General features: G+C 41.8%; 7 protein-coding genes across 11 annotated transcripts in view; 3 read left to right on the top strand and 4 right to left on the bottom strand.

Annotated features, from left to right (window-relative positions):
- LOC143879991 (uncharacterized) overlaps positions 1-12,116 on the bottom strand; it is a 12,724-nt gene extending 608 nt beyond the window's left edge. Inside the window, exons 1-4 of one of the 3 annotated variants that reach the window (XM_077382735.1) lie at positions 11,992-12,116; positions 11,331-11,452; positions 7,041-7,219; positions 1-39 (exon numbers count right to left, since the gene is read on the bottom strand). The exon at positions 1-39 is cut by the window's left edge and continues 608 nt beyond it. In XM_077382735.1, coding sequence (XP_077238850.1) covers positions 1-39; positions 7,041-7,219; positions 11,331-11,438 — 326 coding nt within the window. In that variant the 5' untranslated portion in view covers positions 11,439-11,452; positions 11,992-12,116. Of the gene's footprint in view, positions 40-7,040; positions 7,220-11,330; positions 11,453-11,666; positions 11,825-11,864 lie in introns of those variants that run through there. The other 2 variants (XM_077382733.1, XM_077382734.1) reach the window with 2 other exon arrangements.
- Positions 12,117-42,416: 30,300 nt separating this feature from the next.
- On the top strand, positions 42,417-52,986 carry LOC143879990 (phosphatidylinositol:ceramide inositolphosphotransferase-like). Of its 2 annotated transcripts, none has more exons than XM_077382732.1 (12): positions 42,417-43,018; positions 43,114-43,203; positions 45,379-45,465; positions 45,660-45,728; positions 50,427-50,507; positions 50,931-51,002; positions 51,175-51,235; positions 51,328-51,430; positions 51,682-51,777; positions 51,876-51,922; positions 52,038-52,165; positions 52,749-52,986. In XM_077382732.1, exons 1-12 carry the CDS (start codon positions 42,986-42,988, stop codon positions 52,827-52,829), a joined length of 948 nt encoding a protein of 315 aa, XP_077238847.1. In that variant the 5' UTR covers positions 42,417-42,985; the 3' UTR covers positions 52,830-52,986. The 2 variants fall into 2 exon arrangements, with proteins under 2 accessions (XP_077238847.1, XP_077238846.1); XM_077382731.1 differs by having other exon boundaries at positions 42,421-43,018; positions 52,743-52,986.
- A 5,794-nt stretch (positions 52,987-58,780) lies between these two features.
- Positions 58,781-64,739, top strand: LOC143879989 (serine/threonine-protein kinase BSK5-like). The gene is made up of 10 exons (XM_077382730.1): positions 58,781-59,220; positions 59,295-59,515; positions 59,625-59,760; positions 60,204-60,337; positions 60,430-60,535; positions 61,343-61,428; positions 62,276-62,464; positions 62,674-62,838; positions 64,020-64,133; positions 64,283-64,739. The coding sequence occupies exons 1-10, from the start codon at positions 59,139-59,141 to the stop codon at positions 64,526-64,528; spliced, it is 1,479 nt and encodes a 492-aa protein (XP_077238845.1). The 5' UTR covers positions 58,781-59,138; the 3' UTR covers positions 64,529-64,739.
- Positions 64,740-66,774: 2,035 nt separating this feature from the next.
- On the bottom strand, positions 66,775-76,735 carry LOC143879988 (mitochondrial import inner membrane translocase subunit TIM10-like). Its single transcript, XM_077382729.1, has 6 exons — positions 76,623-76,735; positions 76,191-76,236; positions 74,424-74,476; positions 73,691-73,729; positions 72,023-72,092; positions 66,775-67,148 (listed from the first exon to the last, which is right to left on the bottom strand). The coding sequence occupies exons 2-6, from the start codon at positions 76,221-76,223 to the stop codon at positions 67,098-67,100; spliced, it is 246 nt and encodes an 81-aa protein (XP_077238844.1). The 5' UTR covers positions 76,224-76,236; positions 76,623-76,735; the 3' UTR covers positions 66,775-67,097.
- Positions 76,736-79,166: 2,431 nt separating this feature from the next.
- Positions 79,167-88,767, bottom strand: LOC143879987 (uncharacterized). Its single transcript, XM_077382728.1, has 2 exons — positions 87,993-88,767; positions 79,167-79,658 (listed from the first exon to the last, which is right to left on the bottom strand). Exons 1-2 carry the CDS (start codon positions 88,379-88,381, stop codon positions 79,442-79,444), a joined length of 606 nt encoding a protein of 201 aa, XP_077238843.1. The 5' UTR covers positions 88,382-88,767; the 3' UTR covers positions 79,167-79,441.
- Positions 88,768-115,158: 26,391 nt separating this feature from the next.
- Positions 115,159-131,928, bottom strand: LOC143879986 (transcription factor MYB1-like). The gene is made up of 2 exons (XM_077382727.1): positions 131,575-131,928; positions 115,159-116,472 (listed from the first exon to the last, which is right to left on the bottom strand). Exons 1-2 carry the CDS (start codon positions 131,834-131,836, stop codon positions 115,688-115,690), a joined length of 1,047 nt encoding a protein of 348 aa, XP_077238842.1. The 5' UTR covers positions 131,837-131,928; the 3' UTR covers positions 115,159-115,687.
- Positions 131,929-137,520: 5,592 nt separating this feature from the next.
- LOC143879985 (threonine synthase, chloroplastic-like) lies at positions 137,521-143,089 on the top strand. Of its 2 annotated transcripts, XM_077382726.1 has the most exons (3): positions 137,521-138,319; positions 139,271-140,237; positions 142,683-143,089. In XM_077382726.1, exons 1-2 carry the CDS (start codon positions 137,729-137,731, stop codon positions 140,198-140,200), a joined length of 1,521 nt encoding a protein of 506 aa, XP_077238841.1. In that variant the 5' UTR covers positions 137,521-137,728; the 3' UTR covers positions 140,201-140,237; positions 142,683-143,089. The 2 variants fall into 2 exon arrangements, with proteins under 2 accessions (XP_077238841.1, XP_077238840.1); XM_077382725.1 differs by lacking the exon at positions 142,683-143,089 and having other exon boundaries at positions 137,522-138,319; positions 139,271-140,461.
- Positions 143,090-143,739: the final 650 nt, after the last annotated feature.

Here is a 143,739-nt window from a genome sequence, read left to right as displayed (position 1 = left end):
CATGCACGCAGGTGGGAAGTTCTATGAATGGGTACTGCACTGAATAAATACAGAATTAGACTCAGTTACATATGAGAAATGTAATTTTCATATAGTTAACAGTTTAAACCCATGAATGAGATTACTTTGAGATTTTTCTTTTTCCCAAGACATGTAACCACAGATCAGTGTGTGACTAGTCTGTGTCTCTTATCCACACAGCAATTGCAAATGTAAATTGAAGGTGATGGACTATAGGTCCATACTTACCTATGAACTAATGATCCATCAGAATAAAAAGGATGGTACCATAGATGACTACTCATGGACAACTTGTGTCAAAAAATATGTATAGTAGCCTCTGAAAGTGAAGGCAGCAATATTAGTTGGTGTATTCCAGTGAAAATGTACCAGCAAAGCAGTGGCAGTCAATAGAATAGCAAATGAAGGAATGAGGCAGCAAAGAGGTCTTTTGTACAAGTGTATTTTTTTTTTTTTTGAATGATAACTTTTGTACAAATATTATTGCAATAAAAAGCTTAATATCTCTTACCCTTGCTACTTATTAAAAATAAAATATCAAAAGGCCATCTTATTCAAAACCCCAGAATGAAATCCCTTCTCACATCACACTTGAGATGATAAATGGGCAAAATAAGCCTTTGGTAGAGGTATTATCATGAATGCTTCTCAAAAAAATAAGCCATTTACTTACTAATAAAAGAAAAGTTTTCCGGTTAAAATGTACCAGCAAAGCAGTGACAGTCAATAGAATAGCAAATGAAGAAATGAGCCAAAGAAGTACTGAGTACAAGCAGTATTGTTGAACCAAAGAAGTCTTTTTTACAATTATTATTGCAATCAAAAGCCTAACCTCTCTTGCCCTTACTACTAATTAAAATATCAAAAGGCCATCTTATTCAAAACCCCTAGGGGTCTCAACTCTCAAAGGCCATCCTAAGGTCCAAATTTTAACTTTTGGGTGTCGTTTAAGTCCCTTAAGTTACAGTAGGGGTACCATAGTCTTTTTCTTCATCTAAATCACTATGTTTTTTGAGTTATTGAGTGTTTAAAATAGGCTGCACACATGTATTACGAAAACTCATGCGTTGATCGTATTCATCAAGATTTTCATGCACGTCCTCTAGCCTTGGAGACTACAAGTTCTACAGAGTCAGGAGTTCATGTCGGAACAATTATTGACGATACCTCGTATAGAGTACGATAGAGATTAGGGAAAGCTATTGTAAGAGACGAACATGTTTTTTATCTATTGTTATAGCCAAAGCACAAAGAGTACGTTGAAGGTGTACCTTATGATTATATTACTTCGGACCAATAAAATGATTGCCCAAAGCTTAATGTGCGTTGGAAGTACCTAATTTGTTGGAAAGGACGGTAGTTTGCGACATGCTCTTGGATGACATTTGAAAAACTCCCACTACTAATGCTGACCATTGTACTTAACAAGGTCAAGTTTTTAAGCGAGGGAGTATGATGAGGACCATCCTAAGGTCCAAATTTTAATTTTTTTGATGTCTTTTAAGTCCCTTAAGTTATAATAGGGTTACCATTGTCTTTTCCCATCAAATTCACTTAAGCTTTCCGAGTTATGAGTGCTTTCAATAGACCCACACATGTATTACGAAAATTCTAAGTGGGAAGAGAGTCTAAGTCATTAGAGAGTATTTTAGTCCAAAAGTGCTAGGTTTTTTCAGGGTTCTAGAATTCTCTAGAAGTGCTAGGTTTTTTCAGGGTTCTAGAATTCTCTAGTTCCCTTCTTTTTCTAATATATATTGTAAGCCTCATGCACTTTTCAATACTGATGGATTTTTATTTTTTTGAATGATTTTTCAATAATGATGGATGATACAGATGAATGAATGAAAAAGATTGTTGCTTGCTACTTTGCAAAATTATGAGTGGGAAGCCTTCATCCTCAAGGCGCGATGCCGGGGATATTGCTAATGTGATTCTAACATAATCTTCATCTTTGGTGAGATGCCAAAGAAAACTCTTGGTGAAATGCCTTGAGACAAGTATCTTATGTTTTTTCTTCCTTGAAATCTAGATTTCTCCTATTTTATCTCTGCTTTTCTTGTTTTCCTTTATAGAAAGGACATGCCTGGGAAGCGGAAATATTCTTTCTCTTTGCCTAAAACCTCAAAGCCCTATTTTCTTTTTCTTTTTGTTTTACCCATCCCATCCTGCGCCCCTTAATCTTGCCTACCTGCACCTTCCCAGCATACGTCTGCACCTTCCAAGCATATGTCTGCACCCTTCCAAACCTACCCTACACCTAGTAGAAATATTTTTCAATTTAATCACAAATTTTAGGACACATGACTCTAATTTTCAAGCATGTCTGCACCCTTCCAAACCTACCCTACACCTAGTAGAAATATTTTTCAATTTAATCACAAATTTTAGGACACAGAACTCTAATTTTCACCCCGCCCCTATTCTCAAGTATATTTCCTCATATTCTTAAATCATGCAGATTTTTCAATTTCTTTAAAACTCAAATGCCTTCAAGAAACTGTCCTAAACTCCTCAATCCGTGATTAAAATCAGGAGACATAATACTTTCAATAGATTTGTCTTACATCAGTTTGGCATCAAAGAGAAGTATTAGTCCTTCCTCCAATCATCCTGCATCACCTAGAATGACATCCCTTCTCACATCACACTTGGGAATTGGGATGAAGAAATACCATGATTGAGCTATTGAATTGACTACAATCATGATTAGTAGTATGCCTTGTATTAAAAATATGCAGTGGGAAACACCATCCTTGGAGTTAGTATCAAAAGACATGGTGGACTGCTTTTTCTCTCCACTTAGTGAATTTGATCCTGAACTAAAGCTGCCCACAACATTACGAGAACCTTTTATCTGACCGCAGATCCTGCAGGTTCTGGTCTCATCATACATATATTCAATTGAATCTATATTTAGATGCACATTGTAAAACAGTTTAGATAAATAGCGGATTTGTAGTTTGTGTGGCGCTCCTAGTTGGTATTCATATCTTAATGAAGCTTTTTCAGACATATTTTTCCATTTATGGTGAAAGAAGCCTTTGGTGGAGGTATTATCATGAACATTTCTCAGAAAAAAATTGTTATACCTACAAAAAAAAAAGAAAAAAAAAACTAATACATAAATGTTTCATTTTCAATCAATCAAATCCCAAATAATCCTCACTTTGGATCAGAGGTTAAATATTTGAAGGTTTTATGGATAAAAAGACCAAAACAAACTAGATAATATAAATTATATCTGAGACTAAAAAGGCATATTGTTATCTGTGCTTTTTGTATAGGGATCGTAAAAGGAGAAGCTTAGCTTGGGGCCCTTCTCATTTGAGGTAAAGCTTACAAAACTCAAGAAGCTTCTGAGCTTGAAGAAAAAGTCATGCCAGCTCACCAAGGTTAAAGGTGAAGACTTACATTGAATTATTTGATCAGTGACAGGAAGCAGAGAAAGACTAGTTCAGCTAGGTGGCTTGGTTTATGAAATGGAATATTGTGTTATACCAATTGGTTGTTCAGAGCAAGATTTAATGAAGAAACACTTGGACAGAAGATATATATATATATATATATATATATATATATATATATATATATATATATAGAGAGAGAGAGAGAGAGAGAGAGAGAGAAGTGTAGCAACACATACGTGTAGCTAACTTAGCTACACCGACGGCTTAAGATACAGTGGGCCCCACATTGTTTGGGTGAAGCAAACCATTCATTTGATGGGCCCTCACATAGATAGGGTGTGCCCAAAAAATCAGCTCCATAGGATCATCCCAACCCTACAATTTGTGGAGGCAAAAAAGGACGTGTAAAACCTTCACATATCTGTCCATTTTTGCCTCCACAATTTGAAGGGTTGGGATCATCCAATGGAGCTGATTTTTGGGCACACCCTACCAATGTGAGGGCCTATCAAATGAATGGTTTGGATCACCCAAACAATGCGGGCCCACTGTATTTTAAGCCGTCGGTGTAGCTAAGTTAGCTACACGTATGTGTTGCTTCACTTAACTCATATATATATATATATATATATATAGAAAAGGGACCGTACTCGGTCTAGTAGATAAGCTTATCTACTCAGTCGACCTAAAAACTGTGGGGGCCCACATTTTTTGGGTGATCCAAACCATTCATTTGAAAGGCCCTTACCTACAGAGGGTGTCCACAAAATATCAGATCCATAGGATCATCCTAACCCATCCAAATGTTGAGGGGAAAATGGACAGACACAGTTTGTCCACCAATCTGCCCATTTTTCCCTCCACTGTTGGATGGGTTAAGATGATCCTATGGGGCTGATTTTTTGTGGACACCATATCTAGGTAAGGACCTTTCAAATTAATGGTTTGGATCACCCAAAAAATGTGGGCCCCCACTGTTTTTAGCCGACCGAGTAGATAAGCTTATCTACTCGACCGAGTATGCTCACTTTTCTAATATATATATATATATATATATATATATATATATAGAGAGAGAGAGAGAGAGAGGAAAAGGATTGTACGCTCGAGTGCCCAATCACATATGGGCCCACTTTGTCAGGATGATCCAAAACATTCATTTGAAAGGCCCTATCATAGATAAGGTGTGTACCAAAAATCAGCTCCATAGGATCATCCTAACCCATCCATTTGTGGAGGGCAAAATGGACAGACCACAAATCTGCCCATTTTTGCCCTCCACTTTTGGAGGGGTTAGGATGATTCAATGGAGCTGATTTTTGGTACACATCCTATCTATGATAGGGCCTTGCAAATGAATGCTTTGGATCACCACAAAAATTGTGGGCCCATATGTGATTGGGCACTCGAGCGTACCATAAGCTTGGTACGCTCGAGCGTACAATCCTTTTCCTCATATATATATATATATATATATATATATATATATATATATATATATATATATATATATATATATATATATATATACACATATGAGAATAGAGTTCCTAAGGTGTCACCTCATATAGCTTATATGAGGTGGCGCTTAAAAACATAAGGGGCCCACTTTATTTGGATGATCCAAAGCATTCATTTGATACACCCTCACATAGATAGGGTGTGCCCAAAAAATCAACTTCATAGGATCATCCTAACCCTTCCATTTGTGGAGGTTGAAATGGATGGGTATAAACCTCCATAAATCTACCCATTTTTAACCTCCATAAATGAAAGGGGTTAGGATGATCCTATGGACCTGATTTTTTGTAGGCATCATATCCATCTAAGGGCCTTTCAAATGAGTGGTTTGGATCACCCAAAAAATGTGGGCCCTTTATGTTTTGTGAGCGCCACCTCATATAAGCTATATGAGGTGACACCTTAGGAACTCTATTCTCTATATATATATATATATATATATATATATATATATATATATATATATAGAGAGAGAGAGAGAGAGAGAGAGAGAGAGACAGATATGCGGCCAGTTAGTGTTCTCCATCTGAGTTTCCCGCGCCTTAGCCAGAGTTTTAACGATGTAAGGTAACTTACTTTTCACCTATTTTGCATACTGAGATAAAAATTATAGCTTTTAAGTGATTGATATCCACTGTTTACAGGTATTTTTTGGGTTAAGAAAAAAAAAGATCATGTGATATATGTATGGCTCCTTTTCCAATCATCCCTGAATTCAACACCCTTACCAGATCAATCAGAATTGAGGCTATCAAATATGTCAAACAAAAGAAACAAAGACCATGTGATGTCTTCTTTATTTGCAGCAAAGCCTGAATTGAACATCAATTACAGAAGAATCAAGAGTCGAATCTATAAAAGGAGTCAAATACAACCATTCAAAAAAAAAGGAGTCAAATACAAGACATAGAGGATCGGACAACTTAGTTCATATTAACAGTGAATAATTTTTCTCTTATACGTGAATAAATTTTAGAAAATCAATCATATGGAGGCCCATTTAAGAAGTCATAGGATCAGTGTCCTCTGGGTCAGTTAGAGGCATTTAAGACTAAATATTATTATAGATTTTAAGCCTCTTACTACCATCTGGATTTCTCTCAGTTATTGGGGATGGTGTCTTTTAACAAAGAACAAATAGTATTAAAATCTTCTTCAGCCATCTTTTCTTTGGTCAAATCTCTCAGGCAAAAAGAATGGAAACAGAACAACAAATGAAACAGCCTCGGTAAACTCCGTTAATAATGAAATTTGTCATTGTCGATTTTTAACCCCAAACCCATGTGAGACTCAGATAGCTAGTTGACCCAGGCAAGTAAATGATTGACAGAGTCGATTTTTATGAACTCAGTCGAGTCAAAGGAAATCTTGATTGACTCGATAGGCCAAACTCAGACACGGGCGAGAACCTCATCAAGGTAAAGCCAAGTCAACTCGGACAAGTTGATGGTCGACTTGGGGAATTTTTAAACAGTAACTAAAACACATACCCTTATTGAACTCAACAGCGCCATAAATGAAGCAGTACACACACATAACATGTGCATCTGTGCGTGTATAGTATAAACTGTAAGGTACTGCTGTAGAATATTGCTCAGGGGTCCGTAGGACAGTATCCCAACTATTCAATTTTCAAATCTGAATCAGAGAAACGGATGATTGTCTAACTTCTAAGCAACACATTCATTTCCTTAATGATCAGGTGTTTAGCGAATGATGACCCATACACACTACACAGTATAAAAGGATGATAAACAGGGAAGAAACACAAGCAAATATACACAAAAAAAAACACACACAGAGAGAGAGAGAGAGAGGAATGCTGCATATGAGCACATGCACACAATGTCCAAAAAATGTACTAATAGGTGAATGGTGTAAACTCAATTGAGAACAAAAAATTGAGTCCGAAACATAGATAACTTGAAGGTAGAGGATCACACAAACTTGCAAAGCAATACATATGAAATACAGCTTCCATATAAGACCATGAAGATTGTGTTATCTTGTTATTGCTGCTTTAAAACATATGATAAAAAAACAGATGTAAAAGAATAGATAAAAATTGTGATAGATAAAAGGAAAGCATACTTTGGAGGTACCCCGGGCTTTGACCACAAACTGAATGATGATACCACATTTGCTATTGGATCCCTTCTTGTCTCCCTAGGTGAATCACCAAAATTGATGTGCACAGTATGGAGGCTGGATGAGACTGACAAAAGTGGCCCAGCATTATTTACGCACAACGATGACAGATTGTTGAGCTCCTGACAGTCGAAAATATTCAGAACTAAATGGTCCAAATTTAGTTAAGTGTCCAAATTTAGTCCTCATTACATTTGAAACTTTGATAACATTCAGAACTAAATGGTCCAAATTTAGTTAAGTGTCCAAATTTAGTCCAGAAATTTGGTCCAAATTTAGTCCAGAAATGGTCCAAATTTTTTCACTTTTCGAAAAAAAAATCAGAACTAAATGGTAATGAGGTCTATAAATTATCCATGCAATATTCATTTCCACGTCAAATCTAGTTAAGTGTTCTAATCTCTTGTTTATGTCTTGAGTCTTATGATATTTAAACCCGTATCCATATCCGTATAACGGATTTTGGGAAATGACAAGTTATAGTGCCACTTCTTATCTCTGTGACCGTATCTGTATCCATATATGTACGAAAAATACCTTGAATCAGACGTGATAATATAGAAGAAGATACAAAGAGATGGAGAAACCATATAGGAGAGAACTCTTTTGTTTTCATTGAGACGTCATGTAAGACAAACAATGACTTGTATGCATGCATTAAACAAACGACCAAAATACTCATAATGAAGGGTACACAACCAAACATCCATAGTCTATTACACTCATAGTTCATCACTCCACCTCAAGCTCATGAGTTCCATGGTCAGCTTCCTTATCAAGCACGAATGATGATCCGTGGTAAGGTCCTTTGGGAAGATTTCTGCTGCCTAATCTCAACTGGATAAAAAAGGAAAATGAACTTCACCACTCTCTACCTTCTCCCAATCAAAGTGATAATAGATTTCTATATGAAAATTTGGATTCTAAGAAAGTTAATTGCACTTTGAATGTTGCAGTGGAGGATGTGAGGATCAGACCTTAGATACAGCTCTTGTTGTAAATTTCTAAACCAAGTAAATTCTATAGTGGTGGCACAGATCAGTACGCTGCTTTTGCACATGGTCTAGTAGTCGGATATTGTTTCTTACTACTCCATGTGATTAAACAATCACTGAATAAAGAGTGCAAAATCTAGAAACTGATATCCTCATATCAAGGTGTCCTGCCCAATATGTATCTAAGTAGGCTTCAACATTAACCTCTTTGTTCTAACAAGCTCCACAGAATAGCCCATGTCCTAGGGTGCCTCAATGTACCTCATAATTCACCTCTTTGGGTGCCTACAAGTGTTTCTACATTGAATCATGGAGGTATTGAGGGACCTTATTCTTTGCATATGTAATACCAGGCCTTCAGGTATTACACCACTTCTTCCTTCCCTCTTGCTGTTGACCTGCATCACTGCCCTAGGCAATAGCTGATAGCCACCTCCCTCCTCTTGCACTGCCAGTCAGCAACCTTGCTCCTTGCTTCCTTATTTCACTTTTCCCCCCAGTTTTTCCCTGCTCCTAATCTTTACCCTCTATCTTTGATCTGCTGCACATAGCTGTTGTCCTAAGTTTTTCTTGCTACCCTTTCACCCCTCTTGCTGCTCACTTCACATCTTTGCTGTCCTTTGCTGCCCTGATGCTCTCACATGCATTTTCACCATTTTCCCACATCATTTTTCACGTTGCCGGTGGTTGGTACAGCTCTTGGACAAATCACGGCGGTCGATATCGCTCATTCTCCTCTTGGGCTCTCTTACACATCAGGATTCGTTTGAGGCATGTCGATCGGGCGAGATCAGTCCCCTTGTTTTTCAGTTACATGTATTGACTACATGTTACTGCCCTCACCCCATTGATCAGCCACCCTTTCACCCATTATTTACCTTAAGACTATTTTACGCTAGTTTGGTGTACTGGGCCCTAGCTTTGATTTCATTATATTATTTCCAATCATAGACAGATTTTCTATGGATGCCTATTTATATACATATCTAATTTCTTGCTGTGATCTTATTATTCCATGTTTACTTGGATCGAATTAAGCTTATTGATGATTTCTCTTTAATGTGAATATTCGTGTGAAAACCCTAGCTAAGATCTTACCTCTTTTCTGAATTTCTTATCTGATTTTGGATTGGTAACACTAATTCTATTTGAAACTTAGACCCTTCATGCTCCTAAAAGTTCTCCCAGGAACCCAGGAACCTTAAGTTTGCAAGTTTGCACCTAATGACTAAGATTGCTGAATCACATCACGAACCCTGGGCTTGCACCATATATCTAAAGTTTTTGAATTAGTACCAGGGCAGATCTAAGGTTGGGAAGGCTGTAGGCTGTAGATGTAGGAATTAATAGAGGAACAGTATTGGATGTAGATATTTGAAGGGGGGAAGAGGGGGGAGAGCGGAGAGGAGTTGCCACGCGATACTCTTGTCCGTGTCCCCAGATCATTGGATTTATGGGGGATTATCAACAGTTTTTGTTGAAGTATAAATGATTATATAACACCAACACTAACAGCTTGAGCTTTTGGAGTAACTGGTTGTTTCACATGGTATCAGAGCTATTGCCTCACGGAAGGTCCTGGATTCAAAACCTAACAACTCCTTGATATTAAAAATCCACGTGTACGGCCAACTCAAAAGAGAGGCCACATGTGCCACGTGTACGGCCAGCCCAAAAAGCGGGGTCACAAGTGAAGGGGAAATCTTGAAGTATAAATGATTAAATAACACCAACTCTAACAGCTTAAGCTTTTGGGGTAACTGGTTGTTTCGCAGTTTTGTCTGAATTTTTAGAGTTTGCCTTACAGATTCTTGAAGAGTCCAAGTTTCAGACAGTTTCTTGCCATTGTCAGAATATCTTTTTTTTTTTTAGTTTTCTTTGTCAAACTTTGTCAGAATATCATTTTATTTAAATTAGAGTATATTCAGGAAGGTTGTTATTTGATGTAAAGGGTTCTATAGTAAGGAGTTATGATTATAAGTTCTAGACCTAGGGTTATATACATACACGTTCATTGTGTGGAGCAGGAACTCTAGGGCAGGTTACTAATGTTAGTGTTCATGGCACTATGAACAGGCCTGGTTTTTCTTTCAGTGTTGTATGAACGGTTCAAGGAGGGAGTTGATGTGACTTTCTATGTATTTCTGCTGATATTTTAGTTGTATTCTGCAATTCTTTTTCATTAAAGATCAGAACCCATATGTATGTCAACTCGGGGGTGGGATGAATACGGGCAACAAAAGGTACAGGCAGTATATTCACAAATCCAGCCATTCCACAAAAAAAGTATATTCACAAATCCAATATGGTAACCTCTATGACTATGAGATGTTTCCCAAGGAGACATATACCATTAACATTATGGAGATAATTATTTCTGCAATCGAGTCAGTGTTACACATTCTTAATTATCATCCTGTGAGTTATGAATCATGTTCTAACGTGTGATTCTTTCCAGACTAAAGGTAATGAGACAACAATAAAAGATTACTTAGCTTGTAAATTTTAGATTGTTTTATGTTCTAGAATCAGGCTATTACAACATGTTATTTCATTAACTGAATGCACAGTGAATAGTGAGGCTTCACTTTTATTGATATACACTAGCATTTTAGAATCTTTTCTGTTTCTATAATTGTTTAATTTTTTTGATATTACAATAGTATTTTAATATCTTTTCAGTTTCTAGATTTGTTTAATTATGTTAAACAAATTATATGAAAAACTCGATAGATAAGCCAAGTAATTGACCGAGTCTCAATTAAATTTCCAGTTTTAGGACATTGCTCCTAACATGTACAGACCTACAAGAACATTCAGCTGATTTCTTTAGGAAATCAAATCACAAGAAGCAATATTTCCACTTCAGTACACTGTTATTACTTATTAGTACCAAATCTAACAATAACATAAATTCTCATCTGACTATTGACTAATCATTTCAATCACATTCATCACAACCAAACTTAATTGTTGAAAGGAAGTTGGAACATAAAATTGAGATTGCCCTCCCATCCTATCATCTCTTGCAAATTGAATTAAAAGGAACATTTTTTCTTCATTAGAAAATAAACAAAGAAATCAAAGCTTTCAAAGAAAGGCAAGCCTTCTCCATAAACCTCGAATAGTCAATAAACTAATTCATACAAAAATAAAGAAAAAAAACAAAAGCAAATAAAAAACAACAATAAACAAGGCAATAACAAAATCAACAACAAATTCAAAAGAGAAAAATTACCTTGTTGCGGAAACCATCCCTATAGATTGCAGACGGGAAATTAGACAAAAGGTTAGGGTTTGATGCGAGTACTGAGATGCATGGAACCGGCATCGTTAATAGTGACATTTAAAGACCATGAACTGCAAAAACCCAAATCATGAAAAGTTCAGAACATGAAAACCCAAATCATGAAACCCAACAACAACAAAAAAAAACTGCAAAAACCCAAATCATGAAAAGTTCAGAACATTGAAAGGAAAACAGAAACTGTGTGAAATCGATACGGATTGCAATATCCAGAGAGCAAAAGTGTCATCATAAAATGAGAAAATGGAGAAAGACAAGATATAAAACCTTGGAAAGAGAAAGAGAGAGGCAGATTTCAAAACCCTAGAATCAAGTAATGAGCGAGAAAAATTCAATAAGACTTCATAATATTCAAATGGGTATGGAATCGAGGCCAATAAAATTCTAGAGGATTCAGAGAATATAGACAGATGGGTAACTCGATATGCTTTAAAGAGATTAACAATAGGTTTTAAAGTGGTTAACCTCATAAATTCATTATCAGGATTTTTGGAAGCTCTAAGATTAGAGGAATAAATTCTGATTTTAGGGTTCATATAAAATAGATGCTCATGTTTTTCAGGCTGACAAAATTTTAAGCGATTCTGTACACCTCTATCATCTGTAGTAGTTTCATACTCTCATGATGTATCCCCAAACAGACCCGATGGATTTTTTTTTCCCGGAAAGCTGTGGAAAAGGCATTATTCCATACCAACCAAACAGACCCGATGTATTTTTTCATGATGCTTTATCAACGGGCAATTGGTTGGCCAGATGTGATGGCTTACAAGTATTCATAAATTCGATCGTTACACGTGAATATATGCTACACTTCTTAGTTTTTACACTATCAGAGGTGGCCCCAGAAGGAAAGAGGGTGAATACATCATTTTCCTGGTTTTCTAAAACATTAAGTAAAAACCCTCATATACAAACGCAAGGTTTAAAATTTCGGTTTCGGTACCAGTTTCGGTCCTCGAAATTTCGAAATTTCGGTCGAAAACTGGTACACAACCCGAAAACAATATTTTATTCCGTATTAAATTTCGGCCGAAATTTCTGTGAAATATTAAATTAATATTTTAAAAAACTGATTTTTTGGGTCGAAAAAACGAAATTTCGACCGAAATAAATGACAGTTTGAGTTTTGTTTGATTCGGTGTCGGTCTCCAAAAACGATGTACAAAGTACAAACGGTCTGCAATTAATGACCATATTTATGTTTGGATTTGACGGCTGTGAATGTACTATGTGCATGCCTTTGTGGGGCCGTTGTATATTCAAAGGTGGTGCATAAATTATGGTATGGTTGGAAAATGTCAAAACCAAAGTCACTTGCGTGTTTAATCATTGATGATGCTTAAATCTGTCCGAGCCCTTAAATCTGTCCGAGCCCTCGGATGGCTACAATGACGTTGGTCCCATCTGTCGTCCGTCCTATTCACGACTTGCACCCACAGACAACAGGTTAAGGACCATCCGGAGCTGGAACTCTGAGAGAACCCTCTATCGATCAAGTCAGTACTAAGATCAATTAGAATGAGAGCTAGGTATAAGGAAGCTAAAGTGTAATTACCTCATGCGTGACTCGTCTGTCCACAAAGGAGCTGATCATTTTGAATGGAGAGGAGGGTTTCTTTTTGTAGGAGGTTCTGTTGTGATGTGACCGTAGTATGACACGGCGGAGTCTCTTTGGTGGATCCGTTTGGTTGCCAGAATTTTTTTTGTTCTTGGGATTTTTGTGGAACAAAAAACTTTGGTGGGAAAAAAAACTCCCTGGAAGTATCCCAGTAAAATAAAAAATCCCATGTTTGGTTGACCGGACTATGGTGAGAAAAAAATTTGTTTTGTTAGATTGCTTGAACTATTGGGAAGAAAAAAAAATCTTCTGCAAGCTTATTCTTAGTACTTGGGAATATTTTGGGCCCACCAACCAAACGTGGGTTTCCTGCTGAAATTCCACAAAAGTCCCAAGAACCAAAAATATTCCTGCAACCAAACGTAGCAACAGGTCGGGTACAGGGTTTCCTGCTGCCCTCCTTATTGCAGCGCGCTGGGGAGGTTATCTCAGATGTTTCTCGGTCTTGTGCCACACATGTCTCGATCCGTCGGGGATTGAATTTTACCTCCATCAATCATAAAAGATACTTATTGGACCCCACTTCATCATTTTATGTGATCATATCCATCCATCCAAATGCAACTACAACTCCAGTCCAAATACTGTTGAGAACACCTCGATATGAACCATTAATTTTTGTAGTCTTCCATCCTATCATAGGATGTTCGCCATGGATGGGATCAAAACCATGTGGGTGCCCTCCTGATGCTCCTCAAGAACAACGGTCTTGATTTTGCATACGTGCCTTGTCCTCTTATGCTCTCTAAAACCCAAAGAATGCTCTCTATCATTGATTGTAATGTTAGGTCTAAAATTGGTAGCAGGTTATGGTAGGGCCGGAAGGGCTGATCTGACAAGCCACAGCTGAAGGGCTAGTGGAGTCCTGCGCTGCACAAGGGCACAGACAAGAAGACAAAGGGTCAGAAGACCAACCCGGAGTGTTGCTCCGGACGGGCGCTTCGACACTCAAGTCAGTATGAGCAGGAGTGCAGAGCAGAAAGCTTAGGGTTTTTTATTTCAGATCTCTCACCTTAGCACAAATGAGGGCTATTTATAGTGTGATCCTGAGCCACCTGTCCAGGACAGGTGGTGGCCCCTGTATGGACCAGGTCTCATACCTAGGAGGGGCAGGTGGAAGTCTCTGATTGGTGCAGGTGTCACACCTAGCAGGGACAGGTGTTGGCTTTTCAGTGGTCCCTGTGAGGGCCACGTGTCAACAGCCAATTGGTTGCTGAGTTCGGACCCCATCGGTGCTGAGTTCGGACCCCATCAGTTGCCCCCTGGTTCTCCGAGTCGTGATAGCGGCTAGGAGAAGCAAAAAGAGGGTTAAAACAGCATCTGGCCGGCCTTAAGGCCTCTGGGCAGCTGAGGCCGGCCTCAAACTGGGCCAGAAGAAGCCGTGGCCGGACAGGGGCCTCCGAGTGGCCTGGTCGGGCCTTGGAGCATGGCCTGAGGAGCATGGCCGGACAGGAGCCTGTGGGCGACCCAGTCCGGCCAAAATTTGGACCAGAAGTCTGGCCGGCCAAACTTCCTGGGCGTCCTTGCCGGGCAGATTTCCTGGGCGTCGTAGCAGGCCGAGCTCGTTGTAGACACCCCATTTTGACCGTGCCCTAAACCCTTCCAGTTTTGCAAAAAACCCCACCAAATCAATGAGCTAGGGTCCCAAACTTAACCCTAGGCTAGCTTTGGGTCCCACCAAGGCCCCTGCAAAATTCCGTCGAAATCCGAGCGCGTTTGCCTAGCGAACGAGCCAAGATAATGTGCGTAGTGTAAACCAGAAAGGGGGGTGAATGTATCCTGAGAGAAGAGCGATTTATCTAGTTAGGAGGTGTTCTAATTAGGCTATTTTCGCAGAAAAGGGTTACCTGCGGGAAACTAAAGGGTCTAATAAATATTCGAAATTTTCATTGAACATTTTTTTTTTATGGACCATCCTTCCCAATCGAAAATAAGGTAAATTCACTAATGAGGTGGCTGTCCATAGCAAAAGCAAGGTCAAGTTTATCATTGCCCTTTTGATTTCCCATCTTTTTTTAACCTAGACACCCCCCCTATAGGGTACAAAAGTAGTCACAAGTGCACAAGAGAGGGCTGCCCATGGAGCAAAAGGGGGGGGCGAAAATATCATTCCCATTTACATAACCATCGAATGATGGCAAAATGGAGGGGGGGCTAGCATCTGCTGTGAAAAAAAAAAAAAAAAACCTAGAGAGAGAGAGAGAGGGAGAGAGAGAGAGAGAGAGAGAGAGGGAGAGAGACCACTCCGGTCATCTTCTCCGGCGGTCTCGCCGGAGATCCAACCTCCATATTCGCCCAAACCCTCCTCCATTGCAACCCCAAGATCAAACCCATCTCTTCCCCAACTCTAATCCCATCCCACCTTCTTTTCCACCGACCACTTTTCTTCCCTTTGCCATTGATTCCGGCAAGCACCACCGGAATCCGGCGAGCTCCATTAAATCCGGCACCACCACAGCCACCCCCTACCTCCGGCTCCACCACCGCCCAACCCCTCGAAAATCCCCCACCGTCCTCCACCTACACCTTCCTCCACCACCGAAACCCAAACCCATTTTCCCCAACCCCAAAAACCGAAACCCATTTCGGCATTTTGAAAATCCGGCACCACCACAGCCACCCCCTACCTCCGGCTCCACCACCGCCCAACCCCTCGAAAATCCCCCACCGTCCTCCACCTACACCTTCCTCCACCACCGAAACCCAAACCCATTTTCCCCCAAAACCCACCTCGAAAATCTTCCTCCATAGCCACTCCCCACCGCCACCAGCCACCACCTAGCCTTCTTCCCCAAAACCGATTCCAACCAAACTCACAAAACCCATTCCAAAAAAAAGAAAAAAAAAGAGGGGCAGCCAACACCATCTTCTCCTGCAAGCTTGCCGGAATCCGGCAAGCCGCCTCCCACCCCCACTTTCTCCACTCTTCCTTTTCTCCACCTCTTCTTCCCCCATTTTCTCCACCACCGAACCCCACCCAAAACACCCACCCGGTCGGAATCCGACCGAGCCACCCTCTCCACCACCACGGCCAGCCGGAATCCGGCGAGGCCAAACCCATCTCCGGCCGGCAACTCACCGGAATCCGAGCCGCCACCTCCCCCATTCTACTCCCCCCTATTTTCACCTCCAAACCCCCCTCCATCCCCATCTCTACCCAAAACCCATGTTTGAGCAAAACCCACTTCAAAAAAAAAAAAAAAAAAAAAAAAAATCATTCGGTTTTTCACCGAATCCCATCCACAGCACCCCCCCCCCATTTCTTTTCCTCCACCTTCATCTCCATCCCATTCCACCGCCACCGACCACCCTCCTCCATCTTACCCATCTCCTTGGTCCCTAGGTCTAAAACCCATCTCATTTTGATTTTCCCCATTTTCTACCAACAAACCCATTTCATTTTCACTTCAACCACCATCACCTTCCTTCCACCTTCACTTCTAACCCAAAATCAGCATTTTCCATTATCTCCATCTCCGGCAAATTGACCGGAGGTCCGATCGTCATCATCGTTCTTCCTCTCATTTTCAACCCATTTTGAGAATTTTGCAAAGATCAGCTGCTTGAAGCTAAAAGAAAAATCAAAGGGGATCAAAGGCATCAATCGATCAGGATTCAATCTAAGGTAAAGCTGCACCTAGTCTCAGATCTCGCTTTGGCATGCTGCTCTTAAATCTGTCTGTAAATTTCCATCTCTGTTTACCATTTGTCGCACTTGTCTATAGGTCAATGGTTGTGGGTTCTTTAGGCAGATGTGGGACCCGCTTGTGTGGGGCCCGCTGGTGTGGGGCCCGCTTGTGTGGGGCCCGCTGGTGGTGGGACCCGCTGGTGTGAGGCCCGCTGATGTGGGGCCCGCTGATGTGGGGCCTGCTGACGTGGGGCCCGCTGATGTGGGACCCGCTGGTGTGGAGCCCGCTGAGGTATGAATAGTACTTGGTGGGTCCTACTGTGAATAGTAGTTTTAAATAGTAATCATGAATAGTATTGTGAATAGTAATTATGAATAGTAATTATAACAGTCGTTAGCACAGGAGTCAGTCCTTCAGTCTTTCCGAAGCTTGTCCTATCATCATAGGGGTTAGGATTCCAGCCAACCCTTTATCAGATCATATTCTTCTATCTGCTCTTGCAAGGTATAGGATGTTGTCCAACCCTTGCAGAGTCGTGTTTCTGTTCTTTCCCCCCCCCGCAAAGCATAGGATGCTGTCCAACCTTTGCGGGATATTCAGGAGTATGTCCTCCCCTCATGATGATAGGATTTGTCTTCTTGTGTCAAAAAAAAAAACCTTTCAAAAACACTTGAAAAACATCTAAAAACCAAAAACATTTTAAAAATGCTTGAAAATTCAAAAACATTTAAAAAATCGAAAAACTAAAAAAATCTTGAGTCATGTGCAGAGTAGTTAGGAATTCGGTCCGAACTACGGATGGCTTGATCCCTAGCTGAGGGGTACGTAGGCAGCTCAGGCGTGCTGCTGGCATCCTGAGTGCAGTCACCATTTCTTTTCTTTTTTTTTTCTTTTTTTTTTCTCACCATTTTTACCCACATTTCTCACCTTTCCGTCCGAACTACGGATGGCTTGATCCCTAGCTGAGGGGTACGTAGGCAGCTCAGGCGTGCTGCTGGCACCCTGAGTTCAGTCACCATTTTTACACCCTTTCACCATTTTCAGTCACCATTTTTGTAAATATTTCTCACAACTTTCACCATTTTTCATAACTTCAAAACCTCCCAAAAATACAAAAAACTTCAAAACCTTTTCAAAAAGATCTTCCCCTAGAGTTAGGAGTCTGTCCTAGATATTTAGGGTGTTTTAGAGTTAGGAGTCGGTCTTGATTTGTATTGATGTGGTGTGTCATGTCGTGTGAGTGTCCCTAGAGTTAGGAGGCCTCGAGTCGATCGGTCAGACACTTAGTCGAACCGATGGCTAGACTAGGAAGCATATAGTCAGCCCATGGTTTTCTTTATGTTGCACAGCCTAGATACACATAGGATGTAGGGCCCACCTGCATTAGCTTAAGGCTAAACAACCTGCATTAGTTAGGACATATAGAGAGTCGTAAAAATCACAATCCACTTGAATTTAAGCAATCGCACAAAAAGCTTTAAAAACTAGTCGAGTCTAGTTGATCGAGTCTAGGATAGCGGTCCTAGAGGTTTAGGCATTGTAGTTTAGCATAGGACACCGAACTACGTTGGCTCTGATTCTTCCCGAGGCCGGGATACGTAGTGCAGCTAGGATGGATGGCCATCCTGGTCCGAGTCAAGTCCTGCATTAGAATTTTAGGATTTGTCTTGTCGAGTCGTGTTGTGTTGTGTGTTTTGCTGTGTTTTCTTATTTTTATGTACAGATCTTATACCTTTAGCTGTAACATGCATGTGCTTGTCCACCAGAACTTAGACACCAATTAGGCATGGCACTCATAACCTAGCTATTCTTAGGCGACATATCTTTCATTTCTTTTGTGTGTGCTTCTTATTCATCTCCGAGACATGCATGATTAGCTAGACGTTATCTCGGAGATATTCGTTCCCATTTCGCATGATTTTCGCCCAAAACTCTTCAAAATTAATAATAAATGGCATAAGAGACCAGGTGCTAGCACTTGGGCGAATTGGGGGCGCCTAATCCCTTCCCCATTCGTCATCAGGCACGAACCCTATTTTATATCTCTGGTTATCTGTTGCAACAGAGCACAGCATGGGATCCAGGGCCCACTTCCTTGGATGGCGACTCTTCTTTGTTTAAGGTACGCCTCGAATCTGGGCTAGTCCCCGAATCGAGAGGTATCTCACTTTACATCGCCGCTCATGCTGTGAGGGGCACTCTTTCGAGAGTTCCTTGGTGGGGCTCTCCTTCACGTGGACGATCTCCAGAGACTCGCGCGGGGGCCCGTCCCCTCACGCTCGTCCCGGATCGGGGTCCACAGACTGGCGACTCTGCTGGGGAAACTTGAAACATTGCCTAACTCTGTAAAAATGCCATTGTTACTAATTTTGAGGAAATTTGGGCCAAAATCGAGTTAAATGGGAACTTTATCGTTAGAAATCCAGGGGCACCAAGTAGGCGCGTAAATAAAACAAGGGATTCACACATCGCACATCATACATTGTCATATTCTTTATTTCTTTCATCATTTTCATTATTGGCCTCAGGGAATAGATATGACGCGTACCAGATGGGAACCGTTGTATCTATTTCCGAGCTATGCGCCGGAGCTGCAGCCGTAGACACTGGGTGTGCTGGTGTTCTACAGCAGCCGATGAGCAATGAACATACTTTGTATAATGCTGGGTGTGCTGGCGTTATACATCAAGGGTATGGTCATAAGCATAGTACCCTGCAGAAATGCCCGGGCCATACTTTTATTTCATTATATTATGTATATATATTAGTTTCTCCCTTTATAACCAAAATTAGGGAACCCTTGCTAGGACACTATATATATGTACTCATATAGGACGAACATGTGCGACCAGCATATGTAAGCCTAGGATAGAAGTCAGCCTACCCATGTAGTGTAGAAGGGTAAGTCACACCGTGGTTACCCGCCGCGTTATCTAGTACACTCACAGACACTTCTGGGTCAAGATTTTCTTGGCTGCGCTAGATTAGACTAGGGTTGGTGCCCCTGGTTAGGATGTATATATATGTATATATTTATTATTAGATTAGGGCTTGCTTCTTAGTTAGGTTTCCTTCTAATCTAATCAATTTTTCCCCATCTATCCATTATGTGGATTATCATCAGATTCTTGGCTCTTTTAGTCATGATCTGTTTTCCGTAAGCCTGATCATTTGATCGATCCTGATCAGATCACTCCGCATGTCGATTATGAGTCTATCTTGCCATCATCATTACCGGAGTGTGTGTTCTTGCTGAGAGCCCTGCTTTATCTTGACCATGACGGCATACTCTTCATATTTAGTTGCTGAGACCCTCCTAGTATGGCCGTTATGCTGCCGAATTTTTTTCAAATACCTTGAGTGTGGTCATCATCCTTTTAGGCTTGTTGACGAACCATGTACTTGCCGTACTACATCTTCATGTACAGTTGTTATGCTGTAGGATTTTTATCCAAGGGGAAGGATGTGTTTGTGCTACCTTTTGCTTCAACTTGCACATTACATTGTCATGCGATTAATTCTCATTGAGCCTAGTGTTTATGGTGTCCATGACAGGAGTCTTAGTCACTCGTCTACCATCAACCCTAAAAAAGCTTTCATCTCTAAACTCGCTTGGTCTAGCCCACTATACCTTTTTCCTCTCACATTGCCCAGATGGCTGAGTATGCTGAAAGTCTCGTCCTGAGAGAAATGAGAGAGATGGTGATGACATCCATGACCTGATAGACAGGGATCCCCTCATTCTTCTTGAACTCAAATGCTTCTGAGAACCCTGCACATAACCGTGTTGCACCTCCTACACCCACCATGGGAACCACTCTACCCTTTCAACCCTTCATAGATCTCACCACCTTTACCTGTACCACTTCTGGCCTGAAAAATGATTGGGAAGGGAAAAGAAAAATGTCAGAGCTTGAACTTCTTGAAAATATCATACCAGAGAAAGCCTTGCCATTGTCAGGTGCTAAAGAACAATTTGAGCTGGGTCAACAGAAACCAAAGAGGCCCTCCCTTCTGAGATTCTAACTCCAGGATTGCTCTCTCCAATCATTATCATCATTAATGAAGGCACGTTGTCCTTGAACTTTCAGCGCCAATCCGTTGCCTCCGATGAAGTGTCACATCTTTGAAATTTGCTTTGAAGTGTGTATACCAACCCTCCCTGTCAAAGTTGGTAAGTCTAACCATGTCAATGTCAATTCTAAGTACGTTGTGTTTATTGGTCTCTCTCATTGTGAGCCAATATCCAGTCTTTTGTTAAATTTGATGGAGAGCCTATCGTGGCGCGTCAAAAATCAATGTATGTACTTCAAACATTCAATGCAACGAACATTTGATTCCAGTGTCGTCAGTATTCTTGTATATGTTCACTCTTGGATCTAATGTTAATAAACAAATTAAGACACCCTCCTCGGACGAGGATGCCGATGAAATTCTCCTCGAGATTTGAAAGCTGATCAAACGAGTGGAAGATGTCGAGCAAAGCCACTTGAAGATGAAATCGATACCGTGAATAGTGGTACCCAAATCTGAAACTCGGGAAATAAGGATTGGCAAAATCTCCCGAAGAGCGCAAAGAATCGATAAACCTATTTAGAGGGTTCAAAGAAGTGTTGCTTGGTCATATGAGGATAAACCAGAAGCATGCCTTGGCACTGTTCAACGTAAGTCACCCTCAGCTTCAGACATCGGGTCGAAAAAGTGAAAATTTCAAACGAAGAATACCAGACATCAAGTGAAGTTAATGAAAAATTGAGAGAAGACTTTCGGACAACAAAGTCATGAGCATAGAACATGAACCCCAAAAAGAATACTTGGGCTATACATTCCGATGGAATTTCAAGTTAGAACATTCAAGGAGTAGGGGCCTCCCCGACATCCAATAAAAAAAAAAAGATAGAATCCAGAGAAGAAAGGAGAGGGGAGCATGCCCCACGTCAACTCCTCAAGAACGTCAGAATCTCAAAAAGCAAAGCTGATAAATAGATTGAAAATTTCAAAATCATCTTCAGCATTTAGAGAAGACCCAGAGTCGTAGAATCCCGAATATCAGTGCGAGATCTCAAAGACAAAGTGGGAATTCAATCAGTCTAGCTCGCACAGTGCAGATGAAGTCTTGCCAGGAAATGCCGCCAGACTCCTCAAAAAAAAAGAGAAAGAGAAAAAGTTCAAAGCCATTGAACCTTAGCCATTCAAGAAGCTTGTATGCCAAAACACCAGAAGGCCATCATTGGACGCCTGAGCCTTAAATGCCAAAATCCCAAGTTTAAAAAAAAAAATCCTTTTACAAACACCTTTGAGCCTCAACAAAATCAAACATTCTTTTCAAACACCCACAAACCAGGGGTAGTTCGTTTCGAACTACGTCTGACCTGATCCCTTTCTATAGGGTACGTAGGCAACCTGATCAATTCAGGTTCGGTCAACCTTTGGAATAAAAGTCAAATTATTCCCTTTCAACCTTTGGAATAAAAATCAAATTATTCCCTTTCAACTTTTGAGCTTAAAGCCAAATCATTGTGTTCCAAACCCCAGCAAACTACGCGGACCTGATCCTCCATTTTTGGGGTACTTAGGCAACCTGACCAATCCAGGTTCGGTTGAAACTTTGAAATTCAAAGGAAATATCCAACCCTTTTGAACCCAATCCCGCCTAGAAAGTCCTTCTGGTGAACAAGCAGAGGTTCAAAGTAAAAAAAAAAAAAAAACGATGGAGTCTGAAGACCCGCTAGGCTGAAAACCCGAGAGGGCGGTCTAGGCAAAATTTAGGGTCATTCACCCGCTAAGTTAACAACTGAAAAGTCGGCTTAGGCAAAAGTTAGGGTATCAAGCCCGCTGGATTGAAAACCCGAAAGGGCGAACCAGGCAAAAGTTAGGGCAAGCGGTCCGTCAGATTGAAAACCTGAAAAGGCAATCTGGTCAATGGCAATGACTTCCAACGAAAAAGCGAATCATCGAGATGGAGAAACAGTCTTCAACCAGGGTGAAATCTCGGAGTCCAAGTAGTGCCAGCAAGCTTACTTTAACATTCCTCTAAACTGGGGGCATTGAAACCGAGCAATCTGAAAGGGATAATAACCAATGACATAAACACCGAAAGAGGAGAGTAGTGCCTCTTGACACGGTCTTCGAAATACTCTAAGAGTGGCTAAGCCAAACCCTTAAAAAATGACACATCAGATCCAAGAATGAGTCGAAAGCGAATCGAGTCCTTCGAACAACAAGAATCTTCTTTGACCGAGTCCTTGGAAATCTATTCCTCCTTCATATTTATGTTCCCTTTCCTTGCAAAGTCCAAACTGTCGGGTGCTGGAAGAATGGGAGTGTGTCCTCCAAAATGTGAAGAAAATTCAGAGTAAATCCTGGTTTAGGTATCAGAAAGGGGCGGGAGACATCTTGTTCAAACCTACCCGAGACCTTAAGCCTCCAAAAGTGAGCCATGCGAAAGAAGAGATTTTCAGACTCAGCCATCATGGTTATTGTCCTATTCTCTCCATACAAAAAAACTGTGCAACCTCAAGCCTTCATGAAATGAAACATCTTTTCTTCAACCATCATTGTCCTGCCTCCTTAAAACTCCTGTCATGGAAACACAATATACTAGGGGCATCTTTTATGACTCGCGTCATAAAAGATGTCAAGCACACAAAGGCAATCAGTAATAAGGCCTCCAGCAAGTTAAGATAAGAGGGGTACGAGCACATCTCAAGCCAAACCTCTAAACTCCTCAGTTGATTCCACTCTTCAGAAGAGTCAATTCTCCAAGAAAATCAGTTTCCCTAGCGAAGTCTAGAATTTGCTCACGCAGCCTTCAATCTCCAGCAAAATTCAGTTCTCTCAGAAGAAATGATCAATACTCAGAACCTCAGCAGATCATGTGAGTCTGGTCCTCAGCAAAGAACTCGCAATCCCATTTTCTCGGCAAGAGACAAAGCAATTTTCAAATGAATCAATCTGAATCAATAAATCAATCAATCAAAATCAAAAGAAATATCCATCCCTTCTGTGTAAGACCCCTGAGGCATCCCATCCGTGTAAGACCCCTGAGGCATCCCATCTGTGTAAGACCCCTGAGGCATCATCTGTGTAAGACCCCTGAGGCATCCCATCCGTGTAAGACCCCTGAGGCATCCCATCTGTGTAAGACCCCTGAGGCATCATCTGTGTAAGACCCCTGAGGCATCCTATCCGTGTAAGACCCCTGAGGCATCCCATCTGTGTAAGACCCCTGAGGCATCATCTATGTAAGACCCCTGAGGCATCCTATCTGTGTAAGACCCCTGAGGCATCCCATCTGTGTAAGACCCCTGAGGCATCATCCGTGTAAGTCTCCCTGAGAGCACCTCACTAAAGTCTCCCTGAGAGCACCCAACCAAAGTCTCCCTGAGAGCACCCGCACTAAAGTCTCCCTGAGAGCACCTCACCAAAGTCTCCCTGAGAGCTCCTCACTAAAGTCTCCCTGAGAGCACCCACCCAAAGTCTCCCTGAGAGCATTCAACCAAAGTCTCCCTGAGAGCACCTCACTAAAGTCTCCCTGAGAGCACCCGCACTAAAGTCTCCCTGAGAGCACCTCACCAAAGTCTCCCTGAGAGCACCTCACTAAAGTCTCCCTGAGAGCACCCACCCAAAGTCTCCCTGAGAGCACCCCACCAAAGTCTCCCTGAGAGCACCTCACTAAAGTCTCCCTGAGAGCACCCAACCAAAGTCTCCCTGAGAGCACCCAACTAAAGTCTCCCTGAGAGCACCGCACTAAAGTCTCCCTGAGAGCATCCAACCAAAGTCTCCCTGAGAGCACCTCACTAAAGTCTCCCTGAGAGCACCCAACCAAAGTCTCCCTGAGAGCACCTCACTAAAGTCTCCCTGAGAGCACCTCACTAAAGTCTCCCTGAGAGCACCTCACCAAAGTCTCCCTGAGAGCACCTCACTAAAGTCTCCCTGAGAGCACCCAACCAAAGTCTCCCTGAGAGCACCTCACTAAAGTCTCCCTGAGAGCACCTCACTAAAGTCTCCCTGAGAGCACCCAACCAAAGTCTCCCTGAGAGCAGCACCCGCACTAAAGTCTCCCTGAGAGCACCTCACCAAAGTCTCCCTGAGAGCACCTCACTAAAGTCTCCCTGAGAGCACCCACCCAAAGTCTCCCTGAGAGCACCCACCCAAAGTCTCCCTGAGAGCATTCAACCAAAGTCTCCCTGAGAGCACCTCACTAAAGTCTCCCTGAGAGCACCTCACCAAAGTCTCCCTGAGAGCACCCAACCAAAGTCTCCCTGAGAGCACCTCACTAAAGTCTCCCTTAGAGCACCCATTCCGCTGTTGTCAATCTGTCAAGATGCTGTCTTTTCAGATCCCGATTCAGGTTTGATCATGATGCTGTCTAATCATTCTGCTGTGTTCATCTGTCAAGATGCTGTCTTCTCAGATCCCAATTCAGGTTTGATCATGATAACTGTCTAATCATTCCGCAACGTTCGTCTGTCAAGATGCTGTCTTCTCAGATCTCAATCCCGGTTTGATCATGATAACTGTCTAATCATTCTGCTGTGTTCATCTGTCAAGATGCTGTCTTCTCAGATCCCAATCCCGGTTTGATCATGATAACTGTCTAATCATTCTGCTGTGTTCATCTGTCAAGATGCTGTCTTCTCAGATCCCAATTCAGGTTTGATCATGATAACTGTCTAATCATTCCGCAACGTTCGTCTGTCAAGATGCTGTCTTCTCAGATCTCAATCCCGGTTTGATCATGATAACTGTCTAATCATTCCGCTTCGTTCATCTGTCAAGATGCTGTCTTCTCAGATCCCAGGTTTGATCATGATAACTGTCTAATCATTCCGCTTCGTTCATCTGTCAAGATGCTGTCTTCTCAGATCCCAATTCAGGTTTGATCATGATAACTGTCTAATCATTCCGCAACGTTCGTCTGTCAAGATGTTGTCTTCTCAGATCTCAATCCCGGTTTGATCATGATAACTGTCTAATCATTCCGCTTCGTTCATCTGTCAAGATGCTGTCTTCTCAGATCCCAGGTTTGATCATGATAACTGTCTAATCATTCCGCTTCGTTCATCTGTCAAGATGCTGTCTTCTCAGATCCCAATTCAGGTTTGATCATGATAACTGTCTAATCATTCCGCAACGTTCGTCTGTCAAGATGCTGTCTTCTCAGATCTCAATCCCGGTTTGATCATGATAACTGTCTAATCATTCCGCTTCGTTCATCTGTCAAGATGCTGTCTTCTCAGATCCCAGGTTTGATCATGATAACTGTCTAATCATTCCGCTTCGTTCATCTGTCAAGATGCTGTCTTCTCAGATCCCAATTCAGGTTTGATCATGATAACTGTCTAATCATTCCGCAACGTTCGTCTGTCAAGATGCTGTCTTCTCAGATCTCAATCCAGGTTTGATCATGATAACTGTCTAATCATTCCGCTTCGTTCATCTGTCGAGATGCTGTCTTCTTAGATCCCAGGTTTGATCATGATAACTGTCTAATCATTCCGCAACGTTCGTCTGTCAAGATGCTGTCTTCTCAAAATCTCAATCCAGGTTTGATCATGATGCTGTCTAATCATTCCGCTGTGTTCATCTGTTAAGATGCTGTCTTCTCAGATCCCAATTCAGGAATGATCAAGATGCTGTCTAATCATTTCGCTTGTCCCAGATCCAAATTTAGGTTTGATCATGATATTGTCTAATCATTCCGCTTTACAATCTCCAAATCCCTGAATGGCTTAAATAGATGATGTCTAATCATTCCATTCTGCATTGTGTGAGAGTCTGTCTCATTACCACTTGAGAGTCCATCTCAGTTTTCTTTTCGAGATTCTGTCTCGTCAATTCATCTTATCATTCCTTCTCGATGAGAATGTGTCTCGTCGATCCATCTCGCCACCCTTTTGCATCCCTTCTGTTCGAAATCTTGGGCCAGTCAAAATGTGTTGTCTGTTCAGCTTTGACATTCGCGCGACAAGCGCGCTCTGCCAAAGAGGGGCATCTGTAGACACCCCATTTTGACCGTGCCCTAAACCCTTCCAGTTTTGCAAAAAACCCCACCAAATCAATGAGCTAGGGTCCCAAACTTAACCCTAGGCTAGCTTTGGGTCCCACCAAGGCCCCTGCAAAATTCCGTCGAAATCCGAGCGCGTTTGCCTAGCGAACGAGCCAAGATAATGTGCGTAGTGTAAACCAGAAAGGGGGGTGAATGTATCCTGAGAGAAGAGCGATTTATCTAGTTAGGAGGTGTTCTAATTAGGCTATTTTCGCAGAAAAGGGTTACCTGCGGGAAACTAAAGGGTCTAATAAATATTCGAAATTTTCATTGAACATTTTTTTTTTATGGACCATCCTTCCCAATCGAAAATAAGGTAAATTCACTAATGAGGTGGCTGTCCATAGCAAAAGCAAGGTCAAGTTTATCATTGCCCTTTTGATTTCCCATCTTTTTTTAACCTAGACACCCCCCCTATAGGGTACAAAAGTAGTCACAAGTGCACAAGAGAGGGCTGCCCATGGAGCAAAAGGGGGGGGCGAAAATATCATTCCCATTTACATAACCATCGAATGATGGCAAAATGGAGGGGGGGCTAGCATCTGCTGTGAAAAAAAAAAAAAAAACCTAGAGAGAGAGAGAGAGGGAGAGAGAGAGAGGGAGAGAGAGAGAGAGAGAGAGAGAGAGAGGGAGAGAGACCACTCCGGTCATCTTCTCCGGCGGTCTCGCCGGAGATCCAACCTCCATATTCGCCCAAACCCTCCTCCATTGCAACCCCAAGATCAAACCCATCTCTTCCCCAACTCTAATCCCATCCCACCTTCTTTTCCACCGACCACTTTTCTTCCCTTTGCCATTGATTCCGGCAAGCACCACCGGAATCCGGCGAGCTCCATTAAATCCGGCACCACCACAGCCACCCCCTACCTCCGGCTCCACCACCGCCCAACCCCTCGAAAATCCCCCACCGTCCTCCACCTACACCTTCCTCCACCACCGAAACCCAAACCCATTTTCCCCAACCCCAAAAACCGAAACCCATTTCGGCATTTTGAAAATCCGGCACCACCACAGCCACCCCCTACCTCCGGCTCCACCACCGCCCAACCCCTCGAAAATCCCCCACCGTCCTCCACCTACACCTTCCTCCACCACCGAAACCCAAACCCATTTTCCCCCAAAACCCACCTCGAAAATCTTCCTCCATAGCCACTCCCCACCGCCACCAGCCACCACCTAGCCTTCTTCCCCAAAACCGATTCCAACCAAACTCACAAAACCCATTCCAAAAAAAAGAAAAAAAAAGAGGGGCAGCCAACACCATCTTCTCCTGCAAGCTTGCCGGAATCCGGCAAGCCGCCTCCCACCCCCACTTTCTCCACTCTTCCTTTTCTCCACCTCTTCTTCCCCCATTTTCTCCACCACCGAACCCCACCCAAAACACCCACCCGGTCGGAATCCGACCGAGCCACCCTCTCCACCACCACGGCCAGCCGGAATCCGGCGAGGCCAAACCCATCTCCGGCCGGCAACTCACCGGAATCCGAGCCGCCACCTCCCCCATTCTACTCCCCCCTATTTTCACCTCCAAACCCCCCTCCATCCCCATCTCTACCCAAAACCCATGTTTGAGCAAAACCCACTTCAAAAAAAAAAAAAAAAAAAAAAAAAAAAATCATTCGGTTTTTCACCGAATCCCATCCACAGCACCCCCCCCCCCATTTCTTTTCCTCCACCTTCATCTCCATCCCATTCCACCGCCACCGACCACCCTCCTCCATCTTACCCATCTCCTTGGTCCCTAGGTCTAAAACCCATCTCATTTTGATTTTCCCCGTTTTCTACCAACAAACCCATTTCATTTTCACTTCAACCACCATCACCTTCCTTCCACCTTCACTTCTAACCCAAAATCAGCATTTTCCATTATCTCCATCTCCGGCAAATTGACCGGAGGTCCGATCGTCATCATCGTTCTTCCTCTCATTTTCAACCCATTTTGAGAATTTTGCAAAGATCAGCTGCTTGAAGCTAAAAGAAAAATCAAAGGGGATCAAAGGCATCAATCGATCAGGATTCAATCTAAGGTAAAGCTGCACCTAGTCTCAGATCTCGCTTTGGCATGCTGCTCTTAAATCTGTCTGTAAATTTCCATCTCTGTTTACCATTTGTCGCACTTGTCTATAGGTCAATGGTTGTGGGTTCTTTAGGCAGATGTGGGACCCGCTTGTGTGGGGCCCGCTTGTGTGGGGCCCGCTGGTGGTGGGACCCGCTGGTGTGAGGCCCGCTGATGTGGGGCCCGCTGATGTGGGGCCTGCTGACGTGGGGCCCGCTGATGTGGGACCCGCTGGTGTGGAGCCCGCTGAGGTATGAATAGTACTTGGTGGGTCCTACTGTGAATAGTAGTTTTAAATAGTAATCATGAATAGTATTGTGAATAGTAATTATGAATAGTAATTATAACAGTCGTTAGCACAGGAGTCAGTCCTTCAGTCTTTCCGAAGCTTGTCCTATCATCATAGGGGTTAGGATTCCAGCCAACCCTTTATCAGATCATATTCTTCTATCTGCTCTTGCAAGGTATAGGATGTTGTCCAACCCTTGCAGAGTCGTGTTTCTGTTCTTTCCCCCCCCCGCAAAGCATAGGATGCTGTCCAACCTTTGCGGGATATTCAGGAGTATGTCCTCCCCTCATGATGATAGGATTTGTCTTCTTGTGTCAAAAAAAAAAACCTTTCAAAAACACTTGAAAAACATCTAAAAACCAAAAACATTTTAAAAATGCTTGAAAATTCAAAAACATTTAAAAAATCGAAAAACTAAAAAAATCTTGAGTCATGTGCAGAGTAGTTAGGAATTCGGTCCGAACTACGGATGGCTTGATCCCTAGCTGAGGGGTACGTAGGCAGCTCAGGCGTGCTGCTGGCATCCTGAGTGCAGTCACCATTTCTTTTCTTTTTTTTTTCTTTTTTTTTTCTCACCATTTTTACCCACATTTCTCACCTTTCCGTCCGAACTACGGATGGCTTGATCCCTAGCTGAGGGGTACGTAGGCAGCTCAGGCGTGCTGCTGGCACCCTGAGTTCAGTCACCATTTTTACACCCTTTCACCATTTTCAGTCACCATTTTTGTAAATATTTCTCACAACTTTCACCATTTTTCATAACTTCAAAACCTCCCAAAAATACAAAAAACTTCAAAACCTTTTCAAAAAGATCTTCCCCTAGAGTTAGGAGTCTGTCCTAGATATTTAGGGTGTTTTAGAGTTAGGAGTCGGTCTTGATTTGTATTGATGTGGTGTGTCATGTCGTGTGAGTGTCCCTAGAGTTAGGAGGCCTCGAGTCGATCGGTCAGACACTTAGTCGAACCGATGGCTAGACTAGGAAGCATATAGTCAGCCCATGGTTTTCTTTATGTTGCACAGCCTAGATACACATAGGATGTAGGGCCCACCTGCATTAGCTTAAGGCTAAACAACCTGCATTAGTTAGGACATATAGAGAGTCGTAAAAATCACAATCCACTTGAATTTAAGCAATCGCACAAAAAGCTTTAAAAACTAGTCGAGTCTAGTTGATCGAGTCTAGGATAGCGGTCCTAGAGGTTTAGGCATTGTAGTTTAGCATAGGACACCGAACTACGTTGGCTCTGATTCTTCCCGAGGCCGGGATACGTAGTGCAGCTAGGATGGATGGCCATCCTGGTCCGAGTCAAGTCCTGCATTAGAATTTTAGGATTTGTCTTGTCGAGTCGTGTTGTGTTGTGTGTTTTGCTGTGTTTTCTTATTTTTATGTACAGATCTTATACCTTTAGCTGTAACATGCATGTGCTTGTCCACCAGAACTTAGACACCAATTAGGCATGGCACTCATAACCTAGCTATTCTTAGGCGACATATCTTTCATTTCTTTTGTGTGTGCTTCTTATTCATCTCCGAGACATGCATGATTAGCTAGACGTTATCTCGGAGATATTCGTTCCCATTTCGCATGATTTTCGCCCAAAACTCTTCAAAATTAATAATAAATGGCATAAGAGACCAGGTGCTAGCACTTGGGCGAATTGGGGGCGCCTAATCCCTTCCCCATTCGTCATCAGGCACGAACCCTATTTTATATCTCTGGTTATCTGTTGCAACAGAGCACAGCATGGGATCCAGGGCCCACTTCCTTGGATGGCGACTCTTCTTTGTTTAAGGTACGCCTCGAATCTGGGCTAGTCCCCGAATCGAGAGGTATCTCACTTTACATCGCCGCTCATGCTGTGAGGGGCACTCTTTCGAGAGTTCCTTGGTGGGGCTCTCCTTCACGTGGACGATCTCCAGAGACTCGCGCGGGGGCCCGTCCCCTCACGCTCGTCCCGGATCGGGGTCCACACTCGTCTGTTTGTGGACGCCAAGCGATTGCGCCATATCCTGTCCGACTAAGCCTTCTGGGCGGCTATGCCGGGCAGAATTTTGTCTTCTAGCGAACGCGTCATATCCTGTCCGGCTAAGGCGCTGGACGGCCGGGCCGGGCAGGTCTTTTGTCGCGTAGCGATTGCGCCATATCCTATCCGGCTAAGCCTTCTGGGCGGCTATGCCGGGCAGAATTTTGTATTCTAGCGAACGCGTTATATCCTGTCCGGCTAAGCCTTCTGGGCGGCTAAGCCGGGCAGGTCTTTTGTCGCGTAGCGATTGCGCCATATCCTGTCCGGCTATGCCGGGCAGAATTTTGTCTTCTAGCGAACGCGTCATATCCTGTCCGGCTAAGCCTTCTGGGCGGCTAAGCCGGGCAGGTCTTTTGTCGCGTAGTGATTGCGCCATATCCTGTCCGGCTAAGCCTTCTGGGCGGCTATGCCGGGCAGAATTTTGTCTTCTAGCGAACGCGCCATATCCTGTCCGGCTAAGCTTTCTGGGCGGTTAAGCCGGGCAGAATTTTTGTCGCGTAGCGATTGCGCCATATCCTGTCCGGCTAAGCCTTCTGGGCGGCTATGACGGGCAGAATTTTGTCTTCTAGCGAACGCGTCATATCCTGTCCGGCTAAGGCGCTGGACGGCTATGCCGGGCAGAATTTTGTCTTCTGGCGTTATCACTTTGGAACTTGTACCTCGCATTTAATGCGGACGGTGCATTTAATGCGAGCGGCGCATTTAATGCGGTAGGTGACGTGGCGCACTACGGCTGGTGGGAAAAGGGCGGAATTTTTCCCGCTCTTCCAAGCCTATATATACCGGAGTTTTTACTCCTCATTTTTTCACTTTTCACATTCTTCTCTCCTTCTCTGCTGCTCGGCTAGTCAGATTTCTGCCCGCCTCGGATCAGTGAGCCCGGAGATCTTTGGTCAACACCTCAGTTCGGTAATTTCTTTTAGCTTTTCTTTTCTTCCCTTTTAATGTCTAGCACTAGTTCCGAGTCGGACTCTGGCTCAAAGGAGTCCGGTTCGACTAGTAGTACGGGGTCCGGGGCGTCAGAGAGGACGAGGCCGGCCTCGCCTACGGAGGCCGGTGTTGAGGACGAGGAGATAATAATCGTAGTAGACGAGGAGAGCGGAGAGGAAGTGATTGTGGACTTAAACACAATCCCGGTCCGTGGGGACGGACCGCACCGGGTAGAAACCAGCGACGACGAAGGAGACATTGAAGCGGTAGTTCCTCGCTTGCCGCGCACGCCCGTCGAGGTGATAGCGGAGGCACGGATGGAGGCCAACCCTCAGTACAACATCGGGGCCCTGTACGAGGTGAATCATCTGGGGCCGGGCAAACTTCAGGCCGTCAGGGACAAATACTGTATTCCTGATCGGTACATTTTGAGGGCGGCCGTTGAAGGGGACCGGGCCAGCAACGATAGTGCAGATCTCTGCCTATACGAAGAAGCCTTACGGGCCGGGCTCAGGCTTCCCATGCATCCATTTTTTGTCGATGTGCTGAATTATTACGGGTTGGCGGTTACACAGGTCGTGTCGAACTCGTGGAGGACGCTGGTCGGCTTCCTGCACCTTTTGGGAGTTCGGCTCCGTAGGAACCCCACCCTGCCCGTCTTCAGGATGTGTGCGCACCTGAAGAGGCACAAGGACGGCGGCTGGATCTACATCAGCCAACGGCCCGAAGTAAAAATGATCACTGGCATACCTACTTCCATTCACACATGGAAGAACAGGTTTTTCTACGCTAGGGACACCGAGCAGGGCTCCCACTGACCGTTCTCGTTGGAATGGAGAACGCCGGACACCTAGAACCTTAGTCGAAAGCCAGCCCTTAAGGGATACGACTACATGACCTTCGCTTTGATCAAAGAAGAGCTGAAGCGCGGTCAAATAAACTGCTCGGAGTTCTCCGAGAAGGCCGTCCTGGTAGAGCTCGGAATCACCCGTGCGACGCCGGCACGTACGTAGACTCTTTTAGGCCAGCTCTTATTTTTTGAATTGTTTCTTTCTCTTCTTTTTTTTATAGTTCTAACTCTGTTCTGTTTTCACGTTCATAAATGGTGAAGCAGATGTCCATGTTGGACAAAATCAGGCAGACCTCCCAAGCGTCCCCAACGCAGGAGCAGCCCCAACCCAAGGGCAAGAAAAGAAAGGTGCCGGAGTCAACTCCGGCAATGGCCGCACTGGCCGAGCCACTTAAAAGTAGCCGGGCGACGCATAAGCTGTCCGTCAAGTCGAGCCGGCCAAATCTCGTCGGGCAGAGCTCCGGGTCTGCACGGATGACAGAGCCCCAACACAGCGGGCCGGTCCTGGGCATCCCTGCCGCCACGGCGGCGGGAGGCAACAACGTCTTCCGCCCGAACTGGGCGGTGCAGAAAACGGACTCCGGCCTAGGGGATAGCCGGGTGGCCACAGAATTGATGTACCAGGGCGTCCTCCCACGCGACCGACGGGAAGTCGAGAAAGAGGCGCCGGAGACCTGTGCAGAGGCGATCGCCTCCGCCCTCTATCAGCTCCAGGTGTACTCTAGGGATATGGCGAAGAAGCGTTATCTCTTCTCTGAGACGCTCACACAGATAGAGTCCGAGAAGGGCCAGCTCCAAAAGGACAAGGACGGGCTTAGCGAAGCCGTCCAGATCAAAGAGGCCGAATGCAACAGCTTGAAGGACGAGCTGCAGAGGGTAAAAAACCAGGCCGTGCAGGATCTCCTAAATGCGCAAGAAAGAGCCGGTCAGAGGGAGAAGACGGCCATCAAGGCGGCCGTGAGCGGCGGTGGGAGAGGCCGTGAAGGAAGCTGAAAAGAGGAAGGACACACAGTTCTTCAACCTGGGCCTTCAGGCCTATAAGGCGGGGTTCCTTCTCTGCTCCGAGCAGGTGAAGAAGACTCACCCCGACATTTCCCTGGACGGACTGGCCGTCCCGTATGCACCTCCAGAGGACGAGGAGGACGAGGAGGAAGAAGGTGAACTGGACTCCTCCCAACCCATCGGGGTGGGACAAGAAGTCGTTCTGGCTTCCGAGGTCACCCCTCCAACCGCCGAGGCCGGCCAGGTTGCAGCCCTTACTACAGAGGCAGTCACCGACAAGGTGGCCGACGAGGAGGCCTGAGTGGCAGCCCTCTTGCTCCTATCTTTAATTTTAGTTTGTAAATTTTTGTAATGGCCCACGAGGCTCATTCTTTGTAAGCCAGCTCGGCGAAAAGAGCACTTTTGTAATATGAATACAAATCCAATTTTGTCTAACTGTTTGTACGGCTGCCTTGCTTTTTGTATTTATGACGTCTGTGCTTCTTCCTTGTCTTTCTGTCGAGCCGGAGTGGTTGTCCGGATGTAATTGGCCGAAGTGAACCACCTCTGTCTCCAAGTCTGCAAACACTTAGAATGTGAGCTAAGTCTGCAAACACTTAGAGTCTTTTTGGCGTCTAGCGATTGCGTCATATCCTGTCCGGCTAAGGCTCTGGGCGGCCAGGCCGGGCAGGTCTTTTGGCGTTTAGCGATTGCGCCATATCCTGTCCGGCTAAGGCTCTGGGCGGCCGGCCGGGCAGGTCTTTGAGGTGGTTTCCACTAGGGCGGGTCCATGTGGTTGGAACTGATCTTCACACCAAATTAGACGCGCCGGAGTGCACCACTGCCGTTCTCTAAGTCTGCAAACACTTAGAATGAGAGCTAAGTCTGCAAACACTTAGAGTCTTTTTGGCGTCTAGCGATTGCGCCATATTCTGTCCGGCTAAGGCTCTGGGCGGCCAGGCCGGGCAGGTCTTTTGGCGTTTAGCGATTGCGCCATATCCTGTCCGGCTAAGGCTCTGGGCGGCCAGGCCGGGCAGGTCTTTGAGGTGGTTTCCACTAGGGCGGGTCCATGTGGTTGGAACTGATCTTCACACCAAATTGGACGCGCCGGAGTGCACCACTGCCATTCTCTAAATCTGCAAACACTTAGAATGAGAGCTAAGTCTGCAAACACTTAGAGTCTTTTGATGGGGGAGCTGGCCTATGCTAGTGACTCAAAAGTGAGGGACATAGTTTAGAGACAACTCCACTTTATTTCTTTTTGAAATTTAAATACAGAGACTCTTTACAGGCCTTCAAAGGCAAAGGAAAAGACTATTGATAGTATATTCGAAGATTTCTGGAATTCCAGGCGTGCGGCAGCAGCTGCTCGTCAAGTGTCTCTAGGCGGTAGCTTCCTGGACGGATGACCTCTTTGACTCGGTACGGCCCTTCCCAAGTCGGGAAGAGATTGCCCACCCTTCTTGGCTGGGAGACGGCCGCTTTCCTCAAAACTAGGTCGCCTGTGCGGAACTCCCTTGGTCGGATCTTCGTGTCATGGTATCTAGACACCTTCTGCTTATACGCTGCGGCTCTGATCTGTGACTCCTCACGGACTTCCTCAAGCAAGTCGAGGTTGGCACGGAGCCCGTCCCCATTAAGCTGTTCATTGAAGTTAACAATTCTTGGGGAAGGAATGCCGATGTCAACCGGAATCACAGCCTCTGTTCCGAAGGAGAGATTGAAAGGCGACTCACCCGTTGCAGTGCGTGGGGTAGTCCGATACGCCCAGAGCACATGGTATAGCTCGTCAGCCCAGCGTCCGGCCTTATCATCCAGTCTCTTCTTTATCCCCTGCAGCAGAATCCTGTTCGTCACTTCGGTCTGTCCATTCGTCTGAGGGTGTGCCACGGAAGTGAACCTTTGCTCAATCTTCAGATCTGCACAAAACTTTCTGAAGTTCCTTGAGTCGAACTGTTTGCCATTGTCTGTTATGAGGACTCGGGGTATCCCGAATCTGCACACCACTGATTTCCAGAAAAATTTCTGGACGTTCTGCTCGGTGATCTTGGCCAGAGGTTCAGCTTCTACCCACTTAGTAAAGTAGTTGATGGTGACAACGACGAAATCGCGGCCTCCGGAGGCCGGCGGAAAAGGACCTAAGATGTCCATTCCCCAGATAGCAAAAGGGAGAGGGCTGATGATCGGAGCCATTGGCACGGCAGGTTGGTGAACGGCGGGAGAAAATTTCTGACACTTCTGACACTTCTTCACAAGGCTCAGTGCATCTTGTCTCAGTGTAGGCCAGTACAGGCCTCTTAGAAGGACTTTGATGGCGAGGGCCTTGCCCCCAAGATGTTCTCCACAAATCCCTTCATGGGTCTCTCGCAGGGCATACAGGGCATCGGTTGGCCGGAGACACTTCAAGTACGGGAGGGTGTAAGACCTCTTGTACAGAGTTTCACCGTCAAGTGAAAACCTTGCTGCCCGCTATACGACTTTACAGGCCTCTTTTTTCTCTCCGGGGAGCTCTCCGCTGCGCAGATATTTGATGATCTCATCCATCCAGCACGGCTCATCGTCGATCTGCATTACTACGACGGGCTGGCCATCAATACTGGAGGTCTTTAGGAACTCCATACGGATTTCTCTGAGAGCGGTGTAGCCTGATGCCACTAGCTTTGAGAGCACATCAGCCTTTGTATTTTCAGTCCGGAGGACTCTGATGACCTCAAAACTTCCGAACTTACTGGCCAGGCTACGGACCCTTTGCAGATATTTTATCATTCGCTCTTCTCGGGCCTCATATACTCATTGGATCTGACATACGACTAACTGCGAATCGCAGTACGCCTTCAGTCTCTGAGCGCGGGCCTGAATGGCGAGGTTCATTCCGGCGATGAGCGCTTCGTACTCTGCCTCATTGTTTGACGCACAGAATCCAAACCTCAGGGCATAATTCAGGACAAAGTCCTCTGGTCCTGTGAGAACTAGTCCGGCACCGCTGCCACTTTTATTTGAGGATCCGTCGACATATACCTCCCAGAGCGGCTCTTCAGAACGTGGATGCGGGCTGATCGGTGGGGCTACACTCTCAAGCCCGGGAAGCGGAACCGCTTCGGCTTCGGTCTGCTGGTTCTGCTTCTGAAGGAGGCGGTGCTTCCGACCTGGGGTCTGAATCTGGCATTGTACATTCAGCTATGAAGTCTGCAAGAACCTGAGCTTTGATTGTTGGCCTGGGCAGATATTTGATGTCAAACTCGCTGAGCTCCACGGCCCACTTCACAAGTCGGCCTGAAGTGTCTGGACGGTGGAGGATCTGCCTGAGGGGCTGTCCCGTCAAGACCTTGATCGTATGCGCCTGGAAATACGGCCTTAATTTTCTAACCGCCATAACGAGGGCGTATACGAGCTTCTCGACCCGCTGATATCTTGTCTCTGCATCATGGAGGACCTTACTGACATAGTAGATCGGCTTTTGCTGGTGGTACTCCTCTCTGATCAGTACTGCTGCAACTGCTAAAGGTCCCGCCGAGAGATACAGAATCAGTTCTTCTCCTGGTTCTGGCTTCGACAGCAACGGTGGAGAGGACAAGTACTGCTTCAGCTCTTCAAATGCCGCTTGGCACTCCGGAGTCCAGGGCGCGGTTTTTATACCCTTGACTGCGTTGAAGAAGGGAAGACATCTTTCTGCGGACTTAGAGATGAACCGCCCCAGGGCAGCTACTAATCCGGTCAGGCGTTGTACTTCTCTGATAGTTCTGGGCGGAGTCAGCTCCATCACCGCCTTGATTTTCTCAGGATTTGCCTCTATCCCTCTCTGGCTTACCATGAAGCCCAGAAACTTGCCTGCTCCGACGCCGAACGTACACTTGGTCGGATTGAGCTTCATGTTATGCTCCCTCAAGACTTGAAACGCTTCTTTGAGTTCGGCAACATGATTACTGGCAGCTCTGCTCTTGACCAGCATATCGTCCACATACACTTCCATATTGCGGCCGATCTGCTCTTTGAACAGCCTGTTGACGAGCCGCTGGTAGGTGGCCCTGCGTTCTTCAGTCCAAAAGGCACAACTCGATAGCAATAAGTCCCCTGATTGGTTACAAAGGATGTCTTCGGAATGTCGGACTCATGCATTCTGATCTGATTGTATCCTGAAAAGGCGTCCATGAAGCTTAACAGCTCGTGATCTGCAGTAGCGTCGATGAGCTGATCGATCTTTGGGAGCGGGTAGCTGTCATTCGGGCAGGCCTTATTCAGGTCTGTAAAATCTATGCAGGTCCTCCACTTCCCATTAGACTTCTTCACCATCACAACATTCGCGAGCCAGTCCGGGTACTGGATCTCGCTGATGAAGTCGGCCTTCAGAAGCCTTTCCACCTCTTCTCTAATGGCCCTTCGCCTCTCCGGTGCAAAGTGCCTCCTCTTCTGTTTCACGGGCTTGCATGTCTGATCAACCCCGAGCTCATGGGTGCTGATTGCAGGGTCGATGCCGGGCATGTCTGAAGGAGCCCAGGCGAAGACATCTGCATTGGCTCTAAGGAACTGAGCAAGATCCTGCTGCGCGGCCTCTAGCAGGGCAGAGCTGATCTGGACAACCCTCTGGTCGTCATCGCTGTACAGGGGGATAGATATAAGGTCCTCGGCCGGCTCGTTTACTATGATTTGGGCTTCATCCCTTAGATCAAACAGCTCGATTGGCAGAGACTCGGATGCATTCTTCCCTTTTAGTGCCGCTGCATAGCACTGCCTCGACTGGGGCTGATCCCCTCTGACTTCCCCTACGCCCCCTGGTGTACTGAACTTCATCTTCTGATGATAGGCGGAGGGAACGGCTCGGAGGAGATTCTGGCCGGGGCAACCCAGGATTGCATTGTAGGCCGACTTGGCCCTTACCACCAAGAAGTTCACCATGGCGACAGACTGGCAGGGCGACTCCCCGATAAGAACTGGAAGCTCGATCTGCCCTTCAACTTTGACAACTTCTCCGGAGAACCCGAACAGATCAGAGTTGGCCGGCTACAGACGGTCGGTTCCGATCAGCATCCGCTCGAAGGCGTGGTAATAGAGGATGTCTGCGGAGCTCCCGTTGTCGACCAAGATCTTCTTCATTTCCCAGTTCGTCACCAGCATGGTGATGACCAGGGCATCATCATGCGGGAGGATCAGGCCGTCGAGATCTGCATCTGAAAAGGATATCTCGTTCTCTAGCCTGGCCTTCTTGCTGCAGGTATGGACGGCGTTGACCTGCCGGGCATAAGTCCTGCGGGCTGATGAAGAGGTTCCTCCTGCGGTCGGCCCTCCTGAAATGGTACCAATAACACCATGAGGTTGAGGTTGAGGTACCTGAGGAGGGGGGCTGGCCGGGGCCGGAGCTTGAATGCGATCGCCTAGAGGTTGAGCGCCCCGGGGGCTTCTGCCTCTGGGCCTCGGCTTGTCCTTGCGCTCTCTTTTGTTGTCATCATTTTTCAAGTACCTTCCGAGGTACCCTCTGCTGATCAGCTGCTCGATCTCCTCCTTCAAATGAAGGCACGCGTTGGTGTCGTGGCCGTGGTCCTTGTGGAACCTGCAGTACTGGGACATGTTTCTTTTTGCCGACGAGGTCTGCCTCTCCGGCCACCGGATGAAGTCCTCTTCTCGAATGGCTGCCAGGATCTGTGCTCTAGACGCGGTCAGCCGCGTGTAATGCTCTCTCGGGTGGGGGCTTCTCCCCTTTCGAGAAGGGCTTCTCTCCCTGTGGGAAGGGCTTCTCTCCTTCTTCTGAGACTTATCATCCCTACGCTGCTTGGTAGGGTTCTTCTCCTCAGGCCTTCTCTTGCTAGCAGAGTCCAGGGCGGCGAGAGTTTCCTCCACCGAGATGTACTCCTCCGCCCCGGCCATCAGGTCTGCGAGGGACTGCGGATTGCGCCGGGCCACTGCTCGCCTGAAGTCAGTTGATCGGGCGCCGGCCAGAAGGGCATTCGTGGCCGCGGAGGGATCCAGGTTGGGAACCTGAAGGGCTTCCCTATTAAAGCGACCAACGAACACTTTCAAGGCCTCATCATCTCCCTGCCTGAGGGCCATCAGCGAAGCCGTCGTCTTCCTGGGTCTTCTGCTGCTCATGAAATGACGGGCCAGGTCGTCCCCAAAATCATCAAAATTGTCCACGGACCTGGGTTTGAGCCGCGAGTACCAGTCCCTCGCTGCTCCAGTCAACGTGGTGGGGAATGCCCGGCAAAGGAATCCATCCGACGCCCCGTGGAGGAGCATTGTGGTCCTGAAAGTCTCCAAGTGGTCCACGGGGTCGGTGGTCCCGTCATACTGCGGAATCTGCGGCATCTTCCAGCCCGCGGGGACCTCCGCGCTGAGCACTCTGTCCGAAAATGGTTGAGCGCTTGTGAAGATCCGGGAGGTAGGCCGGCCCTGCTCTCTAGCGAGCTCTTCAATCCGGTGGTCGATCTGCTGGATCCTTCGTAACATCGGGTCGTCTCTTTCCTCAGCCCGGTGGACGGGCCTCTCTCTTCTTACTGGCGGACTCATAGCCGATCCGGACTGACTGGCCGAACTCCTTCGCCGGTGCCGCGATCCCTCTCCGTGCGTGACGTCTCTCTTGCTGCCATGCCTTTGTACGGAGGGAGATCGTGACCGGTGACGTAGGCGAGGCTCGGGGCGCACATGCTTGTCCCGGGAGAGGTGATTTCGTCTTGTAGAGTGACGAGTCTGCTCTCGGGGCGGGGGCGTGTGCTCTCTGCGGGAGCTTCCCCTCCTCTGAGTGGGCTGAGAGGCCTCGGCTGGGTGCTGCTGGAGTGCGGGGGCCGGATTCCTGAACTGCGCAATCACAGCAGTCATTTCCTGAAAAAGGGCCCGCATCTCCCTCGGGGTCGGGGTAGGGTCTGAACGGTCCGAGCGAGTCGGACTTCGCTCCCCTACCGTCCCGACCTCTATCTGCGAGGCCAGTCGCTCGCTTCTTCCTTCGCGGGGGGGCTGTAGCCCGGGTCGTCCGGGAGGTTGGCACATGCTTTCCGTTTTTCCCTACCATTGCTTAAGTGAGGTTCCGAACAGCTTTTTGTTACGGGGTCCCATGGATGACGCCAAATCTGTTAGGTCTAAAATTGGTAACAGGTTATGGTAGGGCCGGAAGGGCTGATCTGACAAGCCACAGCTGAAGGGCTAGTGGAGTCCTGCGCTGCACAAGGGCACAGACAAGAAGACAAAGGGTCAGAAGACCAACCCGGAGTGTTGCTCCGGACGGGCGCTTCGACACTCAAGTCAGTATGAGCAGGAGTGCAGAGCAATGTCAGAGCAGAAAGCTTAGGGTTTTTTATTTCAGATCCCTCACCTTAGCACAAATGAGGGCTATTTATAGTGTGATCCTGAGCCACCTGTCCAGGACAGGTGGTGGCCCCTGTATGGACCAGGTCTCATACCTAGGAGGGGCAGGTGGAAGTCTCTGATTGGTCAAGGTGTCACACCTAGCAGGGACAGGTGTTGGCTTTGCAGTGGTCCCTGTGAGGGCCACGTGTCAACAGCCAATTGGTTGCTGAGTTCGGACCCCATCATGTAAAATACGTTCTGCATAATTTTTCCCTAGTTGAAAGTGAAAATTGTGCATTCAACTATGTAATTTTCACATATTGTTCCTAATTCGCTAGTGGAAGTGAAATATTTACCAATCTTGTTGAAGTTCCCTTCAAGGGAAGAGAAGTGAAAGATGTCTGGGTGGTCACGTTATGAAGAAAGCCTTTTTGTCTTTTCATGTTCCTTTTTCATGTCCCTCCCAACAGCAGCCGAGAGACTTTGAATTCAAATCTCCTTCTCCAACAGCAGCCGAGACCTCTGACCAAAAGGGTCAAAATTACCAAAACCAAACATTTTCTCGGTTCAAAATATGAATAAATGCTCCCTCATAATGACGGAAATACCCTCCAACTACCTCTCTGGACAGAATACCCCCTATACTTTCTTCTAATTTACACGATCAATTGACACTCCTAATCTTGAGCTTTTGTATGGATGCCATGAGAGATTATTTCAGAACCTAAGATTGGGATCCTTGGAATCCATCCGACGGTCCAGATCCATTGACATGACTATTCGGTTTGTGTGCAAAAGAAGAGTATGGGCAATTTTCCCATTAGGAAGATGATTTGCACGGTTGCACCCCCCCCTGTAGGATAATTCGCACCCCCCCCCTATAGTGTGATTTGTGGGTGCGAATTTATCATCAGCATTATTGTAACTTTAACCGTGCCGAACTGAAGAAGGTTGGTCAGACACAAACTCCAAGATCGGCTAAATAAGTAAGGGAAGATATATATCTTCACCTCCTTTTTTAATTGGGACAGCCCACCCTAGTTTATTCATGACTACTCTTTTAAACTAGAGAGGCTGTCCAAACTTTAAAACGGGAATATAAATAAATAAGTAAATTAAAAAGGGTGACGAATTCATTTGCAGGCCGTGAGGCGGAGGACCCTAATTCAATTACCGAAAATATCGAAAAAGCCGTGGGCATTTTCGTAATATCATCTCCATTCTTTATTATTTTATTTTTTCTTAAAACAAGTTTAAAACACGAGGAGAAAAAATTAAGAAGAATATTTGCCCTTACTAAATATAAAATTCGCCCCCCTTACAATTTCCGACTCCCCTCTCTCTTCCATTCTCTTCCCCCCTCCTTTCCTATTTCTGCGTAGAGATTTTTTCCATTGTTTTTGTCCCTTTTTTTCAACTCTCTCTGTTCCGTGTCTAACAAGCTTTCTAATCAATCTAGCCGCCAAAGGAGAGAGAGAGAGAGAGAGAGAGAGAGCAATGATATATGAATAGAATCTCTGATCGCACTGTTATTCCAGATTACCGAGATTCTCGCAATTCCGATTCTGTTTTTAGGCAATTTTTCGCTTTGAATCGTGAATAATACAAATATATTGTTTTCGATCATAAATTCGATTTGGATAATCGGTTTTGGTGTGAATTCTAGAGAATTCTTGCTATTCGAAGCAAATCTAGGGTTTTTTTTTTCTTGTGTTGTTGCATAGAGAGGCGGGAAACTGCCGCTATTTCATTGTAGTTTATCTTTTTTTCTAGAAGCGATTTTTGGACGATTCTGATGAATTTGTTATGAGAATCAGTTGGAATGATGTCGAATCTAATCTTAGGGTTTTGAAGTAATATGGAACTGATTGTCAGATATAGAGATGACGTTTTACCTCGCTCGCGAGGCATCCAAGGTTCGTCTCTGCTCTTTGATTTCTCTCTCTCTTTTTTTCTTCTTCTTCTTCGTTTTTATTGATCTGATGATGGTGTTATTGTTTTTGGTGAAAAGCTTTTGAGAAGAGTTTCGTTGGAGGTTTCATTAGAGTTGCAACTACTGGCAGAAAAGTGGAAGCTTCTTCTTGCCGGATTGGTTTTTCAGGTTTTCTATTCATCTTTTTTTTTTTCTTTTTTTGGTCATTTCTAAGAAAACGGTAATTAGAAAAGTTAACACCTTTGGGATCTGATTTGTGTAATTTTGTCAGACGATTTTATTCCTGTTTGATGTTTCTCCTCCATGTTTATATTTGAATTTAGGGGTAGCAGAGTATCCATTTGTATTGTTTTTACCTTTCACAATGTTGGAAAATTGTTAACTTCTCTTCATAGAGAGGTCCTTCCTGAGTATGCTTATGTTAAAAATTTCTCTGCCTGAGTGAGGTTTTTTGGGGGTACCTTAGTTTTGGTAAAATTCGTAAAAAAAAAAAAAATAAATAAAAAAAATCGTACACCGGCACAGATTTGTATGGATGTCAGGGATTCAAATATAAATTCCCATGGTTCGGTATATTGAATTCCGTAGGCATTGCAATGTGAATCTAATGTGAATATGTTTCTCTCTCTTTATGTAATACTTCCAATAAGTGCTATCCTTTCGCGAATGAACACAATATTAAGCTGTAACTTCTTAGGGCATGTTGATTTATGCCCTGTTCGGTTAAGATTATGACAACCGATTGTGAGTTCTGAACTGATTATTGGACTCAAATGTAAATGTAATTTTCAGTCCAATAATAGGTTTGGCACTTACAATCGGTTGTAATAATCTTAAACGAACAGGGCCTTAGCATTGTAACTATAAAACATAGAAGCAATTCTTTAAAATAAAGCTGCACACTTGAAAGTGATACATCAAGACCTCTCTTTGATCAGTGGTTGAAGATTAAATCCTTAAGAGTTATATCTGAAGTGCTGGAAAAAAACTTAGGGGCTGTTTGGATACGCAGATTTTAGAATCCGGGATTTCTTCAAAATTGTAGATGAGAGACAAGAGAAGAAGCAGACCAGCCGTCGTTTTCTGATTTCTCACCCTTCTTTCCGTCAGCAAGAGTGTAGCAGATCATCCCATGTTTCCAGGTTTTAGAAATCTCAGGATGCGGGAGAGATTTCTAAAATCTGGATTTCTTACTTAAAATCCAAGAAGCACTGTCAAGACAGCATACAGCAGCTTGACATGAACCCTCTTTTACCCTGTTTTCAAACTAAAACCTGGATTCTAAAATCCGCGTATCCAAACGGCCCCTTAAGGTACGAGAACTACATGGTTTTCTAGATAGACTAAGTGGCTGCCTTGAAGTAATTCTGTAATTATAAAATATTATATTTCTCTTCAAAGAGAGGTCTTGCATGAATATTGTTGTGATGAAATTTCTCTGCTGGGTTAGGTCCTTTTCAGGGTGGCTTGGTTGTTCTTCAGAAAATTGTACTTTATAACAGATTTGCATGGGTATCAATGATTGAAATTGGTAAAATTCCCCCAGTTTGATCTATTGAATCCACTAGGCATTATGATGCAAATGTGTTTCACTATTTTCTCGGAATACTTCCACGTAGTCTCGTTGATTCAAGAAAGAAGACAATTTGAAGCTCTACTTTCTTACCACTAGAACCTTGAAACACAAAATCTCCTAAAAATGCAGCCACATGCCAGAAACTACATGCTTAGTTTTTCTTGAAGACTAAATTGTCTAGAGGATTAATTGTTTTTCTCTAAAGTGGTGACGAAAACTACAACGTAAAATAACTGCATGATTATCTTCGATAGAGACTAAGTGGGTGCCTTAAAGGTATTTGTTTTTTTGAACTGATACCTTAAAGTAGTTGTTTCTTCCTCTTTTCTCCATAACTATGTATGTCACCTCTTCGTTTAGCAAAAAAACACCATGCTATTTGGGAGATATCAATCCTTACTCAAAAGATACTGAGATTTCATAAACTCTAGAAATAACATTGTGCATGGTTTTTGTCAAGTAGAACAGACATTTCATTCGCGGCTTCAGAGTGCTACAAAACAATGTCAAATCTTCTGACTCTGTCTGTCTGTGTGTGAGCATCATGTTTTACATGGTTCGTTTAATAAAATTGCCGATTTGCCATGTGGAACTGACTTTGCATGTCTCTTTTTAAGATTTGTAGATATGGGGATATTACTTGCTGCGTTACTTATTCATGGACTTATAATATGATGGACCCGTTTTTTGCTCTTATTACTATTTAGTTGGAGGTGGTCAAGCAAGAATTGTTTGAATACTTATACTATGGTTTGCATCTATCACAGTATATTCATGGATTGGCTGCTCGAGGAGTTCACTACTTACATCGACCAGGACCAATCCTGCATGATGTTGGCTTTCTCATCCTTCCGGTATATGTTAACCCTGTTGAGCGACATGCATTTGTGTGTGTCCACACGCATTTATTATCCATTAGAGGAATTTGCATTCTTACACTAATATCAGCATCCCTGCTTGTGTCTACATCTGCATATGTTTGTGTATAAAGATTTTATTATTAGCTGACTCATTATCGTATTGTTTTCTTATATCGATATTGTTATAGGAGCTCGGACAAGAAAGAGCTTTCATCAGTGAGTCCGTATTCACCTTTATGTTCATCTCCTTCGCCTTGGTAAGGATCTTTCTCAAAATTGTAATTATCTCAATAGGCATAAGTTGCTATTTTATTAGCTAGAACGAGAAGTGAACGTATCCTTTTCTAGCTATAAAGAGTTTATAATCCTTGCCTTGTTTAATTTTCACTCAACTGTTATGACTGCCAACAATTTGACAAACTGAGCCTATCCGTACCTTTTTTTAATGGCATTGATTCTATGGCACTTTTGCCAACAGAACTTTGATATTGTTTTGAGTTTGTAAATTCCTTTTTTTTTTAAAAGTCAAATGTGTTGTTATTCTGCATAGTTTTCGTTGACAAACTGCGAATTACTCGTTATTTCTATGTTCCTTCTGAAAACTGTATTAAATTTCTTATGTTCTTTCATTTGAGATAAGGTTATAAACCAATTACAACTACCTGTTCGAAATGTTTGTGTATGTGCGTGTGCGTGCATGCGTTTGAACCCTTCCCTTTTCCCATTTAAAGACAACCATTTATGACACTAGCCGGTAACACTTTTGAAAATAAAACAAAATAATCAATAAAACAAATGAGTCTGCATACGGCTGCCCCCACGCCATCTCTCTCTCTCTCTCTCTCTCTCTCTCTCTCTCTCTCATGTGCCATCTGCAGATCTCTATTTTTGAACAATTTGAAACTTTGATTTCCAGCTGTGGCCTCAACCCCACTCCCTTGCTCTAAAATTCTTAATGAAAGAGACCCAACTTACAGCAAAAATTGAAGACATCAGCATATGGGATCTAGGTATTCAGAAGCCCCTTTCCTTTGTTCCGTTTATAGACAGTCTGTTAATACACATCATCCGGTAAAACTTTTGAAAATAAAATATAAAGTAATCAATATAATGAATGAGAGGTTCTAAATACGCCTGAACCCACCTCCACCTCCACCTCCACCTCCACCTCCACCTCCACCCCCACCCCCACCCCCACCCCTCCCCACCCCACCCCACGCCACCCCACCTCACTCACCCTCCCTCATGCGCTATCTCTAGATCTCTATTTTCGTGTAATTTGATATCTCTGATTCCAGCTTTGGGATCAACCCCACCCCCCCTTTAAATCCCCGATGGAAGGCCCAACTTACAACAAAAAATGAAAACATCAGCATATGGGATATCGATATTAAGAAGCTAGGTTTTTTTCTTGATGGGGTGGAGTTGGACGTTGCATTCATTATAGTGTCAGTGTTCATGGTAGTGGAAGCAGCTGTGGAAAGGAGATGGACTGATGGAGTTAAAACAACCCCAATGAAGAAGAAGGCAAAACTGAAAAAAGCAAAAAATACAACAAAGTTGTCTGAGAAAATTTCTCAAAGAGATGGTTGATCCTGAAGTAATTTTTTTTTTTTGTAGCTGTTCCACATAGAGATTTGGTAGTGGAACACCTTAAGAACATCTCCTCTTTAGTCCACCTTGATTTGTATAAGCATTTTTTTTCCCATTTTGTTAGTATCCAATGACAGATTTACTCTCCGAAGTTATAGTGATTTGCTCTCTGAAATATCTGGCTTGGTTTGTATAAAACTCCATTGGAAGGCTCTTTATCTAGTCCAAAAGCAGAACTCTCATTCCTCCAATGGAGTTTACGGAAGTAGACAATTTCATTACAAACACAAGAAGTGTTCCAAAACTCGAGCTTGGACGAGAACTCGAACAAGGTAAAGAGAGTTGACTCGGGTGAGTCAATGACGTGGTTAAATTTTCCTTAACATGGGTGAGTCAATGGAGTTTTGACTGACTTGGTATGCCAAAACTCATACTTGGACAATAACTCGGCCAAGGTAAAAGGGATTCAACTTGGATGAGTTAATGATTTGCTTAGGGAGTTTTTAAGCATCAGACACAGGAACCAATGCCACACAACAAAGCCGTCAGGAATGTGAACGGTCACAAGATGGTTGAGTTCTTTGATGATCCTCTTTCCAATGAATACGGCTAGGAATTGCTCGTTGGAGGTTTCCATCTCTTACACCATTGGTTGGAGCTTTCTGAACCTTCTAGGAAAGGGCATCCGAGCAACATTCTCTGCCAAAGTTTTTCAAGGCTGCTGCAAGAGAGATCAAGGAAAACCCTATAACAATGGTCTTGAAAATGAGTTATTGCTCTTCTAAAGTGCTTTCTTAGAGGCCAATGACCATCACATACTGTTCAATCATATTATTAATTGGGAAAGGACGGCGACCACTGGAAGGGGAACTAATGAAAAAGTTGAGCTCCCGGCAGGAAAACAATGAAGAATGGAGCACATTAGCATGCTTCCCTAAATTTTATTTTATAATTATACGTTCTACTGAATGGGGCACATTAGCACATATACTACATAGGCCGGTCATAAATACAGTTGAGATAGAATGGAGGGGTGGAATGGCCACTTTTCTGGGTGAAAATATCATTTCCCAATAAACGCATGGAGGAGGGAGTCTTGCAAATACTCAAATAGCTCATTTGGTTTTGATCCTAGCTTGCTTATTGAAGAAGCTAATTTGGGGTTTAAGTTTTGTGATTTGCAAATGCACAAATAGTGTTTCATCATTTTATTGTATGATGTCGAAGGAGCTAATTTGGGGGTTCAGTTCTCAACACCTAAGATATTGAAGCTAAAACTATGAATAACCTCCCCACTCTGTCCATGTCTTGTCACCTCATGTATCCATAGCATACTTTCCAGTACTGTTATTCATCTTTCTACTTGTTTCTCTCCGCCACTTAATTTTATTTTCTTGGGAAAGATACGGATATATTTGTTAAAGTATAAAAGATAAATAACGCCTCTCTCCAACAGCTTAAGCTTTTGGAGAAGTTGGTAAGTTAACATGGTATCAGAGCCAAAGGTCTCGAGTTCAAACCTCCCGGATAGCAAAAATCCACATGTGATGGTCGGCCCAAAGTGGGACAACATGTGCCACGTGTTTGCCAAGTGGGCCACACGTGCGGGGGAGTGTTAAAGTATAAAAGATAAATAACGCCTCTCTCCAACAGCTTAAGCTTTTGGAGAAGTTGGCAAGTTAACAATATTAAAATGAAGTGAAGACTGAAGAGTACAGCAGGATATCTAGTAACTGCTAAAGGGGAATGAGAAATTCCTTAAGGTCATGTTTGGATACCCACAAGATTTAGATTTGGATTTCTCACATTTGCAGTTGAAATTTGGAACTGGGTCAGATCCTTAGATTTCCATATCAGCTACAACAGTGAAAAAAATCCGATTTTCAAATCTGTTCTGCAAGACGTTATTTGGAAATCAATATTTTTGGCAATTACCTTCACCCTTGCTGCTCCTCGACCTTGCTTCTGAAGCAGCCAGACGTCCCTCCCTCTCTCCCTCTCCCTCTCCCTCTCCCTCTCCCTCCCTCCCTCTCTCTCTCTCTAGGATAATTGATGATTTTGTATCCAAAACTCAAATCCAAATCCAGATACAAAAACATGAGGTATCCAAACATGGCCTAAGTTTCAGACAGGAGTTGCAAATAGCTGGGACTGGGTCAGTTATAATTCAATGCCCTGCTTTGCCTTTCTGTAAGCATCGGCAGTCTTTTTATTGTGGTGGATTAGGCCAGTGAGTAGCACACCATGAGCCAATGTTTGTGATAATGTGATCGATCCAGGATTCTTTTTTCTTTTTTTTGAATGGTAGCCAAATTTTATTGCAACGAAAAAGACCAAGATGGTATTACAAGGGAAAAACAATAAAGGAAAGACAATCTGGATACAAGTGAAAAACAATTGACCGAAATGGTCAATGCATGATTCTGTTTTAGTATGTAGTATTTACTCATCATGATGTCAGATGTCTTAAGAAAACTTCGCTCTTTTCTGTTGCCAGTTTTGAAGTACAGACTCATTTTCTAACCTATAATTTCCTCTTAGCTAAAGTAGGAACCCCTTAGAGTTATGTTATTTGTGCGGCAAGGTAATTACTGCCCTTGGCGTAATCCTAAGCAGTGTACCTAAATGTGGATGTGGGCTAAAATGCGGCGAAAGAAACTTCTAGTTGACTCGGCGTGGCCCAATCGAATACTCGGGCGATGCAATCATAACTCGGGAGAGTCAAAAGGTGTTTTGATTGATTTTGTAGGGCAAAATGTGGACTTGGACAAGAACTTGGCAAAGGTAAAGGGGACTCAACTCAGGCGAGTTAACGATGGCACGGGGGAGTTTTGAAACTATGATCCTATGTTTTACATTTTCTGTTTTTAATAAATTCTAGTTCACTGTTTTTTTTCTGAATGGCAAAAAAAAAAATCTACTTCATTGTTTCAAGGAAATTTATCTTGTTTTCAAGTTGGCCTTTTGATTCTGGTTTCTTCAACTGTCATCTGACGGGGTTCCAAGTCTGGTACTGGGAAGGATACATAATCTATTTAATTTTTATGTGAGATGAAAACAAAATTGCAAGTCATGTATTTCAGTGGTGGTTTTGAGCAGTTTAGAGGCATACTAGCTATTGGTCCACTGATCATGTTCCCACTGTTATAGTAGATTTGATACATCTATAATTTTCGTCGTTTTGATTGTATTATGTCATATTGGACTTTGTTTCATTCTTCTAAATATAAGCACTGTTTGTACCTTTTTAATATTTATATACTCCTTTCTTTCCTACTAATGCAATGCTATGCTGATGTAGTGATGCCTACTTGCATTCTGAATTTGTTATTAGTCTGATAATGGTGTATATTCTGCTGCAGTGGACTTTTCATCCTTTTGTTTTTCAAATCAAGAAATTCCACACAGTTCTGATCTGGCGCAGGATTCTGGCATTTCTAGTTGTGAGTACAGTGCATATTTACTGCTTTTGTTGTTTGTAGATCCATTCAATCCAATGATATTTTTTGAACCCCTCTACTGCTAATTTTCTAGCCTCGAGAGCTCTTACGAGCTGACATCTTCACCAGGCAGCAGAAAACTGAGTGATTTACCTGCCTATATGTCACAAAAATGCACCATCATATGGGCTTCTTGATTCAAAAGAGTCATCAATACCTAGAAATGTTTCCCAACAATCATTGGCTTGCAATGTTGTGTTCCATCATTGTGTTATATCATGGGGTAGCACACATGCAATATACTTTCTATTTGTGCATATATTCATAGCTCAGGGGAAGATATGTTGGTTCTCTTAAAACTATGTGAGAATAAAATGCGAGGAAAAACTATGCAAAGTTGTGAAGGCATCTCCTTGTCTCCTGCAGGCTTCTCAATGTCTACGAATTATTACATTTTATTCTACCCAGCTTCCTGGTCCAAACTATCACTGCCGAGAGGTAACATCTTATATGATTTGCTTGATCTGCATCGTTTACGTCCATGTGTAAAGTTAATGAGGGCTAGGCATGTGTTTTGCATCTAGATTTGGAAAATCGTATATTCTGGCTTATAGCTATGCCTATGCTTGATCCAGGAAGTTACCATAATCAATTCTTTTTGCATCTGTAGGGATCTAAACTTGCCACACTGCCTCGTCCGGACAATTTACTGGAAGTTCTCTTAATTAATTGTGGGTGACGCTTGTTCTATTCTTGGTTAAGCTTTGGCCTATCATTTGGGAAGTGCAAACCTTTAATTTATTGTCCGTTCCAAACTGTGCAGTTCCCAGCGGCATCGTATATGGTTGTGGCGACTTGATTTTTTCATCTCACATGATCTTTGCACTTGTTTTCGTTCTCACATATCAGAAATATGGCACTCTAAGGTATTATCACATGATATAGTTACACGTGCATTTGATCTAATTCTTCTGGTTTGAATTGCGAACCTGCTAAAATATTCATACTAGATCAATTGCCTTCAGCCTTCACGAGTCATCTTTGCTTTTCATGTTTTTTTCCATTGCACTTGTAATGCCAAATGGGGGTGGAATACACATGGGTTTTTTATGTTTGGAATTCTAGTTTTTTGGATGATTTCTAGTATTGTATATAATTTTTTCTCATATGATTCCAGGTATATCAAGCAGCTTTCTTGGTTGCTTGCTATTATTCTGAGTTTCCTAATTATAGCATCGCGCAAACATTACACAGTTGATGTTGTTGTTGCATGGTGAGATGTCCCATCCTTTTGTTTTTCCATTCGGAAACATTCATTATCAGTCCAGTTTTGGCTGATGTGCAATCTGACACGCCCATTTTTTTTTTCAGGTATACCGTGAATTTAGTGGTATTTTTCTTGGATAAGAAACTGCCAGGTACATGTTTGATCGTATATTATTGTTGTCCCCTTTTCTTCTTTTTTGCTTTTCTATTTTTAATGTAGTATTATTAGACTGTTTGTAGTGACTCTTGGATGTATCTCCAATGCAGAACTTCCTGATCGTACCAGTGGAGCCACATCTCCTATGCTACCTCTGAGTACTAAAGACAAAAATAGCAGATCCAAAGAGGAACACCACAAGCTTCTGAATGGGAATTCCGGGGATATCGTTGACTGGGTATAGCACATTTATAAAAGTTCATTTTATTGAGTTCAAGCAGATTTTAAAAAATCTAAAACTTGCTTCAATTTGATGAAGGCCCGTCTGAATAGACTCAAAACTGGCTGAGTAGGCAAATACTTGATCAAGTTGAGCTAAGAAGCTCGTGTGCAATTCTCATCATTAATCGATCAAATTCTTCGAGCACATCACGTGTTCGTTTTAGATTATGGCAACCGATTGTCAGTCCCAAACCTATCGTTGGACTCAAAATTAAACGTTAGTGTTGATTGAATGTAATTTTGAGTCCAATGCTTCAATCGGTTGACATAATCTAAAACGAAGAGTACCTAGGTGTTAAAAACTTAAAATACGATCAAAACTTTTTCAAGAAGTTGGTTCACCTGTTACCCTGATTCCTTATAGATTCTGAAGCTCATGATTTCTTTTAAAAACAGGAATTTATATAATTCAGTTTAATTTTCTCAACTTTATGTTTCACGTTGCTTGTTCTTGCTTTTCCCAACAAGCGATCCTCTTATTTTAATCAAGCCTTTTCCATCTCTGTTACTCACACTCGCAAACCTTGGTTCAGAGACAGAGAACACAAGTCAATGGGAAGCTTCTCGAGGATGGTAATGGAGGTGTCCATGCTAATGGTCCGATGATGAATGGTACCTAGATGCAAGAATGTGACATTGACATTCGAACACAGCAATGCAATGCGCTATAAACACAAGTAAACTTTTGCTTGTTTGTTTATCATCTCTGGCTCAATTTGTATTTCAGTGGGACTGTGATTTCTGTCTTTTGTCATAAATACAGTTTTGATTGCTCCTCCTCAAATGGCCTCATTTACATCATCACATGTATCTCCTGAGTAGTTTTCTCTGCCATTTAACACATCTCAGTCAAGTAAAAATGGGGTCCTGCCAAGAGAAAGCAGTAACTGTTGATTTTCAGCTCCCATTATCTATGGCATGTGATGTCTGTTTGGCAGGTGACATGTGGGATGGCCTCATCATGCTCTTAACGTTTTGGATTGCATGTAGTCCCTAGTATCATTGAATTCATACATGTAAAATATAAGGGTGTCAATAGACCCACATCCATTGAATTCATATCCTAAGGTCTACAATTATTTAGGGTCTTATTCCAACATCTTTACAGCCTAGACAACAAGAGGAGAGGAATTATGCTGTCACGAATAGAGACATATATAAATAAATGAAAACTCTTTACAACCTAGACTCAGAAAGTAGAATACGAAAAGCACTCTGAAAAGGATCCGACCCAGCACCCGATGGGAAGGGGTTCCATCGACAGCCTTAATAAAATAAGAAGGAAAAGGGGAAGAGCACAGTACTTTGATGGTAACCCTACAATCCACATCCAAAGACAAACATTATCTTCTCTGCCTTATGGCCTAAAAAAAGGGAGCACGTGATATCTCTTGACAAAATGCATCTCCTCTCTTCTAACTTCTAAGCTCTCATGTACCATTTTTCAGCCTTTGGAGAGTGACACACATGCCATTCTATATTGTTGCCTTTGATACATATATATATAAGTTTGGAAACATGTGATTTAATAGTAGAACGTGGTTGGGCAATATCCAATCCAAAAAGAGAGCCAGTTCGACAGTAGGCACGTTTGATGCACATGGAATGCGAATGAGGGAGAGAGGGAATTATTAATTAAGATGTGGGTTCATGTGTCATGACAGATAGAATTTTAGGACAACATGTTGGGTGTTGTTATTTGTTTTCTTTAGTGGTTGGTGGACCAATTTCTACTACTGGATTCTCCTTCAATGTTATGTAAGTTGGATTGAAGTACGGTTATTGTGATGGTGGTAATTGTTTGAAAATTTAACCCTTTGTAAGGTTATTTTAACCCATTATATTTATTTTCAAAACATGTCTCTATTTTTAAGGCCTTTCCTAGCAAATTAATATAAAGCAGTCTTTATTTTCAAAATAGATGGATGAAAGCATTTTCCTAAGAGGAAAGTATTCGCTCAGATAAGCTTATCTGAGCTATAACTCAAAAACACATGTGGCCCTATATTTTTTGGGGGATCCAAAGCATTCATTTGGAAGGCCCTTTTGTGGATAGGGTGTGTACAAAAAATCAGCCCTATAAGATTATCATAATCCTGCCATTTCTGGAGGGAAAAAATGGGCAGAAATATGGACACGCACTGTCTGTCCATATTCCCCTCCACCTTTGCTTGGGTTAGGATGATCGTACATGGCTGATTTTTGGTACACCCTATCTGTGGAAGGGCCTTCCAAATGAATGCTTTGGATCCCGAAAAAATGTGGGGCCACATGTGTTTTTGAGCTATAGCTCAGATAAGCTTATATGAGCTAGCTCAAGAACATTTTTAACTGATATATGGCAATATGGTTCTAATCTAATAAAATGTTAATTTTGTAAGGCTGCTGATATGGGCACGACCTTATTTGGCAATGGGGTGAACTAACCTTGTTTAATATTTTCTAATCAATTATCAAAGGCTGATGAGAGCTTTTTGGGAATCATCAATAGCCTTTCAACAGTTGGTTAATATAAATCTAGGATCAGGTTATTCAATTATCTTAAATATTTATTATTTTAGAATGCTATGATTATATATGCAATTGATCTAATCAAACTATTTACATAAATATTGAAATTGATCTAATCAGATCTAACCATGCAATTAATCGATCTGGGCCTAATCTTCTACTGTCTTTCCGGATGATCAAATCTTTAATGTGATAGATCTCCTGATGATCCGTTAGATGACAGGAGACCAACCGCTTTATTAATAGAAAACCAACTATTAGTGATCCATCCACGACAGAACTGTAATCAGTCTAATTATTCTTATCTAAATCAATTTAATTAACCATTACTCCTCATATAGTTAACTTAGAGCTACACTAAAACATCCATGTCTAACTAGGATACTGAGATGCAATGATTACCCTCAGTCAATGAGTAAATATGATAATATAATTGTTATTGTCGAGTGGGGGCCCGCCTAGGTATGGGACAGGTCTAAAGGGTCTTGCCTAACGTGTTCCACCATCAGCTTTGGAGCTTTTGGTGTATTGGTTATGTACCTAATATTTGGTATCGGAGGAGCCACCACGTCTCGTGTTCGGGTCACAGAAGGGAGACCTATGAAGAGGACTACGTGGAAGGGCTACCTAGAAATAAGCCAGAGCGAAAGCCGCCGGACTGAAGTTGCCATAGAGTGGGCCACTGAGGATGGGGGATGCGGAAGCATGTCAGTATGTTACGGTCTTGAGTGGGGGCCTACCTAGGTATGGGACTGGGTGGAACCCAGCATTGTATGAGACAGGTTTAAAGGGGCCTTGCCTAACGCATTCCATCTAGAACTTATAGCGTATTGGTAAGATACCTAACAATAATATTTAAAGCATAGTAAAGGAGGAGAGTTTGAGTCATTGTCAAAACATGGTCGTACGAATATCAGTTCCCTAAATTTATATCAATATAAGCATGGTGGCACAAAAGTGGGGATTAGACCTCACTTCCTCTCTAGAGGGTCCCAATGATCAAGTCAGTGGGAGTGTTTGGACTTAAATCTGTGGATTAGCTGCTTTTCATAATATCCCTGTTTCAATCAGACATCTTTCTTGTTAAAAGGTTTTCACTATCACTTCCATGGTATGCTAAGCTCGGGCAGGTCTGCGCGATTCCCGGCCGTAAAACTCCCACTGAGGGCTGATTTTTGTCATTTGTCTCATTGCTGCTGATTCTCAAGTGGGGAGTTTTCTCTGTGTGAGCTCGCCATCAATACTACTACTACTACATAAGTACATCACAATGTAAAGAGAGGCGTGTCGATGTTCTCCCTTTAAAACTGCCATCATCAATGTGGCTTGTCTCAATTTCACTTTCCACTTTCCACTTTCCACTAAGAAAAAAAATAAAAATAAAGGGGAAGGCCTTTTTCATTGTAAAAATGAAGGGGTGGGGTTGATGATTGTAATAGTAAGGGGAGAAGGGAAGAGTACCCCATCTCCTACATATTACCTTTTTCTTACTTAAAAAAAGGAAACCCAAGTTCTGATTGGAATTTCAGCTTCACGCATTGCAGGTGTCATTGTAATCTATAGTGGTTTGTGAGCCATTATTTGGCTATCTTTTTTTTGCCATCTGGATCATGGCTGTCGAATGATAAAATGTCTTCATTTGATAGACAGACTATGGGATTTGCTAGGAACCATCCCAGAAGGCATTTTCCAGGCCTTCTGTTGCATGAGAGAGCAGGCCACCTCATGGATAAGACAAAATCTGTAGAAAAGTGAGCCTATGTGGCTGCTTTCTCAGGCAACTGCTGGCCCACGAAATGCCTTCTGCGTTGGTCCCTAGCAAATCCCAAAAACTATGTTCCACATCTCCACTACCATGTTTCGATAATGTCATATTGAGATGAACTTCATTATTTAACCAGCTGTCCAAAGCTATTATAATTCCCAAAAAGCAATAAGAAAAGACAAGCTGAGTTTGTCTCATTATCAAAACATGGCAGTGGGGATATCAGTAGCTTATATAATGTTCCTACCACGAATAAAATCAACTTATAATAATAACCTTATTTGCATTTAAGGATGGATTTTGGTGGTATCCAAAGACGCCGCTGTAACATTTCCTCTCTAATTGAAGGGTTAGATTTTTCATATCGGGTTATGGACTTATGGTCCATCCATGTGGTGGGCCACTAGACCGACGGAAGAGAGGCATGTGAACCATATGCGTGTGGAATGGCATTTTAAAGGCTGTTTGGATGTAGGAAAGATTTTTATTGGAAATTCTTTTTCCATTGGAAACAAAATGCCATTCCTTTTGGGTAACTCATTTTATATAATTTTTCCCAAATTCAAAAATTTTCCTTCTTTTCAACGAAAACTGCAACCTTGCCTCTCAATTAAGGGAATTGCTAGCGTCGCAAAAGGCATTTCACGGCTGGTCTGTCGCATTTGAGACGAGCCACCTCGTGAATGGAGACAAAAGCTGTTGTCTTCATTCACGAGATGGCTGGTCTGACATGCGACAGAGAGGTGGCTGGTCTGACATGTGACATACCAGCTGCGAAATGCCTTTTGCAACGGATCCTAGCAAATCCCCTCAATTAGATATACGTATCTGTCTATTCTTCATCATCATATATTCGAGGTTATCAACAAACCTATAAAGGTGAATTTGACTTTAACAATTGAATACTTTATAAATGTAAATTTTTTTATCTATTAAATGGTAATAGACACTTCCTTCTTTGACTAGAACTTATCTTTTCAAGGATTCATTTTTTTATCAGATCTCAAATTTCTTCATTTCCCACAATCCATTGCCCCCTCTATCCGCTTGATAAACTAATATTCCATGAAAATAAAATTCACGGTCGCCAAACATTGCCTTAGTAGTTGCTCGCTCCCAGTCTGGATTGTATTTTCCCCTCCTTAATTGCTCTCTCCCATAATTAGGAGAGCCTGTTTGATCAAACCAATGCTGGACCCACAAAGAGTGATCGTCTACTTCCCACTGTGGTCCCTACTATTCTATTGGGGACCCAAAGCAGTCGTTTGGAAGTTAGATTGGTGCATCTACTTATCAAAAGACAACGGTAACAGGCAATTTTTCGGACCCAGATGGGAACATGTATGTGTAATCAAAGATCGTTGTTCTTGTCCAACATTATGTAATGTGACCCACATGGGATTGATCTTATCACACGCATTCACGATAAAAGAAGTACAAAAATCATAAAAAATCAGCCTAAGAGACCTTTTCTCCCCATCTTTCTTGTCTAAAATGGCTGCAAGTAATTTGAAAGAACTACTTTTCTTCATCACGAACTCTTTAATAACTTAATTCAATTTACTACCTCATGAAAAAAGTAGTCTAAGAAGATGGATCCACACCTAAGGTCCAGTTGCCGGTCCATAAACGCCATGTCAAAGGCCGAGTTTAGAGCAACTGGCAGCAAGAGATTTGATGATTAAGGAGTGTCTCTACCGGCGGCGAGGGAGTTATTTGATCAGCGTTCCTCCATAATTATAAAAAGGAACTCTTGCCAAAGAAGTCTTCTACTTTGCTCTATTAGCAAAAAGAGTCTTCTAGTTTGATAATTTACAAAATAGACTTACTCCATTTTTGTGAATTTTGCAAATAGGTCATGTCATCAATTTGTGACAAAAATACCCACGGTGGATTGTTTTTGACTCGTTAAAGGACCAAAATGTCCTTACAAGTGAAAAGACAGAATTTGCCGGGAGATGATAAGTCCGCCCCTTTTGATTACTTGGGACACCCAACAACAATGTATCAATGACCGCGGAGGGGCTGATGTACTTTAGAAGGATTCAATGTAAATGTGCCCACCCATAGATACATGAGGTGTAAAATGGTGAGTTGGAGGGACCCTTTCTCAAAACATATTAATGGCATGACAACGGGCATCTGGTCACAAATTGATGGCATGACCTAATTTGCAAATTTGGAGACTCTATTTGCAAATTGTGACTCTTTTTGCAAATAAAGCAAAGTAAAAGACCTCTTTTGCAGCAAAAAAAAAAGAAAAACATATGATTTTTTTTTTTAAACAAAAAAGAAGCTGAAAAGAAAAAGGCAAGACAAAGAAAGAAAAGCAGAAAGGCAGTGAAGGAATGATGAGGTGTGTGGGGGAGGAGATACAGAAAAGCAGAGAGCTGAATCCAGAAAGGATTAATACCCCTTTTCCACCTCCTCTCTTCTTCCCCATTTTCACTACGTAGTGATACACACACACTCAACCAAACCAAAAGAGAGAGAAAAAAAAAAAAGCAGACCCATAACTAAAAAAGAGTCAAACCTTGGATCCACAAAACCCACTTTATCCAAACCCCTCTCTCTCTCCATCAAAACCAACCCATTCCCTTCAAAAACAAAAACCCTCTTCTCTCTCTCTCTCTCTCTCTCTCTCTCTCTCGCAATGGGAGCTCGTTGCTCTAGATTCTCTCTCTGTTGGTGGCATTCCCATCTGAAACCCACTGATCTTGACAACTCTGATCTGGGTATGTATTATCTTTCTTTGATTCTGAAACTAATCTTCAATAAAATGGGTTCTTTATTTTCCTTTTTTGGGCAGAAAATGGGGCAAAAAACGAGCGAGATTCATTACCCAGTTTCAGTGAGTACAGCTTAGACCAGCTTCGGATCGCCACAATGGGATTCTCAGTGGAAAATATTGTTTCAGAACACGGAGAGAAAGCTCCTAATGTTGTTTATAAAGGAACTCTCGAAAATCATCGCAAGATCGCTGTTAAGCGGTTCAACAAATCCGCCTGGCCCGATTCTCGCCAATTCCTTGTTAGTTTCTCTCTTTCTCTTCCCTTGCTTCTTAGGGTTTGGCGTTTCTTTATGTTTTCTGGGTTTTTTGTTTTGAGTGATTTTTTTTTTTTTTTTTGGGGTATTGCAGGAAGAAGCTAGATCTGTTGGGCAGCTTCGGAACGAGCGCCTGGCGAATCTGATTGGTTGTTGCTTTGAGGGCGATGAGAGATTGCTCGTGGCCGAGTTCATGCCAAATGACACTCTTGCAAAGCACCTCTTCCATTGTAAGGTTTCAATGGATCCCATGTCATATCATTCAATGGTTTCTTGTGTATTAGAAAATATTTTATTGAAATTTGTAGTCTATGAATATGGTTGAGTATGCCCATTTTTTCCATGTGATGCGAAATTATCTTGCATTTTCAAGAATGGTAATGTAGTCTATGATAATCTGTGGTTGAGTGCACCCATTTTTTCATGTGATGTGAAACTATACGGCATTGATGGGCATTTGGGCTTTCTTAATCTGCCAATGCACAGAAGAAAAATGATTCTTGCTCTATATAGGTTTGATCTGGTATGCGAGAATTAGTTATCTTATCATGCTACCAGAATCCAAAACCATATCTTTCTTTTGAAATCGTCAAATTAATACCTTCTTACTCATTTTGTTTCAATCATTTGAATTCCGACGAGTGCCTTTATGTTGTTGATTGAAATGATTCAGGGGAGACTCAACCTATGAAATGGACAATGAGGTTGAGGGTTGCTCTTTATTTGGCACAAGCTTTGGAGTACTGTAGCAATAAAGGGAGGGCCATATATCACGACCTCAATGCTTACAGAGTTCTATTTGATCAGGTGAATGTCCTTCTGATTCATTTATGCTTCCACATTTACTATTCAGGTGCTTTTTCATTGGGTAGGCCTTATAGTAAATCAGCACTTGACAGGATGGTAATCCCAGGCTCTCATGCTTTGGTCTCATGAAGAATAGCAGAGATGGAAAAAGCTACAGTACAAACTTAGCTTTCACTCCTCCAGAGTACTTGAGGACAGGTATGTACGTCTTTGCAAAAATACTCAAGTTTTCATCAGTTCAAAAAAAAAATATGTACATTTTTTTCAGATCACTGCCCCCCAAGCTACATGTTATCTAATCGCTTCAAAATGTTTCTATCCGTATCAAACATTTCAGTTTTAGTGTAAACGCTGTTGTGAATTAGGCACGGAAGCCACACCTATGCCCTACCAAGGTCACAAATTCTAAGATCCATATACAGGTAGAGGTGCCTAGACTAGAGTTAAAAAGGTTCAACTGTGATAGTAGGTTGGTTTAACGGTGTCCCGTAAATTGTTTGTGTAGTTAATTTATATATAAATGTTCTGTTTGATAGATTTGATGGTTGGGTACAGCCCTGGTAATGTTTCAGCAGCTTCAATTAGTTAGCAAACATATATAATTCTTGTATAGTTTTACGTATCAATTTGATGCAGGGATAGCCAAAAGCACTCCCTTTTTATCTTTTACGGAATGACGTTGATGGTCTTTTTCTATGCTACTATGGATATAGATTGATTCCATGTGCAAACGGGTTTCATGCATTTGGTTTGAAGCTTGTCTTATCAGAATTGTACATGCACATGCTAAACATTCAATGCAACTAGCCTTCATTACCATTTTATCCTTCTGAAAAGCTGAAGGCTTCCTTGCTGACAATTTCAATGCAACTAACCTTCATTACCATTTTATCCTTCTGAAAAGCTGAAGGCTTCCTTGCTGATAATTTCTAAGTATCATTTTTAATTTTGTATATACTCGTCACTTAGTTCTTACTAAGCTAACATACTTTTTATGGTTGGCAGGGAGGGTAACACCAGAGAGTGTGGTCTACAGCTTTGGCACTCTATTGCTTGACCTTCTTAGTGGAAAGCATATTCCCCCAAGCCATGTAAGATTTTCCTTTATATATGTGGAAACTCATACAACCTTTTCACTTGGAAACCTAATTTGGTGCAGGGCTATAAGCTGTAGCCATGTCCAGATAATTATTTCACTGCCATGCCCTCTAATGGCAGGAACGACAGTCGTATGTACTGCTGCTTTATGTTGCAATAGATCTCCTAGTTCAGAGTTCTTTCCACCCTTAGTAGTTCAAGTCACTTTTTTTTTAAGTTTGTGGTTTTAAATGATGTTCAGATGCACATTTTTATAGACATTCCTTTGTCTATCATATCATCTTTAAAGTATATGTTCACATGTAAAAACTGAATATGCAACATTCTTATTCCTGCCTGGTAACTAATTATTGTCATTTAGGTAGTGAACAGTTAGTAGTTTCTGGGAAATTCTAATGTGATCAAACTTTTGAGGCTTTTAGTTTTTGCTAGTTGGCAATTCACTAATTTCATATTCCAGGCCATGAGTCCTCAGAATCTTGCATTTAGATTATCTGTTTTCATGCTCCACAATATGCATAACCACTATCTTGAAAGTTCTTTGGGTTCAGGAAGTACAATTTGTATGAAAGTAGTACTCTTGAATAAAATGGTTTTTGCCATGTGATGTACTTCACCTATTCTAGTAATAGATCCTAGTCTTCTTTTAGTGGATCTACCTGCAAGCAAAATAACTGTAAGGTCAGCTACTGAAAATTGGCAGTGGTTTTCATTGCATTCGTTTCTTTATATTCAAATGCTTGCGATACAACTAACTTCTATTGTAGACTTGTAGTTGCTTTTATCTTTTTCAGATTCAGTGATATTGAAGTTTTCACTTCGCACACATCTTTGTGGCAGGCACTTGACCTGATTCGTGGCAAGAACTTTGCGACGCTGATGGATTCTTGTTTGGAGGGTCATTTCTCAAATGATGATGGAACTGAATTGGTGCGATTATCTTCGCGTTGTTTGCAATATGAAGCTCGTGAGAGGCCAAATGCAAAGTCACTAGTGATTGCTCTTACTTCTCTTCAGAAAGAAACAGAGGTAAACCTTAAAGTTGGAATGAATTTTTATTAATTAGTACTCAGCTTATTATGAACTGGATGCTTATCTTAATTGACTTCTTAAATGCAACTTTCAGTATTTTTCAACAAAAAGAAATGTAATTTTCAGTACTATTTTTCAAACTATTGTCTGAGTGATAATGGTCTCCAGGAAACTTACATTAGTACTTATTCGGTATTATATGGCAGGTCCCATCATATGTTTTAATGGGAATTCCACATGGAACTGCATCCTCTATGCCGTCATTGCCTTTAACTCCGTTAGGTGAAGCTTGCTCGAGAATGGATCTCACTGCCATACATGAAATATTGGAGAAAGTTGGATACAAGGATGATGAGGGAATAGCCAATGAGGTCAGCACCATAGTTTAGCTTAAACTTCTGTTTCCTGTAATTTAATGCAAAATCTTAGCTATATCATCTGTCATTTTGCAGTTTCACGTTCACGTCTCTAGAGCTAGCAATCAATCATAAATAACAAAAAAAACCGCCCTGTAGTAATCAATTATAACCAATTTTTTTCGTCATGTCCCACTCACACCTACAGGTGTTGATAAAATCAAGTGAAAGATGTTTCCGGAATCAGGATTCCCTTGGAGTACATAATTTGTTGTATAAAAAAAAAGGGCGGTCCAGTGCACGAGGCTCCCGCCATTGCGGGGTCTCGTGCACTGGGATTCGGATATTAGTTTTTCCTGTTATTTATTCTTGTAATATCTACAGTTATATCTAGTAGGCCTCCAATATAGGATGCTTTCCCTTCTCAACTCAACTCAACTAAGCCTTTGTCCCAAACTAGTTGGGGTCGGCTAATGAATTCATTTCATAGAAGAGTGGCAAAGTTTACCGTCGGCTGCCAACCTGACGCCGACCCTCCTCTATCCTGGCTTGGGGCAGGCTGTGAAAAACAGAGGCGGAGTTATGCTTTGCCTTCTATGAATGCTAAATTTTAAGCAGCTGTTGGTTGTAGTGGCAATGCTACCATTGAGCTGTTAAAGAGTCCATATTTGGAATTTGAATTTGAAATTACCTGCTTGGGAAACTTATCCACTACCTGGTAGTATTGCTCAACTGTAGGAAGAAACCTCTACAGATGGATAATCATCAACACGCTATAGTTGCAAATATTCATTTTACTTTCTAAATGGGTTAAGAATTATTTAGTTTTACTGACAGGGAACTTCCACTAGTTCAAAAATTAATGATCACTTATGTCATAGTTATTTGTGCATGTCTACCATTGCAAGAATCTTCTAATTTAAGGCACTGTTCCGGCTTCAAAAATTCATGGGTCTTGGGCACTTCAGGCCCTAAAACCGCTTATTTTTCACTTTCTGTTGCCATTTCCACTTTGACGACCACTCCAATTGTCAGAAGGAAGGCACTAACACCGCTTATTTTCCACTTTCTGTTGCCGTTTCCTCTTTGACGACCACTCCAATTGTCAAAAGGAAGACATGTTTAATGCAGACTAACATAACATAGGTAAATAATTACTGTAGTTTTGACACTTCTAGTTCTTGTTTGTCCTGCAGCTGTCCTTCCAAATGTGGACCAATCAAATGCAGGATACCTTGAATTCTAAGAAACAAGGGGACTCTGCTTTTCGGGCTAAAGATTTTGGAACTGCAATTGATTGCTACACACAGGTTAATCATTCAAACCAAATTGCCTTATATCCTTCTCAGTGTTTATACCAAGCTAGTTTCATCTGCGTTAGTCATTTAATTGCTTGTATTTGTAAATAAACACTTGTCCCACTCATGATGAATATGATTTTGTTCTCGCCTTAATGTAGTTCATTGACGGTGGAACCATGGTGTCTCCCACCGTATTTGCTCGCCGCTGCTTATCTTACCTCATGAGTGACATGCCACAAGAAGCCCTAGGCGACGCAATGCAAGCCCAGGTGGTGTCCCCCGAGTGGCCCACCGCCTTCTATCTTCAAGCAGCTGCCCTTTTCAGCCTCGGAATGAACGATGATGCTCAAGAAACTCTCAAGGACGGCACTTCCTTGGATGCCAAAAAGAACAGCAGAAACTAGAAGTGTATAGGTTTTCTCTTTTTGATTTCTTGCTTTTGTATCTATATCCATCTTCCATTTTTTTTTTCTTCCATTTCAGCTTCTGAGTTTTTATGACAGTAGGGTTCTTATGAATTTATTTTTTTTTTGGTATTGAAATGTTTATGATGACATCCGGATCTTCAGAGGCTTTTGCACATTTTGCTAGAGGCAGCAAAAATCATTTCTGTGATTTCTAGACTTGAAAGATATTTGTTCAAATGGAGTGTGTCAAAAAATTATTCCATCAAAGAATCATATGATTTGGAAATCTTTTATCTGGAAATGCTTTGACATTTTCAAATATAACCAGAACTCATTGATCATTACCACTAAAATACTAAGGTAAAAAGACAGTAATCTCACATCTTCTGAATTTAAAATACCAGAGTCTAGTGCTGTATTAAACAGTGGCCCACCTGCTATAATGGAAGATTATTCAATTGCAGCCATCCACCATGCAATAAAAAATGCTTTCAACGGTCGGAAATTTCGTAGTTTATAGTAATTGGTTTTAAAGGAAAGTTTGGGCTTCTCATGGACCCATTTTGTTTCTACTTGTAAAAAATTATATCTTGTTCCTTTAAAAACACAATTGGGTCTCCTCTGCCTGATGACTTTGAAATGAGAAATGCTAAAGAGACTGGTGACTATGCCACTTCTGGGTCCCACATGTGTAACATAGATGTGACTGGGGCCCATTGTTCTGACCCATAATTGGATGAATCTAGCCGTTAGATCCATCAAGGCCCATTTAGGGTAAACCACTGATTTTTGTAGTCCTCGACCACCTTACAGGAGATGTACTTTTAAACATGGGACCCAGTACCCCAAGGATTGGCTTATAAGGGTCTAAAAGATCAACGGTCTCGATTACACTTAGTTCCATTAACTGAACTAAGTTTTGATCCCCAGAGGAAACTGTTCTTAATTCCTCGAAATAATTAAAGAGCAGAAAGGTAAGATGGCTCGCGTAAAAAGAAAAGTGGTTACTTGTTATGTTATGTAATGCTTATTCCTAAATTCAAGAAAAAAAATTAAGAAGGTAAAATAAAAATGCTTTAATCTAAAAAAAGTGATTCTCTTTTATACATGTAAAATTTGTTTGGGGTAATAAACTAGTCATTCATCCACATTTCAGACGTGAGCCTTAAAGACATTCATTGCCCTTCAAAACAGACAAACGGAAACAAGTTTCTCCAAATTCTTTTTTAACTGTTCATAGAAATGCAGCAGATATTAGATGGGAACCTAGGGGTGCAACTTGGGTCGGGCTCAACCCGATTTTGGCTAGGGTTGGGTTGGCATTTCCACGGATTGGGATGGGTTGAGTTAGGGTTGGGAAAGGCCATTCCGATTTAATTTCGGGTTGGGTTAGGGTTGAGGCCTTGGCAACCCGACCCGACCCCAACCTCCGTCCTATAATCTTATCTTGATTTTCTTTAGGTTATTGTATGCTTCTGTTTGGTCCGAGGTAAAACCGAACCAACCCGACCTGATTTTGGGTTAGATGGGTTGGATTAGGGTTGAGAGATTTAGAGGCGGGTTGGGTCAGGGTTGACCATCCTCAACCTGAGGCTCTGGTTGGGTTGGGTTAGGGTTGAGGGAATGCCATCTCGGGTTGGCCCCGCAACTCGATATCCTAATAATTTTCTACTATTAAGATGAAAGACCTTAGACAGAAGAAGGGTTGCAACTTGGGTCGGGTTTAAAGAATAAAAAAAACCGAAACCCAAAACCTGACCCGACCGAGCTCTTATTGGTGTGCTATGATTTTCTTAAATATCTCCTAAATTACAAGTCAAATTATTTTCAAGTATATTGATATAATTGCTTTCACTAAGGTTGTCAGATTTGTGATGTGAAGATTTGTTGTTTTCTACAATCTTTAAAATTAATTACTATAAACTAAGGGAAATGATTTCAGCGCTCCAATGTTTTGATAAATATTAGCTCGACAATTATTTGTCGTGTAGCATTTAAAGGGCTTTAAGAGCCTTTTGAGAACCGTAATATCCTCTGACATCTCTTTAAATACTAGCACATGTTTATCAAAACACTGGAGCGCAGAAATCATTTCCCTAAACTAAACATTAAAACCCAGACCCAACCTGAGAGTATCTGGGGTGTGGTCGGGCTTACAAATCTCGGGTTTTCCCACAACCCACCTGAGTTGCAACCCTAGACAGAAGCCAAACAAGTATTATTTGAGTAGTCACTGAAAGGAATAGCAAAATTATTTGTGCATATTCTCCATCAATTTCAGTTTCGGTAATACACAAACAACATTAATTGAATAGAATCAGACATTGTTCCCAAAGACGTTTTAGTAATGTCACCATTGCTAAAACTTTCGCTAATTTCCATTTAAGCAACCAATTCAATTGGAACTAATGGAAATTTAAAAACAAAAAAGCCTTAAATCAAATCCACCTAATTTATTGATGTCGATATACCATGGAACCTAAGGCCCCATCCTCAGTAGTTCCTGTCTATATCTTTGTGGTCGCTGGGTGAGTGATGTAATGAGAAGAAAGCAGCAGAAAGGTTTTTACATAGGCGGCCGACTGTTACCAAGAAGCTGCCCCACCAAATTAGTCACCTGCGATTAAGGGGAAAAAAAGCTCATGAAACAGATATACATAACAGTACTTCAGTACACATCAAGGGATACATACCAATCCACAGATCACACTAGGAAAACAATGAAGAGTTGATATGGATAGCAAGGATTTTCTAAGGGAAATGTTATCAGCACAACCATATTTTAATATTTGCACAAACCAAGCTGTCTTTACTTCCTCAATTGGCTTGTGAGAGTTTTTTGGGAAATGTAATAACATTTTGACAGTTCTTTAGATACTAAAAGACAAGATGGTTTGTGAAAATATCAAAATATGGTTGTGCTGATATCATATCCCTTTTCTATATCTAGAAAAAACCAACAACCATTTTAAAGAAAGCTCTCTAAAGCAGCTCATAATGAAAGGAACCAACTATCAAGACCATCACATTTTCCAGCTCTTCTAAATTTTACAAGAGCAATGAGAGGAACCAACTATAAAGATCATTACGGTTTCAAGCTCTGTTACTAGAGCTGGTGTTTTGGGTCAGCATAATTGCAAATGACACCAAATGGAAACATTCTAACAAATGAAAGAAAGCAGAAAGACCAACGGATGAAAGGTTGATTAGTGTAAATTGGAAGGATATATCTTGAAACCACCAACACAGCTCAAGTTCCTTTAAATGTGAAGGATTTTCATTGTAGATATGAATCGAAAAAAAGACCCTTTACTGAATCAAAATTTTTATTATCTAATTTGCTATTGCGATGCCGAATGAGAACCAGTTGACAATACATATTACAAAAATTCTGTAAAGAGAAATTATTGGTTCAAGTAGTTTTCCACTCTAGATTTCCAATGATGAACTAGCAAATCAGAGCAGACCAAAAAAGACAATTATAGAAGCCTATCCTTACAAATCAGGTCCCAAAATAAGTTGAATACGAACCCAAGCCCCAAGCAAACCGATGAACCGGCTAACATAGGCCACATAAAGAAAATAAATGATAAAGAGGCTGATTTCATGGAAGGGGAAACAGTCACAAGCTTGATCTATAAGTTTCCCACACCCTCAGGCCTTTTCTCCTAACTTCAACCAAACAAAACTTGACAATTTTCGGCATTCTCTAAAATGCACCCCTATATGATTATTTATACTAGTGCAAAATCCAGCCGGGATATGCTCAAAGATCATCATCAAAGAGGAAGAATAAGAAGTCCAAGAGGGAGGTCGAGCATGAGGTCCAATAGTCCCATAAAAAGGCTTTTCTTTTCAAAATTTGAGGTGTTTTAGGTATGCCTATGTCCATATGATTGTGGGTTATTGGTTGTAATCTAATTTTATTAATGTATTGGGGATTGTAACAGGAATCCCAAGTCCAGTTTACACGTGAGTTTTGGAGGCCCCTCGATGTAAATATTCTAGCAGCAAAAGACACCAAGGATTGTTGGACATACATAACAACAAAAATGAAGGAGCTGAGGTTTGGGGGCCCAAGGAAAGTCAAATTACTAGTGGCAGCATGACATCAGCTTGACATCCTTGGAAGTTATTTCTCCAAATCAGCCACATCGTTGTTTCCCTTAGCACGTGCAGAAAACATATCTCCCGACCCCTATTTTTATTCTCAGTCTAGAAAATACTATACCATTTTTTCCAACCTGAGTATAGTGTGCGTAACGAAAATACCTTTACATTCTGCAATTGTCAGAACTTGCAGTCCACCCTATAGGTTGATTTCTGCTGTTTTCTAAACAAATTCCTTCAGATCTGTAATTTCGCACATCCCTACAATTTTCTGATTTATTTTACCCTTCCATGCCCTTTCCTAAATTAGTTTGTATCCGAGCTTGGGTTCTTAATGTCTTCAAGATGCGGTAGGATCGCTAGGGAGGGATGACGTATCTTCAACGGGATGTGTTACCAGTAATGTTTGTTTTTTGTTTATTTGTTTATTTGTTTTTTGTTTTTTGAAAAAGGTAATTTCATTGTAAGAAAAGGACGGGTACCAAAAAAAAAAAGTAGGACCAGATGTCCACAACGGAGAGGAGCTACATCTCGTGGATGCTCACGCCTTTATGTGTAAAGAGAAATAGGTTCAGGAAGGCATGGCAAAGCAAATGTTCTCCTACCCAAAGCTACTCTCCCTTGTGGACATCTCACAAAAATTAGCAATTTCCATAATAATATGCGCCAACTTCCCAGGATCCACTGTACCTCCTCCCTCCTCCCCAGTCCACAGCTCCGCGCTAAAAGCACTTTGGAACCCCCTTTGACAATACACTTTCCAGTGAAAGACTCTTTAAAAATGCAAGGCTGGTGAGAAGGGATTTAGGGTGTGTTCGGCAAGGCTTCTCATTCTCGACCAATTAAACGGGCGAGAAACAGATTGATGAGAATCTTTGGAAACGACTATTGGTCGCTCCAAAGCATCCTCATTTTTAGCCAAAAAAGAAGGCAAATATTTAGAAATGGACTCTTGCGGGTCAGTTAGCCGAACTAGATTTTCTTAGATATCGTTGCTTTTCTCATTCTCAACACCTTAAAAAGGGGAGAATCCCGTAACTGAATGGTTTCCGAACACGCCCTTAGGCTCCGCCTCATTTGAGTTCACTTTGCCACAAGGACCGGAAGAGTATTTGAGGGCCTACATATGTGGCCCCTAAAGATTCCACCAATGCCGATGAGACTAGGTTTACTGAGATATGCTGTCAAAGTTCACTTTTATTACATCAGGAGGGGCAGGACACCATCTAGGAGTGGGTTTTTGAGATGATTTCCCATCCGCCTTCCAATTCTTAAGAGAGATACTAGTAGTAAGCATACAACTAGCCAGTTTGTCCTTTGACCAAGTGAGAGTATCCCTTCTTATATCCGTGATGATCTTACTAATGAACTTGCTTTTACTTTGGAAGATACGTTCCATTCCAACCACCAGTGCCATAGCATCGTGAATGGTACAAGTTTTCACATAATTCTTCTGTTCCATGAAGGCTCCGCCTTGTGAGTCGATAACAAGAGTTGACTTTTTCTTTCGACTGCCGTCCAAATGAAGAATGTCGCCCTTGGTAGGGCCCGAGAAGACCAATTTTTTTGCCATCCCAAGGGAGTAGATGGAGTAGCAATATATGGGGGAATAAGGATTTGACCTAAAAGAGTCCTTTAGGGTCAGGGATCCAAATTCTCTTGTCAATGTCTTGGAAGGGGATATAGGTATTTTTAATCAGACCAAACAAAGAGGTTAGGAACTCAGTCCTTCCTGTCTAGGCTTAGGTTTCTCCTAAATCTAAGGTTCCAACCCATTCTCTCATCCCCTCCTCCTCTCCTCTTGGCCATCTCCCTAATGCTTACGCCTTTACGTGTATAGAGAAATAGGTTTGAGAAGGCATGGCAAAGCAAATGCTCTCCTACCCAAAGCTCTCTCTCTCTCTCTCTCTCTCTCTCTCTCTCTCTCTCGCGCGCGCGCGCGCCGACACTTGCAAATGGACCGCCATGCTCCCAAACCTTTACCTACTATAGGTGGGCCCCAACACTCCCCCACAACCCGCCCCCACGCCACACACACACACACACACTACTACATATTTATGTGCAGCGATTTTATGTCATGAGGCATTCTTTCCTTCACCAAACCTCCAAACCATTTTTCCATTAGTGCAATGTTTTTAACCTTCAAATTGCCAATGCCGATATTACCTTTGTTGCTTTTTGTCTTGCAAGCCATCTTCCACTTCATGAGGTGTTTGAACTTTTTATTCTCCTCCTTGCCTTCCCATAAGAAATTTATTTATCTTCTCCAACTTCTTAAACTTTAGAGGGCAGCTGAATGATCGACAAAACATATACTGATACCTCAGTAAGTTCGAGAGTGCCGCCTTAGCGAGAGTTATCCTTCCTCCCAAAGAGAGATACTTCTTCCAAGTAGTGAGTTTCCTCTTACCCTTTCAATAACTAGGTCCTAAAACACTAAGAACCGTATCCCCAAGCCTAATGGAAGGCCAAGGTACTTTATTGGGAGATCTCCAAGCATGCATCCAAAAACAGAAGCACGATTGACATGGTCTCCCTAACCACATTTTTCCTGCCACCAAATTTTTGCCAATATTAATCTTTAGGCATTATATGACTTCAAAGCACCTCAAGATAGGACAGATATCTTGAGAATGTCGTCACCAAATTGACTTCTCATATGCTTGTAATTAACATCCAGAAATATGAGAATGTCGACACCAGATTGAAGAGTGGTACCCCAAAACGACACAACCAAACCATCCTTTTGCTCCTTTTGCCCACTCCTTTTAGAAGTAGATGTGAGACCATCAATGACAGGTTGCACGGACGGTTTAGGAGCTACATCACAATAGCTATCAAGAACGGTGCCCCAATACGACTCATCCAACACCATCCTATACGTCAACATGAATTAACATGGAGAACCATGTCTAAGATGAGATGACATGAAAAGTTTCTCCATGTCTGAGATGAGATGATATGAAAAGTAGATATGCCGTCTGTCTGCCTTTATCCAACATAATAGATTGCTTGTCAAGTTACCGTGCAAATTATAACAATGGTATAGAGAATTAAATGACACTATTTTCCAATTCACTGCAGCCATTTTCCTTATTCCAACATAATAGATTGCTTGTCAAGTTACCATGCAAATTATAACAATGGTATAGAGAATTACATGACACTATGTTTTCCAATTCACTGCAGCCATTTTCTGACTAATTTTATATGAATAGCTGCCAGTTATAGATTAAATCCAAATACTATCCAGAAGAATGGCAGAAAGATGTTATGACCAGTATCTCAGAGTTAGAATTTCAAAATCCTAGGATACAACCTTTAGCCATTTTCCAAGCACAAGCAATACTGAACTATGTATGTAATCAAATAGTTTACCTGCCAATATTTTGAAACACATCGATCGATGCAGCTGTTTTCACCCATATTTAGCTCAGACTCCTTGTACCTGAAAAATAGAATGCGTATTTGAAGTGATAACTTGTTAATAATATTTCTGCGCATCAAATCAAATTGATGGGAAATGATAAATGTGCCCCTTTTCATCACTTGGGACACCCAACTGCAGTGTACGGGGCAATCAAATCTCTTGAATCCTTATGACGTGAAGTACATCAGCCCCTCTGCAGTCATTGATACACTGCTGCTGGGTGTCCCTAGTGATGAAAATGGGCGCATTTATCATTTCCCAAGATAGATAACATTTTCTAAATGTCTGGTGCAAGATTCATTGCTCACTTACATTAGTTTGAGGGCAGAGAGTTACCAGGATGGGCAGCAAATTCAAGAAGCGAAATGGGAAGCGGAAGCAAGAAATACAAAGAAAAAATAGAGGGCAAACGAGAAACAAGGAAGCAATAGAAAATCATATGAGAAACACATTGAGAGACGGCTTAGAAAGAGTTAAAAATGTTTTCAGAAATGATAGGAAAAAGTTATGGAAAATGCATTTGAAACACGAGAGAAATATGTGAGTGAAATGCACCCAACATTTTTCATAATTTTATTTCGATTAGAGTCATTCATAGATAATGTATGCATGTTCTTTATATTTTTTTTAGCAATTTTTTAAATATTTTTAGCAGAATTTCTTGACTAACCATTCAATAAAAGAAGACTTTTTGTGCTTATTACTATTTTTATTATTATTTTTCTTTTTAATATGCAGTCCACAATTTTTTTGTATGTTTTTTGTAAAACATTTCCTGTAGGTTTCACACACCTTCCCACACGTTGCACATGCATTTCCTATTTACTTCACATTCGTTTTTTCACGCAACTCCCATAAGTTTCTCGCGCATTTCACACATGTTTCACACATAGAAGCACGAAGCAGGGGCGGGGGTGGGCGCAGGGGCAGGGAAGCTTGTGGGTCTAGAAGAGTCTAATATTGGAGCGCAGTGGGAGCATTAATGTAATATTTTCATCATATATCTTTCAAAATTCAAGTACATAAAAATAGTAATTTTTAACTATCTTCATAAAAATCTTTCAAAATTTAATTACATCAAAAGTAGTAATTTCTAGCCCTCTTTCCTCTTGCCTTCTGAAGATTTGCCTCCGTACATGCTCCAATGAAGTACTTTAAATAGTTGGAGGAGTTTGACGCAAGTAAGTTGGTGAGGGAGTTACTAAAGGAGTAATAGGAGCGGATTGGGAGCGCCGTGGGGGCGGTTTCCATCTCTTCGGGATCGTGCTCTCTGGAAGCTCCTTCCTAAGGAGCACCGAATTGAGGTTCAGAGTCGGGAGCGGCACCCCGAGGGAAGATTCATGCTTCTAAGGTTTCACATAAGTTTCTCACGTGTTTCCCATGCGTTCCGGAAATGTTTCACCAAATTTTTTTCACGTTTCGGAAATGCAATTTCGAGAATATGCGTTTCCCACATCCCCATGGCGTTTTCGGCAAATGTGTGTGGGCACGCCTTTTAGCAACATGTAGTAGATATGATCATGCACTTAAGAATTGAAATACATAATGAACGAACGTGACAGTAGAAAAATGAGCCTATTAAAGAGTATCTATAAATAGAATCTTAATAAACGTACCTTTTCTCAATACATTTATTGAAACATGTCTGGGTGAGCCTGTACCAAAATAACTGAAACAGATCAAAATCCTCAAATTGTAACACCTGAATCTGGCCAATAATACATAATGCTCTTCATGGATCATTCGACAATAATAATACATTTTTTTTTCCAAACTAATGAAACTTTGAATATAGATTAACCCTTGCAAAGATATATGGATTTTAGTTCTCGGCATTTAGGGTTCATTAATTGCAAGCATTTACAAAGGAAGCTTCTCATAGACACTTGTACATAAAATTATTTTAGACAAACAATTCTAAATTAAAACTTCAGCAGTGAGAAAAACAAATGTATGCACCACATATTAGAAACATTAAAAATAGTATTAACTGGTTAGGCAGTCAAGGAAAGAGATGCAAAAAGCATGGTTGACATTAAAAACACATGTTGCTGAAAGTCATAACCACAATTTTATATCCATGTAAAGAATAGATGGTTTTATTTCAACTTTTTTTCGAATGATGAGATTTATAAAAAAGGAAGGAAAAATATCTAAGACTGAGAAGGTCAAGAGCAACAACCAAACAAAAATAGAAAATATATCAAAAAAACCCTCAAGAGGGGGGCGATGGTCAGTCAAACATCTATAACACTGATCTCTCAACTCCAGTGCGAGTAAGGTTTTACTTCAAGAATTCAACTTAAAATAAATCAACATGTAACAAGAGTCATTTCGTAGGCCATTTACCTGTTGAATAAATCAACCCTATACTCCATTTCTTTTTCTGCCATCCCAAATATCTGCATGACTCGCAAACTAAAATTAGAATGATGGCATAATAAGAGTAAAAATGAAAAATGTTTCGTCTCAAATACAGTAACATAGAAACCAATCAAACAGAGATACTGAAGAAAATGTATAAATAGATAAACTCTAAGCTCATCCGTAAAGACACTGTCAGATAAGAGCTACAACTGAATATCGGAAAACAAAAGACTGGGCTTCGGAGCCATTGTTTTCTCAAACGAACTCAAACCAGTACAAGTTGCAACAGCTTGGCCGATAGTTGTTGAAGAAAATAACCAGTCTTTTCAGGATAATTGGCCAAGAGAAGGTGAATCAAGGGAATCAGCTAAACTCAAATAGTTTAGAAGTCAATTTGAAGATTTGTAGATTATGAGTTTCATGACATTCTGACTTTGAACTCAAGGTTTTAGGTTTCAGTTTCGGTTTCGGTATGTGTTTCAGTCATGACAAAAATTGAAACAATTCAGTTTCGGATGGAAATTATGTAAAATCATGTACATGTATGGAAAAATATACAAATGATGGATTTTTAAGATACCGTTAAAAAAAAAATGATGTATATTTAAGATGAAACTTCAGGGAACGCTAGAATACGCATAAATACCAACTGAAAAAAGTCATCGCATATGTAAAACAAAAAAAAATCAAATCACCCATAATGATTTAACAATATTGAAACCTAGTGACATGCATTGTCACGTATGTCTGATAATTCAATACATATCACATTTGATGTGTAATTTACATAAATATTCATATATAATACATCCAATACATTTCACATGAAATTCATATAAAGATAATTATGTAACATTTATTGATATGATATACCTCTAATACACTTGTGGTTGAAGTTTTGATATGTGCTTCGGATTCGGTATGTATTTAGGTGAGAAGGAAATAAAAATATTTCAACCGTATCTTGTCGGTAGCTGTAGAAATTTAAAACCATTTTTGTACTCCATTTATTAAAAGATATTGTATTCTTTTCAGTAAACGCACCACTCTAGGGTAGAGACAGATGAAACACAACTGAGACTCATCCCATGTGCATGACCGTTTCAAAAAGGATCACTGAAAACAAGCAATTGTGGAGTACAAGTTTTGATACCTAATGCACTTGATAGAACGAAATGTATCCAATTGCAGTCGGATGCTGTTTTTCTCACATATAATGAGATGGATAGACGTGAAGAACACCCAATTACAATCAGGCATTCTTCTTATTATTTGATTTTGCTAGGTTTCTTCACATGAGAAAACTGTTGGTGCGCTTAAGTTGCTATAACGCCTCCCATTTGTTTAAATGTTTGGGTCCCGCTAAAGCGCACCAATGGGAGGCGTTATAACAACTTCAGCGCACCAAGAAAATGGTGCACTTAAGCGCACCAACACTTTTCTCTTTTCACATATAATGAGCTGGATAGACGTGAAGAACACCCAATTACAATCAGGTGTTCTTCTTATTATTTGATTTTGCTAGGTTTTTTCACATATAATGAGCTGGATAGACGTGAAGAATACCCAATTAAAATATGACATTCTTCTTATTATTTGGTTTTGCTTGGTTTTTTCACATATAATGAGCTTGATAGAAGCAAAGAACACCCAATTACAATAAGATATTCTTCTTCTTATTTGGTTTTGCTCGCGGATCAATAAATCAAGGAGAGAGGGACTGTAAAATGTAAACACGAAAAAAAATACCTGATCTTTGTCCAATCCAGAAGGGGCAGCCATTGGAAAATCACAACTGCAAAAATCGAGAAACTATAATAACTCTGAATGATAAAAAAAAATCTTGATAAAGAACAACTGAACTATCAAATCAAGCCCAGAAAAATAATTACATGTCTAGCATATAGAAGAAACAAAATGAGTGTTCTTTTAACTAACACCACACCATTCAGAGACATAATAAGAAAAAAGAAAAAGAAAAATAGCCTCTGTAGATTTTAGGGTTTTGATATCAGCGTTTAAACCCTAAAAATGAGACAGTTCCCTGCTACCCAAATGGAAGCTTCTATGAGATTATTCAAACAAAAAAATATGCGAGACTCGCACATTTTTCATGGATATTTCATTCGAAAATTAGGGCTTTCAGAAATGAAATCGAGTAGGAAAAATGAAGAATCTTACAAGGCTTCCTAGCAGAGACTGAGTACGCGCAAAACCCTAACCGCGCGACCAAAATGAAATGAGAGAGAGAGAGAGAGAGAGAGAGAGAGCAAAACCCTAAAGATAAACGGTTTAGATCATTGAACAAGTCGGCCCCACTTTCCTTTGAAAAATATGCGCATGGCCGATTCTTGTACATCGCGACGCAGCGCAAAACGCTTCGACGCCAGGATTTCAGCCGTAGGACCAAGTGAACGGTCCAGATTAAAACTAAATGCGCCCCCTTTAATCACTTGGGACACCCGCTGCATTGTACGTGGCAATCAGGTCACTTCATTCCTTCAGATGTGAAGTACATCAGCAACTAGACCTGGCAAACGGGTGGGTCGGGCCGGGTCAACCCGCGGGTGACGCGGGTGCGGGTCACACGGGTCGGGTAAGGAGATGACCCGCATTTTTGCAGGTCAGAATTTAGGTGACATGTGCGGCCCGCGGGTGGGCCGGGTCAACCCGCGGGTCACCCGCAAATTCAAACAGTTGTTTATTTTGAAGAGAATTTATATGATGGGTGGCCGTGAAAACACGTGAAGTCTAAAAAAGTAGGTACGGCCCACTTTTTTTGATGATCCAAACCGTTCATCTGTTTGGGCACAACGTAAATAGGTTGTACCCCAAAAATCATTTCCATAGGATGATCCTAGCACTCCGATCTGAACTGATTTGAATATGAAGATTTCCAAAAATCACTTATGGAATCTTCTACAGATCGGAGGGTTAGGATCATCCTATGGAAATGATTTTTTGGGCACAACCTATTTACGTTGTGCCCAAAGAGATGAACGGTTTGGATCATAAAAAAAAGTGGGTTGTACCTACTTTTTTTGGACTTCACGTGTTTTCACGGCCACCCATCATATAAATTCTCTATTTTGAAAAATGTTATCACTGAATTTTGACGAGGGGGGTATGGCCGGCACCGTGGGATGATCCAAACCGTCCATTAGATGGCCCACAGCCTAAATAGGTTGTGCCCCAAAAATCATTTCAATAGGTTGATCCTAACCCTCCGATCTATAGAGGGTTAGGATCAAAGTGATCAACCCTCCAACATTCAAATCGGAGGGTTGGGATCAACCTATGGTGCTAGCCACAACCTATTTATATTCTATGGTGCCAGCCATAACTTATTCAGGCATCAAACCCTTAAAAAATAGATTAGCATGACAAAATCACCATCGTTTGCATTAGAAAAAAAAAGCCATCTAACTAGATTAGCATAACAAAATCACCACCATTAAAAAAGCCAAGTGACCTGCGGGTGCCTGCGGGTTGACCCAACCCGACCCGTGTTTTTGCGGGTTGGGTCACCCCCGGGTTAGTTTTGACGGGTCACTAAAACTCAGACCCGTGCCCGCAAATTTGCGGGTGGGTCGGGTCGACCCTCGGGCACGGGTCGCGTTTGCCAGGTCTAATCAGCACCTTTTTCAGTCATAGATAGATACACTGTAGCAGGGTGTCCCTAGTAATGAAAAGGGGCGCATATTCTTCTGGATAGTATTTGGATTTAATCTGTAACTGGCAGCTATTCATATAAAATTAGTTGTCACTTTTCAAAAAAAAAAAAAAAGGAGGGCGCATTTATCATTTCCCTTTATTGAACCCATTTTAGCTTAATCTTTATGCTTAAATCTTATTATTAAATTTTTATTCCTAAAATACAAAATTTAAAATAAGTATTGTACTTAAAATGGATTTTTCTCACATATCCCTCCTGCTCATTTGTCTCCCTCCAGTATCCTGCCATTTTTTGCGAGGCAAAAACTGGTGTGTTTGGTTGCACAAAAGCTGGAATGGCTTAGGGGTTTTGCTTGGCACTTAAGTGCCACGTCAGCAAAACTCCTATCTGGTTGCTAATATAGCATTGAAATCTCTGGAGACTACGAGGGATATCTCCTGCTCAATCATTGCATGTCCATTCATACGTCAACTTTGCCTCCTCCCAAAGAAATTCAAGCCTAAAACTAAAAAGGTAGAATCTCTCTCTCTCTCTCTCTCTCTCTTGTGATATTGGTAATGACACTCCCTACCACTACGAGATTGACAACCAAACCCTACTTACCACTATTTTACGAGGTAAGTGCTAGGTAAATCCAAAACTTGTATCCTTGTTGACTACTTATACCACTACTATCGGAGATCAATACCTTGCAAGAGTTAAAACGAAGGATGTAATAAAATTTTACTTGTTAAAAGTTAAAACGAGGGATGTAATACCACTACTCTGAGAGATAGAATGCTAAATGACTGCTCATTTGATCTCAGATAAAAATTGTTTTAGCATTGAATCCTCAGCTAAAAACCCATTTACATCCCCATTATGAGGTAGCTTTGTGTAAATTAATGGTCCTAGGCTGACTCTCTTGCTCTAAAATCAAAACTTCTTAATACCAAACTCAACTTCGCATTTCTCACATTTCTGTTAGCTTATTAATCAACCTTTTGAGTTCTAGTGTTACAAACATCAAGACACAAATCTTTCAAGAAGAAACACAGCAGGCCAACTCAAACGGGCACAGTTGAAGCAATAATATTAATTTTTAAGTGCTTCCAAGAACAGAACAATAATACAGCATAAGCATACAACTATAGAGCTTCACTAACTAAAACAACATAAACTTACGCCTGAAGTACTCACACCCAGATCATATTGAAGCTGTAATTTTAGATTTTAGAAAGGATTCATCATAGCTCTCTTCCCCCTTTGTCATTGTAATTTTCTTACCCTAATGGGCACCCATAAAACACCAGAAGCATGCAGCTCTTCAAATCATATATAATTTTCAGGAGGGAACGTTGAAGTGACAGAGCCAAGAGATGACAAAGGCAAATACCATGCAAGCCAGTAGGAAATTAAGAAAGCGGTGCCCATGCCAAAAGTTTCGTGTCTCCGTGGGGGTTGCAGCCACGGCATTGCTTGTTTCGTTCCAGTGTTCCATGAACTCTGTCTCATTCCCTCCAACCACATTGCGAGCAGTTGCACCACAAATCTCACAGGTCCTGAAAGTAGAATATAAAATGAGACTTGAAAAGGAGCTAGAATGTTATTGATATAAAGGCCAGATTATATGTGAACCACATAAATATAAGTTAATCTAGTATGTGGACTTCTTTAAACTGTAAGTACATAACCAGAAGAAACCAAAACACAGACGACATGCGGAACAGAAAATCAGGACAATTGAGTTGCCTGTTTCCATAGCATGGGTTGGTTGCGAACCCTGCTGTTATTCCAAAAAAGATTGATACCAACTCACCACATACCCCCCTCCCACACCATTTCAATCACCTTAACCACACTAAACTGGATGGAGAAATATGCACAAGGATAGACATGTAGAGCAGAGTTCTGACAATAGATTTTCTGCAAAACAGCATTTATCATTCCCATCAGTTCATTATCTTTGCCCACTCATTATCTTTTCAAACTTCACAAGTAACATAGAATACATCCTCCTTAGGTATGCCCATTGATAGAGGTGAACTTGAGAGCTCTCCCTCTTTAGTTCAAAGGAAACTTCATCCTGCTCTTACCTATTGCCAAGTGCCAACTGACTCTTCCCGGAAAAGAATATGAAGTTCTTTCCATTGGAAGGTTGACCATAAATTGATCAATATCAGTGTTGGCTATATGCTTGTACATGGATAGCCTTCTTTGCATATTTCATTTCCTATTTCCTCGGCTTTCAACAAGTCTATACAAGTCATTTAAGGGTACTTAGTATTATCAATATCAACATTTTGTAATTAGACACTTCTATTTCTTTACGAGCATGTGATCTTGATCGTTGTAATTCCGTTAGAAGTTCATAATAAACTGGAAATAAATTACCACAATATTTCATTTTAGGGTTTACCAGGATATTTCATTTGAGAGTTTAACTAAAAAGTAGATGAAATATTTGGAACTAAGACCTTGTAATCAAATTGACGGAAATCAAATCTTTGGAAGTCTTTCCTTTTGGCAGGTGGAATTTCCAGATTTGCTTGTCATAATGAAGCTTGTGACTGCAGCATATCAACCAAGCCAAGTGCTTATAAATGGAAACATTGTAAACCAGCTTGCTATATAGCATGAGTTGCTTCACTAAAATATACTTTTCGATTTTAGCTTTAGACTATCTGTCATAATCTTTTTTTTTTTTTTTTTGGAATGGTTAGACTATCATAATCTTCCACTCAAATCGAGTGGAAGATTATGGGACTCCCAAATTCCAACTTCTCTTGGCTTTCTCTACGAGAGGGAGTTCAGGTATTCCAAACTACGTAAAGTGCTGGGCATCTTAAGTTCAAGAACATGGGTGGGAGGCAGAAAAGGGTTCCAACAGGCTGCGTCTGCGATCATTTTGGCTCTGAGAATGGCCTACCTTCTTTGATTTGAGTTAGATTTAAGATACTAACAACATCATTAGCATATAAGCTGTCCCCCCTTTAGTTTCACTGTGGTTAATAGAGATTAGTTGTCTGGCCATCTTTTGGCCCATCATTCAAGCAAAACAGATCCGAGACTAATTATAGATTCTAATGATAATTTGGCAAGAACCTGATTAAGTTATAATTGGGGTCTCATAAATTGACAAAAATTTATGAGGCAACCAATCCGTTATCAAATTTCAGCAGTAGAAAAGATTATCATAAATAAGCCAATAAAACATAGGCACTATTCTCAAGCTTGATAACAGAATACAAAAAATATGAGGAGTAGAATCGATTCCATTAGCCATTTTTTGGTGACTGATAAGAAACTACATTGAGTTTCTTCACCTCACTATACTAAAATAGATCCAAATCGAAATCAAGATATAGCAGTTGCCAAACAATCTGGACTCCTTTCTAGGTAACAAAGCATCCACCTTTGGCAACAATATGACAAATATGTGGGGAAATATTTAGAAGACAGTCCTTAGAAGGAGCATTAGGTAGTTCCATGACGGGCCTATGACTTGACCAATGATTTATAGGGTGACAAGTGAGCCGGATATTGAGTTTCCTTGAATGGGCATGCTAATTACCATAAAGAAACATGAGTTGGACAAAATAAGGTTGAGATCTGCAGCCCATCTTCATACAAAAGTAAATGGTGCAGAAAAGTTCACCGGCTAATAGAGAGGAAAAACTAATTTGCTAGGTCTTTAAATACATATTTCAAGATATATAGCATAGCCACTTAAATTTAAATGAAGATTGTCACATCTCTCTCTCTCTCTCTCTCTCTCTCTCTCTCTCTCTCTATATATATATATATATATATATATATATATATAGACACACACACGTGTGTGCATGCACTAAATAACTAACGTGTGTGCACGCGCGCACACACACACACACACATATAACCATGCGTGAACTGAATAACTATATACACTGCCAGTATTAACCTATGCATATCTGTATAGAAATGTCGAAGTATTGGGTCACTTGGGGTGGGATGTACACCTCCTATCTGCGACCAAGTTACGTATCTTTCATCCTATATATTCTTCTCCCTGGCTCAATGACCAAACAGAGCATACTCGTTTGTATTTAATCGTAATGATGTCATCAGTGATATAAGGAACCTCTGGGAATCAAAAGTGTGGAGGATTCTCTTCATTGGTCAAGCATTCTAACTCTATCCGAAGGGAAGAAGAGAACAGCATGTTCAACAAACTATAACATTGCAGACTTTCTAAAACAGTAGTTTCTACATATTCTAAACAAATTTCTCAATTACAATGGGCAAAATTCAAGTTAACCAGACAGTTAGCCACTAGCCAGCTATTTCTTCTCTTCTTCTTTTTTGTTTTTGTGTTTCTTTTTCTCTTGTAGTGGTCCTTCTCGGTCCACTTCCTCTTTTCTTTAATGAAATTTCTTTGCCATTTCAAAAAAAAAAAAAAAAAAGAAGCTTAGAAGAGAATTAACAGCAGTATGCTGAAAAAACAAGCTTGTCGATAACTATAAATTTTCAGCATGCTCTCATCTAAAATCTAGAAGAGTTGGAATAATAGATTAGTCAAAATAAAGAAAATGGAGAACATCCTTTTCTCAATTAATAAAAGTACGCAGATCCTTCAGCGCTAACATCATAATAGTATAGATACGTAGCATTTCATTCACAATATCCAAAAAAAAGGGAAGCCCCCCCTGAGGGTTTTCTTAAATTAAATTTTGATGGGTCTTGCCTGGGTAATCCGGGTCCAACTGGGATTGGAGGTCTTTGTAGGGACTCCCGAGGGAGGGTATCGTGGGCTTTTGCAGGTCCAATTGGAAGGACTAATTCATCTGAAGCGGAAGTAAGGGCTGCATATCAGGGGATTAAGCGACTAAGTGATGATTCTTATGATAGGGTAATTGTGGAAGGAGATTCTTCAAATTACATCATCTGAAGCGGAAGTAAGGGCTGCATATCAGGGGATTAAACGACTAAGTGATGATTCTTATGATAGGGTAATTGTGGAAGGAGATTCTTCAATGTAATTGGTTGGTTAACGGGGAGAGTGGCTCCCCCGTGGAGATTTTTGAGTTACTTTGAGGAAATTTCTGATCTCATTGGTTTGTAAGCATGTTAGACGCGAAGCAAATGGGGAGGCGGATTCCCTCGCTAGATCTGGTGTTCTCAAAGAGGGGCTGGAGTGGTTCGATTTCCTTCCTCCGTGAGAAGTGTGTGATGTCTTTTTTCCTTTGTGTTTTGTTGTTTTTTTTATGTTTTCTCTCTTTGTATCTCTGGTGGACCACCTCGGCTCCCCTTTTTAATATATTACCATTACAAAAATATATATATATATATATATATCCAAAAAAAGGGGCGGCCCAATGCACGAGGCTCTGGCCATTGCGGGGTCTGGGGAGGGCTAGATGTATGCAGCCTTACCCCTGCTTTGCAGAAAGGCCGTTTCCGTGACTCGAACCCGTGCTCACCAGGTCACAATGGAGCAACCTTACTGTTGCGCCAAGGCTCGCCCTCTTTCATTCACAGTATCAATAACTGTAAAATCAACAGGTATTGGAATAACTGGTAGAATCAAGAAATTAGTTGGTGTAAATTGTCTTTTCTCAACCAAGAAAAAACGTTGATGCAAGTTGTACGATCACAAAATCATCATCCAGAACTATTCAGTGTGCTTTGCTTCTAAATACGAATTCTTTTGATCCAGATAGCTAAGAAGCACGGGTACTCTCTGGAGGCCCACGCACCTTTATCGGGTGTGTATCGGGTGCGGGTGCGCTTGGGTAGCAAACAAAACGAAAATCTAGTTTGGGGGTTTGCGACTTTGCGTACGTATCGGGTGCGCTTGGGTGCACACCCGGTTCGAAATAAATCGAAAATTATAGATTTACAATAGAGGAGCTGTCCCAATTAATAAAAGGAGAGGGGGTGAATATATCAAAATATATATAATATATATATATACCGTAATTAAAAACCTAACAACTTAGAAGTAATATTAGATTATGGTGATTTTATTGTTATTTGATTGTTCCAGTGTTTAAAAACACGGATTTGACGCGGAACGCGGCCAGGAAAAATCCTTGTCGACTCGGCGCGGACGCGGCCAACAACGCGGTTGACGCGGTCATAACTTGGGAGAGTCAAAGGAGTTTAATGACTAATTAGGGCAAAAAGCGGAATGCGGATGTGGTGCAATGCGGAACGCGGCCAAGGCAAAAAGGAGTCGACTCGGGGGAGTTCCTTGTCGAGTCAAGGAGTTTTTAAACACTGGATTGTTCTCCAATTAAATTGTTTGAATTCTTTAACAAATTATTTAATTTTTATAAATATATAATAAAATATAAAAATATATTATATTCAACGTACCCCCAACGTACCCGTATCTTCTTTTTTTTATAAAAAAATCACATATCCACTTACGCGAATCGTGTTGTACATGCACCCCGTACCTGTATCCGTGCTTTATTGCCAGATAGCCAGAGCGCATAGGAACTTGGGGGATGAGGAATTTGAGAGCCCCCTAGAATTTCTGTCATTACTAGATATGATATATATCCCCTACCGAGACCAGGGAGAGAGTGAGGATTATAGATTCAAAAGAGATTTTTTTTCATTGATGTTCTTTTCCACGTCCCTTGTGGGAGAGGATGAGAATATATGATGCAAGAAGATGGAAGGCTCCTAGTCCACTTAAGAATCCGCGCTCTTGGTTGGACGGCAACATTGGGGAAATCAAGATTAACACTTGACACTTTGAAGAATATAAGTTCTCCAATTACTAATAGATGTTCGTCTTACAAAGAGAAGAGTCCTGAAACCATATCTTCATCCATTGCAAGGTGGTGCATATCGTGCGGAACACAGTCCATCGCGGTTGTGTCTTAAATCAGCTGCTATCATCACCTCAACTGAGCTTCTTGCAAGTCTGAGAGCCATGCATTTTGGGGACAAAGGTCGCATTTTTGTAGTATGGTCCCATATGCAATGATGGAGAGGTTTGGAAAGAAAGAACCAAAAGGATATTTGAAAAGAAAGAGAAGTAGTTAGCGACAATCATTAAGAACATCAAAGCCCTCTTGATCAATTGGGCCTTTTGTGTGGAAAGAGTTTTGGGTCATCTCTCCTCTCGATGTCTATAGGAATTGGATTTTGGCCATAAAGAGCCACACACACAAAAGTTGCAGGACTGGTACTTGGCTTACACCACTGGTAAATTTTACCAGACTTAACTGGGATGGGATTTCTATGGGTAAAATGAACCCCGCATGGGTAGGAAATGTGTTTAGGAACGAAAATGGGAATATTTTGAAAGTCTTCTCCAGACCTATTGGTGTAAAAGACTCTAATGAGAGAAGAAGCTTCTGTTTTCCTCATTGGCCTTTGAATCTTTGCTAAAAAGATGGGGAAGACTAATGGTGGAAGGGGACCCTACCAATGGTAACAAATGGGATTCTTTTCACATCCCCGGACTATGGAGAATTGCCCACACCCTTGATGAAATCAATGACATATGTGAGAAACTTTGTGCTTCTTTTAAGCATACTTTTTGGGAGGTTAGTGACCAAGCCAAGGTGGGTGTTTCTAGACCATCATTGTAGATAGGGCAAGCTCTACCCTTGATCTTGTCTTTTCTCAATAAATTTTAGTCATCTTTGAAAGAAAAGCCCGTGGCACAATTATTTTATTAAAGAATACCGGGACAATAATCAAATCTTGTACTACTCAACTCAACTCAACTAAGCCTTTGTCCCAAACTAGTTGGGGTCGGCTAATGAATCCTTTAGAAAATTTTCATGAAGAAAGTGGAAGGATCTACCCGGCTCAAATTGACCAAGTCTAATCCTGACAGTAGTTAGGTTCGTCTACATGGATCATTTTCTTCCATTCTCTCATATCCAAGGTCATGTTCTCTGTTATGTTCCTAGCCATCAAGTCTTTCCTCACTGTATCTACCCAAGTTGTTTTCGGTCCGCCCCTACCTCTTTTTACTCCATCAACTTGGCACGAGTCACTTCTTCTCACTGGAGCATCCAAAGGCCTATGTTGGATATGCCCTACTAGTCTACTACAAAAAAAAAAAAAAAAAAAAAAAACACAAAGCGCGTAGTAAAGTGGATAGGGGGAAAAAAACTTACATCTCCAAATATCATTCGGGTCTCTGCATTTTTAAAAAACTTATAATAATCAAATCTTGTAACAGCAATAAATTAACTAGATGAAAACTTTTTTTTATTAGATAGTTCAAATACTAGCATGGTGAAGTGGAATAGTATTACTATTTACAATATGTTGTATACCCTCATTTTATCTAATTTAGAGATATAAACCAGAAGGGATTAATGGATCAAGAATAAAATTACCAGAGACGGGGCAAAAATTCCCAATAAAATAGAATCAAGAAATGTTAAGCAGCCCAGACAGAATGATCAAGTATAGAAATTCTATGCATTAATATCCTGAGGAATGATCACTTTCAAAAAAGAAAAATACCCTGAGGAATGATATCATTTTTAAAAAAAAATTCCTGAGGAATGACGGTTGTAGATGCAAGGTCGGCAGATGCACCTAAAACACGCAAACATGTTTTAAGTGAAAACTTTTGAAGGCATTTTGAATGCTTTTCAATCAGGAAATACTGACAATGTGAATGTGTGTTTAGGATGCACCTGCAGACCTTGTGTCCGCAGCTAGAATTCCTCTTACACCCTACATGAATAACATATGTAAAGTATTGAATATTATGACATTATGTTTAAACCCCACCACCACCACCACCCCCCCCCCCCGACCAAAAAAAAATAAAAAAATCTTAGCTCCCGAAAACGTCCAAGAAAATGCAGATTGAATTACATTTGCAAAACCAGAAACTGGACTTTGTGCTGATCGAGAATCAAATATCATTTACGGTGTATCTGCAGATCAAAACTCTTTCCTCTGGAATGGTGCATATATCAGTACCAATATGAATAGGAATCAAATTCCCATTTTCATATATGAATATGAAAGGCCAGACCAATTGAAAATAAAAATAGTACATTACTAAAGACATGAGAAAACAAAGCCACAAGGATCTATGGCGCTGTTAGGAAAATCCACAAATTCCACATGCTTTTCTTTTTCACTTTGTTTCTTTGATTCTATTTTAATTAATAGAACCTGCTTTTGCTTTTACTTTCTTTACTTGCCAAAGTATAGTGCTTCTTATTAAAGTTCCTATTACTGTGCCCTTTACATAGAGCACATTCCACATGGCCTGGTTCTGCAAGTCAATAGCAAACTGCATTTTCCGTAGATGAAAGTCTCCAACTTCATGGATTTAAACTCAACACAAAAACAAACCCCAATACTTAAACCAGGCCTCAAATTCAGAGACTATCCTTAGCAAACACAAACAAATTTCTAAATAGTAAAAAGTCAATTACTCAAAAATTTAGCAAAATAAGTCACACATTGACTGAGTAGACAGAATGAGAAAACCTTTAGTAAATGAGTAATCAGCAAAAAAAATTTGTAGTACTTAAGGCCACGTTTGGATTGGAAGAAAATTCTTCTGACAAAAAAAAGATTTCTTAGGAATTTCTTTTACAAAAAATTGAAGAGGGTTGGTGCAAGATATCTTTTTAGTGCGTAAACATAGTAGAAAACTTAGGAAATATTTTTTCCTTTCCAATTTTTTCCCCAAAATTCCTGCAATGCAAACAGGGCCTTAAAAGAGAAGAACTAGAAACCCGAAGTACATCAAACCCACAAGCAGAAAAAACAATTAAGGACATCTAATGTTGGACAATCGAAGAAGCAAAGACAGGGTATCAGTGATTTCTCCCAAAACACAGACAGCAAACATAAAGAAGGGATTTTTTTGCAACCCACAAACGAAAAGACTAGGCATTTTCTTCACTTACTTATTTCCCTTGATTTTGAACCAGGCCTCAGCACACTGCTTATGGGCAGCAGCCAAATCCTCCTTACAAGAACAACCCAGTTCGATTGGAATCCCCGATTCGTGATTCGCGCTCTCCAGACTAAGATGACAAATCCTACAATCCTTCTCTACTTTAGCCAAATGCACTTTAATCTCAGGAACCCCACTCTCCAAATCCACCTCTGAACAGCAATCAGACTCTGAAACCCCACCAATCTCAGGATCAGACCCACCTGAAAACCTGCACTCTTCATCAGCGTGAGAATCAAAAGGTGAATGCCATGAATTCTCCTCAGCATCTGAATAACAGACGCTTCCTTCACTCCCTCCTTCTCCTACCCCTTGATGGGAGCTTTCCTCTGTTGCCATTTGGAATGAGACCCAGAACCAGAAAGTTCATGAAAGGGTAAAAGAGTACTGAACATGAAAACCCAAGCTTTGGAGGGTTATTCCATGCTTTTGGAAGACTGAGTCTGGGGATTTCTTTTTCAGTCTATAGTAGGATTTGAGAAACAACAAATAAGCTGTGAGAAAGATCAGGGTTTTGTAGGAGTATAGTAGAGGAAACTAGAGGTTTGTTGCTGGGAACTGCATTTTCTCGTAGGATATAAGGAGGGTTTTATAAGAAAGAGGAGTTAGAGAGGGAGACAAGATTGGTGCAAAAGTAGAGGGTGGGTAAGGGAAGGTAATCACGGCTTTATAAGAGGAATTAGAGGGAGATGAGATAGATACAAAAGGAGAGAGTGGATAAGGGAAGGTAAAGTAATCTTAGTTGGAAGATATAGAGAGGGCTTTAGAAAACTTAATAAAGTAAAAAGAGGATCAAATAACAAGGGCAGGCACCATATCATCTCTTGAAAAAGATACACCCTTCAATTTCTTTTATTTGTTTTCTATTTTTTCTCTCTTTAACATCTTATTATTATTAGATACATGGAGACACTTGGATAGAAGGTAGAACCAAATCATTCTAAAATATGTGTTTCCAATTCTAATACAAAGTGCACAAACCATAATCGATACTCCAAAGCTTAGTGCAGAACTCAATTGGGTGCAACTGTTTATTGATTAAGACTGTTTTTATCTTAAATCATCATATGACCCATCATCTAATCGCCCAATTTTACAACGGATCATGTCTAACTTCTCATCTGCCACTTCCGATCTCTATGATCATTTGATTGACTAATGATTACGATGGGATGTGGCTGAGAGTTTGCTATGATCAACGGTACTTAATATCTGATTATTAGGGATGTTTCTATTGCTGTTGTCTACCATCCTTCATGACCGATGTAATTTTATGCTATAAGTAATCCATTGATCGAAATGCTACCGGATCATGTGCACTAATTACGAATCGAGCTAGTTTAAACACTGAGCTCGTCGTTCATCTGATCTCCTCGGATATATTTGCAGGTGAGCTAATTGTCTCTTCAACATTGTTGTTTCTCTTTTTGGGAAACAGATGAATTTTTCTTCATTTTATTCCGCTTTCAAATACACTCGAAAATGCTAACATCTGCTGATGTGTTAATAAGATGATATTTTCACCCCCCTACATTACATGCACGCTCCCCTCATAACTTGATTTGACGTGAGATGATATTTTCACTCCCCTGCATTAAAAATATCATCTCCCTAATAAAATTAGGGGAGTGATAAATCGACTCCCCATGTGTCTTTCTCTCTCCTCTGGGTTAGAGAGAGAAAGAGGAGAGAGATAGACACATGGGGAGTCGATTTATCACTATCTCAATGAAATCTTTTCCTTGGTTTTCAATTTTGTTTGTCTAAATTTTGAGGAGCTAATACCATTCCAATGCTCTTTTTCACCGTGCATAACGAACTACTGAGATTTCATGTACTGGGTGGCAGTGATGGCCCCATCAAATGAACGGTTTGGAATTTGGATCATCCTATGAAGTGGGGCCCATCCTACTTTTGGAAAATAATGTCACTCGCACTGCAGCATATTCAGATTGCGTGTAGAAGACATGTACTTAAGAGAGCTACTCCCCACCCACTCTCTCTATACAACTTTTCTGAGTCAGATATGCGGCACTTTTTAAGGTTCCCTTGCAATTGCACCGATGAGATGATTTTTTTTCCCATTGCTGATCAGACGATTAAGATCATTTGACACCCTGGGCCCCATTGTACAAAGGCCATTTTATTTTTAACATTAGAGAATAGAGATGGCCCATTTGGTAGATATTTTATCAGTAGAGGACCACTCTTCGAATCATCTCCTTTTTTGGCCGCCATTAACGTCGGAGTTTTCGCTTAGGACAAATTATATATATTTGGATGATCTGAACAGTTCATCTGTCTAGGAATAAGAACTACTGTACATGGGAAATACAAATACTTCAAGAAGTTGTTGAATAGACCACCCAGTTCATCTGTCCAGTAATTTTCACAAAGTACAGTGGGGCCATAGGATCATCCAAACTTACCAGTTGTTGGCCCATAAGGTAAATAGGTTGAACCCAGTAAATTATATACATAAGCTCTCATATGATTGTGTTCACAAGTTAAATACGTTATGGCCCAACAAATGATAGGCTTGAATCACTCTACGAAGCGGGCTCCACTGTTCATTTTGAAAAATATTGGACTTCATGTGCATGCTACGTGAAGAACATTGAACCCTATATATATGAAGAGGACCAACATATGGATGGATTAGATCAACAGAACAAGTGAGCCCACTGTACTTTTTCTGCTTAATATCTCCTTTCCAACTCCCTTATAAAAAATATAAAAACAAAAAGATTAGTTAAAGTTGAAAAAAAATGGTGAGGGCATTTTGGGGATGGGAGAGTAGGAAGAAAGCTTGAAAATGAAACTTAAAAACTTTAAAATGTGCGTAATGACAGGAATCAGGTGTGAGGGCACAACTGATCTAAAATCAGATGATGAAAGAAGAGGTGGCAAGTTTGAAGATTGTAAATGAGGGTGTGTTATATGCATGGTTTTAAATTTCGACCAAAATCCGAAATTTCGGGTTACAGTTGAGACCGACACCGAAATCGGCAATACCCAAAATGGTCTTTTATTTCGGCCGAAATTTCATTTATCTAGAAATTTGTCCAAAATTTAAGGGACTTCACACAAAAATATCAATTTTAGATAATTATTAAATGAGCAATGATAGATACAAGGGAGCCCCTGCATAAAGAGCCAAAAAAGGGCTCTGGATTGGATCCACGTCATCAAATGTAACTAATTTTACTTTTTCAACCAATTTTAAATAGTAACTGAAAATGACGTGGATCCAATCCAAAGCCCTTTTTTGGCTCTTTATGCAAGGGCTCCCTTGCATCTATCGTTGCTCTTATTAAATATTTTTCTAAAATTTCGGTCGAAATTATGTTGGAGATAAAATAGCCGTTAATTGGATTTCAGCAGATTTCAGCCGAAAATTTGAAAATTTGAAATTCCGGCTGAAATTTAGTTTCGGTGAGGACCGAAACCGAAATTTGAAAACATGGTTATATGAATATCTTGTGTGGGAAATAGAGATGATAAAAATAACTACTACACTTTGTCAAGTTTATTGTAGCAGTTAAATAGAAGGTACTACTCTTTCTTAGATATTGTAGCAGGTAAAGAGGAACAAGTGCACCCAAGATTCCAATTCAATTGTTAACAGATTATTCTTCTGATTGGAATTCAATTGAATTGACCTCATCTTTTATTTTATCAGATGACATCAGATTTGCAAGTTTTCAAATGTCACTAGAAATGTGTAAGAGAAAGAGTAGTGATGGTGAATTTGCCAGATAACCAAACAAAAAGCTTGGAAAAGAATTAAGAAATCTTTGGTAAAAAAAACATCTGTGATGGGGTCCGAACTCAGCAACCAATTGGCTGCTGACACGTGGCCCTCACAGGGACCACTGCAAAGCCAACACCTGTCCCTGCTAGGAGTGACACCTGGACCAATCAGGGACTTCCACCTGCCCCTCCTAGGTATGAGACCTGGTCCATACAGGGGCCACCACCTGTCCTGGACAGGTGGCTCAGAATCACTATAAATAGCCCTCATTTGCGCTAAGGTGAGGGATCTGAAATCAAAACCCTAAGCCTTTTGCTCTGACATTGCTCTGCACTCCTGCTCATACTGACTTGAGTGTCGAAGCGCCCGTCCGGAGCACCACTCCGGGTTGGTCCTCTGACCCTTTCTCTTCTTGTCTGTGCCCTTGTGCAGCGCAGGACTCCCCTAGCCTTTCAGGTGTGACTTGCCAGATCAGCCCTTCAGGCTCAGATCAGCCCTTCCGGCCCTACCATAACCTGTTACCAATTTTAGACCTAACAGATTTGGCGCCATCCGTGGGACCCCGCAACAAAAAGCTGTTCGGAACCTCACTTAAGCAATGGTAGGGAAAAACGGAAAGCATGTGCCAACCTCCCGGACGACCCGGGCTACAGCCCCCCGCGAAGGAAGAAGCGAGCGATTGGCCTCGCAGATAGAGGTCGGGGCGGCAGGGGAGCGCAGTCCGACTCGCTCGGACCGTTCAGACCCTACCCCGACCCCGAGGGAGATACGGGCCCTTTTCCAAGAAATGACTGCTGTGATTGCGCAGTTCAGGAATCCGGCCACCGCACTCCAGCAGCACCCAGCCGAAGCCTCTCAGCCCGCCCAGAGGAGGGGAAGCTCCCGCAGAGAGCACACGCCCCCGCCCCGGGAGCAGACTCGTCACTCTACAAGACGAGATCACCTCTCCCGGGACAAGCATGTGCGCCCCGATCCTCGCCTACATCACCGGTCACGATCTCCTTCCGTACAAAAGCATGGTAGCAAGAGAGACGCCACGCACGGAGAGGGATCGCGGCACTGGCGAAGGAGTCCGGCCAGTCAGTCCGGATCGGCTATGAGCCCGCTAGCAAGGAGAGAGAGGCCCGTCCACCGGGCTGGGGAAAGAGAGGACCCGGTGTTGCGAAGGATCCAGCAGATCGACCACCGGATCGAAGAGCTCGCCAGAGAGCAGGGCCGGCCTGCCTCCCGGATCTTCACAAGCGCTCAACCATTTTCGGACAGAGTGCTCAGCGCAGAGGCCCCTGCGGGCTGGAAGATGCCGCAGATTCCGCAGTATGACGGGACCACCGACCCCGTGGACCACCTGGAGAATTTTAGGACCACAATGCTCCTCCATGGGGTGTCAGATGGATTCCTTTGCCAGGCATTCCCCACCACGTTGACCGGAGCGGCGCGGGACTGGTACTCGCGGCTTAAGCCCAGGTCAGTGGATAATTTTGAGGATTTTGGGGATGACCTGGCCCGCCATTTCATGAGCAGCAGGAGACCCAGGAAGACGACGGCTTCGCTGATGGCCCTCAGGCAGGGAGATGATGAGGCCTTGAAAGTGTTCGTTGGTCGCTTTAATAGGGAAGCCCTTCAGGTTCCCAACCTGGATCCCTCCGCGGCCACGAATGCCCTTCTGGCCGGGGCCCGATCAACTGACTTCAGACGAGCAGTGGCCCGGCGCAATCCGCAGTCCCTCGCAGACCTGATGGCCGGGGCGGAGGAGTACATCTCGGTGGAGGAAACTCTCGCCGTCCTGGACTCTGCTAGCAAGAGAAGGCCTGAGGAGAAGGACCCTACCAAGCACCGTAGGGATGATAAACCTCAGAAGAAGGAGAGAAGCCCCCACCCGAGAGAGCATTACACGCGGCTGACCGCGTCCAGAGCACAGATCCTGGCAGCCATTCGGGAAGAGGATTTCATCCGGTGGCCAGAGAGGCAGACCTCGTCGGGGAAAAGAAACATGTCCCAGTACTGCAGGTTCCACACGGACCACGGCCATGACACCAATGCGTGCATTCATTTGAAGGAGGAGATCGAGCAGCTAATCAGCAGAGGGTACCTCGGAAGGTACTTAAAAAATAATGACAACAGAAGAGAGTGCAAGGACAAGGCGAGGAACAGAGGCAGAAGCCCCCGGGGCGCTCAACCTCTAGACGACCGCATCCAAGCTCCTGCCCCAGCCAGCCCCCCTCCTCAGGTACCTCAACCTCAACCTCATGGTGTTATTGGTACCATTTCAGGAGGGCCGACCGCAGGAGGGACCTCTTCATCAGCCCGCAAGACTTATGCCCGGCAGGTCAACGCCGTCCATACCTGCAGCAAGGAGGCCAGACTAGAGAACGAGATATCCTTTTTAGATAAGATCTCGACGGCCTGATCCTCCCGCATGATGATGCCCTGGTCATCACCATGCTGATGGCGAACTGGGAAATGAAGAAGATCTTGGTCGACAACGGGAGGTCCGCAGACATCCTCTATTATCACGCCTTCGAGCAGATGCTGATCGGAACTGACCGTCTGAAGCCGGTCAACTCTGACTTGTTCGGGTTCTCCGGAGAAGTTGTCAAAGTTGAAGGGCAGATCGAGCTTCCAGTTCTTATCGGGGAGCCGCCCTGCCAATCCTTCGCCATGGTGAACTTCTTGGTGGTCAGGGCCAAGTCGGCCTACAATGCTATCCTAGGACGCCCCGGTCAGAATCTCCTCCGAGCTGTTCCCTTCTCCTATCATCAGAAGATAAAGTTCACTACACTAGGAGGTGTAGGGGTTCTCAGAGGGGATCAGCCCCAGTCGAGGCGGTGCTATGTAGCGGTACTGAAAGGGAAGAATGCGTCCCTTTGTACAGCGATGACTACCTGAGGGTTGTCCAGATCGGCTCTGCCCTGTCAGAGGCCGCGCAGCAGGATCTTGCTCAGTTCCTCAGAGTCAATGCTTGAAGGCCTGTAAAGAATCTCTGTTATTAAATTTCAAAGAGAAATAAAGTGGAGTTGTCACTAAACTGTGTCCCTCACTTTTGAGTCGCTAATATATGCCAGCTCCTCCTCAAAGACTCTAAGTGTTTGCAGACTTAGCTCTCAGCCTAAGTGTTTGCAGACTTAGAGAACGGCAGTGGTGCACTCCGGCGCGTCCAATTTGGTGTGGAGATCAGTTCCAACCATGGACCCGCCCTAGTGGAAAACCACCTCAAAGACCTGCCCGGCCTGGCCGTCCAGCGCCTTAGCCGGACAGGATATGGCGCAATCACTAGACGCCAAAAGACCTGCCCGGCCTGGCCGTCCACAGCCTAAGCCAGACAGGATATGGCGCAATCGCTAGACGCCAAAAGACTCTAAGTGTTTGCAGACTTAGCTCTCAGCCTAAGTGTTTGCAGACTTAGAGAACGGCAGTGGTGCACTCCGGCGCGTCCAATTTGGTGTGGAGATCAGTTCCAACCATGGACCCGCCCTAGTGGAAAACCACCTCAAAGACCTGCCCGGCCTGGCCGTCCAGCGCCTTAGCCGGACAGGATATGGCGCAATCGCTAGACGCCAAAAGACCTGCCCGGCCGTCCGTCCACAGCCGAAGCCAGACAGGATATGGGGCAGTGGTGCACTCCGGCACGTCCGCAATGGCTTGGAGGTCAGTTCCAACCATGGACCCGCCCTAGTGGAAAACCACCTCAAAGACCTGTCCGGCCTGGCCGTCCAACGCCTTAGCCAAAGCCGGACAGGATATGGCGCAATCGCTACGCGACAAAAGACCTGCCCGGCCTAGCCGCCCAGAAGGCTTAGCCGGACATGATATGACGCGTTCGCTAGAAGACAAAGTTCTGCCCGGTCGAGCCGCCCAGAAGGCTTAGCCGGACAGGATATGACGTGTTCGCTAGAAGATAAAATTCTGCCCGGCCGAGCCGCCCAGAAGGCTTAACCGGACAGGATATGACGCGTTCGCTATCTCGGGCCGACCAGAAAATGAGGTCATCTCAGGCCGACCAGAAAATCTGGTCATCGACAGAAGACAAAAGACCTGTCCGGCCTGGCCGTCCAACGTCTTCGCCGAAGCCGGACAGGATATGGCGCAATCACTACGCGACAAAAGACCTGCCCGGCGTAGCCGCCCAGAAGGCTTAGCCAGACAGGATATGACGCGTTCGCTAGAAGACAAAAGATCTGTCCGGCCTGGCCGTCCAACGCCTTAGCCGAAGCCGGACAGGATATGACGCAATCGCTACGCGACAAAAGACCTGCCCGGCCTAGCCGCCCAGAAGGCTTAGCCGGACAGGATATGACGCGTTCGTTAGAAGACAAAGTTCTGCCCGGCCGAGCCGCCCAGAAGGCTTAGCCGGACAGGATATGACGCGTTCGCTAGAAGATAAAATTCTGCCCGGCCGAGCCGCCCAGAAGGCTTAGCCGGACAGGATATGACGCATTCGCTATCTCGGGCCGACCAGAAAATGAGGTCATCTCAGACCTCCAGTGCAAATTCTGCCCGGCCGAGCCGCCCAGAAGGACTCGGCCGGACAGACCTTCAGTGCAAATTCTGCCCGGCCGAGCCGCCCAGAAGGCTTAGATGGACAGACCTCCAGTGCAAATTCTGCCCGGCCGAGCCGCCCAGAAGGACTCGGCCGGACAGACCTCCAGTGCAAATTCTACCCGGCCGAGCCGCCCAGAAGGGCTCGGCCGGACAGACCTCCAGTGCAAATTCTGCCCGGCCGAGCCGCCCAGAAGGGCTAAAACGGACAGACCTCCAGTGTAAATTCTGCCCGGCCGAGCCGCCCAGAAGGGCTCGGCCGGACAGACCTCCAGTGCAAATTCTGCCCAGCCGAGCCGCCCAGAGGCCTTAAGGCCGGCCAGATGCTGTTTTAACCCTCTTTTTTGCTTCCCCTAGCCGCTATCACGACTCGGAGAACCAGTGGGCAACTGATGGGGTCCGAACTCAGCACTGATAGGTCCGAACTCAGCAACCAATTGGCTGCTGACACGTGGCCCTCACAGGGACCACTGCAAAGCCAACACCTGTCCCTGCTAGGAGTGACACCTGGACCAATCAGGGACTTCCACCTGCCCCTCCTAGGTATGAGACCTGGTCCATACAGGGGCCACCACTTGTCCTGGACAGGTGGCTCAGAATCACTATAAATAGCCCTCATTTGCGCTAAGGTGAGGGATCTGAAATCAAAACCCTAAGCTTTTTGCTCTGACATTGCTCTGCACTCCTGCTCATACTGACTTGAGTGTCGAAGCGCCCGTCCGGAGCACCACTCCGGGTTGGTCCTCTGACCCTTTCTCTTCTTGTCTGTGCCCTTGTGCAGCGCAGGACTCCCCTAGCCTTTCAGGTGTGACTTGCCAGATCAGCCCTTCAAGCCCAGATCAGCCCTTCCGGCCCTACCATAACCTGTTACCAATTTTAGACCTAACAATCTGTCAATTGATTTTCAGTTCGAATGAGCTGAACTTTCAAATAGCTTGAGCCACTTGTTTGCGAGAAAAATGGTAAATTGAGACATCAATGTGTTTAGTGCGGTCAAACAGTATCATATTTATGAGTTTTTATATGGTGTAAGGCCTTACAACTATAAAATAGAGGTACCACCCTTGATATTTGAGCCAACAGCAGCTCACTTTTAGAGAAGCTGCTGTTGGATCAAATATCAAGTGTGGTATAGTTGTAAGGCCTTATACCATATAATTTCCTCATATTTATAACCAGATAAGTAACACCTATGTTGTCACAGCCGAGAAGCGGAGGACGCTTCAGGAAAATCCCTAGGTCACTGTTGATGGAAGGGCAGCTGCTTCAACCGAAGAATGGGATGAATTGGTTCTATCCTTGATCTTTTCTACCGGATTGTATCCTGAAAAGACATCCATGAATGAAAACAATTTAGGTGAGTTATGTCAAAAGGTCTCCTCATTAGAGGATTCAGGTCACAGATGAGGAATTGTAACCAGCACATATTACAAAGTAGTAGCACTGGCTGAGTGCCCAAGTTCAACATTAGAGCAAGATATTGTTGTCTGTTTGAACAAGCTCCATGTGATGAGATTGGGACCAAAGTAGACTCAACCACTTGAGGCAATGGGTCGGTCATCAGGGGAGCCCACCCAATTGATATGTGAGCATGTACCTAGAGATAGATCACCAAGAGGAGAAAGGAGACTGTCCCTTCTAAATCATCAAAAAATTGCTTTACTACCTGTAGATGAATAGTGGTGGAGGCATGCGTAAATTGATACACTTGATAGACGACAAATGAGATGTGTAGACCAGTCATTGCTAGGTACTAAAATGCCCCGACGACGCAGTCTAAATACCTAGAGGTTCCTCATTGCATAGCAAGAATTCGAATGTCCACACAAGCTCCTTGCTCCATTGAAAGGGCCCTAGTCGCGAAGGATATTGAATGCCCAGCCCAGTGAACTTTGTGAATTGTGGGTCACTCTGGGGAAGCCTAGCATACTGCGAGTGACTAGTGAATATCTTGGACTCTTTAGTATGGACTTCAGAGTGACTAGGTCTGTGAAGTCTTGTGTTAATCATGGAGAAATGGGGGAATGTAAAGTCCTAAAATTTTACATTCCATTTTTCAGTATTACCCCGGAAAGTTTGTGAGCCCTAGCTGTGAGTCCGAGTAAACAAATGTTATGGGCCTTCCTATGGGGGAGAATAATAAACGAGTGGATCATGTATATATAGGTGGGCACACTATGTTTGCTTATTTAGTCATTTTCCATAGGATGAGGGAATTTTGGTTATTTTCATGATACAAGAGTATATTAATCATTTACCATGAGATGGGGCAATTTATAAAAAAGAGAAAAGTGTAGCTACACATACGTGTAGCTAACTTAGCTACACCGACGGCTTAAAATACAGTGGGCCCCATATTATTTGGGTGATGCAAACCATTCATTTGATGGGCCCTCACATAGATAGGGTGTGCCCAAAAAATCAGCTCCGTAGGATCATCCCAACCCTACGATTTGTGGAGGCAAAAATGGACGTGTAAAAACCTTCACAAATCTGTCCATTTTTGCCTCCACAGTTTGAAGGGTTGAGATCATCCAATGGAGCTGATTTTTTTGCCACACCCTATCAATGTGAGGTCCTATCAAATGAATGGTTTGGATCACCCAAATAATGTGGGCCCACTGTATTTTAAGCCGTCGGTGTAGCTAAGTTAGCTACACGTATGTGTAGCTTCACTTAACTCTTTATAAAATGTTGCACCATATATGGATATGCTGTAACTGGTAATAAAGTAATAAACTAGTTTTGTAAGATAAATGAAAACAGCATCCACAATGCTCAATCATGATGCATGAAAAAATAATGTGATTTAATGACTATATTTATGGGAAATGATAAATTCGCCCTCTTCTTTACATGGGACAGCCAGCTCCATTGTACGTGGCAATCAGGCCCCTTGATTCCTTCCCACGTTAATTGCATCAGCCCCTCTACAGTCATATATACACTGGAGCTGGCTGTCCCAAGTTAAAAAAAGGGGTGGATAAACTTCCCTACTTTCTTGGGTAAAAAGAAGAGATTAAGGGCACGTCTGGCCACCAAGAATTTTTTTTCATGACAAATCGGTGACACCATAGTGGTGAGATAGGGGTAGGGCGCTAAAAATCTTGAAACCAGTGTGGAAGTTGTTAAAAACCAGGAAACAGAAAACTCTACCCAAAATAGGATCGACTGTTTCCTGGTTTTTAGCCACTTCGGTTTCCGGATTTTTGTTCCCAGATTTTACCCTCAATACCCCTATCTCACGACTATGGAGTCACCAATTTATCATGAAAAAAGTTTCCTGGTGGCCAAACGTGCCCTAAGGGCATGTTTGGAAACCATGAAAAATTATTACATGGAATATGGACCCAATTGTGATCATGAGCTGAGGAGGAAGGGAGGAGAATTGATGAGGAACAGGTGACACGAGCTTAGGTCCCTGTTCATTTAAGATTATGTCAACCGATTGGGAGTTCCAAACCGATTATTGGTCTAAAAATTACATTTAAATTTGAGTCCAATAATCGGTCTGGCCCTCACAATCGGTTTTCATAATCTTAAACGAACAGGGCCTCAGGAGGGAAGGAAGAGAATTGATGAGGCACGAGTGGAGAGAGCGTGGGAAGAGAAATCCCTACAAAACAGTGGAAAATAACATGCTACTTCAAATTGGGTTTTTTATTCTGTTTTATAGGCACTTTTGAGGCTCCCATGACTCCCATCCTCTCAACTCTCCGACCCAGTCTCTCTCACAAGTGGCCCCTCCAATATTCCATGGAATATTTTTTTTGTCATTGCTAAACGTGCCCTAAGAATCAAATATATAAATTTATGAATGATAATGAAACAAGAAAATGTGTGGAGCGTGCGTAAGTCCAACCATTATCCATGCGAAAAAAAACATGCTTTCATGACTACATTTTTAGGCTATTGATATTTGCACTAGCATGTTTTTATAAAGGGGCGAACTGTGTTAAATGGCTGCTGGGAGCATTTGTAGTTGCTTTTGATAGCGTGCTAATAATAAAAGACGAGGAGAGTTAAACCCCTTATCAACTATCAGTAGCCAACTTTTATGAGGTAGAAATAGAGCCAATGAAAGGTATTGATAGCTATAAAGAAATTCTTTCAATAAATTACTTAAGAGGAATGATAGATGCAAGGGCCCTCTTTATGCAAGGGCCGGAGAAGGGACCTGGAATAGATCCACGTCATTTTTAAATTCGGTTGAGAAACTGAATGATGTGGATGTATTCCAGGGCCCTTCTTTAGCCCTTGCATGAAGAGGGCCCTTGTATTTATCATTCCTCATTACTTAATAGCTATAGAGTAGTTAACATTATATAAGATTTAGTAGCTATAAAAATTGCATTTACAAGATATTTAATAGTTAAAGGGAACTTTGCATTTATGAGGATTTAAATTAAATCAGGGCTCGTTTGAGGTTTTCAATAACATGGAAAGTTGGCATGACAACCCAAGTTTGCATATTATATACAAAACAAAAGAGCGAGCACATGCGACATGCAAACATGATTCATGCAAAAGGCATGTACTTTTAGGCATATACTCAGACATTGAGTCCCACATAGCAAACTGTGTGGCCCCTTGGAGCCAAAGTACATTGTCTCATACTCTCATCCCATGCCAAAATACATGTGACATGCATGGTGCTGAGTCGCCTTTCTTTTCTTTTTCTATTTGCATGTGTTAGTATGACTTATAATAATGGGAGTGGCTAAGCAATTTTGCTATCGTTTGCGGCCCTTCCTTTTCTAAGAGAGAGCTCGTAGCTGAATTTGTCTTATTCATTTAATTCAAATGAGGTTGCGCATTTTTCTAGGGTTGCAACTCGGGTAGGGTTTTCAAGAACCCTACACTACCCAAGAATTGGGTAGGGTCGGATTCTTTTATAGGAAAACCGGATATTCATAAACCCAATCCAACTAAAGATAGTTTCTCGGGTCGTGTCAGGATGGTTTTTTTTTTTTTTTAATGTGGATAATGACTAATTTCAGAGATTGTAAAATACAACGAATCCTCACACCAAAAGCCTCTAAATTTAAGTCATCAAGTGCATAAATTTGAAAGGGAAACTAGATTCATAAATCCGATCCTACCTGAGTTAGTTTCTCATGGTAAGGATGGGTTTTTTTAGTGTGGATAGTGACTAATTTCAAAGATTGTAAAAAGCAATGAATCCTCACACGAAAAGTTTCTAAATGTTTCCAAATTGAAGTCATCAAGTGCATAAATTTAAAAAGGAAACTAGTTCATTTCACAAATCTAATCATTTCAATGAAAACAATTATATCAAGGGAAATGATATCAACACTCCACTGTTTTACTATGATGGGCGAAAGCATTTTATCGTTTAGTATTTAAAGGGCTTTTAGAGGGATATTACATTTCTCAAAAAGCGCTTTAAATACTAAACGACAACATACTTCGCGCATGTTATTATGACATTGTCATTTCCCTTATATCAATATACTAGAAAATTAATTATCATGTTATTCAAGAGATATTTAGGAAAGTCATGGTACACCTATAAGAATAGGCTCGAGTTTTGAATTTCAGGTTTTTCTTTGAACTCGACCTGACCCGAGATTGGGTCGGGTTTTTTTAACTTGAAACCTAACCCAACCCAAGGTCCATGATTTCTAAACCCGACCCAGGTTATTTTCGGGTCGGGTCAATATAGATCGGATTGCAGCCTTTCTTTTTCCTAGCAACCCGGAGCAGCACCTGAATTTTTATTAATAGAAATAAAATAAGTACAAGAGGAGGACATGGTACCTTGCCTCTGAAACCCAACCAAAATACTACAAAAATTCACAACAGAACCACCCCACAATATAAAATACATATCTAACTCGAACAATATATCAGAAACACCGAGCTGATCACATCTAACAGCCCTCTCGTGTCACTTTTTTCCTTAAAAAAGAGGAGCTCCAAAAAAGCTTTTGTAAATTTTCCAAGACACTCCCTATAATAATATATAGATTTTCTTGATTTAATTGTTTGTTATTTAAGGTATTAACATTTATAAGAAGTGATTTGACGTGAAAAGTGGGCAATTTAACACTTTTTGACGTCAAGTCATGTTATAAGGGGGGCGCATGCGTAATGCAAGGGGGATGGAAAATATCATCGCCCTATAAGAAAGTTTACATTTATAAGTTTTAAATAATCACTTTTTTATATTGATATAGAATTTTACATTAATAAATTTTTTTTATGACGTACATGCATCCCGTGCATGACAACCAATGTTATTTCATTTGTTTGATTTTCATTGATATTAAATATTCTAGATTCCCTTTACATATCGGGAAATGTTATCAGCACTACTGTATTTTGATGAGGGCACTCCTCACTTTATTCAAAGTACGGAATGGCCTGCATCATAGGATGATCCAAACCGTCCTTTAGATGATGGGCCACAGCCTAAATAGGTTGTACCCGAAAATTTATTTCCCTAGGTTGATCCTAACCCTCCGATCTGAATGTTAGAGGGTTGATCCTAACCCTCTATAGATAGGAGGGTACAATCTATAATGGCAATTCAAAGTTTAGGAAAAGAAAAAAACATAAACAAGTCAAATAATATTTACCCACATAAGTATAAAATTTGCCTTTCAGTCCGCATGGGCAAGATGAAGGGCATTATTGGAATCAAAGGAAGAATACGCCTCTCTTATATATATATATTTTTTACTGTAGAGAACAAACAAGATAACTCCTGTTCTTTCTTCTTTTTTCTTCTTTCAGAGAGAAAAATGCAGAAGGAGAAAAGCTCCAGCAATGGAGATACAGCAATAGTCGATTTCAGAAGAATGAACTCTCATCATGCTCGAACGAGAATACAATATAAGGAAATGGTGGAAAGATATGACAGCTTCCTTAATATTCTGCAGCGAACGGAGCAAGAAGCGGAGGCTCTAAGACAAGAGAATGCAGAGCTTAGATTTGCAAACGATAATCTGAGCCAGAGATTGAGCCTCTTCTCATTGACAAAACAAGAGGTGAAGGCTCTAAGACAAGAGAATGCAGAGCTTAGAATTGCAAACGATCATTTGAGCTTGTTGTCATTGTCAGAAAAACAAAATGTGGGTCGGATTTCGCTACCAAGAAGTATCTCTATTCGGTCGTGGGGATTTAAAAGGGAGGAATGTGGAGTGGATTCAGTGAAGAAAGTATACTTTTCCGGCCGGAACAATGCGAGTTTGAGTCGGATAAGCACACGCCTCCGAGTTGCTAATCCGGTAATTAACAGTCTATATTTTTATTTTTATTTTTATTTTTTATTTTTTGGTAGGTCACAGTCTATATTTTACTTTCTGATCTGTTGGGCCTGTTATTTTATTTTAGGCTGTTGATATTGGCACCACCTTGCACAAACTCAACTTGTCTTTTTTCTGCTTTTAGATCCTTTTTCGGAACTATAATAACCCTGTTTAAGTAATAAAAGACAAAATAACTTTGTGTGATTATCAAGCAAAGTATGGTTGTTCCGTCATCATTTGCCTCATTTTATTGAATCCCTTCCTTTTTTTTAATCTTGGGATTTGGGAATGATGTTTCCACACCTTTTTTATACCATTTCCACCTATTCTGTTTGTTTTTTTCATTTAATAAAGTCCATTTGTAAAGAAAAGACAAACATTAGGGGTGTATATATCATTTCCTCTCATGGAGTTTTTTATAACTTATAAGGTGTAAGCCCTTGTAACCCCTTATTTTTCAAAAAGTACTGTACGGACTATACTACAGGATGATCCAAACTGTCCATGTGATGGGCCATAACATAAATAGGTTGTGCCCAAAAAACAAATCATTTCTATAGGATGATCCCAACCCTTTGATCTGTAGAGGAACTGCATATTATGGAAACATCTATAGATCGGAGGGCTAGGATCATCCTATGGAAATGATTTTGGGGACCAACCTATTTACGTTGTGGCCGATCACATGGACGGTTTGGATCATCCTACAGTGGGGTTCGTACACTACTTTTAGAAAAATATGGGACTACAAGGGCGTACGCCATGTAAAATGTGATATCCACATGTTGGTTGTCAATTATACTTTTCCGGCTTTCAAGTATAGTTTCGTCGCTGAATCAGCCCAATTAAACATATGTCCTAGCTCTTCATTATTAAACATATGTCCTAGTTCTTCATTAATATCTTCTTATAGAGATTGGCTATCATCATTTTCACTTGTCATTGCAAACCCCATATTTAGTAGGCTAGTAGCTAGTAAACTCTTCTCATTCCCCTTAATTGTACCATTCTTGGGTTGAGTATAATAGTGTGTTCCTGGGGATGAGAAAGAGGAAGAGGCAATGGAGGTTTAGAATCAGGGAATGTGGAAGACTGAGCTGTGCAACAATTGGCAGAACAAAGGCGCGCATCGGAGATCGAGCTTCGTCCGGTCATTCGCCACCCGCTCTACAACACCCAGCTCTGCCGCTCTTTACTCGCCCTTGGCAGTTGGCACCTGTCCTTTCGGCCACCGCTGCCACTTCCGCCACGGCCTCACCGACAAATAGAGATTTGTGTCACCTGTAAATATAAAGACACAAAGGAATTGAAGGGAAGATATCTCCCATTTCTGTTTCTATTTTGATGTATTTTTTATGATTCACTCCAAATCCCGTTTGGGAGTGGGGAGAGTGAGTGATGGCAGGGTATGTGCTTCTATGGCTTTTTGTAATCATGCTATTTCAGATCTTCTCTTTCTACTATTTCTATGGGCAATGATACTTTCGCCCCCACCCCCTAGTAGGATAATGCGCCCTCTTGTAATGTGACTTGACGTTAAAAACTGTTAAACTCTGCCCACAATTCACGTTAAGAGAGCGCGCATTATCCTACGGCCGGGATGAAAAAATCATGTCCCTTATTTTATTGAAATATTTTGTCCTACTTGGAAACCGGGCCGCTCGTGTGGCGACATGCAAAACATGCGTTCAAGGACCCTGCTCAGACCCTGTTTTGTTTTGGATTTATTTGGGAATCGATTGTGTGTCCAAAAACTGATTACTGGACTCACAATTAAATGTCGTACATTGGAGAGACCAATAATCAATTTTGGACTCACATTGCAGTCTGGGGGTGCAACTCGGGCGGGCTCAACCCGAACCCGGTGGGTTCAACCCGAAAAAATTCGGGTCGGGCTGAGTGCAAGTTGGGTTCGGGTCAGGTTCGGGTTGAGGGCTTGGGCAACGCAACCCAAGTTCAACCCGAAATTTTTAATAATTTTTTTAAGCTTAAAATCTCGTGTTGGGTCGGGTTGAACTCAGATTGGCAAGAAGGGCTGCTCGGATTGGGTCGGGTCGGGTTGGAACTCGGGTCAGGTCGGGTTGAGTAAATGGTTGCTTGGCTTGGGTTTGGGTTAGGAGTGTAACTTGGGTCGGGTTCAACCTGAACCCGAATTTGGGTTGGGTTGGGTTGGGTTTTTTTAAAAATCGGGTTGGGTCGGTCGGGGTGTCGGGCAACCCGAAACCCGATTTCCAATTCCAATATATATAAAAAATTTACTTCTAAATTTGTTTTGTCATTATATAACTCAAATTTAGAAAGAAATAAAAAATTTGGTGAAAGTTGTCCTAATTAACCCTCTTGTTAGGGAACATCTAATGACTAGGATGAGATGGAAATACAAAAATAAAATGGAGAAATCAAACAAATAGTGAAATCGGGTTGGATCGGATTGAGAAAATTACAAATCGGGTTGGGTCGGGTTGGAAAAATGGGTTCCTCGGGTCGGGTCGAGTTGGAAAAATGGGTTCTAGGCCAACCCGACCCGAGTTGCACCCCTAGTTCGAGTTGGCCTCAACCCAAACCCGACCCGCCCGAGTTGCACCCGTACTCACAATCTATTCTCAAAGTCATAAAAAAAAAAAAAAAAAAAGGGGGGGGGGCCTTGGGCATTGAAGCACTGCCACTTCTGCACGAGCGGGGAAGGGGTTTCTTTTCCTCTCGTTTTATTTTCCGTGTTTTGTAACGACTAACGAACCTACAATTAGCTCGACCGTGTGTATCCGCCTGGTTTGGCTGGGTTAACTAATGTGTCTATTTCCTATGAGCATTCTTTGGCTATGCAATGGGTGTAAAGTAATGGGCCCATCCCATCAAAAGATGAGGTGTAAACGATGGCGCCACCTTACACATAGATTGGGGTGGCGATCATGGGACCAACTTTATGATGAGGTAAAATGGTGGGCCTCACTGATGCATGGGTTTGAGTGGATTCGGTGGACATGAATTTGGATGGAGATGGTGGGCCCCACTCATTCTATGCCTGTCGATAAAATGATGGGCATTGATCAAATTGAAGTCCCATTTTTGGCCACCCAAGCCAAAAACTTCCCACCTTATTAAAACGTGTTGTAAAGTGATGGGCCTTGTTAGACCTAAAATCGGTAACAGGTACAGCAGTGATATAAGAGCTGAACTGGATGACTAGGGGAGCTGCGTCCTGAAGGACCGGAGTGAACGAGGAGTGAGGTGGTCGAGAAAGAGTCCTGCTATGAGGGCTGAGTCCTGCACAAGGCAAGCGAGGTCAGAAGACCAGACCGGGTTTCTCCGGACAGGCCCTTCGACACTCAAGTCAGTATGAGCAGGAGTGAAGGGGAGATGTCTAAGAGTTTAGGGAGAGAAGGGATTTTCGCATTACCCATTGGTCTGAGCTTTGATCCTCTATTTATAGGGAAAATCTGGTGAGGTGTCCAGGACAGGTGGCGGCCTGTGAGAGACTGCAGCTCACCTACTCTGGGACAGGTGGCGGCCTGTGAGAGGCTGCAGCTCACCTACTCTGGGACAGGTGGCGGCCTGTGAGAGGCTGCAGCTCACCTACTCTGGGACAGGTGGCGGCCTGTGAGAGGCTGCAGCTCACCTACTCTGGGACAGGTGGCGGCCTGTGAGAGGCTGCAGTTTTTACACCCCATCAGTTGCCCCCCAGTTTTCCAAGTTATTGAGGGACTTGGGAAAGTGTAGTCAATCGTTTCTCTGAATGGGTAGGCATTGTCTGGGAGTGAGTCGGAGAATTAAGTTCGGAAATCCAGTCCGGAGTCCGGCTGGAAGTTGAGTTCGGAAATCCAGTCCGGAGTCCGGCTGGAAGTTGAGTCCGGAAATCCAGTCCGGAGTCCGGCTGGAAGTTGAGTTCGGAAATCCAGTCCGGAGTCCGGCTGGAAGTTGAGTCCGGAAATCCAGTCCGGAGTCCGGCTGGAAGTTGAGTCCGGAAATCCAGTCCGGAGTCCGGCTGGAAGTTGAGTCCGGAAATCCAGTCCGGAGTCCAGCTGGAAGTTGAGTTCGGAAATCCAGTCCGGAGTCCGGCTGGAAGTTGAGTCCGGAAATCCAGTCCGGAGTCCAGTCCGGAGTTCGTCAGTCCGGCTGGAGATGAACTGGATTTTGTCCTGTAGCGCTTTGCGCCATATCCAGTTCGGCTTGAGATGAGCTGGATTTTGTCCTGTAGCGCTATCCAGTTCGGCTTGAGATGAACTGGATTTTGTCCTGTAGCGCTTTGCGCTATATCCAGTTCGGCTTGAGATGAACTGGATTTTGTCCTGTAGCGCTATCCAGTTCGGCTTGAGATGAACTGGATTTTGTCCTGTAGCGCTATCCAGTTCGGCTTGAGATGAACTGGATTTTGTCCTGTAGCGCTTTGCGCTATATCCAGTTCGGATTGAGATGAACTGAATATAGCGCAATCAGCTAAAAGACGAAATTGAATTTTGTCTTGTAGCGAATCTCACCGGTCCTGGTCGGCTTGAGATGAACTGGATTTTGTCCTGTAGCGCTATCCAGTTCGGCTTGAGATGAACTGGATTTTGTCCTGTAGCGCTTTGCGCTATATCCAGTTCGGCTTGAGATGAACTGGATTTTGTCCTGTAGCGCTTTGCGCTATATCCAGTTCGGATTGAGATGAACTGAATATAGCGCAATCAGCTAAAAGACGAAATTGAATTTTGTCTTGTAGCGAATCTCACCGAGTCCTGGTCGGCTTGAGATGAACTGGATTTTGTCCTGTAGCGCTATCCAGTTCGGCTTGAGATGAACTTGAGTTTGTCCTGTAGCGCTTTGCGCTATATCCAGTTCGGCAGTCCGGTTGGAAATGAGTCCGGAGATCCAGTCCGGAGTTTGAGCCAGTCCGGCTGGAAATGAGTCCGGAGATCCAGTCCGGAGTTCGTCAGTTCGGCTTTTGGAGCAGTCCGGAGCTTATCAGTCCGGATTTTGTCAGTCCGGAGCTTGGAGCAGTCCGGATTTTGGAGCAGTCCGGAGCTTATCAGTCCGGATTTTGTCAGTCCGGAGCTTGGAGCAGTCCGGATTTTGTCAGTCCGGAGCTTGGAGCAATCCGGATTTTGGAGCAGTCCGGAGCTTATCAGTCCGGATTTTGGAGCAGTCCGGATTTTGTCAGTCCGGAGCTTGGAGCAGTCCGGATTTTGTCAGTCCGGAGCTTGGAGCAGTTCGGAGTTCGGCTTCTACCGGACTGATTCTGACATTTTGTAGGACGCGTCGTATTCAGTCCGGAGTTCGGCTTCGACCGGACTGATTCTGACGTTTTGTAGGACGCGTCGTATTCAGTACGGAGTTCGGAGTCCGGAGTTCGGCTTCGACCGGACTGATTCTGACGTTTTGTAGGACGCGTCGTATTCAGTCCGGAGTTCGGAGTACGGAGTCCGGAGTTCGGAGTCTGGAGTTCGGCTTCGACCGGACTGATTCTGACATTTTGTAGGACGCGTCGTATTCAGTCCGGAGTTCGGAGTACGGAGTTCGGAGTTCGGAGTCCGGAGTTCGGCTTCGACCGGACTGATTCTGACGTTTTGTAGGACGCGTCGTATTCAGTCCGGAGTTCGGAGTACGGCTTGCACAGGACTGATTTTTTGTCGTCTTGCGCCCAGTCCGGTTCGGACCGGACTGCTTTTTGTCGTTTTGCTGAAACGCGTTATATCCAGTCCGGCTGGGGCCGGACTGATTTTTGTCGTCTTGCGCCCAGTCCGGTTCGGACCGCACTGCTTTTTGTCGTTTTGCTGAAACGCGTTATATCCAGTCCGGCTGGGGCCGGACTGAATTTTGTCGTCTTGCGCCCAGTCCGGTTCGGACCGGACTGCTTTTTGTCGTTTTGCTGAAACGCGTTATATCCAGTCCGGCTGGGGCGGACTGAATTTTGTCCTGTAGCGAGACTCGTCATATCCAGTTCGGCCTGAGATGTTCTGAACGGCTTAGGATGACCAAGTTTTATTGAACTTGGATTTCCGGGCAGCGAGTACCCTAGTTTTAGCGAACTGGGTTTCCAAGTAGCGAGTACCCTAGTTTTAGCGAACTGGGTTTCCAGAATACCCGAGTTTTAGTGAACTGGGTTTCCAAGCGGCGTTGGTTTTTGCGTCCGGGCTGGTTCCGGACCAGGAGTGAGCTCCCGATCGTTGCGGAGACGAGCCGTGGCGATCCAAGCAGCGAGTACCCAGTTTTAGCGAACTGGGTTTCCAGAGTACCCGAGTTTTATTGAACTGGGTTTCCAAAGTACCCAAGTTTTAGTGAACTGGGTTTCCAGGCGGCGATGGTTTTTGCATCCGGGCTGGTTCCGGACCAGGAGTGAGCTCCCGATCTTTGCGGAGACGAGCCGTGGCGAACCAAGCAGCGAGTACCCTGTTTTAGCGAACTGGGTTTCCAGAGTACCCGAGTTTTATTGAACTGGGTTTCCAAAGAGTACCCAAGTTTTATGAACTGGGTTTCCAAAGAGTACCCAAGTTTTATGAACTGGGTTTCCAGAGGGTACCCAAGTTTTATGAACTGGGTTTCCAGAGAGTACCCAAGTTTTATGAACCGGGTTTCCAGAGAGTACCCAAGTTTTATGAACTGGGTTTCCAGATATAAGAGGGAGACTGAGTCTGCAAAAAGATTATATTATTCATATTAACATAAATTTAATTTACAAAATCACCTTTCATGCAGGACGATTTGACTTAGTGAGTTGGTGCTGAGTGCTGCTGCTGAAAGAGGAGCCGATCAGAGCGACTTTCTCACTATCTTCTGGGCATAGCGGGATGGAGAGGAGGTCTTCAGTGGGTTGAGTCCCCCTGAGCTCGTCCCTTACATCAAGCAGTTCGATTGGCAGTGATTCCACTGCATTTTTACCTTTGAGTGCCATCGCGTAGCACTCCCTGGATTGAGGTTGATCTCCTCGAACTTCTCCCACGCCGTTGGGGGTTATGAACTTCATCTTTTGGTGATAAGCCGAAGGCACTGCACGAATCAGGTTCTGGCCAGGCCGTCCTAAGATAGCATTATAGACCGAAGTGGCCCTTACTACTAGAAAGTTGTCCATGGCGAAAGCTTGACAAGGTGGATCTCCGACAAGAACAGGGAGCTCGATCTGCCCCACCACTTTCACGACCTCTCCGGAGAAGCCAAATAAATCTGAGTTTGCCGACTTCAGACGGTCGTCGCCTATCATCATTTTCTCAAAGGCGTGGTAGTATAGAATGTCCGCCGAACTCCCATTATCTACGAGGATTTTCTTCACCTCCCAGTTGGCGACGAGCATGGTTAAAACCAGTGCATCGTCGTGGGGCAGGATAAGATTATCCAGATCTGCATCTGAGAAGGAGATCTCATTCTCCGTTCTCGTCTTTTTGCTGGTTGTGTGCACGGCGTTAACTCGCCGTGCATATGCTTTGCGGGCGGTAGAAGAGGTGCCCCCAGCTGCAGGCCCACCCATAATTGTACCGATGACCCCCCTTGGCTGAGGTTGGGGTGCCTCAGGCTGCGCATTGCTCAGCTGAGGGGTTTTGTCCCGAGCAGGCGGCTGCTGTGATCTTCGAGGGCTGCGGCCCTGGGGGCTCTTTCCTCTGCGCTCTTGGTTGCGGCTGTCAGTTCGGATATACTTTTTCAAATAGCCCCGGCTGATGAGTTGTTCAATTTCCTGCTTGAGTTGCCAACAATCATCTGTGTCGTGGCCGTGGTCCTTGTGGAACCGGCAGTACTTTGAGGGATCTCGCATGTTTCCCTTGGAGATCATTCTAGCAGGCCACTTCACGAACTCTTCTTCGCTGATCGCCGCCAGTATGTGCTTTCTGGAGGTGTTGAGAGGCGTGAAGTTTTCTTCTCTTCTATGAGGAGGCGGAGACTTCTCTCTCCTGGGAGGTTTATCCTCCCTACGCTGCTTAGGGAGATTCTTCTCTTCAGAGGTTATCCTCCGATTTGAATTAAGAGCTGCCAGTGTTTCTTCCACCGTTATGTACTCTTCTGCTCCGGCCATAAGATCCGCTAGTGAGTGCGGATTTTGTCGAGCCACCGCTCGACGGAATTCATTAGACCTGGCGCCTGCGAGGAGCGCATTCATTGCTGCTGAGGGATCTAGATTTGGCACTTGAAGTGCCTCCCTGTTGAATCGGCGGACGAACACCTTCAGAGGCTCGTTGTTGTCCTGTCGCAAGGCCATCAGGGAAGCGGTTGTTTTCCTTGGCCTCCGGCTGCTCATGAAGTGGCGGACAAGATCCTCTCCAAAATCATCAAAATTGTTGATGGAGTTCGGTTTGATCCTGGAATACCAGTCTCTTGCCGCGCCAGTCAGCGTCGTTGGAAACGCTCTGCAAAGAAAGCCATCGGAAGCTCCGTGGAGGAGCATAATTGTTCTGAACGTTTCCAAGTGGTCCACGGGGTCTGTAGTGCCGTCATACTGAGGGACGGCGGGCATTTTAAACCCTCTGGGTGCTGGGGCACCCAGAACATCATCAGTGAATGGCGTCCTGCTTGAGAACGTCCTGGAGACTGGCCGGCTCTGGTCCTTCGCCAATTCCTCTATCCGATGGTCCATCTCCTCCATTCTTTGTAGCAGTGGATCCGTCCTATGGTCCAAGGACCTGATCCTTTCCACAGACTGGCTCGCCGCGGAGCCGGATTGGCTCTCCCGACTCATACGACGAGGTCGAGGTTTCGCTGGTGGCGCACGATCTTGATGAGCTCGGCGCCTCTGAGCGGAGGGGGACCGCGACCTTTCACGGTGATGAGGCTCTGTTTGGGCATGCCTCGTCGTGGGGTGAGGGACTTGTCTGGTAGAATGATGAGTTCGGCCCTCACCATGGTGTGATGACTCTCCCCTGTGGACGTCTGGCCTTCCTTGGACAGATCGCGGAGCCTCTGGGGGAGGTTGAGGGGGTACTTGAAGTAGTTGCTGGTACTGCCCAACGAGAGCTGTCATCTGTTGAAATAGAGCTTGAACTTGCTCCGGGGTGGGCAAGGGATTCAGATGTTCTGAGCGAGCCGGGCTCTGCTCTGCTGTAGCAGAAGCTGCTACTACTAGTGATGCAATTCGCTCGCTCCGGGTCCTGCGGGGTAGCGCGATTTGGGTAGTCCGCGCCCGCGCAGTAGGCATCCGCGTGCTCTTGCGTCCTGCCATTTTTGTGAGTGGGATGTGTAAGGACAGCTTTTAGTTCTGATGTCCCACGGATGGCGCCAATCTGTTAGACCTAAAATCGGTAACAGGTACAGCAGTGATGTAAGAGCTGAGCTGGATGACTAGGGGAGCTGAGTCCTGAAGGACCGGAGTGAACGAGGAGTGAGGTGGTCGAGAAAGAGTCCTGCTATGAGGGCTGAATCCTGCACAAGGCAAGCGAGGTCAGAAGACCAGACCGGGTTTTACTCCGGACAGGCCCTTCGACACTCAAGTCAGTATGAGCAGGAGTGAAGGGGAGATGTCTAAGAGTTTAGGGAGAGAAGGGATTTTCGCATTACCCATTGGTCTGAGCTTTGATCCTCTATTTATAGGGAAAATCTGGTGAGGTGTCCTGGACAGGTGTCCAGGACAGGTGGCGGCCTGTGAGAGGCTGCAGCTCACCTACTCTGGGACAGGTGGCGGCCTGTGAGAGGCTGCAGCTCACCTACTCTGGGACAGGTGGCGGCCTGTGAGAGGCTGCAGTTTTTACACCCCATCAGGCCTCACAAATGATTAGGGTGCAACTCAGGTCAGGTTGCGTCAGGTTGAGGCCAGTATGAACCGAACCCGAAAGAAAAGTTGGGAAGGCAACAAAGTGTGCCTATTATATACAAAGGGATTTGCTAGGGTACATGGCAAAGGCATTTTGCGCTTGGGCTTTTGCATGTGAGAGCGATCACACAGGCTCAGATTTTGTCTTATTCATTAATTTATCTGAGGTGGGTGCTCTCACATGCAACAATCCAGTCACGAAATGCCTTCGGCAATGGTCCCTAGCAAATCCCAGATACAAAACAAAAGAGTGAGCACATGCTACATGATTCATGCAGAAGGCATATACTTTCAGGGAAATAATATATTCGCCCCCTTTTCTTCCCCAGGCCACCTCCTGTAGTCTAAAAGAGTAAAAGTAGTCATCAATACACTAGGGGTGGCCATGTGAAGAAAAATTGAGCGAATATATCACTTGACATACTTTTAACGAACTGTTTTTGTGGGACCCAATACTCAGACCTTGGATCCTACACAGCACACTGTGTGGTCCTTTGGACCCAAAGTACATTGTCTCATCCCATGCCAATTAAATACATGCTGCATGCATGATGCTGGACTCACCTTTCTTCCTTTTTTCTATTTGCATGTGTTAGCATGACTTAAAATAATGGGGGTGTCTAAGCAATTTAGTACACTCATTTCACGGCTCCTCTTCTTCAAAGAGAGAAGAGCCACTACTTGGATGAATTTGTCTTATTCATTTAATTCATATGATGTGGAGCTTTTTCCTAGGGTTGCAAGTGTTGCGACGGAAGGGTCAATTTATCCCTACCCTATTCGAGAAATTATCTTGGATCCGGTTGGTGTTTTCTTATAGAAAAACCCGAGATTCATAAATCCAACCCTACCTAAGATAGTTGGTCGGGTCGGACTTTTTAAGGATAGCTTAGATTAGTGACCAATTTCAAAGATTGTAGAAAACAATGAATCTTCACACGAAAAGTCTCTAAATTTAAGTCATCAAAACCTAATCATTTCAATTAAAACAATTATATCAATAGACTTGAAAATAACTAATCATGTTATTCAAGAATAATGAAAAGTCATAGTACACAATAAGAGTTGGGTCGGGTTTTGCTTTAAGCTCGACCTGACCTGAAATTGGGTCTGGTTTTTTAACTTGAACGTGACCAGCCCCCCGACCCAGGTTATTTCCGGGTCGGGTCGGGTCGATGCAGGTCGGGTTGCAACCTTACATTCCTTTTCCCGGGGTGGCACCTGAATTTTTCTTGATAGAAATAAAATAAGTACAAGAGAACATGCCACCTTTTATCTGAAACCTAACCAAAATACTAAAGAAATCCTCAACAAAACCACACTATAATATAAAATACATATCTAATTCGAAAATTGGGTGGTATAAAGTACTTCTAATTTGAACATGAGGAATGTTGATGACATCTAATAGCCCCTCACATGTCCCATAATAATATATAGACATAGACTTTCTTAATTTAATTGTTTGTTATGTAAGTTATTTTTGGTGCACATGGTCACATTACAACCTTATTTTTAAAATTCCAATTTTAGCCTCGCCGCCATCTCCATCTTGATCATCCTTCATAGTTAGCCTTTACCATGCCTTTACTAGCAGGCCACCATAGGGGAGATGCCTCTAGCTGGGCACCCTGCCTGTGGGCCAGACCGCGGATGTATAGCCCGCAAATAGGGCACACAGCCAGAAGTCGTCCAGGACTGCCACTGCCTCCCCCTGCAGCGTCCTCAAATTACTTTCCTTTAACACGTCGACGATATCCAAGTGACCTAAACTAAAGTATTGGATTTCAATGGTGACCTAAACATTTTCTTCCCTCCTGAAGGGCACATTCTAAGATTCATGACATAAACCATAAAGTCACAAATTCATGTTTCCATACCTTAATGACTACAATGTGAGATAGAGCTTCATTCCACTTGGCTGACCATTTGAATACCAAATTCAGGAGAGTCTCCACAAGTGCATTGTTGACACCCAAGAGAATAATAGAAAGGCAAAGATCCACAGGTTTCACCTAAATGGTCTTCTGATTAGGTAATCCTTTAAGATGAGAAAAGTGGGCACTATGAGCAAAATCTCTGCTGCTCCTTTGACAAAATCTACTCTGCAAGAATTCTCTAGATAGCGCCCCAGTTACATACAGGTTATGCTACTTCTCTTCAAGTATATGTTGGTCTTTGCCGATGTTGAATCTTCCACACTAAAGAAGCATTCTAATGCAACTTTTTTATTTCCTATTTACCATCCAGAATAGAAAGCTCAACTCAGTTATTGCAGTGGTGAAACACTCACTGGAAAGATGAAATAAAGCCTCCCATTGATTTTTGGTTCTTTTGCAGACTCTTAAATACCTCTCTGTTCAACTTAAGACTCCTCAACTTTGAGCTGGTAATGTCAAAGGCTGCCGAGCCATCTGGGTTGACAGCACCGAATTATCCCATACTTTGGCACTGCTGTTCTCCAAGCCACTCTTGAGCCAAGCTATGTTACTTATATCCGTGGCTATTGAGGCCAGTTCATGACTTGAGATGGGTGGAGGCTCCACAAAGTCGATGAATTCAGGCCCCAACAAAGAGCTTTGAGGATGGGACCCGCTTTGGGACTGACAGCAACCATGCCCACATCGAGAAGGCACCTGTGGTTCACTGTAAACACTGGCGAGCAATTTGCAGATCCCAACATCAGGTTTGGGGGGTTGAATTAAAGGCCCATGTAATGGAACTGGTCTTGACACAATAGAGCTGTTTGTTGTACCATCTGCAGGATTATAAAGGTTAAATGCACTTACTCTCGCCACTGGTCGAAAGAGGTTAGGTGCCTCTTTTGCTTCTGTCTTACAATGATCATCTCCCATTTGAGCCTTGTCTTCAAAGTGGTCCGAGACAATCTCCATGGGGCTGGCAACATCTTTTCCCGAATTCACGTCCCCACATGACAGAGTTTCTTCTGAAGATCCTTTTGTTTTGTCTATGCTACCTTCTTCCAAAACATCGTAAGATGATGCATTGAACCTGTCAAACTCGCCACACCTGCGCCTCAGTGTGGAGTTCCAGTGATTTTTTATTGCATTGTCAGTCCTCCCTTGAAGGAGCCTCGCAATTGACGCCCATTTGTTTCCATGGATTGCATGTGCCGCAACTATAATCCGGTCCTCTTCATCTGCAACACACTTCTTCCTATCACATCCATATAAATAAGCACAGAAGTTCCTAGCAAACTTAGAAGCACCACATATGTCCAGCCATAGGTCAACTACCTGATTTTATTAATTTGTGATTTAAACAGAAACCCTTAAAGGCAAAAAGTTATAATTGTATCATCAATTCTTCTTTTGGAGCAAAACATTAGAGAGACGCAGCCAAATAAAATAGATTGTACTATTGTAGCCTACATGCACAACATTTATTGAATCATTGTACAATGAACATTTGAATTTTGATTAAATAAGAAAATACAATGCCAATTGCTCTAAATTTAGAGTTTAAATACCAAAGTAGGCTGCCATGGTCAAGCTAACACCAATTGATTTTATTAAGTTTAGAACAAAGCATGTTATATCTATTTTAAAATTATCAAGTTTAAAAGGAAACTATAATTAAGGTTAACATAAAGTAAGTTACTTACCTAGTTTATAACTATAATGTTTAAAACTAAACTAGATGACATTAATAATTTGGGATTTGCTAGGGACCTCTTCCAAAGGCCTTCTGCGATGGTCTCTAGCAAATCCCTAACAATTTTATAAGTTACACACCTCATTAAGGGTGTTGGATACATGAACTTTTTAATTTTCAAAGTGTCGAGAATGGAACACCCATAAATGTAATGCCAACTGTTCAAAACATTTGAAAAAAAAAAGTTTGACACATTTGATGATGTCAGTCTGAAACTCCATTCGTACATGAGTGTCGTGGTGTGTCCAGAGGTGTCAAGTGTCCAGAAGAGCCAAAATTTCATTCAGCCATAAAATTGGAGCATCCAAGTAAATATGAATTAGGGGAGGTCAGAGGGCCGGATTCGGATCAGATCTACCCCATGTCCAAGTCAAGATCTGCTTGGATACTAATTGGAGTAGATCCAAATCAAAGAATACCTTGGATCTAACATTCGATGTTTGAATCCATGCCTGTTCAGACCCGGGTCATCTAAGATCCGACCACAAAAAATTGCAATGAAAAGAATGATTAGTTGGCACTCATCAACAATATGTCAGCATAGTATCTATTATTACTCACAATGAGAAAAATGTACACGTATGAAGCTTGCCTCATTATCTTTTATTACGTGAACCACATGACCCTCCCCAATTTATCCCACCAATTTCTCTATGACAGTAAAAGGTAGTTAGCATCCTTACTATACACCAATAAGTTGATTAATGGCCTTTGGTTGGAATTGGACCGATCCAACCATCACATATAAAAGCGCAACCTATCTTCTTCCATATCTTTTTGTAGGTGCCATTATAATCTCTCTAGTCTTCCACCCGATCTTCCAAGAGTGTTAAAGAGTTCTAAAGCACCGGGCCCTTTAGGTCTTAGGCTTGCCTCTGTTATAGTAGAACGTGGCAACTCAGTCATTTGGGGAGGGATATGATTAAATATAAAAGATATTGCAGTAGTTTTCTTGCACCTTTTCAATGAATCTTTTATCCATCTGTGTTATTTTCGTTTGTTTTTCGATGTCCTTTCTAACACTCTCTAGAAGACTACGAGGAGACAATTTCATTATTTTTCTCTTTCTTCTTGACATAGCAACATGAGTGTGACAAGTCCCCACAAGTCCACGACTCTAGTTCTTCAGAAACCACCCATCTCAGCTGGTATTAATGTATTCCTACTGCTAAGCACTATGCAAAGAAAAAAGGACACCAAGACATCTAAAACCTGAGATCAAAGCAAGAGAGAGATGGGGAGGAAAGAACAAAGACTAGAAGTCTGACAAAAACCAGATTTTCCATCAGTGATCATAATAACAAAATGAAAAAAAGTTAAGAGAAGAAAATAAATGCAAAAGAAAAGAATAATCATTTTCAAGTATCTCTATCAATAATTCAAAAAAAAAAAAAAAACCAAAATTACTAAGCATTAAAAATATTATCTTAGAAATTTTAGGGGCATTATAATAAAATTTTAGACCCAAAACTGATCTCGAACATGTCCGCGGATATTGTCTGTGTTTGAATCCGATCCAATATTTGTTCGAAGCCTAAGATTTGGATTTGTTTCGAATTCAAAAAACCAAAATCATTGCCCAGATCCTAATTATATTGGGCTATATCCTCAAGGTTCATCACACCGTCCTGATCAGTTGACACCCATATACAACATCAAAGGGATCACTTGAGGAATCCAAGTGCCACTGAATGAATCGATGAAGACAAGCAAGGATTTTATCAAATGATTACAAGTCCATGTTACACATAGACTCGCCTAACGGCCAAGGGGAGTCTATTTGGTGGAGTCAACCAAGTTTAACAAGTTTTCCATTGACAAGTGAGTTTTTCAAGTTTCAGACCCATGCCAAGTTGGCCAAGCCAATGTTGACTAGGCAAAATTTTAGGCCATGGCTCTGAATCGGAAAAGGTTAAAGAGATGATAAAGAAGCACCTATGAGCATTTAAGGGAGGTCAGCTTGAAATTCATTCTGGGATTTTGAAGATCCAAAATTTGTGGTAAGAACAATTTCCTTGTAGTCTATTACTTATGATTTATGACATAAAGGGTTCCAAAGAAGGAGGAACTCGAAATATAGAACTTATACCCTTTGGTATAGTTCGTCTTGACTCCCACAAATTATATGTATTATTTTAGTAGACGGTTCCATCCCCTCCTAAAAGCCCCTTTGCTCTCCCACCTTTCTCTTGATCTTATCTATGTCTTCTTTAGATAACATGAATTATTAGTTTTATAAGCACTAAAGCAAAATTTACAAAAGGAGTTCCTCATAGAGTATTATTCAGTAGGAATATGGTGATTACAAATTTAACTTATTATAGTTGAAATCCAAAATTTTGGCATATTTTCTGCCTTTTGTAACCTTCCAAAGGAAATGAGAATTTGGTTGATCTTGTACTTTGCCAGAATAAGCCTTTTCCCTCTAAAGTGAGAGAAACATTTTCGGGGAAGAGGAGATTCTTCCTACAACTTTCGGATTATGAGAAATGATCTCCTTCAATCCAAAACTTCGTTGGAGAGGTAATTGAATGAAAGCGTAATGCCATGCTACAAATCTAGTACCTCTGCCTCTAGCGCATGACTAGGTCATCTCCTCATTTTTTTCTTCCCCTTTCTAGGTCATACCCAAACTGATCCATGTTAACAATTATACCTAATTGGGAAGCACAATCTGCATATCTAGGAGGTCGTTCCCGAAACACGCTCTAGTTCAAGCTTCCATGTAAAACGTCATTTTGACCATATGTTCTAACATTTTTTAGCATGTTGTCAATCCTTTGGAGATGTAAAATCCTGCTAAGTTCTTGAATCTCATAGCTCCTTATGCGAAGAAAGTCGATAGGATATGTTGAAGTCTTAGTTTTCCTTTTTTACCCTTGTTGCAAATGTATATACTTCAGGTATTTTTATCATTTTATGATGTATTATTTGTGATCTTTCATTCAAGACCGGCACCGTTTGATTTAGTTTTGTTTTAAGTCACAGTGCCTCCTTTTGTTTTCATGATTGTGATAAAATCAAGTAAAGTTATAAAGTTATCTATTTAGCTACTTTATGTGTAAATCTATCTATATATATAAAGCTGGATGCGATAAGCTGGGGTGGCGCCACGTGGCACCCCCTCTGCATATCGCATTCAGCTTTATACGAGAGAGAATTCCAAAACGCAATTAACGCATTTAAACGTAAATCCTAAAAAATAGCGCAAATAAATAGGTGAGAAGATAAGTTTCGATTGAATAATTAGACTTTTGGAAAACGAAAAGGACTTTACTTTTATATACACGTAACATTGATAACGAAATGTAAAACTTGTTAAGGGGATGTGGCACCCGGAATTTAAAACGTGGCACCCCCTCTGGATGCGACAAGCTGGGGTGGCGCCACATGGCACCCCTTTTGCATATCGCATTCAGCTTTATACGAGAGAGAATTCCAAAACGCAATTAACGCATTTAAACGTAAATCCTAAAAAATAGCGCAAATAAATAGGTGAGAAGATAAGTTTCGATTGAATAATTAGACTTTTGGAAAACGAAAAGGAATTTACTTTTATATACACGTAACATTGATAACGAAATGTAAAACTTGTTAAGGGGATGTGGCACCCGGAATTTAAAACGCTTCTTATATTGGTATTGACAAAGAAATGGAAAAATCGCCAAAAATTATTAAAATAATATCTCTCCACAGATTAAATCTCCTAAAATACGCTTCTTATTTTGGAATTGAAAAAACGCCTAAAATCAAGTAATGGAAAAATCGCCTAAAATCAAGGATTGATTAAAATAATCTCTCTCTACGGATTAAATCTCCTAAAATTATTAGGGTTATCAATATTTTCTCACATATCCAGATTTTATCAAGATCATATCTCATTTTATCACGATCATAATTTTTTCTTCGCCCCGTGCATCGCACGGGACTGCAACTAGTGTATGTTATCTTTGTAAGTTATTTGACACAGAATATGTGTTTTCTCTCCTTTCATATTAATTCTACTCTTGGGGTTTTAAGTCTGTCTTCCTTAGTATTAGAGTTTCTTGACTTGTTTTGATTGACGTATGTGTGGTATCTCGCTTACAAGATGGACTTGATCTTCCTATACATCAAATCAGAGATTCTGGGACAATCTTTGGCACACTTTCTTTCTTTTTTCTCTGAATTACCTATATTCTAGTGAGATCTAGCATGCTTTGCTTTCAGTCGAATTTGATAAGAAGAATTTTTATTTTATTTTATTTTTGTTGAGAATAGATAAGAAGAATTATGACCAACTGGAATTTCAGTTTTGGGTGTTCGTTGAGGGGAAGAAGTTATGGCGTATGATAGATAGATTACACCAAAAACTATTGTTATTGAGGAGCTATGTTCAATGAAACAAAAATAATCCTAGTGTTATTACAAGGTTACTCAATTTTGTTTATAGAAGTGTTGATTTGAGACTTCATCCTTGTGAAATAGTGAAAGACATGTAGGCATATTTAAAGAAGATTTATCAACAGGAATAAAGCTAGTCAATTTATTATGAAATTAAGACTCAAAATTGAAAATCTTTGATCAAATGTGCCCTTCGGATATGTGTTTTCTTAAATTGCTTGTCCACCTTTTTCCGTATGTACCAATTGGTCTATATATTCTGATCAAGGTTGGTAATTGTTAACTTACCAACTTCTCCAATAGCTCAAGCTGTTGGAGAAAGGCGTTATTTATCTTTTATACTTTAACACTCCCCCGCACGTGTGGCCCACTTGGCAAACACGTGGCACATGTGGTCCCACTTTGGGCCGACCATCGCATGTGGATTTTTGCTATCCGGGAGGTTTGAACTCGAGACCTTTGGCTCTGATACCATGTTAACTTACCAACTTCTCCAATAGCTCAAGCCGTTGGAGAAATGCGTTATTTATCTTTTATACTTTAACAATAATATGTAGTAACCAAGCCATTTACAGCGTTTCTCTAACTTTTCACCTTATCCTTGGTCCTCATCAACTAGATATTTAAGAAAACAGGAGAAAATTCAAGCTCCCATGTTGGGTACTTGATGTTTTTTGAAACAAGTTTGAGTATAAAGCTCCCAAATATATAAATTTCAATAATTGTAAGGTTGATCATCACAAGAGATTTTGACGATAATTGTAAGGTAAACCTTTTCCCTCCTCGAGTAATTATGGCAAAAATTGCATAAGCAAACTTCTCTTCCTCCTCACCAGACTGCCATGAAGCCTTTGCATTCATGCTGTTCACTTTCCCATATTGCTATGCTCTTCGTAAGTCTTGTTGTTTTCACATCCTATCTAGTATTTTATTTCTATGATGATTTGTCCACCTATCATATGCACCCTCATTAACAATCTCCCATTCCTAAGCCTAACATCTCAATTCCTTAAAACTAAAAAGATGACACATGTGATGCACTAAAACTATCAAAGCAACTGATGCACACCGTGTGATTACTTTATTGGTGAGATGGGATCCACATGTGAAGGCCAGCCAATACATAAGCAAGAAAAGACGAATGTGTGATGGGGCTGACATGCACTTCTAAATAAAAGCTGTGCAAGAAGCGAAACATATGGCTAATCCTGGGTGGGGCCCACACATGATGTGCACAATAGATGGGTAAAATATATACAGCAGGACCCGCATGCATTGCAAGAACACAACTACATGCAACAAATGTAGAATGCTTATATTTTACTAAAGTTTGACAAAAGAGGCAATCATATGGAAAAATTACAATAGGCTCCAATTTTGTTTTGCCAATAGTACCAAGTACCAACAAATTATTAATTCCAGCAAGTGATTGAACTTCTATTTTCATAATAACATATGGTGACTAAAATATCACTAGAAACTCTTTCTTAACCATAAGAAAATGATGGTGACAATTTTGCTACGATATTTCACTTTTTTTTTTATTCATCGAGAAAATATCACTCTAATGATCAGTTAATGAAAATAGTCAACAACAAATGCCATTTGAGCTCTCACTAGTATCTTTACAACACAATCAGCTTTATAGCAGAATGTTGTATAAATAAGTTGTAAACTTTTCCAAATTTTCAAAAAATGTTCCACTAAAAACTCGTGAAATTTTATTTTTAAAACCATTTTAATTTTACATATAAATGCCCAAAATACCTTTCAACTTATCCCTTTGCTCTCATACTAAACTACCAAAATTCTTTTGTAGACGCATATTTTCTCTGGAGCCAATTGAAGATATAAAAGAAGTCCACCCCACCAATTCCCTTTATGGCCGAATTTATTTTTGATCAATAAAGGGAATCACTTCATTGATATTCTAGAAACATTAACACGATACAACAACTGATATGATCTAAGAATTAAAATTCTCTACCAGTATATCTATTTTTCATCAAAGACAATTTCGGATTTTTACATTCTGGCCATAGAACTAATTTCTGCAAATTGAGAATGTTTGCCATAAATATGGATCAATCTTTAGCTTTCGAGTTTGCGCAAATTATGGGGTGCGGCCTGGATAACCAGCCAACTACTTATTTAGGGCTTCCATTGGGGTGGCCAGGCCAAAATTACAGGCATGGGATCCTATAGTGGAAAGTATTGAGAAAAGATTAGATACTTGGGAGCGGAATCTTGTGTCCAGGGGTGGCAGGGTCACTAATAAAATCAGTTTTGGCGAATATCCCAATATATTAGCTCTCCATTTTCCATTGCCTAATTAGTATTGTGAAGCGCATCGAGAAAATTCAAAGAAGGTTTTTGTGGGGAGGTTCAAAAGAGAAGAGGGGATTCCCATTAGTTAAGTGGGATGATGTTTGTAAACCTGTGAAAGGGGAAGGTCTTGGAATTAGGAGAATTAAGGAAGTTAATTACTCTCTATTGGGAAAATGGTTGTGGAGATTTGGAGAGGAGTCATCACAGTTGTGGGCTACGGTGAATGAAAACAAGTATGGTGTGAAACCAGGTCATTGGGAATCTAAGGACGTTTTCATGAGACCTGGGGTGTCAGTCTAGCGTGATATTCTGCGCATGAAACGTTGATTTAATCAGGGTATCAGATTTAGAGTTTATTCTTGGGATAGAATAAGTTTTTGGAATCATATTTGGTGTTCTCATTCTTCTTTAAAAGATCCGTTTCCAGGTTTGTATGCAGTTGCTTCCCAAAAGGAGGTCATGGTTAAAGACTGTTTTGAAATAAGCAGTGAAAAGGTGATTTAGACTTTAGAGACCTTCTTTTAGAAGAAACTTTTTTGATAGGGAGCTTCTTGATGTCACTAGACTTTTTGAGGTGCTAGAAAGTTGTTATATTAGTAATGCGCGGGGTGGGGATAAGCGGGTGTGGATCCTTTCTACAGTTCTATGTTGCCTTGCCCTGTTTCTCTAATTGAAGCAAAAGTTTGGAAGAAACAAGCGCTGCCATCAGTATGCACCTTTAGTTGGGCAGCCATTAAAGGTTGGATTCAGACAATTGATTTCCTTAGGCAGCGTGTGATGTTGTTGGTTGATCATTGTGCTTTGTGTGTAGCCGCAGAGGACTCGGCGGATTATATTTTCATACATTGCAGAGTAGCCAGGAAGGTATGGAGCAGTATTCTTATCAGGTTCAACGTCTCTTGGGTTTTCCCATCTAACCTAACACAATTGTTAGAAGGTTGGCCGTTGGTGCCCTGGAGGCGGAAAGGGAAGATCCTGTGGAATGTTTGTATTTTAGCTACTTTGTGGGTTCTTTGGAAATAAAGGAATGCCAGAGTGTTTGATGGTGTATCTAGGTCTTCCTCCCTCCTTTTCATCAAAGTAACAGCTTTGAATATTGCTTGGGTCAGATGGCTTCCTTCTTTCCAATTTGTGTCATCTTTCGACTTATGGGAGGGATGGAAGGAGATTTGTGTCAGTGTCGAGGGGCGGGTCTCAATTGTACAAAATTGGGAACCCACTGCCCAAGGCATGTTAAAACTTAACTTTGATGGTTCTAGTCTTTGCTTTGCCTTTTACCTTTACCCTTGACTTAATCAAAAAGGAAAAAAGGCCAAGAAGGCTTAACTCAAGCAATCACTCGAGAGAATCCTTGATTCTTGTCCCAAAAGGACATTCATTCATTTCTTTCTTCTCTGTCGACCACGAGGAATGGCGTTGTTATCCGAAACTGGAATGGACTCTCGTATTGGCTTCCGTTCGGCCCCCTCACTTCACCGGCTCGGGCAAAGAGCTTGGGCAACCCGGGACCAGCAGGTATACGAGGAGTTTTGAGAGATTCTGGTGGTTTAGTCAAGTAGGCATCTTCAGGACCCATTGGGTAGCGGATGCAAGTGAAGCATAGGTTTGAGCTGTTCATCGGGGAATTAAAAGCTTGGAAAGGAATGATTGAATAAGGTAATTGTCGAGGGAGATTCCCTTAATACCATCCGGTGGCTTAGAGGATCTCTTGTGCCTCCTTGGAGATTTGCCCATCTCTTTGATGAGATCCAGGATAAAATAGTTGGCTTGTCTATTATATTCTTGCATGTCCGTCGTTCTGCTAATAATGTGGCAGACCGTCTAGCTAGGGAAGGTGTTGACAAGCTAGGCTTGATGTTGTTTGAATTTTTGCCCCCATGATGGATGGCTTTGATTGTGTTTTCTGTTGCTTCCTGTTTTTGTATGCTCTTCTCTTGTATTTTCAGGGATGACCTCCTCGGTCATTCCCTTATGAATGAAATTTGCTACCATTCAAAAAAAGAAAAAGAAAAAAAGAGTAACACCACTATGAAGGTAGCTTATCACAATTTTTGCAGACAAACAAAAAGAGGAGAAAGCTACCTTGTGTAAGAATAGAACTTGAGAGTCCCACTACAAAAGGAAAATGTGCAATTGGGCGTATATTTTAGCATATTATGAAGATGAATTGTGATGTTTCAAAGGAGTTACGAGAGATTTAGAATGTTGACAAATAAATATTGAGATAAGGATTCAATAAGAAAGATGGCTAATGTAGCATGCGTGTTGTGAATATCTCTCATAGGAGGTTAATTGCCATCACAAGTATCTTCAACATGGAGTCCTAAAAAAGAAGCTAATATCACTCTTTCAAATAGCTTCACTGTTCATGATGCGGAGTACATTTGTGACTTGAAGAGGATTAACATTGTCATTAACCAATATTTCAAAGCCACCTCCAAAATCAAGCCTAAACAATCACCGAATGGTCCTATGAAGGAGGGTGTCGGCAATTGCCAGAAAAGTATTTCATGTGGCCATAATAAGAGAACCTCGACCAATAGCTGTTGAGGTTTCCAAACTTGGATGAACTAAAGAGTTACCTATGAAGGGGAATCCATAGAATGCTTGGGGACTGGCTTGGGTTCATAAAGGGCCAATTAACTAATTACATGAAGAGGGTCTCATTTTCTGTCCAATGCTAAGGTAGTTGGCAGTCCTTGTCGACCAACTAGTCCTAGTCATTATAAGACCATGAGCAAATAGGAGGGGATAGATCATTGGCATTGTTTCCCTAACAATCTCGAAATCGTGCCTTGTCACAAGTAGATGGAGATGGCCAAAGTAAGGGGGTCTCAATAAAAGCATGTCTACGAGCACGTGATGCAATTCGAGTCACCACCTGTTCAGGACATAATCATGAAGAACATAGAAAAGAGAAGAGTCCGCAAGAAGGGTTTCCCTGACTATATTGATAATCTCATCAAGAAGGTGTAGAACCTTTGTTTACTGAAAAAATTCGATGGGGTGATCATTCTATTTATAGAAATAACGAGCACTGCTTTTATTTGATTTTTACACAAGGCTTGATAGGATTTTGGGATGGGTGGTTCTCTCATACTTAGTAAAAACCAGTTTGATACATTCTTTGAATTTACTCTTTGAATTGTCATAATAGTAGTAAGTTTTGTTAGTAATTTGTAGTAATGAAGGAATAGCATTAGATTACATTGATGGTTGAGATCAAGACTGGGGACAAGGGTTGCTATGAGAGAATGAGTTATTTTGAGGATTTTGAAGAAAAGATTGGATAGTTTTGCTTTGCAGGATTTTCAGATTTTGCACAAATTTTTCATCCTTAGAATCTCTAACTTGTGGATTCCATGGTTGATATAAGCTACAAGGGATGTTTTGGATTGAGAGCACAAAGAGATGAAGCAAATGGACTTCTAGAGCACGATGGTGATGATGATGATGCTCTTGGAGAACCATAAAACTAATTGTGCTCTACTTGATAAGTTGGTAGACAGGGGATTGATGCTCCAATTTTTAAGGCCGCAGACCATAGTAGATAGGATTTTGACATGTAAAATTTGGTATAGAAAGTTATGAGTCAGAGATCGAGGAAGGAGGTTTGGATTAAAATAGGTATTCCAGAATTCAATGACTTGGTTACACACCAAAGAATTCTCAATTTTAACTAGTGTGGGGTGAAGTTTTTTTTACTGTACTGATGCAGTTAAACCCCCTCTTCATGTTGTGATTGCTTAGAGAGATGTGTTCCTTCTTTGACGACTAAAGAACAATAACCCTTAACGACTGAATTTATTGACCCAATTTTGAAACAATTGTTGGAAATTAACTCGCATGAGGGACATCCAACATCATATTGGTCTCATCTTCGATTCAAGTCTTCCAAAATTTTGAGTCTGCCATATGAGGCACTGCATGGTACCAACGTTATTAGCATTTAAGTATAATGGGTGTACCATGGAGAATACAGTGAGGATCAATCCAGAGTCAGTGCAACGTAGGCGAATCAAGTTCTAAAACATAAAGAAGATAAGATCATAAGAACTCGGCAAGTGGTCAGTGTACAAACCACTAAGCCATGCCCATTGGACAAAGCATTCCATTTCTGAGAGTTTGCGAAGTATGGAAGGTGAATCATTGTGCAAGATAGATGAAGAAGGGTGCAACTGTTTGAGGCTTCACACTAATTTGCAAGGTCTCTACAACCAAGAGGGGACTCATGCAGCCCAAGAGTTATTGTGTGCCCAAGACATCATCAGAAGGGTTAATGACTAATAAAGCCAAAAACTCAGTGCTCAATCGATGACATCATCAGGATGTAACTGTGATGTATGGTAACATAAACAAAAGGGTATTGTAACCCTTATTGCCAAATATCTTCATTTGAATTTAGGGAAGGTCTGATATATTTTGGAATAGGTCGTTTCTCTCCAATTTAAGAACAAAAGGTTTGATAGTTTCGGTTATGATTATCAGAATAACAATAGCGAGAAATTTTTTATTTGGTCATACTGAAGTGTTAGAATTAGTAGGAACCAGAGTAGCTATGAGAGAACACAATACATATCTTTGAGGGATATAGAAGAGAAGATTGGATGACTCTTTCTTATAAGAACTTATAAGATTGTTTTACTGGAATACCAACCAACCCGAGCCTGGACAAGCCCCTAGTCGGCGCGTCCAAGAGAGAGTGATGCCAGGAAGCAAAGCGCCCCTATTGAGAGCGCCGCTTCACCTAGTCGGACCTACTTGAAGGAGTAGTTCCGACTTTGCTTCGCACAAGAGATGCTTCGCTTTGCTCAATCAAACCTACTTGAAAGATTCACTTCGCTTCGCTATTTGGCGGATTTTGAATTTTGCTCCATCTTTGAAGAATTTGACCATCATTTTTGTTGTTTCTACTTAATTCCTTAGCTCGAAACAGTCCTTGCAATAACATGGCAGTACCATGAAGGACAAATAATTTGGACCACAAGTCTTTTTCTGAGAGAGAGATCAAACTTCTGAAAAAGAGGTCTTTGATCACCTTATACCTTCAAGGGTCTTTTGAATCTTTTGTTTTCGTTTTGGTGCTTCCCTTGACCCAATCGATTGAGGTTGAAATTTCTTTATTAATAAAGTTTGACCAACAATAATCTTTCTTCAGCGATTGAACAGGGTTCATGCTGACAGTTCGGCACTCGTATGGTCTACTCCTTCCCCCCAGGCTTTTTAAGCTAAACTTTGATTGTGTCATCTTAGGGAACCTGAGCCCTAAAGATATTAGGTGTCTCCTTCGCAATGTTGAGTGGGCTTCCTTTGGCCCGATTGGCGAGAAAGACATGAACGGAGCAAAAGTACAGGCGCTTTTGAGAGGGATCTGCTATGTGAACCTTCCTTCCTTGATCTCATAGTGGTTGAAGGGGATTCTCTCAATGCCTTTTGGATGGTAAAATATGAAAAAGGGTTCCCGTGGAGATTTGTTGATGCTATTGAGGAGATTTTGGACACAGTTGAGAGGTATGCATGTCTTTGGTTCTGCCAATGGTGAGGCAGGTCAGCTAGCTCATTTTGGTGTGGAGAAAGAATTTTTTGAGGTATTTGATCACCTTCCCCCTTTAGGATCTTGATAAATTTTCTATTTTTTCCATAGGGTTAGTTTTTGACCATTTCAGTCGAGAGGCTTTCTTTGGCCTCCTTTATCAACACAACTTCACAACCAATCAGTAATAACCAAAACTATACGAGCCACACCAGTATGCACTAATTAGTCTGCCTCAGAATTAGCCTCTCTCCCAACATCACTATTTACCAATCCAATAAAAGATCCAAGGCTTCTTCAATCTCATTTTCTAAACTCAATGGAATGTTTACTTACCCTAACTTCATCCACTAAATGACAAGAAATGCATCTTTCTACAATTGCTGGTCCATCAAATGTTCTGGTCAGCACCTTCGCCCAATGTCTTAGAGTGATTGTCTCCAGTGTATTTGAATTTATCTCATCTGCAAGGCAAGAAAAGAGCACTCTTACAGCACCTGCAGAATCTCTTTTGATTCCTTTGATATCTATTGGCATGGCTTGACCATCAAAATTCAACTTCAAAACATTGGGGACTGGGAATATCCCAATTTGGACCACGAGTCTTGAAGAGCCAAAAGGTGGGTGGGCATCACACATCAGCCAAAGCATCTACAGTCAAGAAGAGCACACCAAAGTATGCATGAAATGATTTTCACACGCTGGTTGAGTTAGGTGGTGTCGTGCACTGACCACTTTGCGCATTTGATGCAAGCAACAATGAGTCAGTGGCTTCAAGCGTCGACAGATTGTCATGTGTCAGGGTCTCTAAGTGTCGTGCTAAGAGTCATTCTGACTAAAGGGGGTTATTGTGCTTGGGTCATTGTGGAGACCGTTACAACTGTAGACATGAGTTGTGAACTGTGATTATCTAAGGGAGCAAGATGCAAAGACCTTTGAGCTATTTCGAGTTTGGCTACCTTCAAAGGTCGATTTCAGTGAGGCACAAGGATCCCATGGGATGACACGAAAGATGTTGTGCATTTCCCAAGACTTGGTTAGCAAAACTAAGTAGATATTGTTTGATTACGTTACAGACCAAGGGAAGTTGGAATGTATGAAAGGATTTTGAAGGAGAAATATCAGTGAAAGGTCATTCCAGCTCTCTTCACAGAATCAAGTAGATATGTTTGATTATATTACAGACCAAGGAAGTTGGAATGCTTCGAAGGATTAGAAATATCAGTTAAAGGTCATTCCAGATCTCTCCACAACTAAGACACGTGGGAAAATCCTTAAGCCTTTCCTAAGTGTGAATCCTAGCCAATCAATTTGATAAATGAACCACTACGTATTACAGAACAGCAAGCAAAATGATGTATCTCATGACCAGCACTACAGCTGGCATATCACATTACACACGGTTCGCAAGTCTCAAAAAAGCTTCTCCAAATACATAATTGTTCCAAAGACACAACAAAAATACAATAGCAAGAGATAGAAATAAAAATGCATCCCTGCACCATTAATTAAAATTATACGAAAATAAAAGGACCATAAATCAAATGATAGAGAGAGAAATCAAGCATAGCCAATAAATAGAATACAGTCTACTTCAAATCACAAAAAATTCTCTATGCCAATTTCCAAATTTCACAGAGAAACCAGCACTTACGGATACTAAAAATTCGAAAGAGAAAGACCCCCTTTCGCAGGAGAGATAACGAAAAGAATCCAAGAACAGAAAACACAATCCCACCAATTGACTAAGGCACTGCTCAAGTATCAAAGGTAGACTAAACTCATAGAATCAGAAAAAGCTCACATCTTACATAAGCTTCTTGTCACTAATATACTACTAGGGCTAGTGCCTTAGTATCAAAGGTACACTAAACTCATAGAATCATAAAAAGCTCACATCTTCTATAAGTTTCTTGTCACTACTAAACTACTAAGGCCCCTCTTGTTTTGGATTTTGAGAACCAATCACGAGAGTCCGAAACTGATTACTGATCTCAAAACGTAATTTTGAGTTCAATAATCAGTCTTGGACTCACAATCGATTCTCAAAATCCAAAACAAACAGGGCCTAAAATTTCAAACATGACCCAGAAAATGAAAAAAAACACACAACCTGATACAACAAGGCAAAAATCAAGGTCTTGATAGCCATAATAAATCCCAAAAAAACAGGTTCATTTCTATCATTACCTAGCTCAGAAGAAATAAAATCAAAACCCTAAACCTAATATACATTAATAAAAACAAAACCAATACCAACAATCAAGCAATCAATAAATAAATAAATAAATAAAAAGACACGCGTAAAAAAAAAAAAAAAAATGAGAGAGAAAGACTGTAGACCAGTAAAGGGCTTGCGCTTGACACCAGGATCAAGCTGATTACACCATCGGAGACGGCACGACTTTCCAGAACGACCGGTGATTCCTCGGGCGATGAGACTCCAATTCCTCGCCCCAAACTTGCTTACGAGTCGACTCAGAATCGCGTCTTCTTCAGGGGACCAGGGGCCCTTGACTCGGTCCTCTGACCCGGTTCCAACTCGGCTACTGGTATTAGCAGCAGCATCAGGTATCTCTTTCTTCATCTCTTCTTCATTCCCCATTTCTCTTTGTAAAACACAGAGGAAAAAAAACCCCAACCGTACCTACCCGCTTCTAACCGTCGCTCTTATTCTTCCAGTAAGGACAGTGCCTTTGATTTATAGGGCAAATGTTTCGGAAACCCCCCTTTTCCTATTTTAAACTCATGTTCTTCTAGAATGCCTGAGAAGTCCCTTCATTTAGATTACCGGAATATCAAATCACTGCAAGGGTGATTTTTGTGTGGACAAAACTGCCCTTTGTCATTGTTCGAAAATTGCTATATTTGAATTCATTATTGGAACAAATATTAGGCATTTTTGGTAATGACAGAAGATTCCTTGAAGAGGAGCCAGGTTGAGGTTCCGATGGTCTAGAAATGCTCAGAAAAAGGGAATGGAAAAGTGACAAAAAAATAAGAATGAAAAACAAATATATATATATATATATATATATATATATATATCGTAGGTTAAAAAAGGGGCTTTAAAAGGGTATTTTCGTACCAAAATTTTATAATACTTGTAAAAGCATGTCCTCAGATTCTAAAATCTGTAATAACCAAGGTTTAAAATTTTGATTTCGGTACCGGTTTCGGACCCTGAAATTTAGAAATTTCGGTCAAAATCTGGTACAAAACCCAAATTCAATATTTTATTCAATATTAAATTTCGACTACTATTAAATTAATATTAAAAAAAACAGATTTTTTGGGTCAAATTTCGGAAAAACCGAAATTTCAACCGAAATTCAGAAAATTTTGGCCGAAATAAATGACCATTTCGGTTTTGGGTGATTTCGGTGTCGGTCTCCACCGAAATCTAAAATTTCGGTCCGAAATTTCAGATTTCGGTCCGAAATTTCAGATTTCGGTCCGAAATTTCAGATTTCGGTCCGAAATTTCAGATTTCGGTCGAAATTTAAAACCATGGTAATAACAACCTTTGCATTTTCTCTTCATCTATTCGTAATTAAATTTTCTTAATAAAATTAGAGTTATTCTAAATTGAGGGGCGCCCTTACAAAAGTGGACCGAAAGAGCTCCCTCATTGGTTGCAAGGGTCGGCTGTGCATTTAATACACTTGAACTTGCAGCCATTATAAATGCATAGTTGTCCCTTGCATAAACCCACATTCGCAGGAAGCCACTTCTTGCCGCTCCTTTGCATGTGATGACGGCCACCTATGTTAATGTTTTTGGTAGATGTTGTCTTATTCATTGATGTAGCTGTCATCACATGCAAAGGAGCAACACGATATGGCTTTCAGTGAAGGTAGCTAGTAAATCCCTAAAATTATACACAAAATGGAAAATATTATGACCGAGCTATCTAGTGTTGACATGGCCAATAGGGTCATAATCTCATCTCTTGCTTTCTAGGAGGGGAAAAAAGAGACTTTATTTTTTGTATTGCTGTAAGTATTGTGAACATATGATGATATATTTTCACCTCCTCTGCAGTACACATTCGCTTCCCTTATAAGGTGAACAGTGGGCAACTTTAACTCTTTTTCACGTTAAATGGGGGATGACTGGGTACTGGAGGGTGAAAATATCATCGCCCTATTTATAACTAGATATAATTTTAGACGATTAATGATATTTGAACTAACAAGTTTTGATAATGAGGCGAACTCGCTTTGTCTTTCATTCATTAATCGGTTGCTTAAAGGTATTCGGGAGGGGAAATGATATCCGCCCCCCTCCGAACGGTTTATGAGGGAACGGTTCACTGCTTGAGGATAAATTGACCCCCTTTAACGTTTTTTTTTGCCTTTAAAACTTAACAAATAATATCAAAAGGGGGATTTTATCCGTACGAGGGGGGTGGGATATCATTTCCCTCTCGGGAATTGTAAGAGCCTTTAATAGCTGGTTAAATAATAAAATGCAAGTGGGTTCATACCATTATCAAAACATGAGAGTGCAAATATCAGTGTCCTTTTAGACATTTTAAAGATATTCTTTTCTACATTCAACACTAGATCTGAATTTAATAGATATTAAATTTTGCTCAATAGCTCAGGATGAGTTTGAAAAACAGTTATTTCCGGAGATTCATTACGAATATCACTAACGAGAAGATCATATAGAAAGAAGAACTAAGAGAAGGAGAAAATCATGGGGGGAGATACACCTGTTCTATGAGGTCTTCTTTCACAAGTATTTTTGAAAATGAATAACAACAGAAATATTTTGGAAAAACAACAGAAATAAAATGTAGAATTTTGGGAAAAAAAAAATACTAGCTTTTGCTAACATAGGTCAGGAGTGAGAGGGGTTGAAGCCTTGTCAAAAAGTCAACATACTGTGTTTCTTCTATTATTTACTAGCAAAAGAAAAGAGATGGAAGCTTCCCTTTTATATGGCACCAGTATAGGGGGGATATCAACATGGATGAATGGACATTCATTTAGGGCACATTTGGCTGCCAAGAATTGTTTTTCATGATAAACAAGTGTCTATAAAGTGGAGATGAGGGTGAAGTTGGCAGTGGGTGGAGAGAGAGATTTATTGGGAGGTGAGAGGGTCGATCTGCCCACTCCCTCCACACCAAACGTTGGCCGTCGTTTTAGATTGTGACAACTGATTGTGAGCCCCAAACTGATTATAATTTGAGTCAAATAATTGGTTTGGGACTCACAATTGCGTGTAATGATTTAAAATGAACAGGGGCATGTTAGGAAATCAATTTTAATTAACCCGCCTATAGAGCGTCTGTTTTGAGGACTCTGGTCGACCGCGGTGGTCCGGTCGACAAGCCCCTACATTTGGGTCATTTTCCAATTTCTTGGGATTTTGAGGATGAATTCCCGGTTTGGCAACCAAGAGGGGAGTGAATTGGTTATCTTCACAAAATTTTACCTTTTTGAAACTTTCACAAGTTCACCCAAGTTGTATTGAACTTAATCAAGTTGTATTAGTTATGTTGAGTAAGTAGTGAAGTTCTGTACTCAAGCTCTAATTCATTCACAAACTTGATTGAGATGGCAATTGGCCTATTAAACAAATATGGATGTGCAAGTTGAAGCAAATGCTAAACAATCAATGTAATGATGATATGAACTTGAGTGAACAAGTAGACAGAGAGAGATGTACCAAAAGAGAAAAGTGCACACAAGGATTTTTAAGCAATTCGGTCTTTAAAACAGGACCTGCTCCACTCTTTTCAAATTTTGCTCCTTGAGGGATTCCACTATTGAAGATTTGGTACAACGAGGATTATAATTTTTAGTATAAGTATGAACTACTAGAGATAGAGTTGTTATATGGTAAGCACACATTGTTAGATGCTCAAGAGATACATCTATGGTTCGACAAAAAAGTACAGTCACAAAAACAAAATTTTTGGGATTACCCATCCTAGTTCCTAGGATATACATAAGGCACAGTAATACTACAAACTTGGTCCACTTGTTCAATGCTCAAATTATTCAACTATTAGGGTTGTTGATGGGCTGGCTAGGACCCAAATGACATTGCAAATTAGATAATGATAGCCATTTGATTTCGTTCAAATGGAAGATTATAAACTAAATAGGCAAGATTCCAGACCCATTAGGAAAGCCCTTACAAATCATATGGTTAGGACTGTGTAACTAGATTTCTTTGGGGCAAAGCCAAATCCATACTTGACACACCGAAATCATAGTATAATGTCATAATGAGACGCGCCCAATATGACATAGTGGCCTCACATTTGCTTGGTTCAAATAGTCCATTTGATAGACCTTGCTCTAATTACTATCCGGTGGCCCAAAAATCACACTACTCATATGATCCTAACATCTACTAATGTGATTTTTTTGTTGTCCAATATGAGAGTGTGTTATGAACTCGAATCGGTCCGCAACGCGATTAGTCTTTTGAGAGGGAAGATCAGCCTCTTGACCCACTTCTAGGGAATGGTCTCCTTGTGTAAAAAACACAATTTCTGGAATAAATTTCTTCATTCAATTACGATCAGGCAATATATAGTGGACTCCATTTACCAATAAAACAGGAAACAATCCTAACAAATAGGACAAACTTTTCACGTCCTTGTCCTCCTAAATAAGAGCACTCCTAATTAATAGCAACAATCAATCCTAGTAACAACCCACCAACCTTATTCTCATGATTAATAGTAGCAATCTACTAACGTTATTCTCCTAATTATAATAGCAACCTTCTAGACTTATCATGCCCGACATGCCTTTCACATCTTACGCCTCAAGTGGCATCTTTTGTTGCATGTAACACAATGACTAAATTTATATAGTTTTTATTGTCCATGTTCAACTACGGGATTTTATGACTTGTTTTTTAAACTGCAGCTGGGGCTAATGCTCCATAAATTTATAATCTCTTCTCTCTTATTGCTCAAACTAGGAACTAATGTTGTTGCTATGTTGCTAATTTATACTCTCTTATTTCTAATGCTTAATATAGAAATCCAGTGATAAGATATAAGATATAAGAAAGTATGATACCATCTTAGAAAATATTACACATGGTACATACAAGTGAACAATATTGCTATTCAAAGCACATACCATACGTAGGTGCATAGGAAATATTCTTCAGTCGCTTCAATGGAATCCGTTGTGGTTGTTGCAATAACCATGGACTCTGGCATGGTAGTAATACCAATGGTAGATACAGGCATGACAACAACACCAGACTCTTGTCTAACAGTGGAAATAGTAGGTCGTTGGGTTTTTTCTTGCTATTCAATCATTGAATAGGCTTCCTATCTTCCCTTCGCACTACATTAATGCAAAAGGCTAGCTAGCTAGCATAGCTAAAATGAATCGATGGTTGACTCCATATGATAATTGAAGTCGAGCTGGAGCATACTAGGTGCAATTCAATCATCAGACCATCTGTTTTTTTCAATTCGACTGTGTTGAGCAACATTTTTAGGGTTGCAACTTGGGTCGGGCTCAACCTGAACCCGACAGGCTCAACTCCATTTTGGCTCAGGTTGGTTTGGCATTTCATCGGGTTGGGTTGGGATTAGGAAAAGCCAACCTTGTTTAAATTCTGGTTGGGTTAGGGTTGAGGCCATGGCAACCTGACTCGACCCAAACCCGACTTCCGCCCTCTAATTTTATCATGATTATCTCAGGGTTATGTTTTTTCTTGTAATTCTTTTGTTTAGCCCTAGATGAACCCAAACCCAACCCGACTAGATTTGGACAAAAAAACAGTTTAGATGGGTTGGGTTAGGGTTGACCATCATTGACTCGAGGCTTGGATTAAGTCAGGTTGGGTCGAGGTAATGTTATGTCGGGTAGGCTTCAACTTGATCCAACCCGACCCGAGTATCACCCTTAATTGTTTAGGTGTGCCTGCGGTTTATACTGTACCAGCCTAGAGGTGAAAGGGAAGGCGAGAAAACAATCCGAATAATGACTAGGGTCTACTGTACAAGCAGGGTAACCAATCTCAGGGTAGACAATCCCTGAACAACTTATCCAAGGTTTTCTATTTTTCCGTAGAACGTTAGCCCTGTTTGGCCATTCCACGGCAATAGCAAATTAGCAAGCCAGGTTTATTTTAAGTAAATGATATATATTCGCCCCTATTTTTTTTCTCTTAGAACAGCCCCTTCTAGTGTAAAAGGGCGGTCATAAATACACTAGATGGGGCTGTCCCAACTAAAAGATGGGGACGAATATACGACTTCCCTTGTTTTATCCTTGGATAGGCTTCCCAAATCCCAACCCTAGCATTCCTCTCGCTTATAAATAAAACGCCACAAACCCAAACCCAACACGTTCACAGCAGTCCTAATTTCGGCACTCTGGAATTGTAATCGGAGACCTAAAGTTGAATTCGGCATCGGCCCAAATCGAAATCTGGTGATCATCAAGAAGAGAGGAAGTAGAAGAAAAATAAAGAAGAGGCGGCTATCTATCAATCTATCCAAATGGCAACGTTTTTCCTCAACTCTCCTTACTCTCTCAGACCCAAACACAAACACCTCATCTACAACCCCACCAGAAGCCGATCCTTCGTAGTATGCTCCTCCGACACGCAGAAACAACGCCGGCACCCGGACGAGAACATACGGGAGGAAGCCCGGCGGCAAAATCCAACTAACGACTGCCACGGTTTCTCCGCCAAATACGTCCCTTTCAAGGCCGATCCCTCCTCCACTGAAGACTACTCACTCGACGACATCATCTACCGGGGCAAATCCGGTGGCCTACTCGATGTCCAACATGATATGGATGCTCTCAAGAAGTTTGATGGAAACTACTGGAAATCTTTATTTGACTCTCGCGTAGGGAAGACTACCTGGCCTTATGGCTCTGGCGTCTGGAGCAAGAAGGAGTGGGTCCTTCCTGGTATAGACAGTGACCATATAATCAGTCTTTTTGAGGGAAATTCCAATCTTTTCTGGGCCGAACGTTATGGCAAAGAAGTCCTAAACATGTCTGATCTTTGGGTTAAGCATTGTGGCATTAGCCATACTGGAAGCTTCAAGGATTTGGGCATGACCGTACTAGTTAGCCAGGTAATGTTGAAGTATAAATAATTAAATAACACTAACTCTAACAGCTGCTTAAGCTTTTTGGAGTAATTGGTTTTTTCAGTTGGTATAAGAGCTATTGACTCACTGTAGGTCCTGGTTTCAAAACCCAACAACTCCTTGATACTTCGTTCATTCGTTCGTTCGCCGTTAAGTAAACCCTTTCGCTCTCAAGCAAGAAATAAGTAATATTTATATAAAGTACATTGAATCACTTCTTTACAGAATTTCGGCGAAATTCCGGCAAAATTTGGCTGAAATTCCAAAATTTCGCCGGGCTATTTACAATTGTAAATGGTTTCTGAGCTTAAGCTGAGATAGAATTTCTGAGGTAGAGTTTTTAAATAGGGTGGCTACCTATGTTGTTTGAGTTATGTTAGATATTGATTTTATAGGACCTAACATAGATAGGGTGTACCTAAGAAATCATCTTCGTAGGATCATGGTAAGCGTTGATCTGTGGAGGTTTAAAATGGACGTCTACAAAATGGCCCATTTTGTGCCTCTACAGATCGAACAGTTAGGAGGATCCTATGGAGATGGTTTCTTAGGAACAACCTATCTATGTCAGCTTCTATGGAAGTATGGAGTGAATGGCTTGGATGAGTCAAACTACATGGGAGATGCCCAATAAAAACTCTACCTCAGATAGAATTTCTGAGCTTGAGCTCAGATACTGCGCGGTTAGATTCCACTGAAATGTTGTAAATTTCCACCGAAATTTTAAAAATTTCAACCAAAATTTTAAGATTTCTACCTAATTTTTGTAAATCTCCACTGAAATTAAAAAAAAAAACTGATTTTTTACTGAATTTTAGATGATTTCGGCTGAAATTTCCACCGGAAAGCCGACACCGAAACCGAAATTTAAATCCTTGTTGATTAAATAACACCAACTGTAACCACTTAAGCTTTGAGTAATTGGTTATTTCACAGGTAAATCGCCTGCGGAAAATGAATCGCCCTGTCGTCGGCGTCGGCTGCGCCTCCACCGGCGACACCTCCGCCGCCCTCTCAGCCTACTGTGCCGCCGCCGGAATCCCAGCCATCGTTTTCCTCCCCGCGAACCGCATCTCCCTTGCTCAACTAGTCCAACCCATTGCCAATGGTGCGCTAGTCCTTAGCCTAGACACTGATTTTGATGGTTGTATGAGGTTAATTCGCGAGGTAACTGCTGAATTACCCATCTATTTAGCAAATTCTTTGAATAGTCTGCGGCTCGAGGGGCAGAAGACTGCTGCCATTGAGATCTTGCAGCAATTCGACTGGGAAGTGCCCGATTGGGTTATCGTTCCTGGTGGAAATCTTGGTAATATCTATGCTTTTTATAAGGGGTTTCAAATGTGCCATGAATTGGGTCTTGTGGATAGTATTCCTAGACTTGTCTGCGCTCAGGCGGCGAATGCCAATCCGCTCTACCTGCATTACAAGGCGGGTTGGTCTGATTTCAAGCCGATGAAGGCGAATTCCACTTTCGCATCTGCGATACAGATAGGAGATCCGGTTTCTATCGATAGGGCGGTGTTTGCACTCCGGAGCTCTGATGGGATTGTCGAGGAAGCAACTGAAGAGGAACTGATGGATGCCTCTGCCCAAGCAGATCTCACCGGCATGTTTATATGTCCTCACACAGGGGTTGCACTTTCAGCACTGATCAAACTTAGGAAGAGTGGCGTGATTGGGCCTAACGATCGGACGGTGGTTGTGAGTACAGCTCATGGATTGAAGTTTACACAGTCTAAGATTGATTACCACTCAAAGGAGATCCCTGACATGGCTTGTCAATTCTCTAACCCGCCTGTGAATGTTAAAGCTGATTTTAGTTCAGTTATGGATGTTCTGAAGAAGAAGCTAGCTTTTCTTTGAGTGTTGATGGGGTGTAGTAATCATCTCAGAAGATTTTGTAAGTCTAGCCTATGCAACAACTTACCTTGATTGTGTTGCTTCCCTGTTTTATTAATCCTTCTTGATTGCCTATTTATAGGATCTCGAACCTTAGGATTTTGATTGAGAAACTAGCTTGTTATGCCTATCCAATTTTATAATGATATTTATGCCCTTTTTGTTCAATAAATGCTTGTACTTTTTTTTTTGAATGGAATAAATGCTCATACTTGGGGAAAGCTACTACACTGATTTTTTTCTTTGGTGCATTAAGGCCCCAATTGTGCACTCTTTATGTTTGCAATATCAGCTGGTGACAATTTTACTGTGTGCATATATGCTACATTCAAACTTCTGCTTGAAAAATGGATGCTAAACAAATTTAGGAGCCTGAAAACTGCATATTTCCATTTTTTCCATGTGTGCTTTGTAACTGCTTATACTTAGAACTCCATGTAAGAAATTGCAAGGAATCTTTTGTTTCTGCTACTGGCCATGCGTGTCTGTCATCCTTCATACACTTCAATATCTTAAGTGGAATTGATGAGCAGACCATCAAGTTTCCGAAGCTCGGTATATGTTATGGTGCTAATTGCTTATTATCTTTGAGAAAGACTCTGAACATGCTGTTCATATGATGCGGGAATTGGTTGTAAAGCCAAAATCTCCAGAGGTGTAGTCTTAATCTGATGAATTTTCACTGTGTTATTGTGCTTTATATTTTGTTGACAGAAATCGAAGTAATGTCTAGGCCGATGTAACTAATCTAAACTACCAGGGGACTCCAAAATGGTAAAATAACTAAACTACCACCATGACCGATGAAACAAAAATAAAAATCTTTTGCTAATGTTCATGTCTAGGCTGATGTGATGAACCAGGGGATGCTCCTGCATCAAAATTTGCTTCTATGATTATGAGCCTGTCATAATTATTGTCACCCATCAACAACTGTCAGAAAATTTATGAGTATGTAACCTAAGCTCGAAGTATTCTTCAAATTTGCCATGTTCAAATTTAATAAGATAGTGTAAACTACTCTTTTACTTCAATTTTTTCAGGGACTATATCACTCTCTTCTACAAACTCTGCAAAGATATATGTGGACTAATACATTCCATATGTGATAGAGCTCAAACGGATGTATAAAATATAAGATTATACTTTTAACAAAATATTTGGAAAAAATTAACAATTACATGTTATACAGTGTTACGGTACAAAAGAAACACTCTGTTCTATAGAGCTACCAAAAAAGACCATCACTGCTGACAATGAGACAATTGATAAGTGCGAAAGATATTAAATTTCAACAGAGAATCCGACAGACGGGTATAACAAATCAAATTTAAAAATTGCAATACTAATATACTATATATTTAAAGGCCATTACTTAAAACTAACATAGGAAAAATCAGGATACAACATTTTTTTGCAAAGCTACTATCATAAAAGTTCAAGCTCTGAATGACTGCACATCTCTCATGTAATAATTGCTGGAGGAAATTAAGACCAAGCAATTCAAATTTTTGTTGTGACATATGTGGAAAGGAAGTCGCTTTCCCAATGATGAGATAAATAAAAAAAATTATTGAACTTAACCTTAAATTATTTATGTTGTTAAAATATAAAAGATAAATAATGCCTTTCTCCAACAGCTTAAGCTATTGGAGAAGTTGGTAAGTTAACATGGTATCAAAGCCAAAGGTCTTGAGTTCAAACCTCCCGGATAGCAAAAATCCACATGCGATGGTCGGCCCAAAGTGGGACCACATGTGGCACGTGTTTGCCAAGTGGGCCAGACGGGGAGTGTTAAAATATAAAAGATAAATAATGCCTTTCTCCAACAGCTTAAGCTATTGGAGAAGTTGATTAGTTAACATATGTTTTTTTAAATTTAATAGCAATAATAAATTACGTGTATAGATTGGAAGTTGATTTTTTTTTTTTTTTTGAATGGTATAGATTGGAAGTTGATGTTGAAGATAGCACAAAAGTAACAAATTTTGTGCTATTTGACAAGGAAGCAGAAAAAATCGTTGAGCTCCTTGTTTTTCAGATAAAAATTCTCGAACAAAAGGTGACCACGTCTTTATTAATCCTTAAATGAGGAAAAAGAAAAAATAAACATAATATGTAATCAAACGTAGACGAGATACTTTACTATTCATATGATGTTTTTATAAAATGACAGCAAGAAGAAACATATATTCTGCCAGATGCTCTTAAAAAACTACTAGGCCAATCTTATCTCTTTCAAATAAGAGTCACTGTATACAACTTCTCAGCGAAAAAGTAGAATTTTACTGTGATAAAAGTACTTGATGCTGATAAATATAGCAAATTCAAGTCAAAACAGGTGTGACACTAAATTTCGCATAATTTATTAGCATTACTATATTTTTATATTATATCATCATTAAAAATGAACTTATGATAGGATAAATAATCAAAACAATTGCAGGTGATCAATTATTTGTCAACAAAAAGAAATGTGGAATGTGAGAAACCGACAGAAAAGACGAATACATGATCAAATGCACAGCTTATTATTTCAACTCCTCCAAAACAAACTCCTGGAAAAAAATCAACAGGAAGTAAGTACGTAAGTCAAACTGACTTTTGCAGGGATTTCGAAGATCAAATTTGATTGCAGCATCAATTTAGTGTGAGAGTTCCTCGAATTTGATTGCAGCATCAATTCAGATAATATTTGATATTGCTCTAAAACGTCTTTTGTACTTTGCTAAACATCATTGCTTTTTGTTTATCCGTTTTGGGAACAAAGCTGTTCAGAAAACATTTCTATTCATAGACTTTATCTTTTATTTGAGATATAAATGACTATGCGTGAGGTTTTTGTCGGTGTTCTATGGGATTTTGAGATTTATGTCTCTTACTCTGTGAATCATTTGTTCCACTATATATTGCATGGATACAAAATATTTGAGGATTTCATGGCCCACCATACATTACAGCATATGTCCTTATCTACATGATTCTGGTCAGTGCATATACAACTTAACATTTCAGGGTTAACAATTATATGTCAAAACATTGGATGGGGTAATATCATCATAGAGTTTTTGTATATGGGGACAATTCAATTGAATTATCTTTACATTTGCGTATGTTCCTCAGCTCAAAATATATAGTGGGGGCGAAGAGCTTCCATTCCAGGTACAACTTGTACAGTATTTTGAGTTTCTCTGTTTTTAGTTTCTTTAGTGGTATGACATGCTATATTATGTTTTTTTTCTCTTGCATTGACAAAAATAATTGCCCATTCTATTCTTTTAGTTTTTCATTATAATACAAGAAAAAGGCATAGGGTTTCAAGGATGGTGCAAACCCTAAGGTTTCGTTTTTATACTGAAGGAGCATGATGGGTTAATCTCTAGATAAATTAGCACAAATCAGTCCCACTTTCAGATTAGTCATTCAAGAGGTTAGTCAATTCATGCCAGGCAATTTTACTATAACCTTGACATGATTAAAAAATAAGCTTAAAGTTCTACCCA

Source organism: Tasmannia lanceolata, unplaced genomic scaffold (genome assembly GCF_043159265.1).
Source record: "Tasmannia lanceolata isolate RefF3 unplaced genomic scaffold, GAP_Taslan_0.1 ptg000006l, whole genome shotgun sequence".
Lineage (NCBI taxonomy): Eukaryota > Viridiplantae > Streptophyta > Magnoliopsida > Canellales > Winteraceae > Tasmannia > Tasmannia lanceolata.
This window is presented reverse-complemented; position numbering and strand designations above follow the sequence as displayed.

What these genes read in the sequence shown, in the direction of transcription:
- LOC143879990 (XM_077382731.1), top strand. Translation starts at nt 42,986, where the DNA reads ATGACGTTTTACCTCGCTCGCGAGGCATCCAAG. An exon ending in TGTTCATCTCCTTCGCCTTG is followed by an intron (nt 45,729 to 50,426) that starts GTAAGGATCTTT and finishes ATTCTGCTGCAG; the next exon opens with TGGACTTTTCATCCTTTTGT. An exon ending in GGATTCTGGCATTTCTAGTT is followed by an intron (nt 50,508 to 50,930) that starts GTGAGTACAGTG and finishes TGTCTCCTGCAG; the next exon opens with GCTTCTCAATGTCTACGAAT.
- LOC143879989 (XM_077382730.1), top strand. Translation starts at nt 59,139, where the DNA reads ATGGGAGCTCGTTGCTCTAGATTCTCTCTCTGTTGGTGGCATTCCCAT. An exon ending in TCCAGAGTACTTGAGGACAG is followed by an intron (nt 60,536 to 61,342) that starts GTATGTACGTCT and finishes TATGGTTGGCAG; the next exon opens with GGAGGGTAACACCAGAGAGT. An exon ending in CTCTTCAGAAAGAAACAGAG is followed by an intron (nt 62,465 to 62,673) that starts GTAAACCTTAAA and finishes ATTATATGGCAG; the next exon opens with GTCCCATCATATGTTTTAAT.
- LOC143879986 (XM_077382727.1), bottom strand. Translation starts at nt 131,836, where the DNA reads ATGGGGAATGAAGAAGAGATGAAGAAAGAGATACCTGATGCTGCTGCT. An exon ending in CAAGCGCAAGCCCTTTACTG is followed by an intron (nt 116,473 to 131,574) that starts GTCTACAGTCTT and finishes AGTGTGTTGCAG; the next exon opens with ATGAAGAGGACCGGATTATA.
- LOC143879985 (XM_077382726.1), top strand. Translation starts at nt 137,729, where the DNA reads ATGGCAACGTTTTTCCTCAACTCTCCTTACTCTCTCAGACCCAAACAC. An exon ending in TGACCGTACTAGTTAGCCAG is followed by an intron (nt 138,320 to 139,270) that starts GTAATGTTGAAG and finishes GTTATTTCACAG; the next exon opens with GTAAATCGCCTGCGGAAAAT.
- LOC143879988 (XM_077382729.1), bottom strand. Translation starts at nt 76,223, where the DNA reads ATGGCTGCCCCTTCTGGATTGGACAAAGATCAG. An exon ending in AGGGTTGATTTATTCAACAG is followed by an intron (nt 73,730 to 74,423) that starts GTAAATGGCCTA and finishes ATTTTGGTACAG; the next exon opens with GCTCACCCAGACATGTTTCA. An exon ending in AATAAATGTATTGAGAAAAG is followed by an intron (nt 72,093 to 73,690) that starts GTACGTTTATTA and finishes TCTATTTTTCAG; the next exon opens with GTACAAGGAGTCTGAGCTAA.
- LOC143879987 (XM_077382728.1), bottom strand. Translation starts at nt 88,381, where the DNA reads ATGGCAACAGAGGAAAGCTCCCATCAAGGGGTAGGAGAAGGAGGGAGT. An exon ending in TTCAAAATCAAGGGAAATAA is followed by an intron (nt 79,659 to 87,992) that starts GTAAGTGAAGAA and finishes TTCTACTTTCAG; the next exon opens with GACCTGTGAGATTTGTGGTG.